The sequence below is a fragment of the Salvia hispanica genome, chromosome 5 (genome assembly GCF_023119035.1).
Source record: "Salvia hispanica cultivar TCC Black 2014 chromosome 5, UniMelb_Shisp_WGS_1.0, whole genome shotgun sequence".
Taxonomy (NCBI): domain Eukaryota; kingdom Viridiplantae; phylum Streptophyta; class Magnoliopsida; order Lamiales; family Lamiaceae; genus Salvia; species Salvia hispanica.
In genome coordinates this window covers 36,918,063-37,045,839 of record NC_062969.1, presented here as the reverse complement: position 1 = coordinate 37,045,839, position 127,777 = coordinate 36,918,063, and the positions used below count along the sequence as shown (strand labels likewise).

The following is a 127,777-nucleotide window of genomic DNA, read 5'->3' as shown; positions in this document are numbered from 1 at the left end:
AAGTCTCATTTCTAAATGGTGCGGATTTTAAGAAATGTTAAGAAATAGTAAGTGGAAGAAAGTTAGTGCAATAGGGGTCCCACTTGTATATATTAGTTTTAAATGATATGTGAGTGGAATGAGTTGGTGGAATGTGGGGTCTTTTTACCATTTATGGTAATTATGAATCGGGATTCTTATTCGTGGACGGACCAAAATGGAAAAATGAGACTCTTATTCGTGGACGGAGGGAGTATTTATCGTGAGGGTTGATATGTCGGGGTCCATACTGTGAACGTCTTATAAGTGACAACTGACGTGGAATTACATATTTCATTTTTGTTATTTTACTTAATATTTTTCCCACTTTGTTTTCATCGTCATCTTCTCTTCTCCATCCCTATCCCTCTTTTCAATTTCCATCCATTCTTTATTTCTTCTACCAATTTTCCTCTTTAATAATTGAAGTTTTATTGGATAATTTATAACAATCTCTATTACATTTGATGACATAATTTGCCACTATCTAGATGTTATTGCAAACTAAATAGAAAGAAAGGATTTCAAAACTGGTTATGTTCACCATGAATTTTTCTCTGCAAAAATCTATTTTGAAAAAAAAAATTTTAATCCCTCTTTGTATGACTTTCACAAATTTTTGAAAGCATATGTAGAAACTCATTTGGTGAAAAAAAATAGTTGCAGAAACCCATTGATAATGTGCGAAATTACTAATTCTGCAAGAATAGTTTGGTAGTATAACTATTCATTAAATTGTGGGAAGTGGTGATCTTATTGTGATAAAATTCATTGATTAGGTTAATAAATTTAGTGAGAAGAAGAAATTTTACAGGTGAGAGAAATTAAAGGTTTGGTGCAAATATTCATCTGCAGGAATTTGATAATGAAAGAAATAAAAATAGAATCGACGATAGGGTGGATTGAGAAGTAGGTTGAAGAAACTAAAAATGGAGAGAAAAAAATTACAAAGAGAAAAAGGAAAAAAATTAATTGTGAGATTTGCCAAATCAACATTGTCGCTCATAAATCCCTCATATAATATTCGCAGCATATCATCTCTCTATTTATCATATAGTAGACGGCATTAAATATTTTAATAAAAAGTAGTTTAAAATACTAATGAGACATTTTGCATAATTCATGTCAACTTTAAATTTTTTTTACCAATTTGAAATATCGGTGAAACATTTTGCATGTATAATATAATGTTAGAGTTTGTAACTAGAATTTACCTTTCGAGTGATTGAATACTGTTAAAACTCTTATTTTATTTTTCAAAGAAATAAACAGATTATTTTTGTCATAATGTTGTTATGTTTTACATTTAATGGATGTTTATTACATGTTTAAATGTATAAGTAACTTAACAAAGTCTAAATCTTTGTTTTAGTAGACCGGTTGTAGGTGTCATTCACTTTAAGGTAACACGGTCAGTTCTGAACAAAGAAAAAGGAGAATTTCACAACCTAGATAGGTTTAGACTACTTATCGTGAAAGGTTGCAATGTCAGTCCGATTATTTCTAAGCCTTACTTGAAATAAGATGACGTTGGTGTGGTATAGCACTGAATTGGATCTAACAGTGAGACATGTCTTTATGCTATCTACTGAAAGACGAGGTCTCACAAATTATTGTTTCTTAATCAATGTACGTCAGCATTGAGCATACGGTATTGATTATGCACTACTTTGACTTATCAAATGGTGCAGGGTTTCGCAACCCAATAAGCCTGGTGATTATGTTGAATCGTGCGCGAGGTGAGTATCGTTTGATAACATCCTCAAGAGGAGCTTGAAATAAGGTTTTATTATTCGGAACCTAACTAGTTGGAGTTTGATTACTCTATGAATAATAAATAAGATTTTCTTGCTGAGTCCATTCTTGGAATAAATAAGATATTAATTAATTAAGTCCATAGCAGACAATAATTAATTAATGGATGTTTCTATCTTAAGCGCGGGAAATAAATATCAAGCAATGGAAACCCGAGAGTACTTATAATTTCGGATTTGGATGGGGAGTGCAATATTACTTCTGTAGTGGCTGCTCGTGATATTTCAATTATAAGCTTATATTAAATCGGGTTTAATTTAATTAGTAAAAAGCTAATTGGAGGAGCTCATATCCAAAACCTTCCATAGATCCATGTCTGGGCCCAATATGTGACAGAATAGGAGAATAAAGGAGACAGAAATCACTTTTACTTGAGCATAAAATTTTCATCCCTCTCTCTTTCTAGTAGAGGACGATTTTTTCCTGTTCTTCGAGGGATAGGTTTTCCGTCTTCTTTATTTAAGTCCTAGTATACTGGTGAGATCAGCCCACCCTGATATCAGTTTACAGTCCGGGAACCAGACAGAAGATCCGTGGTTTAGTACTGAAGATCTTCACGTGGAGAAGGCGCTAACTATCTTCGATTCTTTGGAGAATCATCAAGGTAAAATAGTTAAACCGTAGAAAAGCATGTTTTAGGTTTTAATTAATTTAAAGCATGATTTATTTGAGTTATGAACATGATACATGTGATAATTGCGCGAATAGAATTTGTCTAAATAATCTTCTAAATAGATCAAGATTATTATGTAATCGATTTATATGAGCGCTTCCGCTGCCAACCCCTTCATGTAATTACCTCTAGATTTGGTGATCACTTGTTGCAAGACCCGTTGACCGATCTTTACTCCTGGAACAATTTTAGTCGAGACACTGAGAATGAGAATGATGATGTTTTTCAAAGCATTGGTTATATATTTAGAAATACAAGCTAGTGTTTTTTAATTGCACTAAAAATATCCTTAGTCATCTTTTTTTTTAGAGCATCCACAATAGAAATAGGCCAGCCATAGGTCAGCCACTCTCTGTCCCTGCCACGTCAGCAGCACTAAAAATCCACCTGTCACATCAGATTCAGCCAGCCATAGGCCAGCCGCAATAAAAATAATTCAAAAACAACTACATTTACGGAATTAAACACAAAATACGGAATTAAATTTACGACACATATACGGGAAAAATTCGTTAATTTTATTTAAATAAAAAAAGTACATTAACTAAAAATCAAAAAAATTACATAATAAAAAAAAATCCGGGCTTCCACACACGAGCCACCGCCCCACTCTAGTACTCTACTCCTCACTAATTTATTAAAAAAATACATTAAAAAATGTTAGTATGCCTTGAATCCGTTATAGTTTGCCGCTAGCCGAACGGGGGTCGACGCTATGACATGTTTCTGTTTTAGGTCTTAATTTTGTATTGGGCCTAGTTGTTGTTGTTCATCGCTAGATGTTGCTCTTGTACAGAAATTTAGTGAGAGAGAAAATCGCGTTTATATAGTTTTTCAAAAATAAAAAATAAAAAATAGTGCTAGCCGATCGCTGGCCGATCGGCACGCCACAATGGCAGCCAGCGCCATCAAATCGGCTAGCCCACACCGATTTTTTCGCCGATTTTCGGCTGGCCGATCGCAATGGTTCAGCTAGTCGACTGGCTAGCGACGCGAATCGACTAGCCGGTGGGCTAGCCGCCATTGTGGATGCTCTTAGCACGTGGTCTCTCATGCGTGATTTGGACATAGGTTGAATACATTATCATTTAGATTAATATTGTAGCACTATTCAATTATTCAATTCTATATTTAAACAAATTGCCCTAATTTAGAAGAACTCCTATGTCCTTTTAGTTCGTAGTTGTTTCCAACTTAGTAACGACATTTAGGATAACCAAAAAAATTAGATCATGGTGGTTATTGGCAGTTGAACTCGCTGAAGGAGGATGCACTGTTGATAGGAAAAAAAAAAAAAAAAACAAAAAACTTTACTATGGGCTTTAGCCCCTTGCAGTGTCCATTTGGTTCCGCCAATGCACATGTCTCTCCTTTAATACAACGTAAATCATAAAAAATTCTAACATATGTTCTCCATTGTTAGACACCAAAATCAGGGATAACGTGTGATGCTCAAAGTTAGGAGAGGGGAAATGAGGTTGTTTCCGAGCACCAGTGGCTCGGAAAGACTGGTTAATCAACCAAACAAATGCAATGGAAAGGGAAAAATCAAATTAAAGAGAAAGGAATAGTTTTAACTTCTAAATTCAACTAAATTTCAAGAGCCGCGAGTTTTACGAGGGAAATAAGTAATTCTCTCTTTCCTCTTATTCCCTCGTACTGCTATTGGAGTCCATCTTTGCTAGTGTTCTAATGAAAGAAGTCTAAAATATTTTTCAGATAAGAATACTTGTCGAAATCAGTTGTCGCTATCAATGAACACTAGTGCCTCCTGAATTGTAATAGTAATTATTCATTTTTAAGTTATTATTTTATTCGGTCATAGAAACTCAAAAGGAAATAACAATGAAAGCTAAGAAATTAAAAATAAATTCGAAAAAATAATAACTATTATGTGTTGTATTTGCATTATAGTTAAATAATTTTACCTTCCCTGCAGATCGACACTTCAAGTGTTCCATTCGAATTCTTGCAGTATCGTTGTAATATTAGAGTTATTTTAAACTTGTGTGATCTTGCACTTGATTTTATAACTCGAAAATTACACATCACAAATTAGATCGGACCAAGCACCGGCTAAGCCGATTGCCGATTTCCGGGTTGTTCACCCCAATTCAAAATAGTCCAACTTTTCGAATGGTTTTAGAGTATGAACCGTATCGAACCAAGCTGGTTTGCTGCCGAACCAATCGGTCTGAGTTTTAAAACAATGGATGAATTGAAGTGTATCTGGATAGACAATTTTTCACCATCTAAGAGCACTCCCAATGGTCTCCCTTATTTCTCCCTTATTTCTCCCTAACTCCTGCCACATCAGCGCCACATCAGCACCAAAATTTATCCCCAGTTTTTAGCCAACTTTTAGCCAACCTGCTCCAATGGTTTCTCCCTTATTTCTCCCTTATTTCTCCCTAACTCAACATTTCATTTTTACATCATCATTTTTAATATTATTTAATTTTCCCTACAAATGTGTTTAATAAATAGATTTATAAATGAACAATTCGTCGTTGTATTAATCATTGGAAAATATAATACAACGAGAAAAAACTACAAATAAAAAACCATAAAAAACAAGGATTTAAAAAACTAAGAGGGAGGAGCGTCCGGCGAGAGGCCCATCTTGATCTTCATATTTTGGATGGTCGACCAGAGGGACTGCTTCTCTTCTGGGGTTCCGCCGTCGGTGAAGTACAACATGTAAAACTGCGCCAGAGTGGCGGCATTGGAAGAGAACGTGGCTTGTTGTAAGAACGGGAATTCCGTTCTGGCCACTCGTCATGTTCGTCATCAAGTTAGAGTATATACCGTTGAAGTGGCCGCAGTCCCTCATGAGGCGCTCCAATGCCGCGGATCGCCTCGCTGCCATGGTCCTTCATCGAGGCAGTCTTGTTGGTCTTGTACTTCTCCGCAACCCGCTCCCAGAAAATGAGCTTCCGTGTCTGGTAGTTGCTTTGCGCTCCGAGTCTTGCGTTGTGTCCGCCCGGCTTGGTTATTATAAGCTCCCGGACTCTCGCGAGAGTGTAAGTAGTCCTTGCTCCGCTTCGGCTTCTCATCGGAAGCCGTATCGGCCGCAGCCGCCGACTCCGGCGACGGCGCCTTCCCCTTCGCTCCCCGGGAAGGCGGGTCGGCGGGCGTTTCTTCCACCTCGTAGTCGTCCGTGCTGAGTGTCGGATCCGTTGTGTACGTCGCGGCTTGAGATCCTTCGTCGTCTGGAGTGGCTCCAGGGGTGTCGAACAACGATGTGACTATCTGGGGGCGATACACATCGTCGGTTGGAGAGGGCATGCTGAAGGCAGCTGGAAGTACGGAGAAAGTCTGCGCACCGGAGGAGTCTGCAATGGGGACGGACCCGCATATGGATATTGGCCGGGAGGAGAACCCATCGACAACAACGAGGCCATCCACTGCTGATTTGCTTCATCAGTGGGGTTGGGATTTTGGGAACTCGACTCTTTGCCTTTACCTTTTTGAGAATTTTTCCTATTTGAACTCATAATTTTGAAGATTGAATATAGAAGATTGAGAAAATGAGATTGAAAATTAAGAAAATGAAGATTGTGTGTGATGAATGGAGGAGGAGGAGGAGGAATTATATATAGGGGAAAAAATAGCCGTTGGGTATTAAAAAAAAAAAAAAAAAAAAAAAAAAAAAAAAAAAACGCCGGAAAACGCCGAACGCGCCTACAGTGGCCAGCGTTCACTCGGCGTTAATTCGGCATTTTTTCGGGGGCCGGCGTTAATTCTACCAAACGCCGAATTCACCCCATTGGCGGCGATTTCTCGGTGAAATCCGGCGATAAAACGCCGGATTTAACGCCGCCGGCCATTGGGAGTGCTCTAATAGGTTAGGCACAATTCGCATGATTCAATCGCTGGAGTTAGCTGTGAATTCGATTCTGGGTTGAATAGCCGCTGGACTGGGCATGCCCTAAAAGGCTAAACCTTATCCAGGCATAACATGGGCTACTATTAGCACTACATCATTCTCCTCTAGCCCTGACCTACTTACCAGTTAGGGCTTCACTAATCAATAACACTTCATCTCATGTCGAACCAGCTCTACGGCTACACTTCCAGTACTTACGGCGCCGGCGCCGGTGCCGGCTCCAGCTCCGGCAGCAGTATCTTCAACTCTCGATCCGCTGTCGACGCCTACGTCCCATCCGACACCTCATTGCTCGGCACTGCTTCTAGGTACTTGAGCGCTGACCTACTCTCCTCTTCTTCACTGCTCTACAATCCGGAGAGCTACTCTAGGATCCCCGGCCTCTCCTCCACCACGTCCTCGCACTCGTATGGCCCACCTGGTGTCGATTTGGGGGCTACAGGTGTCCTCACCGACCCGCTCTATGCTGGTTTGAAGCGTACTTCAGCTGAATGTAAGGAATCTTCACCGTTCCTTATGCTATTTCTGACCTAATTCTTTCCTTTTTTTGGTCGCGATGGACTAGTTTTCGCTAATTGTTGTGCTTGAGATTGAACTTGATTTATGCTATGCTAAATTTTGACAATATCATGCGCTATTACTTGTATTGGTCGATTAGATTTCTGATTGAGTGGTTCTTTGAAACAACTAAGAGAAACTATACTGCCATTTTTAGAGTATTTTACGATCACCTAAATTTTCTTCTGCATTGGAGGTGGCTGATGGATTGTGTCTGCAATTGCTGCTGTAGACTGTGGAGATTTCTCTAAGTGCCGGCTATTCTATTTTAATCAGTATATACTTATTCAGTATGTATTGAAAACATTTATGCTTATGTGAAGTCAAAACGAAAATTTTACATTCCTTAAGTGATTTTAGATGTAACACTGTAATAAACATTGAAATCTTTGAACTAAAATGGAACTTTTTTAAAAAGTGTTTGGCTTTGGTATTGTCTAATCGTAATTCAAGTGATTGGTCACGTGTCCCTCCCTTTGAAAGATGTTGTCTTACACTAACCGCTCTAAGTAGGTCCATTGTTGAGAGGAGGGTGTGATTCAGAACTTCGTTTGGAAAACTTTCCTTAGAAAGGCGACCAGCCTTCCATAACTTGAATACTCGATGGGTGTTTGTGTGAGGAAATAATTTAAGAAGCATTAATCCTTCCTCATAGAACATAGTATGGATGGGATATCTTATAACCATGTCATTCTCCGATATATTTGCTGTATTTCATAGAGTTATATTCTCTTTATCTATTTCATTATTCATTATATGTGCCATCATCAGCGATATGGTGACATTATTGGCTAGTAATTTTATACAGAATAAATAGTACGAGTACTACTTATATATGTATAATCTGACTGCTATTCCAAACTTATCTGATTTCTAGTCTTTACTGGTCTAATACAATTAACCAGTTAATACAATTTTCTGTTATTTCTTTCAAGATATATAAGAAAATATCCTATTTATGTAATACCTTGTACGGGTTTTCTTATAATACATGTCTACTATCCATCTAGCACTCTATCACCAGACTCTTTTGGGTGCCCATAACAAGATTGGGCAAGCTGATGCTTGGTATTCATCAAACCCTTTAGTCAAGCGAACTAGATATGACAGTACGAGCCATTTGCCCATATACCCCCAGAGGCCCGGAGAGAAGGACTGTGCCTATTATATGCAAACAAGAACCTGTAAATTTGGAGAGAGCTGCAAGTTTGATCATCCGGTTTGGGTCCCAGAAGGGGGAATCCCTGATTGGAAAGAGGTGATCCTTTTTTGCTATTCTATTATTTAGTAATACTTCATTACTTCAGTTACTTAAATTATTTTCTACTTATATCATACCACTAATTTCAAGTTTGGTTTATGTGGTTGTCATAAGATTATATTATTTTATTATAAGAAGTAATCAGTTAGTATTATTTAATCCTGCATATATATAATACATCACTTGATCTAGCACTGTGTCCATGGCAATACTATCTTTATATATTGAGAAACATTGCTGTCTGATAAGACTCATATTTTCATCATGATAGTGTACTGATATCACTGTTTTTCATTTGAAATGGTTGTTACCACTTACCAGTTACTTATGTACTTTCAGAATGAAAAGAAATTAATATTATGTTCTATTTCTTAAATAGTTCAATAAATTTTCGTACTCTGACTCTCAGAGCATCTATATTATTTTTATGTGGTCACATATAATGTACTGATTTAGTGGGAAATGTTATATTTAACCATTCTACATCTTAGATGATGTAGTTTTCAGTGGTTATGTTATTTATACATTAGAATGTCTATCTTATTAACAATGGAATCCATGTATATTGCTCCCTTTCCTAATACAATTTTCAGAATCTCTTTGGCAACACGGTTTCAGTCATGTTGTCTATCTTTTATCCTTCATACCTTGTGTGAGCTTTATTATGCCTACTTAGTAGTAGTATTTACTTTTTAGTTTGGTCATTTGAAAGATGCAAAACATTACCACATTAGGTGGTGCGTATCCTGTATCTATCTTGTCCCTTTTTAAAAAAAAAAATTCAAGGTTAGAGGCCGGTCCTGATAATGCTATGTTTTACATTAGTTCTTGCAGGGGTAAAAATTTGCATGTAATTCTTACATGAACATGGTTGATGGAAAACAAGTGTATTCTTTAAGGTGATAGCTTCCCAGAAAAATGGAACTTTAGCTGCTGTGTACTGTATACTTATGTCTTTCTCTAAGTTCACCTGGCGGTAATATGTGTGGCTGATTACTGAAATGTAAATCTAACTTTCATTCCTCAAATGCTTCTAAGATGGGAGGTGAAAGCATTCTTCATGTAGTCATGTTCCTTATGCATTATCATTGATGTGTACTGAGATTGCATCCCGTTGGTAAACTAAATGAGGGTGTTGCTGAAAGATTAGACTTTCTCTGGAGAAAGCATATCAATATTGGTACTCATGTACTTTTTCATGCCACACTATATTAAATTCTTAAGACAATGCATGTGCTTATCTGAAATGTTTTGAGTTACTCTCAGATGACACCCCCATCACTCTGGTTTCATTTTTAATGAGCCAAGCTCCAGAATTTACACGATTATTGCAAGTGAAAGAAATTTGTTTATGCCGTATGCAATTAGCAGGAGTTTGGATCAAATTGTATGCTTACCATTACCTTTTATGTGTAGAAGTACTTCTTTTGTTTCTCCACTTAAATTGTTGCACTACTTTTCTATGGTGGGTGTACTGGAAATGTTTCTTCCCATGCTTTTGTCATGACGAAATATTTCACATGATTTTCATTTGCAATACAGGTCCCGTTGGTGCCTAGTGAAGCCCTTCCCGAGAGACCTGGCGAGCCAGATTGTCCTGTAAGATGGATATAGAATAATTTTGTTCGTTTATAGCCACGATTTTCTTGACTTATATTTACAATTCTTTGTCAAAAAATTGTTTCAGTACTTCTTGAAGACTCAAAGATGTAAGTTTGGTGTTAGATGCAAATTCAACCACCCTAAAGAGAGCATCCAACCTGCAGTAAGTCCTCCTGGAATACTCTTATTTTGTTTGATGGGAATATTTATACTGTCGAATTATCCAACTGTTTTCTCATTGATTTAATTTCAGGGTGCTCCTGAGGATGGTGATGTCTCTGCCTTACCTGAGAGACCGTCAGAGCCTCCATGTGCTGTAAGATATTTTACGATGAGGTCATTATTTTTTTCTTGAATTCGTAATTCAGCAACCTAATTCTATGTAATATAAGTAGTTCTATGTGAAGACTGGAAAGTGTAAATTCGGTTCAACCTGCAAATTTCACCACCCCAAAGGAGTCCAGATTCAGTCGATTGGGGAAGACAATATTAATGGGCTGCAGAATAGCATGCTTGGAGACAACAAGGCAGTGCAAACATCGTTTGCCCCTGCTCTGTTGCACAACTCTAAGGGCCTTCCCATCAGACCGGTATGGTTATTTCAACATATTATATTTTAATTTGATAATTGCCAATTGACTTGTGCTGAAATGTTCTATATTTCTCATTTAATTTGTCATTGGAAAAAATATTTTGCTTATCACATGCAGGAAAAAATTCCTTTGTTTTCGAGTTGCTCGGTTTAATAAATGAAATGCTAGATGAAGTTGTTATGGTTTCTGATCTGTCCTCCTTATTTATCCATGACATAAACTTCCCATTCATCATCTAATATCTCATGTAGCCTCCTGTTTCCCGGTACACAATGAAATGAAGAAAGTGAACACAGAGGCATCCTTCTATTAATGCCGTAGAAAACATTCTCAACTCTCTCTTTGTTTTGTGATACGTCCTCGACTAGTTATGTTTCTTTTTAACTTTTGAATTTAGGCTGAGTTAGGGGGTGGGTAATGTGATTTGAGGAGTGTGGCTCAAGATGTTGCTATTCTTTTTGTGATAAGAAGAATGTCATCTAGAAATTTGGATTTCCAATCCCATTTCCAGAACTATTAACAATTGAAAGCTTGAGGCTGATAAACTTTTTTGTTGCTTGGTGACTCTCTAAGCCTCTATTACATCCTTTTATGTTTCATTTGACAGGGTGAAGAAGATTGCCCATTTTATTTGAAAACTGGCAGGTAAATGCTTAATCAATAATGTATGTCATTAATGGGCTTGTCATGTAGCTTTAGTGTACATAGCAAGAATGGATGCATACTAATATATTTCATTTCATTTCCGTTCAATCAGCTGTAAGTATGGAGTGACATGCCGCTACAACCATCCAGACAGATATGGTACAAAGAAAAGATATATCTATATGATGTAACATTTTTCCTTTTTCCGCTTAATTACATTTTACTTATCAGCTTGATGTTACACAGTGATAAATCCACAAGCTGCTATTGCTTCTTCTCTTCTCACCTCACCGTCAGCCCATTACAATCTTGGTCTTGTTGCTCCGACAGTATCTCTGTTGCCAAATTTTGATCCAAGGCTCGCTCAGACAACGGTAAAGTTGAAGTTTCGTGCATCATACTGACTTTTAGAAGCATAACATATTTGGGTTTTTAGGCTATGTAGTGCACCTAGGGGTGTAAGCAAGCTGGGCCTACTGTGAGCTCTGCAAATTTGTTGAAAACCATAGGCTCGTGAGCAAATATCAATATTTGTAGTACTTGGCTCACAAGCTCATTTGCCAATTGTTATAAGCTCACAAAACTTGATATTTACATGTTCTTTTTTAGTTAAAAATTTACTTTAAAAGGTCAATTTTCTTTATTAAATTAAAAGATGACTATTCTTGATGTTACTTAAATATTGCAGATTGAGTAATTACTAATAGATACTACTCCTTTTTTTATATAACTACTATTTAGGTCATTTAGGAGCTAGAGCCCTCCTTAATGAACTTGAGCTTGGGTTACTAGCAGTTCAATCTTGAGCGCTCGGCTGAACTCATAAACTTTGCATTTGAATTTTGTAACTCATAAATATTGTCACTATTTCTCTTAAATGTTGTCTTAGATGCCTCTCTATTATCTCTGTCTATCTTAGTGTATTGGTCAAGGAAATGATAGGAGTGTTTATTGAAGGCTATATTACTGATGTCCATTGCTCTGCCAGGGAGTTTATAACTACTTTTAACTTTAATTGTGTAACTGATTTCATATATGATTTCTTATAGTAGTATTCCTTAATTTTGCTGGTTACAGGTTGGCTTGACCGCAACTATTTACCCTCAACTACCTGGACAGCCGGAATGCGATGTAAGTTTTCCGTTACTTCCATTAGTTATATACTTGACTTCAATAGACCATACCCTGGTTCTGTATTTATGTTTACTTGGAATATCTACTTTGCACAATCAGACGTTAAAATTAGTCACTTGCAAGCTGTGTGGCATCTGTAGGAAGTTGTTGATAGAAAACTGTTACCTTTTGGTCTTACGTTACTTACATCTATCATGATTGAAATTTGAATGCTTATAGTTTTCACTTGGCATCAGGAATTTGTTCCTGTGAAGATGTATTGCACTCTTTTTTGCAACGTTTAATTAATTTTTCTCTCTTTTCAAGTATTACATGAAAACTGGCATATGCAAGTTTGGGAATAACTGCAAGTTTCACCACCCGATCGATCGGTCAGCACCCACTGCATCAGCTACTGAGTCTCCTCAGCAAAATGTGAAACTAACTCTCGCCGGCTTGCCAAGAAGAGAGGTACATTTTGACTAAAAGACCTTGATTCCACTTGATCATCATATTATTATGGAAATACTGGTCAGTTTACCTTCCTTTTTAGGAATGAGTAATTAATTAAGACACTTTAGTTGTTAATAATAAGTTTATGCAGGGTGCTATCAATTGCCCATATTACATGAAGACTGGAACATGCAAGTATGGGGCAACATGCAAGTTTGACCACCCACCTCCAGGAGAGGTGATGGCCGCCATGGCAACAGCGTCTTCTGCAGTTGCTCAAGTCAAACAAAATGGAGATGTGTAAATTAGCTCACTTAACTGCCCCCTTTTTTCCTAAACAATTATTCTTGCTGTATGTTCTTCAAACATTTATTTGAGCACAACACAACCTTGTTTATTAACTTATTTTGTCCCCTAAATTCTTTTATTGATTATGACCTTTTATACTCCCTCCGCCCAACAAAAATTGTCACTCTTTTCCGTCCCTCAATAATCGTCACACTTCATTTTTATCATAAATGATAAGTAGATTGCACATTTTACTAACTCACTTCACTCACATTTTATTATAAAATAAATATAAAAAAGTGGATCCCGTGTTCTACTAACTTTTTCAACCAACTTTTCTTTATAAAACTTGTACCCACGATAATTAATAATTAAACCTACTTATCATATATTTTCAAATAAGGTGATTGATTCTATACAGCCATTATTATTTGTTTTAAAATTAAATTACCCACTCAAATTGGGTGACGTGGCATATCGTGAGCTGCGAATATTGAGATAATTTTGGTTCCGCCAATTTTCTCAACGGAGATTGACTAATACTACCAGAATTTTATAAACCACCAATTACAAAACATAGATGCGCCGGAAATAGCCTCAACATCGGGAAAATGATCGCACTTGACTTCCCGACCTACCTTCCACTTCAAAATTTCCACCGGAAAAGCAGCTTCCTTCTCAGCTACGGCGGCCATGCCTACCAATTGAAGCGAAGGAAGCTGTATCACTTCGCATTATTGCCTAACACTTCAATGCTCGTCGCTTCCGCAAGGAGAAAGCGCCACCGCACGTCATTTTCAGTTTCCGTCGCGAGTTCGGCCTCCGTTCCGCCGGAGCAACCGCCCGACCCCCAATCTAATGAGGTTGCTGGTAGATACCTTGACTTTTTTTTCGTACGCTTGGCTGAATCATGCGTATTTTTGTTATCCTATTTAGAAGGGGGAGGAGGATCCACAAAGGAAGGCTCCAGATGTGCAGACTTTAGCTAAGAGGTTTTGGAAAGTGGCTGCGCCGTATTGGTTCTCAGATGATAAAGCCACGGCCAGGTGGCGGCTTGCCACTGTTTTTGCTCTCACTTTAGGAACCACCGGGATAAGCGTCGGCTTCAATTTCCTTGGTCGAGATTTCTTTAATGCGCTTGCCAGTATGATTTTTCCTCTATTTTCGTTTTATTTTATGTTATAATTTGTTATTTGGTAATGAGAGTGACACTTTCCGATTTGGGGAAGACAAGGACCAAGAACAGTTCACCAAGCAGTTAGCGTATTACCTGGCGGCATTTGCTGGTGGAATTCCGGTGAGCACACTGCTCCTCTTTTTTTAGGTATTGATCATTCTTATGTCTTTTCTATATTAGCAGATTCTGTTATATATAACATACCCAACGTGCTTGTTTGGAAGTGTCAACATACATACTAGTATTTCATATTGAGTACAATATTCTGACTTCTTGTCAAGGCATGTAGGTTAATTATCCATGCATATATTCTTTTGTTTGCATTTGGTTATATGATTGTAGTGTGGGAGGCAATAGAGTGACAGCCGGGTGAACCTAACCTGCTAAAATGATGATATGCATTTTCTCCCCATTAAGTAGAATGGTTGAACCATTTCTGTACTTTGAATTTGAACACATACAGTTTACCATTTATCTGCAAGCAAGGCAGTCTGTTTCTCTAGTGATTGCTTCTAGCTGCTTCACAGATAATGAACACTAACGAGTCTGAAATTTTTGAGTCAGGACTCAGGAGTGCTTCTTTTGTTCTGTTTCCTTTCTCTCTATGTATAATGTTTATAGTTCTAGGATTCTGTTTAGTTTCTAACATCCTGATTGAATTGCTACCTTTCCAGGTTTTTGTTTTGAGAGATTATGCAAAAGATACTCTTTCTTTGAGATGGAGATCTTGGATGACAAGTTTTTATATGGATCGCTATCTGAAGAATCAGACGTTTTATAAAATACAATCTCAGTCAATAATTGATAATCCTGATCAGCGGATTGTTGATGATTTAAGTGCTTTCACTGGGACAGCTCTTGCATTTTCTTTGACGCTCTTCAATGCTGCCGTGGACTTGATATCTTTCAGTAATATTTTGTACGGCATTTATCCACCGCTTTTTGTTGTACTCCTTGCATACTCACTCGGTGGAACAGCTATCAGTATCTTCCTTGGGAGGGTAACTTTCTCATTTTTCTTCTGCTATTGCAAGTAGCTATCAGTATTGTCCTTCTAATTCCTATTCCCTATTAGTTTGCATGTAAATTTTCTTTATAACAATAAGAACGGTCCTTCCTTAGGACTTGGTGACTCTCAACTTCCTGCAAGAGAAGAAAGAAGCAGATTTTCGATATGGACTTGTCCGGGTTAGAGAAAATGCTGAATCCATTGCCTTTTATGGTGGTGAGGAAAACGAGATCCAACTACTGCTGCAGCGGTTTAGCAGTGCATTTGAAAATCTAAGTGTACGGAAAGTTTTTTATTAATTCTTCTAAACATAAGCTTTGAATTTCTGTGTCATTTTGGGCTATTACATGCGTAGATTCTTCTTTCTTATCACTTGTTGGAATGTGTATTCGTTGTTTGTGGTAGTATTAATTTTATACTTGAGGATTCGGCATAGACTGCTCCATCAAAATCCAGCGACTTAGATTCTAGCATAGGCTTCAATAGATAACAAAGTGAACAGATAATACTGAATATGAAACTGCAGTGTTACACTATTGCACCTTAGATCATTCCTGTGTTGACCTCTGGAGTCTGGATTCAACTGGTTTAGCATATCATTATCAAGTGCATGAGAAATCTTTCAAAAGAACATTTTAATTCCTAAAGCTCCTCTTAATTCACACAATTAGTTTCTTATTTAACTTGATAAGATAAGACAAATTACTGTTTCAAGTGGCTAATGTTTGTCTGGCTCACCCGAGAGTATAAAAGAAGCACATGGGTGTTGCTGCAGAAAGCAGAAAGTACACCAGAATGAGCAATATGCATCAGTATTGCTTCTGCACTGTCAAGCTGACCATTATGACAATGTTGATTTCATTTCATTACCATCTTTGATCCATGTCATACATGATTACCATTTTAGTTTTTTGATCTTTTCCTCTTTTTTAAATTTACAGAAATTATTGATATCATCAAGAAATCTGGACTTCTTTACTAGTGGTTACCGGTACCTGATCCAGATCCTTCCAGCAGCAGTTGTCGCACCTATGTATTTTTCTGGAAAAATTGAATTTGGAGTCATAAATCAGTCTGTGTCTGCTTTCAATCACATACTTGGAGATGTTTCTCTTATTATCTACCAATTTCAGGCTATTAGTGCATTTTCTGCTGTTATAGATCGACTGGGTACTGATTCATTTTCCCATATATTCATTAATGCCATACATTATTTTGAAACAGGATAAATTCTTAGCACTTATAATGTCAAGTTCTATTGATATAACCTACCATCATACAAGTATCATGATTAATTGAACTCCAACAATCAAACGGATACAAGTTTAGAATTTGTTTGTGCTAATTATGATCTCTTCAGCATATTAGTAAACCATTATTTGTGCTGTTCTTGTCAACTGCTGCTGGCATTTATGCCTGTGAATTTATGCTAAATTCTCTATATACTCACATTCCAGGTGAATTTGATGATCTTTTAAGTAAGAGCGAAACTAGAAGTGAGGCTGACCCTAGTGAAGGAATTGTTCGTGAGTTTTGCAACATAAATGATTCTAGTGCGTCTAATGGATCTATCGCCTTGGGAAGAGGCCAGGAGTTATTAATGCTTGAGAATTTGACTCTTATGGCTCCAAGCAAAGCTACTCTTATTAGGGACTTGTCTCTGGAGATCTTTGAGAAGGAACATCTTCTGGTTAGTACTTTGTTATCTTGTTGTTAGATGCAGTTTTAAGGGGAGAAATTAGACAATGGTCTGATAGCTGATGCATAGCTGCACTAACAGATTACAGGTCCTAGTGGAAGTGGTAAAACTTCGTTACTAAGAGCTATTGCTGGTCTGTGGAGCTTTGGCAAAGGAACAATAAAATTCTACGATAAATATGCAAAGGATTCTTCACCATGCCTTCCTAATGATGTGGCTTCTTCTGAAATAACTAAAGTGGATAAGATGATACCTGAGTGCGATATTCTTGGAAAGAGAAATGCAAGAGGTGTATTATTCCTTCCTCAGAAGCCATATATGGTCCTGGGAACACTTCGTCAACAATTGCTTTATCCTACGTGGAGTGATGCCACAACGCCCAATGCAGAGAGTGCTAGTTCAAATGGTAAGAAATTTCTCTTACGCCTCTCCATGATAATTGCTTGTATGAAATGTCTGAGGTGAATACATTAAGGGCTTGTAGGCTAAGCATGATAAAAAAATTATCTTATTAATATCTAGTTTCTTGTTTCAAAGTAGGCATATGGCCTTGGTATCTCGAACTTCCTATATTATGGATCTGCCCATGAAATGGGGTTAGTTATACCTGATAACAGGCCAATCATATTAGTTCTTTTATTCTAACAGACAAAATTGCCTGTTGCATTTGGTAAAAACTTCAAAATCTTATCTAAGTTACATATGTTCATGATCTTGTTAACTTCTTAATAAGATTCTCATCAATATGCCAAGATAACACCTGTATTTTCCTTGTATGATTGCAACTAATTTGTTTGCTTTCTAGTTAACCATTGTAGTATTAGTGATACAAGTACACGATGCATTTAGGAGGTAGAATTGTTTTTCCCACTTTCAATTTCGGAAGATAAAGTCACCCACTTTCAACAGAACCCCACGGGTTGGCCCGAATAGCCAGACAATTTGATAGGGTAGGACTGACAATTTATAGCCCAAAAAAACATAACCTGAATGATCTTAAACCGAATATCCCACAATCTGATAGGGTTGGCCCGAAATAAATTAATTCTCACAATCAGCTAAATTAATTGGCCAATTAGATGAGTGTAAGTTCATTTTCCAATAAAATTATAAATGTGCAAGATTAAGGGGCCTTTACTCATATGAATAATGAGTTAATAGTATAAGAACACATTATTTCTCTTGTATCCCAAGCATTATGTAAAAAAAAGCTGTCAGAAAGTTTGCTTCTGATGAAAAACAGGGTTCACTTTTGTTACTTGAGACTATCTCTTGGGGGGTTCAAAGTGCTCCAATTATAATAACTCTTGGGGGTTGAAGAGGTTAATATTGTGTGGACAGAAGCAGAAATTGGCCAATATTGTATGCATATATGAAGTGAGCTTTCAATCATTTACAAGTGAAGGATTGCGTGAGTCAGGAGATGATGCTAAAGGCAGAATAGTATTACAACCACATGTTTGCATTTGCTCTAATTCAAAATTGCTAATACATTGTTTCAGGTTCGCCGCCTTTCCTGATGCTCCCCCAAAACATGGATGCAAGGGCAGAGATGCCTTCAACTGATGATCTAATCCAAGTTCTTGAAGATGTTCGACTTGGATATATATTATCCCGGTTTAGTCTGGACAGTACATATGAATGGTCTAGTGTTCTGTCCATTGGTGAACAGCAACGCCTGGCATATGCTCGCTTGTTGCTTTCAAAGCCAAATTTGGTTCTATTGGATGAATCAACTAGTGCTCTGGATGAAGCCAATGAGGTACATAACAGGTTCCTTCTTTGGTTTCCTTCAGATAGATGTACTCCCTCTGATGCTAAAACCATTTGAAATATTGCAAGGGCTATGGTTATTTTGGTGCACTCCTTTCAAACATTACGGATTTTGCTATAGAATATTCTCCATTAAATTCATAACCATGGCGATGCTCAAAATCTATCAACTAACTAAAAGCGATATTTAGTCGATGATTAAATTAATAATTTTACTAATTTATGAGATGGATGGACAATATATATTTGAAATTAGATAAAATTCATTAAGTCATTAAACTTCAACAATCTAATTCACATAATATGAACTAATTCCTTTAGATTGATGTCTTATGAAACAGAAGAATAACCATGTCATATGATTCCATTGTAATTAATCTATGCATCACAATAAAATAGTAAGGATCACGGATAACTCTTTCTCTAATCAAAGATCTATATGTCGCAGGAGAAGTCTCATCTCTGCAAGCAATACTTATACAATAAACAACGCTGATTAAATCCCGAGCACAATCATTTATTGCCGCATGTATATGCATATACTATTGTTTAGAGTCTTGCTGACTAATTTAAATGCATTGATTTTTAATTACTTTTCATGCATGTTCCCCTTCTGTAAGAGGGTTGTTATTTTGTGCTCGTGGGACTACTGTTCATTAGCTGGAACCAGTACCATCGTTATGCAATTTGATACTATGATTTTCTTTATTCTAGTTAGTCTAGATTTAGGATTGATCTTGACATCTGCCGTGTCTATAGCTGTTATTTTATATACGCAACTTGTGGTTTGCAGGCACATTTGTATCAGCTAATTGAAGCTGCAGGGATAACTTTCGTAAGCATTGGCCACAGAAGGACACTCTACGAACACCATAAGAATGTTTTACATATATCCCCATTGGATACAACAGATAGCGGACCCAACTGGCGTTTTGAGCCGCTGAATAAGGATTCAGTCTACAGTCTGTCCAAAACGTAAAATGAAGCTCGTTCAAGTTTGATCCCTTACGGAGGGTCTAATCAGGAATAACAATCGAAGGACCCAAGTAAACAATTCGGACCCCTCTATCTTTCAATATAGGTAGGTTGCATTGTAGTTATGCCCTGTGTGAAGTAGTGCTGGTGAAGTATTTGATGATAAAAAGCAGGCTGCAAATTTGAGGAGTATCCATGCATGTTCATGCCCTCATAAAAAATGAAGTAGATATAGCATTAAAAGCTGTAGGGGGAAATGATCTATGCATGTGTATTATATGTGTACCTTGGTATTTGAATATTGTTTTGTTGAAGAATAGAAGTTTCTGATTACCTGGAGTTTCACTCATCCCGTGAAATTTAATTATGGGATCTCCCCCGAAAATACAATCGCTGCACTGATTCTCATGCAATACATTCATTGTTCATTATCATATAAGTGTTCGTGAAGGCGACGGCATCGATCAGCATGTACCACTACCACTGTTTATTTTCTTGGTTTGCTAAATCCATTTGAATTTCAAAGGATGGCTACTCTAGTTATATACTCCTATCAATATACATGCATATATGCATAAATGGATTAGGCGTGTCATTAAATTGATTTTGAAACAAAATAGGATTATTGTGGTTGAAAGAATGTGAATATGTTATTTAGGGAGTTGGTAGTGTATAAGATAATAGTAATTGAATTGGATATTGAGGATTAATTAGTGATTTAGTGTCCGTGTTTGACCAGGTACTGTCATATGGTGGCGTAATTTAAGTGAAATGTGAAAAAGGAGAAGAGGGGAAACGTAGGAATTGATTTGGCCCAGAAATAATAGCAACTTGTTTATATGGTATGTAACTATGTATATATGTCCACGGATTTTGAGGAATTTGCTTTCCTATTTTCATGCTCCTCTCACGTGCGTGCCGTAGGGAGCTGTCATTAACTGGATCCTCCTAGCATTTGGATTATTTCCACTCCAATTCCTTTCTGTATAATGTTTCTTTCTAATTCTACATATATGAGCAAGCGCTATTCATAATAATAGTAGTACTTCAAATTCATTTTAAATGCAAAGTCATATTTTATTTAGCATGTTACCATACGGAAAATGTTGCGGCCACAAATATGTAAATGTAAGCTAAGCATTTATGTGTGCGTAAAATAAAAGCACATATATGCGAGAAATCATGAAAATTGGAATGGTGTTGCACATACTCAACTACTTATGGTAGCGATATTTTCTTCACATGGATTTGTTGATATCACAGCGGTAGCCCCCTGGGTCCGCCACTGCTCTCGACATTTTGTTGAGCACTCTGTGTAGCGTGCATGTGTAGATCAATAAAGCACGTTATTGCTACAACTTTACATGGAATGTTTCACTCTATGCGGAGTGTAATAGCACTATATAGAGTGCTAAAGCATCATAGATCAGAGCACACCAAACTCGCATTTGTAAAATATTGTCTTCATTGGGCTAAGTTCTCACAGTTTTGTTCTTGAAGCATTTCGCAAAAGACATTATACAACGGAATTGGGATAACCATTATATAGCTAGTGCCTGCAACTTTACTAATTTGCTGATACGGGAGATGTAATTTACACACCAACAACTTCTTTCTGCTCATTATTGAGGATTCCTTAGATGGTAAACGGTGTTTTAGATAAAGTAGTACCAAGATATAATCTAGGATTGAGTCGTGATATTATTTTAGTTGGAGGGGGTTAACTATGACTAATTATTCCATGATTTTTCATCTAGGATTGAGCTGTGGGATTGAATATCATAAACCAAACACACTACATATTTAATCTCAAAATCAAACCAAATGCCCTCTTAGATGACTAATCTTGAATCTCTGATTTCTCAATTGGAGGGAAAATCTTACCAATCAAACATTAATAAATTAGTACTTGTTGTATATTATCAAGTACTAGTTTCTTCCTTTCCGACTTCTATAAATTAGTACTAGTACTCAGCCTGATTTTTGTTTCAATTGTCCATATTTCTCGTTAATTTTGTGCAGTGTGATGTTATAAATATATAAACTCAAATTTCCGACCCCATTTCCATGGCTATCGAATTTCATTTACATAAAAAAAAAAGAGAATTATCTCAGGAATTAAAATGTAACTTTTGATTCCAGAAACAAAAATATAATTTAACTGGTTCATGTTTTAGTTGTATCAACCCACATCATATTTAATTAATGATATCAAACTCTCTGATCACTTGTTATATTAGTATTAAAGTTTCGATGATAATTTGTTATTCTATTATATTACTATGTTATTAAATATCATAACAACTTAGTCGGCGATTAACGTGAAGACTTTTCTGCCCTTTTAACATATGTCACCAAACAGAATTTCAATTCTCTTGACCGAAAAGGAACAACACATACCCATTTTTTCAGAAATATTTAGTTGCACTAAATTGTACACGCGCATGTACAAAATTTTGGAGGCTAATAGAAAATAGAGGAATTTCGTCCATTCTTAATTTGACTCGGATGGTTCCACACATAAGGTGACATATATCGAATTCATACAAAACAATTAACAATTAGTAATATTAATAAAACAAAAAATGACGGAAGATGATAGTTTTGACTGAGAAAAAGAAATACTAATTGACAGTAACGCAGATTTTAATCAATTAAATGCGGGATAAGGTTTCCTGTTCAACGACATTTTCCTAACTCTTTTATTTCACTATTTTCTGCAGTAATCACACGTTCATAATTCCTTGCATGCACGAATATAATTTAATTATACCTAGCTCCCACAAAATATTTACGCAGTCTAACTATTTACTAGTACCTTTTTTAAAAATATATGTACTAAATTTAGTTTTATTAAGATCAATCCTATTCCAGTATTCCAGGTGCTGGCAATATAGGGTAGGCAGAACTTCCAATTTCTCCTATATTTATTTCTTCATTTTCTTTTTCAATCTAATCTTGGCCTTCACATTTGAGTCCCTCTTTTTAACGACACTCGATTTGTGTGCTCTCAACCGCAGAAATTGTGCTAAACTTTCCACCTGCTTCCTCTCTTTCTACTTGTCTTCTTTTTTCTTACCAAACACTCAATACAATTTCCTAACCCTAACAAGGTCTGCTTCCTCTTCTCCTCATCTTTATCTTCTTGTTATTGCGCGCATACCATCTGCTTTCGTTTCATCTTTGTTTATGTATTGTTTCCCTAGCCTCCTCCAAATTATGCTCCCAGCTAGCATAACTGCAGGGAGATGGGAAGGATGTAAATTTTCACTTTGCTCATGAAAAAGCATATGTTAGTTTATATCCTTGCTCATTTCTCTTGGCCATATCTTTTGTGAAGTTTCATATAACTTTCATATTTGAATCTTTTAAGCAATTGAATTTATAGGGTTTCCTGGTTTGTGAACACATATACATATATGATCATAAAACTAGGCTTCTTCTCTCTTTTTTCATCTGGTTTTTGAAAGGTGAGGAGATCTACTTTTCACTCCCACAAACAGATACTCCATGAAAGTTGCAAAAGGGGTGTAGATCTTGAATTTAAAACAAAGAAAATCTTCATCTTCCTCGAGTTCATACATGAAGAAGTAGATAATAACTTTTTACACTGTCAGTTAATTTTTCTCTGTGTATTTGATGCAGATAATATATCAGAATATGATGGGAGGTGGAAATGGAGCGCTGTCAGTTCCACCGGGATTCCGATTCCATCCAACAGATGAGGAATTACTCTATTATTACCTCAAGAAGAAGGTTTCATACGAACCTATCGACTTTGATGTCATTAGAGAAGTCGATCTCAACAAACTCGAGCCATGGGACCTCAAAGGTTAGCATTTCTTTTACTTTTATTCATTTACTTAATCCTTATTCTTTTCTATATCTGTAAGTCAAATTATTTTATGAATGCTATGCAGTGTATAACATTGAATATTTCCTATGCATTCTCTGGTAGATTTGATCCCTGCAGTATGTGCAGATAAAATGTTTTATATTGTATGTAAACTACTGTGAAATGGAGTACTAAAACTTGAATATTGACTTATTTCAAATGTTTATTGATTTAATTAATCACGTTGGGGGAATAAGAACATTAACAGGAATAATTAAGTGATAGGTGGAGAAATTAGTTTGCCAGATTAAATAATTATACGATCTTTGATATTGACTCCTAGAATTTATAAAGTATAAAGTGGGAGCAAAATCCATTTATGACTTTCATGGCAAAATAAAGTGGAAGTCATGTAATATGTCACTGGATCCCATAAACTCACAATTATTTTATTTCCCCCATGGAGTTCGTGATACTAATCATATTTTAGAACTACTAAAGATTAATGTGATTAGGATTTTGAATTCATCGAGAAAATGTTGACTGCAAATTTCTCAGAAAAGCATCCTATGATAACTTGTGAATCTGTGATGCATTATACTTCTGAGTTTTAAAAACTACAAGAGCAATAGAATATTCCAATATAACTTGTTAATATTTGAGATAATATATTAATATAGTAATAATTACTATATGTATACTAGATAAATATTATCAAACTATAGTAATTCGTGCATGCATGAGTACATACATTTTTGCGTGAAAAATTTTGAGTAACCATTTGTTAATATCCTTATTAATGTGTAGATATATAGAGATGCATGTTGCAAAGAAATCAGCACTATTTGAGAAGAAATTCCAGTGTCAGTACTATCATTTTCTTTAATTTTGAACAAGGCTAAATTATAAATGTAACATGCAGAGAAATGTAGAATTGGGTCGGGTCCCCAAAACGAATGGTACTTCTTCAGCCACAAGGACAAAAAGTACCCTACGGGAACCCGAACAAACCGGGCAACGGCCGCTGGTTTCTGGAAGGCGACCGGAAGAGACAAGGCAATCCACATGAGCAACTCAAGGAGGATCGGGATGAGGAAAACCCTAGTTTTCTACACGGGCCGAGCCCCCCACGGCCACAAGACCGATTGGATCATGCACGAATACCGCCTAGACGACGACAACGCTCCTCACCATGACCACATCCAAGTATGTTCAAATTTTATTACATCTAAAATGCAGATAAAATATTGTTAACAAATTGTTCATTAATTGTCATTATCATCTAGTGTCTCATCAAATTACAAAGACACTATAGGTAAAATAAGATATTTTAATATCATTTTTATACTAAGTTTTATCGCCGGTTTTTTAAAATTTCTGGTTTCGTCACTGCACACAGGAGGACGGATGGGTGATATGTAGGGTTTTCAAGAAGAAAAACCTGAGCCGCGGGTTTCAGGCGGAGATGGAGCAAGAGGAGCCGATGGTACCTTTCCATAACCACGCAGTGGGTGGTTGTACCTTGGAGCCCGCATTCAACCAGAATCTCCCGCAATTACTGAGCCCCGAGCAAGCGGGCGTTTCGTCCTCATTCATGTCGTCGCTTCCACTGATGGATCTAAATATCCTCCGTCCAACGCCGGGCGCAGGGCCTTCCTTCATCCAACATGAGAAGCTCACCGGAGACTGGTCGTTTCTGGATAAGCTTCTCACAACTCAGCAGAGCGTGGATCACATCAACAAGTTTGCTGATCTGCGCTTTCCCTTTCCATATCATGGTCTCGAACACGATTTCTCCAAATTTTCCAAGTAGAATTGTTTTGTTACTTCTCAAAATGCACTATTTTATCTTTGGACCTCATCATGGAAATTATATATACTGCTCTATGCTCATGCCAATTTTTTTCTTTTATTTATTTATTTACACACCATTCACCAAGGCCCCTAATCTTTCCTCAATAAGTACAATGCTAATGATGTAGATGCTTTTTACCTTCACACAGAAAGTGTATTGATCCATTCCTAGTTGATTTTTGAATCCTTAATTACGAGTTGACTATCTGCGATATTAATGAGTCATAGATTCACTTGGTTAGAGTTTACACCATTAATTAATTAGGTTGTTTTATTGTTGTTCAGTATTGCACATACAATACATCTCTTTGGGAGTTACTCCCGTCTAGATATACAATTACATCTCTTTGGGAGTTAATCCTCTCTAGCAATACAATACGTCTCTCTCACGTCTTTTTATCGTATTGGTCACGAACTTAAAATATTGTCTAACAAAAACAAACATTTCACGATTGTCAGTATAGAAACAAGTTTTTTGACGAAAATATCTTATTTCATTGAGATTACTCCGTCCCATAAAAATATATGCACTTTCCATTTTCGTCCATTCCACAAAAATTTATGCATTCCATTTTTGAAAAGTTACCATAATTTGTTACTCATATATATCAACTTATTTACAACTTATATCACCATCAAAACACTAATGATAGTGTGAGTCCCACTATCCACTACTAACACTACTTTAACCATCATTCTCCTCCTCTCTCTTTTTATTTACCAATTTTGTCTTAATTTTTTTACCAAATTATTCTTCCGTATTTTTATGGGATGAAAGGAGTATCAAAGAGAGTATAAAATTAATAATATATTAAACCATATTTAAAATTTACTAAAAATACTAAAATCTGGCTAAAGTTCATAATTTTAAAAAAATAATATCCTGTGTAAACAAGATCTAAAACTATTTTGTTAGTAAAAGTTTATGTTTGAAATACCATCATAGATAACTATTTGAAAATGTTTGTACCACTGTCTCCAAATGAAGTTATTTTATACTTCTGATAAGGCTAATTTCATGTATTGGTTATGGGGATAAATTCTGTAATTTCCTAGGTTTAATAAGGTTTTGTAAGCCAAGTGTGTAGAAAAAATGCCAAATTCAGGAAGAGAGGAGTCTGGCAGAGGAAGTGAGCAAAAAGAAGGAAATTTACCAGACGAAGGAGCATCCTAGAAAAAAGGGGCAGAATGAGCAATACAAGGAAGAATCTAGAAGCTCCACCCCTTATAAATAAGAGTACGCGGCACACATCAAGAAATCATCATCATCCTTTTAGCTCTTAGCTCAGTTTTCTCACACTCTACACACACACTTGGGGGATTGGTTTGGGGGTTTTTACGGTTCAAGGTTTGAGAATCAGCTTGTGTAACACCGTCTCCACGCGAGTCGAAGATACAATCTAGTTTCTGTTTTAAGTTTCCGATCTGAATTTCCCGACACTTCGCTGTTCGAAGCTCGGTCCTATTTTGTTAAATTTCTGTTGAATCTGCACTTGTTTAGCTATGGAAGTTGTTGCTATGGTTTCGTTTCATGTTATTACTGTTTTTCTGTTTACTTTGGATGCTTTTAGCAATTGATCTGAGTTTTATAGTTGAATTGTGTGGAGATAGTAGTTGATCGTTTGAATCTGGTTGAATTTGTGTGATCGGAGATGGGAATTGCTGTGGTATGTTGGGGATGGCTTGGATCCGGAGAGGATGAAGCGTCCAGTGTTTGGATCTGTTCATTTCTGCATGGTTTTGATGTTTAGTTTCTGTTTTTCTCATTTACCTCGTCTAGCAATAGTAGATCTGCGTAATTTCAGTAGTTGATCGTAGTTTAATGGTTTAATTCAGCTTGCTCTGCTTTGTGTTATAAGTTTACTCTGTTTTCTCTGCATTTTGGGATCAAGGATCGTTAGAGAAGATGAAGCTAGTAGTTAGTCGAGCCTTTAGTTAGTTATTTTGCAGCTTTTCATCCGTACTTTGCTAATTCGGGAAATGGTCCCCACGATCTGTCTTTCCTCTGTCTAGGCATTTTTAGGAAAAGTTGTTCATTAGGTCTAGTAATATGTTATCGCTGGAGTGTTGTCTCGTTTACATCTTGTTTTTCGTCATGCATATCTCCGTTATATTTGCCTAAGTCTAGCTGTTAGAATAAAATATTTACATTCCTCAGTCTAGTAGTTAAGTCTCAACCCCACAAAATGCGTGGCAGCAGCCAAAACAAGTGTCCAATTCTCTTGCATGTTTACTTATGCCTCCATCTCTGTGGGATTCGATCCCTACTTCCTTATACTAGTTCTTTTTAGTACAGTGGGTTGAGGGTTTTGAAAAGCAGGGAAGGATTGTGTACCCAACGACCGAAGGTTTTGAGGATTCTCTGAGTTCCAAGACCCCGTGATCTAGCGGATTTTCTGAATCTGAGAAGTCTGACTATATTATTTACAAACACACGAGAACACATTTCCCTTCAGGCTCTTCAAATGGCGCCGTTGCCGGGGATGGATGGCGTAGTTTGTTTGCATGTTTAGAGATTTGGCGTATATAGTTTTAATTTCCTTTTATTTGTTTTTCTTTTCAGTTTATGAGCAGAGGCTCACGATTTAGAAACTGGAGTAACTCGTCTGGGTCAAGGAACGCTCAATTCAGGTGGCAGGTCAAGGAGTCAACATCCACAGTCATCACCAGATCAGGGTTAACAACCAGAGATCCATTTCCGTTTGGCTCAGAAAGTGACGAACAGTGGAATTCGTCAGGCAGAGAGGACCCGAAGTCATCATCAGAAACAGAATACTCAGAAACAGAGGAGGAAGCAGTCGTTGATATGGAAAACCCAGTGGACGCTGATCCTGAGATTGGTTCTTTCGCCGCACATCTAGATGGCGAACCAGCCCATGCTATTGTCTCGAATCAGCGTCAAAAGTCCATCGACATCAAGACGAACGTGCTAGGCGTTCTACCTACTTTTTCAGGACGGAGGAATGAGTGTCCATATGAGTTCCTAAATGAGTTCAGCAAGTTGTGCAGTATCCAGAAGAGGCCGAATGATGCTACGGAGGAGGATTATCGCCTGCGCGCAGTCCCGTTTGCTTTGAAAGGAGAGGCCAACACATGGTTGTTGAGGCCGCCATCGGACTCAATTCACACCTGAAAGGATTTTAAGTTGGAATTTCTGGACTACTTCTTCCCGTCAAACAAAACCAATGCCCTCAAAAAGGAGATTCAGGAATGTAAGCAGGACTACGATAAGTCCCTGAGCCAATATTGGTCTCGGTTTAAGGGATTACTCGATGCTTGTCCTAATCATAGAATGATGGAAGTGAGACGTTTTACCTATTTTATGAGAGAGCTAATCCTGAGTCCAAGGATTTGATGAATTCCTCGAGCGGGGGAATTTCACTAAGAACAAGGCGAGTGGAGCACAGAAGATTCTGGGAAGGTTGATCGATGTAAAGAAGGCATACGACAATCCACGTGCCATCATGAGGAGAAGTTCAGCTAATGCAGTGAAGGAGCAAGAAGGAGAAGGGGTTGGGGACAGGATAGATTGATTGGAGAAGGCGCTTCTAAGCGCAATTGAAAAGAAGAATTCCCCTACCTCGCAGGAGAAGGAGAAATCGCTAGGTCAGGAGGACAATCAACTCCAACTCTATTAGGGTCCACCACCCGATGGAGAATTCCAAGCCCAGGCGAACGCGGTGGGGAATTGGAATCAGAATAATCAGAATACAACACTGGAACCAGTGAAAGATTAAAAAGGCCCCATGGAGTGACAACCCCTGTTTCAGATGGGCTGATGGGAACCAATAGCTTCAACTGCAGTACCCAGGTCCAACCGAAACCAGCAGACTTGGCCTAACCGGACTCAAGAAGGGCTGCAGCATAATTCTAACTGTCAGGGAAGAACCAAGAAGGGTCAGACCGAAGGTTTCGAGGATTCTCTGAGTTCCTAGACCCCATGATCTGGCGGATTCTCTGGATCTGAGAAGTCTGACTATATTATTTACAAACACACGAGAACACATTTCCTTTCAGGCTCTTCAACTTCATTTCATTAGAAATGAAACATTTATTTGTTGGCACATAATTGTATATAGTACTTTTCTGTTTTATACCCCTCTTATTTTAGGAGTCTCATTTGAATTCAACACGAGTTCTAAGAAATATAAATGAAAGCATAATTTTATATAGTACTTTTTCTGTTTTATACCCCCTACTTTAGGAGTCTTATTTAAGTTCGACGTGAATTTTAAAAAATATAAAGTAAAGTAATTTTATATAATATTTTTTTTGTTTATATCCCCTCTCATTTTAGGAGTTCTATTTGAGTTTGACACGAATTTTAAAAAATATAAAGGAAAATCGGTGAAAAAAGATGATGAAATGTGAGTCCTATTTATATATATTATTTTTATAATAAAATATAAGTAAAAAAAGGTTAGTAGAACGTGAAACTAATCATCATTTATAAAATATTTTAATCAAAATTTTTAAAATGAAACATCCAAAAATGGTAAACAGGACTCCTAAAATGGGAGAGAAGGAGTAACAGTAAAAACATCATGAAAATTAAAATATATATATATATAATATTAAAAAATAATAATAAATAGAAGAGAGAAAAATAGAAAGAATAAATTAAGAGAAAAATAAAATTAAATAAAATAAAATATATTTTCTTTTACTAAAACGAAAAATGATTTCATTATTATGAAAAAAATAAAAGAGCAAAAAATAAAAATAATATTATTTTCATTTTTAATACGACAACTTTCAAAGAAAGTTTTCTTTTTTAATGAATAGAGAGTACGCCGCAAACGAAAAGAACTAAATAGGTTGCCAGACAAAAACATTGAGTAGAAGAAGTAGCTAATTTTAAAAGGAGGATGTATCGAGTGAGATATATCATGATTGTTTTTAGGTACTGTATGAGTGTATCAGAGTTGCAGACACATATCTGTATATATAGTAGATGTGTAAATTATTATTAAGTGCGATCTAGATAAAGATTACATACAGAGGTAGCAGCTCATTAATTCCAAAATATACTAGAATACTATGCTTATATGCTATGCTATTATCATAAAAGAAAACAAAACATAGAGGCAAGATACTAGTAGTAGATGGGATAGAGCTAGGCGGTGCCGGTAACGCCCAAATCATCCTTATTGTCGTCGTCGTCCTTGCCAGCTCCAAACACAGGTCCGCCCAAGCCGGCCGCGTCCTCCACTTTATCCTGAATTTTCTCGATTTGAATCCCACCGGCGTCCTCCTTGGACCGCGGATCAAACCGAGTCTTGTTCTGACCACCTTCCACCGACTCGTACGTCGTCGCCGTGAATGATTCCGGCGGCTGTGCTCCTTGTGCTCCCGACATCGTCTTTTCTTTCTGTTTCTACGCTTGCATGCCCTTATTAATTTACACTATGTACACATATATATTTCCTCATTTCAATCCATCGGCGGATATTTATCTGCTCCCAACACTCAAATCTCCTGCACGTGTCGTCTGATCTATCTACACGTGGCTGCTAGATGTTTGTCTATATCCACACACTAGGGTGTCTCCGGCGGCCCCTCCCACTCGCCCTTCCCATGCCACGTCAGCACTAGCCCCTCCCATTCCACTGCCACATCACTAGCCCTTCCCACTGCACTAGCCCTTCCCACTCGCCCCTCCCACTAGCCCTTCGCACAATTAAATTAAAATTCACGGAATTAAAATTCAACACAAATACGAACGGAAAATACGAATATTTCAATAAAAAAAAAAACATACATCATTCGGAAAAAAAAATTACATAGTAGATAAGGCATCCCCAAAACGCGGCTTTGGAGCAAAGTAGTCCTCATACAACCGCTGATGTGCAGCAATGTGGTCCCGGGGTACATGCCGTCGGCAATGGATCGGCCGAGGCACGGCCGCCGCCTCTCGCTGCCTCTGCCGGATCCGTCGGTCAATCGCCGCTTGCACAGCGAGATCCAATTCATCATCGCTAAAGCCATCACTATCACTAGCGCCTCCGCCACTACCACCCGCACGACTACTCGCCATTATAGATAATTGAAAAAAGAGGTTAGAGAGAGAAACTTGTCAACACAAGTGGTGTGAATGAAATGACATTGGAGGAGCCCTATTTATAGAGTTTTTTTTTAAAAAAAATAAAATAAAAAAAAATTAAAATGTCGGACGTCCGAGTGGGACGGGCGACCTTCGCCACAGTAGCGTCCGTCCCACTCGCCCGTCGACGGGAGGGGCGAGGCCATCGCAGGGGCACTCGGGACGGGCGTGGGCGCCCTTCCCGCCCACTATGGCGCCCGTCGGGTCACCCATCCCCGACAGACGAACGGAAAGGGCGCCGTAGGAGACACCCTAAATCAAAATTGAAACTGATATAAACATAATGGTATTTCGTCTTGGCCACTTGAATTATGGGACAAATTGGAGGAAATATTTTGCAATAGATACCTTTAGCCACGGACAAATAATTAATCAATATTATTCGGAACCGGAACAAAGGCTATACTAATTTCTAATAAATTATTGAGTATTACGAAATTAAGCATAAGCTGGAATAGCTCAGTTGGTTAGAGCGTGTGGCTGTTAACCACAAGGTCGGAGGTTCAACCCCTCCTTCTAGCGATTCTTTTATTATTTTCGATTTTAATCCTTGTTCTGTTTTTCCGATTTCTGGTTATGAGATTATTTTAAATTTGCAATTTTCAATTCATCCAGCTTGTTGATCGAATTTATTGTCCGACATTTGGTTGATGGATTATTTTTCAGTTTGAAATTTTATTCATATTTTAGTTCTTAGGTTGCTATTTTAATTAAGTTTTTGTTTATTGATTTTATTTTTCAATTTTTAGTTGATGGATTTTTTTAAAAATTCTGCAAATTTAATTCAATTGCTGGTAATTATTTATTTTTAATATTTGGTTATGAATTGTTTAAATCTGCAATCTCTTTATTTTTGCCTTCGTGATTGAATCAACCACTTGTAATATTTGTTAGTCCTATATGATGTCATTTTAGTGTCAATAACGTGACCTCATTTTGGTTGACATTCAAGAGTACAATATAATTAAGTTAATCTACTCCTATAAGCTATGTCAGTGTTAGATTCTTAATAGATTGTAAAATCAGAATAATTAATTACTACTATAAATCAATAATTTAGTAATTTATATATAAATTTAAAAATAATACGGAGTATGTAATATTGGAATTTGATAAATGTTTTAAATATTTTGCATCCATATGATAAGTTTCAGATGTCTAGAGTCATTACAGTGTATTCGTTCGTGAAATATGTGTATTGATAATTGATCCATATAATTGGGCTACAACAATTGGGCTAAACACAAGATTGCTTTATCTTTTTAGATTTTATAAGCATCCATTAGTCTAATTAAAATTGGGCCTGCGTCAATTCTGATCTGGGTTAGTTTCACTATTTATGGCAAGAACTGTATTAAAATAAGTATTTATTTCTTTTAGATAGAGAGAACATATTCGATTAATAAATACTGCTCTCTCCGTTCCAGATAATTTGACTCAGTATTTCATTTCAGACCATCCCACATAATTTGTCTCATTTCATTTTTACCATTCTTGGCAGTGAACCTCATATTCCACTAACTCATTCCTACTGACATTTTATTATAGGGATATTGGCATGTAATATCACGAAACTTTCAAAAAATTGGGTTTTTCCCACGAACTTTAAATTTAGCAAATAATATCACGAACTTTACCCCAGGTTTGTTTTTTCCCACGAATGAAAAAATTCATGTTATTTTAATAGATTGAAGAACAATTTTGTAGGGTGTGCTTCAAGAAAAACTATTTTCAAAGATTGAAAAACTTGAAGCTCTCAAAATTGTTGTCGAGAAATTACGAAAACAAATTCATATCATAATATTATTTGTGGGAATTTTTTCATTGGTGGGAAAAAACAAACCAGAGGTAAAGTTCGTGATATTATTTGCCAATTTTAAAGTTCGTGGGAAAAGCCCAACTTTTTGAAAGTTTCGTGATATTACAAGCCAATACCCCTTTATTATAAAACTAATACTTTAAAAGTAGGACCCACATCCCACCTACTTTTTCAACTCACTTTCCATTAGATTTCTTAAAACCCGTGCCGGGTCAAAGTGTCCCGAATTATCTGGGACGGAGGGAGTATATGTCTATATTGATTGAACAATGCAATACTATAAAGCGGTAAATACTTGATGTGTAATAATAAATCACATTTGAAAAACAAGATGTGAAAGACTTAGGCTTAAGAGACATTGGTGATATACTGATATACTTAGAATAGGTAATTGTGAGAGTGCTACAGCCTACAAGTATTGTGACACAGCTAGTATAGTTAGGTGTTGGTATATGTAGTAAAAGTCCATTCGTCTAAAACCAGAAAGGGTGAAAAAAAACAAAGCCAAAATAGAGTAAGACAGCAATGGCAAAAGTAGAATTGGAAATGATAATTAAGATATAGTATATGCATAGCATAATTGAATATAGTAGTTGTACTATCAATGTCCTTAAAATTATTTGGACCTATATGTAGAGGAGATGATGAATGCATGAAGAGTTAGCTTGTGCAATGAGGCAGTGCAAACCAAAGTTATAGAAAAGCCAAAATTATGGCATTCTTGAAATGGAGGAATCTCAGTTGTAACATGGCGCAGAATAAGGGGTCAAACTGCTCAGCCCCAACAATTACTCACCACCTACTTCACCACCGCATCCACATACATTTGATTTCCATTATCACTTTTCTCTGTTATAATGTCATTATAAAGGATATTATAAGTATTGCAGTAAAAAACTCGAGTTCAATATAATCTTCTTTTTTTTAGTTAAGAGAAAGTGATGGTGGAAATAAAAAAGAGTCCCATTGTTCAAGGGACAATCACATGATACTAACTTGTACTAGTACTATATATAATCTATTGTAAATTATCAATTATATTAAACAAAATAAGAGGACCCTACAGTATCTATGTTTATCAAAGACACACACTGCAAAAAATATGAAAACTTACACATGGATGGATGGACGCAAGTATATAAATTTGGGAACTAAAATCGATATTTCCATCGGCATAGATATGAATATGTTTAAACAAATGCATGGACCTGATTTTGATGCAATCACTTGCAAAAGTCCAATACGAAAGTAGAGCTTAATTGAAAAAAAGGAACATTATTTAGGACATATAAAAGCACATGATCGTAATCTTGTAATACTTCCTCCATACATGATTAGGATTCCAGTTTACTATCTTGGTTAGTCCTTAATTAAAAGTTATAGTTTATTTTGACCATAAATAGTACTCCCTATGTTTCATCCAAGATGACTATCTTTCCTTTTTTGTTCGTCCCAAATGAAAATGGTCATTTTCCAATTTTAAAAATAACATCCTTTCTCCTCTCTCCTCATTAAAATATTCAACTAATTTTTTTCTCTCTACTTTATTCCACCAAACAACACTTCTTAAAATTTCGTGCCACTCAAAAATGCGGCCATCTTGAGTGGGACGAAGGGAGTAATTATGATCCACATTATACTAATTTATTTTAGTCACATTTTTATTACAAAATTAATACATAATGAGACTCGGTATCTTTTTTCACCCATTTTCATTTATATTTTTCTTAAAATCCATGCAAAACTCAATCAAGAATCATAATCGCGGACAAACTATATACGTAGTAAGTACATTTTTATGAATATCATCCCTGAACAACCCATAATAAAACAAGTAGAAGCCAAAAGCACATTACTTAAAAGAGCGGAACTAATACTGCTGTTTATTACTATTTGATAAATGATGAATTGCCACGTTTGATTGTGCTTTATTACGGTGGAATATAATTCGAATTTATGGTGTATATAAAGTGAGACATAAGAAAATCGAGTTTTAGTATTTACAAAAATCACACGTTCAATTTAACGAGTATGTACACACCTAATCCGCATATCTAACGGGGAAATATGAGTAAATGGAATATTGGTTGGTTTGGTCAATAAATACATGTAATTAATTAGGTGAAAAATGTGAAATACAAAAGACAGCTAGGCGATGAGTGAGATTTGCACATGTTATATCCGACCTCTGCACCTTGCCAGCTTCATTTTTAACCAAATGTCTTTGACCTTTTAATTACTTTATATATACCATATATATTCTCCTTATTAATATAATCCCACTTGTATCATTCATCACTAAATCACCATTTCATTATCTTATTATCGAATAAGATCTATTTCATTACGTGTGATATTAGGTCATTGTAAGAAATAAAAATCCTAATATCAACTAAAAACCAATAAATTCAACTTCCACCGACCGCCACGCGTAGTAATTTTCAATATTTTTATTAGCTTATTCGCTATTCTTTGGAGCTTCTTAGAGTTTAATTAATTGAGAATGGGACATAAATTTCATAATTTATTCGATTAAGAGTATAAATTATAGATTTCGTGTTGAGCTGTGAAGGAAGCTGATTATATTTTAGCTAAATCAGTCGGCCAGCTGGTAAGTCCATGTTAATTAAAAGTATCTAATTCAGTTTCCCACAAGTTTTCAACCGTTTGCACTGTTATTAAACACGGTTAATTCTACCATGATTGTTTGTTTTTTTTACTTAGTCAAAAGACTCAAAATCAAGTAGCCTACAGTTATAGAATTAAAACTATATTGCTGCATTTAATGATGAGTCACTGTTTAGGATATAGTTTAGCATTTAAGGAAACTGAATTAATTACGAGATGATGATATACTAATTATGCTTTATACCTTGCTGCATAAAAGGCCACTGCTTTAAAGATTGTTTTTTTTTTTTTTTTTTGAAGCGATAAAAGTTGATTGTTATAACTTATAGAGATCGTCCAATACTGTTGAACGTCGTTTTCCCCTTATATATAAAGCGAGTGATAAAAGTTCTTGATTATTTTATATTTAAATAAATAATCAAGATTTATATATCCTACTTTAAAGTAGTACTAGTACATGATATTGTCCTGCATGAAGTACTTTTTTGCGGGCATATTTTATTATACTACAAAAATTAACACCTTAAATATCTCTATCATCATTATATACAGATACTAGATTAAATGATATTGAATGTAACATACAGTACTACTACTAATTTATTATTTCAACATCAATCAACTATATTATAGAACGCCATTTGTGTTAGATCAACACACGTGTGTAGTATATGAGCTCAGAAATACATTTAAGAGAAACGCGATAATTATTCTATTGTTAGATGAGGTTTTACGAAAATATGAAGGGAGATAATATTTTAGATGGCAAATGATCTCTTGATCACGAGCTTTGGACAAAATTAAATATTTTTCATGAATTTAAAACTTCATTGCAAGAATTACGAGCTTTGATCATGTAGTAAATTTCTCATGATTTAGGAATATTTGAATATATGCAATCGAAATTGAGTTGATAACTCTAAAATGCTTATAGTGAAACTGAAGCATGCAATTGCTTCGATGAAATAGTAGAAGCGATGAGAAAGTAAATAATTTCTTTAGTTTTAATATTTAAAATGACGTACTTCATTTTAATTTTGTCACGCTAGATTTCTTAATTGTGATCTCATAATTCAACTTGTTACGCTAGTTTCGATTTGGGATAAATCCAAGATGCTGTTTTGATAAATTGACTTATCAATTCAACTTTATTTTTGACATCTCCTATACGGACTAGCATGTTGGATCATTTTCATCAGAAATTTAAATCGCGGAAATAGGGTCGATAGTCAAAGTTCATAAGTTTTGCGAAAAATCGCATAAATATCACAAATTTTTAAAAAACCATTTGGCCTAATTTACATGATAGGCAGATAGGCAGAGCCAAGACAAGGACAAGGACGCAGTGTGTGATAAAATCAACCATGCTCGAAGACAGCCCACAATAAATAATGGCCTTAAATAAAAGTGATAAATATGCATGTATGCCAGAGCGATAGAAAAAACACCATCAAATATAAATCCAGTTAAGAATATTAAAATAAAATAGCAGCGTAAATTGGAGTGACACCCATCTCTAAGAGCGCTATGATTGCTCGCCCCCACCTCGCTTCATTTCTATGCGTATATATCTCTGTCGTTTCGATACCCTCCCCGCCCCCCAAACAAATATCATCACATTTTCTACTTGCACACTTAATATAGTCATGTCTATCCTACACTCTCTGCTTTTCATCTTCTTCTTCCTCATTGCTGATTCTCTCAATGCCCACCAAGGGGTGAAATACGAGCTCATTCACCGCCACGATCTGCATCCCGGCCCCCTGGAGCGCCTGCGGGAGATAGCGCACAGCGACGCGATTCGCGTGCGCGCGATATCGAGGAAGGTGAGGCTAAAACAGGGCGCGGGGAGGCGGCAGGCCCGGGAGAATCGGTACGAGCCGGCTTGCAACAATGGGAGCCGAGCGGAGCATTCTTCCGGCGAGCTTCCGATTAATTCCGGCGCCGACTACGGCGCGGGGCAGTACCTGGTGAAGATGAGAGTGGGATCGCCGGCGCAGAAGGTGGTGCTGATCGCCGACACGGGGAGCGACCTGACTTGGAGCAGCTGCAGATACAAGTGCCGCGGCGCCAGATCATGTGGGCCCACCCACCGCCGCCGCGTCTTCCGCGCGGATCGCTCCTCCTCCTTCAGGACCGTCCCCTGCTCTTCCACAATCTGCAAGACTGATCTTGCCAATCTCTTCTCTCTCTCTCGCTGCCCTTCTCCCCTCGACCCATGCTCATATGATTACAGGTAGTTGTTTGTTTTTTTTAATTTATTTGATTTTCTTCCCATACTGAGTAATGTATGTGCAAACTCTGATTCATCACGGATGCACACATGTGACTGCGAAAGTAGAAGGACCATTGTTTTTACTATCTGATTAATTATTAACTTATGATTAGCTAATTAAGTGTTGGGATTGAGTTAATTAATTAGGTGACATGGATATTATGATAATGATGCTTTTATTTTTCTTTTTTAATTGAATTGACAGCAAGTAGCACCCTATCTTAGATTTTCTCTCAGATTCAGCAATGTCTGTCCATCCATCTAATGTTTGTTAGGTCACTTCTCTTTCTGACACCACCACACCACGTGGTTAACCAAATATAAATACTGATTTATTTTTTCATCACACATGGAATCAGAACATTCATTTATTCTTGCTCGCTAAATTACAAAGCAAATGTGGCTAGCTGAATAATCTCCCCATATTAAGAGGTATGCGGCACAGAAAAATGTGGACCTTCATAATTAAATATTCATCGCTATAAATGCTGACTAGTAGTAGTACAATTTTGTGTGAGCAACCCTGCAAATTCTTGCCGGTGTAGTCATTACAGCTCTTACCTAAATCCAACATCGCAATAATGGCGGTTTACCACATGCCTCTACTGTTTAATTGCACTTGAACTAGTCTGATTTTTTTTATTTCACATGATTAGGTACTCGGATGGGTCAGCCACGCTGGGCGTATTCGCCAACGAGACCGTCACGTTCAGCCTGGCCAACGGGAGGAAGGCCAGGCTGCACGACGTCCTCGTTGGCTGCAGCGAGTCCGCCCGCGGCCAGAGCTTTGTGGCCGCGGACGGCGTGATGGGATTGGGATACAGCAACTACTCGCTGGCCGTGAAGGCCGCGGCGAAATTCGGGGGTAAGTTCTCGTACTGCCTGGTGGATCACTTGAGCCCCAAGAATGTGTCGAGCTATCTCATATTCGGGTCCCACAAGGATGTGAACATCTCCGTGGTGAGAATGCGGTACACGGAGCTCGTGCTGGGCGTGATCAATCCGTTCTACGCGGTCAACGTGAAAGGCATCTCTGTCGGGGATATCATGCTCGATATCCCGGACGAGGTGTGGGACTTGAGCGGTGTTGGTGGGGCGATCGTGGACTCGGGCACGAGCCTCACGGTGCTGACGCAGCCGGCTTATCAGCCCGTGATGGCTGCTCTGCGGGAGTCACTGCAGGGCTTCAAGCGGCTCGATTTGGATATCGGGCCGCTTGAGTACTGCTTCAACTCGACCGGGTTTGATGCGGCGATGGTGCCAAGGCTGGTGCTGCATTTCGTGGATGGGGCGAGGTTCGAGCCGCCGGTGAAGAGCTACGTGATCGATGCTGCTCCCGGGGTGAAGTGCCTTGGATTTGCGGCCGCGGCGTGGCCGGGGGCCTCCGTTGTTGGGAATATTTTGCAGCAGAATCATTTCTGGGAGTTTGATATTGGCAAGAGTAGATTGGGTTTTGGTACCTCCTCATGTGTTTAGTAGAGACTTAATTTGGCCTCATTCGTGTTCGTGTTGATAAAGCAGTCATTCTGCATTGTAAAAGTCGCAATCCATTCCCTTTCTCATTCAAATTTGTATACATAGATTGAAGGAAACCATAATTGTTTCAGGACTTCCTCTAATGTTTATTTATTAGCTTTTTTTGGCTCAAATAAGTGACCAGAATTAGGATTAGGTTTCTTCATAAGAGAGTCCCACAGCTGCAGGAGAGGCGCCATGATGGATCGAGAGTTAGGTCCTAACGCCCGTCACGATTAGTATTGTTCTGCCTGTGATTGATTGGACACACCGCACACGTAACAATATGTCTAGACCACTGAATTTTTGTTAACTAACTAGTTGAAATTAAGATTAATGCCGACACAAGAAAATGGGTATTGGTAATATTTAGGACAAGAAAGAATGTTGCATCTATTATTGGAAACAAAGCAAAGTTTGATATGTCGTTATGAAGCATTGCCATAACACGAGCATGTTATTATTCTCATTTCTCAGCCACAATATACATAAAGAAATCTTTTGAAATATCAGTTGTGTGCCATATAATGTAACTGGAAAATTCTCAGCATGTACAAGAGTGGGGTATAGTGCTTCCTCCCCTTTCACTAATAATTTATGGATCTCTCTCTTACAAAAATAGGTGATGGAGTGATGGGCCTCAAATTCAAACTGTTATTAATAATGATGATGTGATGAATTAATCAATTAGGATATGATGATTGGATAAATGATCAAGTTCCAGTGTTCTAAAATTGCGCCACATTTTGCGCTACCAGATTGCTACCTAATACGTCGATTTTAATATCGGTGCAAATTTTGACGTTTACTTTGTGCCAAATGATCAAATAAATATGTTAATATTTATATTTATAAGGGTATAAATCTTTGTTTTCTTGTCATCGCAAATAATTGTTTATATATCTGTTAAGCACTTATTGTGATTTCATTCTCTCTAATCTTCATGTCGGTTATGCTAGAAACGGATCGACAATGGACTAATAACGGAGTATTATATACTCCATGTGACTTAATGAAAGAGCCAGAGAAGGACTTAGAATACAACTTAGTGGGGAATAATAGACATCGACTATTGATCGCATCCACACCGATGAATTCAAATTAATAATAATACTAGTATTATTTAATTTAATTCTTAAATCACATTCATGTATTATAACTCCAGTTCTTGATCTAGTAATTTAGAGTGGAAATATTTTAACAATTAGCTTATGCATAAGGATTGAATTTGATTATTTTTATTTGATGAGAGTCCAACGACTATTTATGTTCATTTTACATTTATGACTAATAATGTACTCCCTCCATTCACATTTAAAGAGTCATTTGGACTTCATATGAATTTTAAGAAAAAACTTAACTTTGTAAGAAAAATAAATGGAAAAGTGAGTGGAATATAAATATTATTTTTAGTATTCATTTTATAATAGTTGTGAGTGGTAAAGTTAGCGAAACAAAGAGTCTACATACTAAAAACAGGAAAAAAAAATGAATTTTAAAATCATAGATGACCCAATAATAATAAAATGAATCTTTAAATCATAACATGTGGAATATTAATTAAATTAAAATTTTTATAATCATCTTATCCTTCAATTATTCATCTTAAAATTATAAAGTAAATTCAACCTGAAAGTAAACATCTCTTAAGTAAAGGTGGCAAAACGGATAGCGAGTAATAGGTAATTCTCATCCCGGCTCGATACCTATCGCGTATTGGTAGTACCCACTACCTGACCGACCACGGTGGGAAACGGGGTGGGGTCGGATATTTTAAGCATAGGTGCTGCGTGTATACCCTATAAACCCGTTAATAACCGATTTTTTAGGGTTAGCGCATTTCAAATTTTTAGTACTCCTAATTAATACCCATTAATTGGTACGCATACACACGTAATTATATACAACGCGCACACATATTTTATGTGTACACACACTGAGAAAGCGCGCCATTGGCGATGGGGCAAAGCATAGAAGAAATAAACGAGCAAGAGAAGCAGGGGTGGGGCAATGATATATAGGTTGTTCGATGAAGAAAGGTTGCGGAGAGGACGGCTTGAGCATACCGATAAGGATGCATTAGGACGAAGATGAAGGTACAAAGAACAAGATAGACAAAAAAGAGAGGGTAGGGAAAAAAGAATCACGAGAGAAGATAGAAAAATGAGCGGAAATGAGGTGAACAACTAGGAAATTGGAGTTTTGATTATGTATATATGTGATTCACATATAGCCAATATCCGAATAGTGAATGTTCTTAATATCCTTATTCAATGCCCATTGTTCAAAGTTATAGACTTCAAAGCCAACTGCCCATACACAATATGACAAATTGACAACACTATTTGGAGGTTGGTGAGTATATGACCTTTTGAAGTTACAATTATGCTTAGAATTCGATTTATTAATTGGGCTTCCATTAATTCTTTTACGAGCCAACATAAATAAATGAAGCACGGGCTTAGCCCATCAGAATTTTCTACTGGGATAGCATATTCTAGTATTGAGCCGAAACATCTCCAACATTCTGAGTGTTTCGAAAAGAATCATGCGCCTTCGAGAACGTGCTCCATTTCCAAAACGACCTACTCCTATAAAGTGTTAGTGAAACAGGTGGCAGAATTAATTCCTGCGACAAACAGAAACAAAATACGCTTAGAAGTAAAACAAAAAACATGTCCGGGTTCCTGCTGCGATCACATGATCTCGGTCCGCCTATGGACTGGAAGGAGACCCCTGAAGCTCACATCTTCAAGTTCGATCTTCCCGGCCTCACCAAGGAGGATGTAAAGCTCCAAGTTCACGACGACAGAGTGCTGCATATCAGCGCTGCAGCTGCTGTTGGTGGAGATGATCTAGACAAACAGTGTAAATGGCACTGTAGAGAGCGTCTCGACTACAGGAGCTTTTGCCAGGAATTTAGGATGCCTGAAAATGCTAATGTGGATGAGATAAAAGCTTCGATGAGCGACGGTGTGTTGGTGGTGAGGGTGTCTAAAGATCTCACCAAGAAGAAGAAGCGTGCAACTAAGTATGCTGTTGAAATTGGAGAGAATTCCGTTGCTCCCAAAGGACTCTCCCGCTTTGTCTGCTGCAAAGCTTGATTGCTCTTTTGGAAAATCGATTGTCTGATGTATATTTCATTGTATCTAATGTAAATCAATCGACTGATTTATGTTTCAATATGGTGTAAAATTGTTTGGCCTCTTTTTTCCTTTTTTTTTTTGAGTGAAGTTTTATACTACAATTGTATGTGATTGAGAATTAGTGTGACACTGAAATTGCACTAAAAAAACGTATATTTGCAAGCACAATAGCGAGCAAAATGTAAAATAGTTGGTCAAAATTCATTTGCGAGAATTATTGAGAACAAATTAATTTTGCGAGCAAGCGGCGCTCGCAAAATAGCGATGTCAATTAAACACAAAACTCGTGGATTGGCCCGAATAGTCCAATAAAATTAGTGGGTTAGGGTTGTAATTTTGTAACCCTAATACAAAACGGGCTAAACGGGTTGGCCCGAATGGATTGGTGGGTTAAACGGGTTGGCCCGAACGGACTGCGGGTTGGCCCGACGGGTTGGCACTTAATTAAAAGATAATACTCCCCTGGTCCCAGCTAAGATGACACATTGCTTAGCCGACACGGGGTTTTAGGAGTTATTGGTTAAAGTGTTTAATTGGATAGAGAGAAAGTGAGTGTAAGTATTAAAGTAGAGAGATAAAAAAAGATGTATATTTTAATAGGAGTGAGAAAAGAGGGTTGAGTGTATTAATTGGAGAGAGAGAGTTACCAAAAAAGGAAATGTGCCATCTTAATTGGGACAAACTAAAAAAGAAAACGTGTCATCTTAAGCGAGACGGAGGGAGTAGGTTTTAGGGATTTTTTGTATTTTTTACTTTCATATGGCACAATCATTAGACTTCTTCAACCTTCATTTTACGCTTTTTCACTCGATCTCATACTATCAACTTTCAAGTTCCACCCGGACTCATTATTTCATCGTCCCATCTGTTAGAGTTTGTATACTAGAAATCACGTTTCGAGTGATTGAATACTGTAAAACTCTTATTTTATTTTCCAAGGAATAAAACAGATTATTTTTGTCATAATGTTGTTATGTTTTACATTTAATGGATGTTAATTGCATGTTTAAATGTATAAGTTAACTTAACAAAGTCTAAGTCTTTGTTTTAGTAGACCGGTTGTGGGCGGCGTCCACTTTAATGTAACACGGTCAGTCCTAAACAAAGAAAAAGAAGAATTTCATGACTTAGATGGAATTAGACTATCCATCGTGAAAGGTTGCAATGTCAGTCCGCATATTTCTAAGCCTTACTGAAATAAGATGATATTGGTGTGGTAAAGCATTGAACGGATCTAACAGCAAGACTTATCTTTGTGCTATCTACTGAAAGACGAGGTCTTGATAAATATTTGTTTCTTAATCAATGTAGGTTAGCATTGAGCATACGATATTGATTATGCATTACTTTGACTTATCAAATGGTGCGGGTTTTTCGTAACCCAATAATCCTGATATATTGGGTAGTGGTTATTAATATCTAGCGGTGCTAGGATTGTTATTATATTGAATCATGCGCGAGGTGAGTCTCGTTTGATAATGTCCTCAAGAGGAGCGCGAAACAAGGTTTATTATTCGGAACCTAGCTAGTTGGAGTTTGATCACTCTATGAATAATAAATAAGCGTTTCATGCTAAGTCCACTCTTGAAATTAATAAGAAATTAATTAATTAAGTCCATAGCAAACATTAATTAATTAATGGACATTTTTATCTTAAGCACGGGAAATGAAAATTAAAACGGAAACTCGGATTACTTATAATTTTGGATTTGGATGGGGAGAGTTTAATATTACTTCTGTAGTGGATGCTCGTAATATTCCAATTAAAGCTTATATTAAAATGTAGGTTCAATTTAATTAGTAAAAAGTAAATTGGATGAGCCCATATCCAAAACCTTCCATAGATCCATGTCTGTCTGGGCCCAAAAGGAACTTAATATAAATAGGAGAATAAAGGAGACAGAAATCATAATTAATACAGCCAAAATTTTCGTCCCCCTCTAGGAAGAGGAGTTCGAAATTTTCCTCTAATTGGAAAAGGATTTCTTCTGTCTTCTTTATTTAAGTCCTAGTATTCCGGTGAGATCAGCCCACACTGATATTGGAGTATAGTTCGGGAACCAGAGAGAAGATCTGTGGTCTAGTATTCAAAGCGTTACGTGGAGAAGTAACTAGCCATCATCAATTCTTTGGAGAATTAATAAGGTTCTCCCTCCGTCCACGAATAAGAGTCCCGTTCACTTTTTTGCACTTGTTATGTGAAAATGATTATAAATAGTTAAATTGGAGAAATGATAAAGTAAGATAAAGTATAATGTAAATAAAAGTCTTGTCTACATTATTCCCTATCTTACTTTATCATTATTTATGCTCCGTAGAAAATCATGTTTTAGGATTATGGTTGAAAATTTATGACCCGAAAAATTCATAACTTGAAAAGCCCGCACCCATATAGCCCGGCAACCCGAATGGATTGGCCCGAACCCGAACAGATTAGCCCGATTGACATTCCTACTAGCAAATATATGATTATTTGCGAGAACATTTGATTATTTGCACTCACTTTGCTACTCGCAACATACCTTTTTTTTTTAATAAATTGGCTTTTCAAATTTATTTTGGTCTCACTTTTTAATTTTTCACATATTTTTTCAGTTTTATTTTGGACTGTATTCTTTAGTTGATTTTGTATTATCAATCAAGATTTATAATTATATATTTTAATTTATTATCACTTTAATTTAATAAAAACCTATTATTAGAATTTCAAAAGTAAGGTAATAATTTTTTTAAAAAATACTATACGTTCTCTCTACATGTTAAAAGTTCTACTTTGATTTAGTGGAATCAAAGTAATACTAGTAATTTATTAGTGTATGGTCTATGTACATATAATGAAAAACAATGTAAATGACATTTTAAACAGCGGATATTTTAGAATAGTAAAATGAGACATTTTTATGGAAATGTAGAATTGTCAAATTTAAAATTTATCTTTATTAATAAATACTATTAAAATGATCAATTTAGAGGTGAGATGTAATAAATTATTTAGTCAGTCCCATTAAAAATGAAACATTTTCCTTTTTGCATTGTCCCATTAAAAATGAAACGTTTTCTAAAATGGAACAACATCATCACTATTTTTTCATATCTCTTACTTTATTGTGAACTCACAAAACAACGCTACATAAAATCTCGTGACGAAAAGTAAATGTTTCTAATCTAATGGGATAGAGTGAATATATAGCAATTGTGGGGCATTAAATATCATCCTTATGACATTATGGATGAATATGTGTAGTAGAGCGAATTTTTATTTATCAATTTGAAGAAACCATCGCATGTCTCCTTATATTTTAGAGTATGAAAAACCGTTTACCAAAAGCAGTTAATATCTACTTAGCGCTAATTCCACAAGCACACCGGATAATAAGCTAATTGAATATAGCATAAGCCATACACGCGTCACATATGTCAACGAAACCACAATCGGAAAACGACCTTACAAGTAAACAGCAATGTCAACGTCAAAATTAGCATAAATCATCGCTTTAATCAACTTGATTACGAATTAAACTTCTGACAATGAAAAGTTCTTTTGTGGTTTTTTTTCTGGAGAATTGGGAGTAAATTTATGTTTAGTTTGTAGATTTTTCATTACTAATTTAAACCGGCTATTTTCATGATTTGCCTTAAGCCCCAAAACAGTTGAGAAATGGAGTATATTTATATAGTATAGTAATTTGTTTATTTTTTAGATATGTTGAATAGTAGTGATTAATTTATTGAGGGGAGGTAGTATTAGTTATTGTTCTTGGAGGCTTTACTGATTTAATTCAATAATATGCTGGCATTCTAAGTCATCGTGACTCAATTCATATACTAATAGTATTGATTATAACAGGCTTATCGCATCATTAAACAAAATTTGGAACATGGGAGCGTCTCAGCTAGTGCTGCTCACGTTTTCCGCAATCCAAATCTCTGCCAATTCACAATCATATACTTCATATATATAAATAATAATCCACCAAAACACCAATCAAGAAACTGATCACTCCTCCAGAATAATGAGGTGCCTATTTGTAACTATACTTATTCTTCTCAGCATCAACAGTCATGTCTCTCCTACAGCGGCGAACTTGGCCGTGAAAAGGCCGCCGCTGCAGGTTCCGCTTCCCCGGGCTGCTTATCTGTCATCAGCTTTCTACCACCAATCATGTCCGAATCTCGAATCCATAATACATCAAAAAATGAGCGCTTGGCTTAAAACAGATCACACCATGGCTGCTAGCATCATCCGCCTCCACTTCCACGACTGCGCCGTCAGGGTATTCCCACTTTACCTCTTTCCTATTTTATACGTACAAATAGATCATTACAAGAGAACATCTAAGATCATTTTTAATCCCTTTATACTTTAGTATAGGAAATTCAGATTTTTAAAGGAAACCTAATTAAATGTTCTTTTATAAGTAATGGTTAATTTTTTATTTTGCATTTTGCATTTAAAGAGTGTTTTTCCTTTAACGCGATTCTACGTTCATGTCCAAGCAGGGGTGTGACGCATCGGTCCTCCTAAACCACCCCGGCAGCGAGAGAGCGGCCGAGGCCAGCAAGACCCTCCGAGGGTTCGACCTCATCGACCAGATCAAGGCCGAGGTGGAGAGGCAGTGCCCCAAAACCGTGTCGTGCGCGGACATCCTGACAGCCGCGGCCCGGGACGCCACCATCATGGCGGGCGGGCCCTTCTGGGAGGTCCCGTTCGGGCGGAGAGACGGACGCATCTCCCTGGCAAGAGAGGCCGAGTCCGTCCCACAAGGCCACGAGAACATCACCCAACTACTCAGAACGTTCGAAGAGCTCGGGCTGACGTTCGTGGACATGGTGGTGCTGTCTGGGTCCCACACCATAGGAAGATGCAGCTGCCACGCCATCAAGCAGCGCCTCTACAACTTCACCGGCACCGGCAGGGCCGACCCCTCCATGAATCCAATCTACGTGAATCTGTTGAAGAAGCGGTGCAGGTCCGACGCCAGCTACGTCAATCTGGACTTCTGGACTCCCCGGAAATTCGACACGGCGTTCTACAGGAATCTGGAGAAGAAGATGGGGCTGCTGTCGACGGACCAGCTGCTGCACTCGGACATGAGGACTTCAGGGGTGGCGAGCTTGATGGGGTCGCAGCCGCAGCTGTTCGACACGCAGTTCGCGGCGTCGATGGTGAAGTTGGGGAATGCTAATGTGCTGATAGGGAAGGAGGGTGAGATCAGAACAAAATGCACCGCCGTCAATTCCTACTGACCATTCATTCATCTTCCTCGATCAACAAAAATAATGTTGCTTTTTTTATTTTTAATTTGGTTATAAGTTATATATGGTGAACTTTTTTTTTTCTTTTTCATTCTTTCGCTGTGTCTGTTAATTACTAGCGTTTTCTATAATTTGTAATATCCATATCGTAGTGTTGCAATCAAACTTTCCTTTTTTCTGTATTGGAGGAATGGAGAGAAATGCAATTATGAATGAAAATCTTATATACGTACATATAAATATGGCCACTTTTTAACTCATTTGTATAAACTTCGAGCAACATAGATTATATTTCGATCTATGAACGTTCTTGAAAATGGGGTTAAGAAAACACAAGTTATGACATGATATAGGGATTCCAAAAAAATGTTGATCAAATTCTGGTTAATTCCTCAACTTTTAAAAGTAGCTAATATCATATCATAAATTTGACATTTTGCTCAACTGTCTCGTTATATATGAAAGGGTAATTATGGATGATTTGTAAGCAAAAATACTTTAGTTTAATCTTGTTATACCTATATTTTGTACAAAAGCTAATAACTTTTGTGAATGATATACAAAATTTCAAAATAAATATTCATGAATTTCGGCTTCCACATGATACAGGATTACATTAAAATACATATAAATTGAACAATTGAGAAAAATGTAAAAGTTATAATATGATTCACTGACTATTTTTAAAGTTGCAGCGACTAGAACTTCACCAAATTTTGTGGGTTTTGTTTTTCAATTTACCCTAAATAAATACTCCCTCCGTCCCTACCTAATTGAGACATTTCTATTTTGGCACATAAATTTAGATAGCAGTGTTTAGTTAATTAAATAAAGTAAGAAAGAAAAAAAAAAAGAGAATCTATACATATATAAAATGCGAGTTTTGGCATTCTTTTAAAATATTTATAAGTTTTGTCCTTATTCTGGAATATTTATAAGTGTTGGGATCAATTTAAATATTTATGGAATAACTAATTCCTTCCAATGGTCATTACATGCGGAATCATATACTCCCTCCGTCTCATAAGAGCATCTCCAATAGCGGCTAGCCCATCGGCTAGCCGATTCGCGTCGCTAGCCGGTCGGCTAGCCGAACCATTGGAACCGGCCAGCGGCATTTCGGCTAGCCGATCGGCGAGCTCTAGCCGATTTGCGGGCGCTAGCCGACCGCTGGCCGATCCCGCTAGCCGCCATTGTAGGCTCAATTTCGGCTAGCCGATTGCATTTTTTTTAATGTATTTTTTAATGCAATTTTTTTTATTTATTGTATTTTTAATGTATTTTTTAATGCATTTTTTATTGCATTTTTAATGTATTTTTTTTATGAATTTTTTTTAATTATGTAATTTTTTTAGGATGGACCTTTTTTTAATTTATATAAAATTATTGCATTTTTATTGCATTTTTTAATGTATTTTTTTAATAAATTAGTGAGGAGTAGAGTGGGGCGGTGGCTCGTGTGTGGAAGCCTGGAATTTTTTTTATTATGTAATTTTTTTGATTTTTAGTTAACATACTTTTTTTATTTAAATAAAATTAACGAATTTTTCCCGTATATGTGTCGTAAATTTAATTCCGTATTTTGTGTTTAATTCCGTAAATGTAGTTGTTTTTGAATTATTTTTATTGCGGCTAGCCTTAGGCTAGCCTATTTGATTAAAATGATGATGTGGCAGGTGGATTTTTAGTGTTGATGACGTGGCAGAGAGAGAGAGTGGCTAGCATGTGGCTAGCCTAAAGCCATTGGAGATGCTCTAATAGGAGTCACTCTTATTGTGGGCATGGATTTTAAGAAGTGTAAAGAATAGTGAGTTGAAAAAATTAATGGAATATTGTGGGCATGGATTTTAATGAAAAAATTAATGGATTTTATATTGGTTTTATAATATAATTTGAGTAAAGTGAGTTAGTGGAATGTGAGACTACTTACCATTTATGGTAAAATGAAGTGTGACTCTTATTGTGGGACGGACCAATATGGCAAAGTATGACTCTTATTGTGGGACGGAGGGAGTAGTTATCACGATATTATATTTATGTATATTACATTACATTTTCAGTTACTTTGACAAATTAATAGTCTCACTCAACTTTAGGAGTTACTTTATTGACTCACAATATTCAAATTAGTGATTGGCCTAAATATAGTTGTTCCTTATTATTTTATAACCGCCACATGAATGAATTTTTCAATACTTTATTTCTATAAATATGTATCATTTGCAAGATTCTATTTCACTTCTTAATTATCTCCCCTCACTCCATCACAAATTTTCGGCAAAAGTAAAAATTTTGTTCACATCATGGAATTCACATTCCTTAACGATCTACAACCTAACAACACTTTGTCAGTGATTCGACCGTGGTGCATGTATGTTTATGTTCATTAAACATGGACAAACCAATGTAATCTTTTTGGAATGTGTGTTCCACGATCGAATGGTATGTGTGCCGATGCTTAGCTTATTACTATTTTTAGTTATTTATCTAAAAGTAAAATCATTCATTGTTTATTTTTCCATGCATGGAACAAGGATTCAAGGCACGGTTCCAAGGAATTTACATAATATTTTCAACTTTTTGTCTATAAATCTGTATCATTTGCTAGCTTATAATTCATTCCTCATTGTCTTGTCCCATTGCATCACGAATTCTTTGCAAAAAGAAGATTTTTTCTCGGTATGGTTATTACTCTTTACCTATAGTAGTACATTTATATGAGATTAATTTGTTTCAACGATGTTAGTTCATATTTAAGTTTTTTCTTAATGTTAGTTTGTTTAGGGTTAGTTTGTTTTATTTTTATTAGTTTTGTTTTAATTTTTCCGTCTAGGCTATAATAGTTCTTTTTTTACAAATATAGAAATCACATAAGCTTCTAACTATCTATAATATTTTGAAACTTTGTCACTCCATAGTTTTCATGCAAAGGAAACACCTAAAGCAACGAAATGACGAAAGGAAGTAAAGAAGACGAAGATCATAAATTGTCACATTTGTTTTTCGCGCATATACATAAATCATTAATTTGGATATTAAGGAGGAAAATAAGGTTGAGGAAGAGTAATTGGGATTGGAGTTTGTGTTTTATTATTACTAGTATCCACCCACTTGCGATGCACAACGCAAACATTTTTCATAAACGAATAATGAGAAGAAAGAATCAAAACACCAAAATATGACAGCATATATTCAACAACAATTTTGCTTATACAAAATAATGAAAAAATAAGTAAATTCACAAATATTACGACACACTAACATTGTTTCTGATAATAAACATGAAATTAAATTAAAGAATATATATATATATATATATATTTTGAAAAGGTTGAATTATAATAAAAATAAAATATTAGTATAAAACACATTATTTATTGTGATACATAATCCTCTTTCCGTCCCACAATAAGAGTCACATTCTGTAAGTCCGTCCTACAGTAAGAGTCATATTTGATATAAAATCATACCGACGTCATTCTAACTATTACAATCAGAGAAAATAAAACTATAATAAGTGGAACAAAAATCACAATGAAAATAATAAAATAAACCGAACTATGATTAGTTGAGTCGGGAAATCTCTCTTTCCGCAAGACAAATTATGTCGCGGTTAGTGCGCTCTAATTGACATATTGTTTCAAAGATTAAACTCTCTTAGCATATAGAAGCACCTCAAACTCGCTAGGCATCGATGAAATTGATTGAGCTTCGAAAATCTAGCGACACAATGCTTCTTAAATACACACTAAAATGTAGAGATTGAGAGATAAGAGAGAATACTTTTGTTGGTGTGTAATCCATCCACAACTCCATTTCTTTTATAAGGTCATGAAATTAACACAATACAAAACCACAAAATTAAGACAATGAAGGTTACTTGATGTGAAAAGCCAAAGGACTTCCATTATCACCTTCCACTACCTCACGCAATTATTCCCACGGCTTCATTTAAATTTATTCACATAAATGAAACCTTTTCATTTCTCTAATTACTACATAAATAAATAGAAACTTTTTCATTTTTCAAAATTTATTACTCCACAAAATTTATAATGATAATCTTGTTATTTTCCTCAAAACTCTCCTTTTATATATTATTACTAGTATCACTCCTGTGCTATGCACAGATTAATACTCCCTCCGTCCCGCTTTAGCAGTCCCATTGACTTTTCTGCCATCTTTTTGTAAAAATAATAAAAAATAGTTAAAGTGGAGAAATGGTAAAGTAAGAGAGACAATAATGTAGATAAGACTCTTCTCTATATTATTCTCTCTTTTAATTTACCATTTCTCATCTTTAACTATTTTTTATCATTTTTATAAAAAGAGGACAGAAAAGTCAATGGGACTGCAAAAGCGGGATGGAGAGGGTATATTTTTAAAATATTAATTTTTAATTTTAAATTAATTAAATAAAATTAGAATCAATATTAACAATGAACAATATGAGTAACAAATTTTAATTATATGAGAATAAAAAATCTATACAAATCAACATTGAAGCATAATAAATCGCATAATATAATGTTTATTCATTAAATCATGGAGTAGGAAGATAAAAAATCTATCACAATAAAGAATTAGACACAATGGATAATTACTCATCATTTTTAAAACTTCTTTATACATTACATTACCTTTAAAATTAAATCAATCTCACCATTACTACAACCTTCAATTATTCACAATTCATCACTCAATAGAACTCATAGATAAAATAACTCAATTTGTCATTTTTAAAGTCGTCGGCCTCACCTAAAACTACAATAAAATAAGAAACAAAATCAATTTACAATGCACAAAATCAATAATCACTATGTATTAAAATGATCATCCGTAGAACAAAGCATAAGATGATACCTATGAAAGTTCAATCGAATAATTCACACAACAAGGACTCGATGAAACGACAATAAATATTTTTACCTTCCACAAAGAGGGATGAGAACTGAAACTCGGTCAATTGTCAAGAAATGAGAAGTCATCTGATTACCTACCTTGCAGTGGCGGATCCAGGTGGGGTCGAGTGGGGTCGGCCGACCCCACCACCCTGCCCCGGAGTACCGCCGGAAAGCTCCTTTCTTCGACCTCCGACCCTACGGCGTTCGCGTCTCCGCCCCCACCTCACGCAGTGTGATATGAGACCGAGCATAGAGAAAGAAAGGAATTGAGGCAAGACCAAGTCCGGAATCTGGTAGTGGCGAGATGGCAGAGGCGGCGGATGTTGAGAATGAAGAAATGTAGAGAAAGAAAAAGAGGTTTTCGATTTTTTTGCAGAAGAGAGAGAAAAGAAAATGGGTTTCTTAATGTGGGTGAGGAGAGAGAAGGGAGTTGTCATTATTGTGACAAAAAAAAGTACACTCATTTCATTCCACCATAAGCGACTCGTATTCTTTTTTAGACGTCACAACTATTGTAAATCGTTGTTTTCTTTAGTAAAATATAACATAATTATTCTTTTACTTTATATATCTAGTTGCTTTTGTACTTTAACTCTTTTTCTACTTTATTTATTTTTTCACTTAATTCTCTAAACATCATTTTCTTAAAATTTTGTACCCAAAGGGTTGCGATTAAGGGAGTATATTGTTTTAAAAATATCCATTCTCGTATGAACTATTGATATTAAAATATATTTTTATAAAAATAATTAATATAATTAAAATATTTATTTATAATATAGTTCGACCCCACGAAATTTAATTTCTGGATCCGCCATTGGGAGTGCGGATGCAGACACCGAACAAGAAGGTACTGGAGAGCTGAATGGTGAGGGCAATGGAGGGGCAAAGAAACGTCGAAAGTACTCCCCTGTCGTGGAACAACGGAATTCGAAGGATAAAAACCCACTATGTGAGCAAGAAACAGTGGATGAGCTACAAGATCTACAAGATCTTGAAGATTTGGAGGGGTTCAAGAAGAAGGGTTTAAAGTACACTCCATTCAAGCTGACCAATGAGCTTCCATGTTGGAAACCTGGTGATATTTTTAAGGATCGCGATTTCTTCTATGAGGTCATGCGCTAGTACGCCATAATGACCAGACGACGTGTGGATGTCATAAAAATGATGGGAAGAGACTCCGTGCCATTTGTAAAGGCAGGCATGTGAGTGGTATGTGTATGCAAGGAAGATTGAAACACACAACAATACCAATTATGTGGTAATGAATATGCATAGAGATCATGCTCACACGTGCTCGCAAGTGTTGGAGCAGAGATGACTCACGTCCAAGTGGCTAGCTGCGCGTTACATGGAGAAAATCAAAGCGAATCCCCACATTCCATTGGCAGCTATACGGCAGTGTGTGGATGAGGAGTTCGGGCTGAAAGTTGGTAGGATGAAGGCGTATCGCGCAAGAGACATGGCATTAGAGGGTATATTTGGCAAGGCCGGACTCCAATACCGGCGATTGTTCTACTACAAGTCAGAATTGGAACGGACACACCCCGATTCAAGTGTGCATTTACACTACGAGAACTTCAGGGAGCCTGAATTGGTAGGCCCCAGATTCTTGAGGTTTTATTGTTGCCTCGAGCCTTTGAAATCTGGTTGGATGCGTTTCTTGTTGGAACATATATACTAAAAAGCATTTTTCGAGTTTTTGAATTTGATAAATTGTTTGTATATTGTAAACACTCTTCATTTAATGAGAATAATAAATGTTTTCTTCACATTGTGTATTTTACTTTAATGGGTATTGACCGTATTTAATTATATATTAAATTATATAATTAAAACGCCGGAAAGTAAAATCAGTCTAAGTCTTCTACATTGAAGGTTGGGTCGTGGAACAGGTCATCACAGTAGGTGGCCCAACCGGTACCTTGTAGAAGTAAAACTTTTTCACAACCTAGATAGGCTTTGGCTACCTATCGTGAAAGGTTGCAGTGTCCATCCGAAAGTCGTCTTTACCTTGAGAATGACTAGTGACACTGATGTGGTATAGGATTGAATGGATCTAAAGTATAGACACGCCTTTGTTGCTATATCTACTGTAAGACGATGTCTTGGAGATTTAATATTTCCTAATCTTTGTAATAATATAGGACACACGTTATTTAATCATACGCTGCTTTGACTTATCAATAGCATATATACTAAAAAGCATTTTTCGAGTTTTTGAATTTGATAAATTGTTTGTATATTGTAAACACTCTTCATTTAATGAGAATAATAAATGTTTTCTTCACATTGTGTATTTTACTTTAATGGGTATTGACCGTATTTAATTATATATTAAATTATATAATTAAAACGCCGGAAAGTAAAATCAGTCTAAGTCTTCTACATTGAAGGTTGGGTCGTGGAACAGGTCATCACAGTAGGTGGCCCAACCGGTACCTTGTAGAAGTAAAACTTTTTCACAACCTAGATAGGCTTTGGCTACCTATCGTGAAAGGTTGCAGTGTCCATCCGAAAGTCGTCTTTACCTTGAGAATGACTAGTGACAATGATGTGGTATAGGATTGAATGGATCTAAAGTATAGACACGCCTTTGTTGCTATCTACTGTAAGACGATGTCTTGGAGATTTAATATTTCCTAATCTTTGTAATAATATAGGACACACGTTATTTAATCATACGCTGCTTTGACTTATCAATAGGTGCGGGTTTTTCGTAACCCAATATTCCTGATATCTTGGGTAGTAGTAATTAATAACTAGAATGGTGTCAGTTTTATTATTACATTGAATCGTGTGCCTGCGCGGTTTGACTATATCCCCAAGAGGTGTTCGAGAGAAGTTCTATTATTCGGAAACCCGGCCGGTTTGGATTTAATCCAAGAATAAATAGAAAAGGAAAAGTATATTTTTAATATACATCTCGTACTAGACAAACTCTTGGAAATAAAGATATTAATTAATTTAAAGTCTATAGCAGACTACAAATTAATTAATGGATATAGAAAGTCTTAGACACGGGAAATAATATATTAAAGAGGTTAACCCGGATTGCTTGTAATCACGGATTGGATGGGCGGTCAATATTTCTTCTATAGTGGCACAAGAAATATTCCATTGGCCTTATATTAAATTATGAGTTATAATTTAATTAGTAAAGAAGGTCTAATTGGGGAGGCCCAATCCAAGCCCCATAGATCCCTAACCTAGCCCATCATAAACTCTATAAATAAGAATGTAAGGAGGAGACACATATATTATCACAAACCCTAGCCTCCACACTTGGCTTTCTTGTCTTCTCCTTCAAGATTCTTATAATTTCTAAGAGATTCCTCCCACAAGAAATTTAGATCTATAGAGTTAAGGGTCATAGGTTAGAAGATCTTTGGTCTTGCATTCACAATCAAGCTTCAAGATCTACACGTGGAGAAGTAGCAAGCCACTTCAATTCTTTGGAGAATCATTGTTGTAAGTTTTCAACAACATAATTTAAATTAAATTATGTGATTAATTGCGCAATTATATGTCTCTACATGTTCAAGCATGAAATTGAATCGACCCACATAATCACCTAAATAGATTCTTATGTGGATTTATTTGCCTCGGGCCTTTGCAATTTTCCGAAATCTGCGATTATCCCCAACATTTCTGCCGTCCAATTATCTTCTTAGATGCTTGTTTCTTGAGAGGTATGTACAGGGGACAACTTATGACGGCCATGGGGATTGATCCAAACAACGGTTGGTGGCCTATTGCGTGGGCGGTGACTGTGACGCCCCGAGAATTACGCATCCTTTCCTTCAGGATAAATCGGATTTATTAGCTTAATTAATTTTCGTTTAGAAGATGTGTAATCGTACTTTTCCTCGTTGTAATTCGACTTTGGAGTAATTTAAGTATTCTCGTTGGAGGAAATAAAGTGCAAGAAAATTTAGTTTCAAGAATAAAAGTGGAGAAAATACTTTTATTAGAGAAATGTGGATACACCGTGCTTATAATTTCTAAGAGATTCCTCCCACAAGAAATTTAGATCTATAGAGTTAAGGGTCATAGGTTAGAAGATCTTTGGTCTTGCATTCACAATCAAGCTTCAAGATCTACACGTGGAGAAGTAGCAAGCCACTTCAATTCTTTGGAGAATCATTGTTGTAAGTTTTCAACAACATAATTTAAATTAAATTATGTGATTAATTGCGCAATTATATGTCTCTACATGTTCAAGCATGAAATTGAATCGACCCACATAATCACCTAAATAGATTCTTATGTGGATTTATTTATTTTGCATTTTCCGCTGCGATTATCCCCAACATTTCTGCCGTCCAATTATCTTCTTATATGCTTGTTTCTTGAGAGGTATGTACAGGGGACAACTTATGACGGCCATGGGGATTGATCCAAACAACGGTTGGTGGCCTATTGCGTGGGCTGTGACTGTGACGCCCCGGAATTTCGATCCTTTCCTTCAGGATAAATCGGATTTATTAGCTTAATTAATTTTCGTTTAGAAGATGTGTAATCGTACTTTTCCTCGTTGTAATTCGACTTTGGAGTAATTTAAGTATTCTCGTTGGAGGAAATAAAGTGCAAGAAAATTTAGTTTCAAGAATAAAAGTGGAGAAAATACTTTTATTAGAGAAATGTGGATACACCGTGAAGAAATAGAAATACAAGGATTATGGAAAGTACAAGTCTTACACATGCATACAATGCTACAAGTTATGGGACCCATTTCCCTTACATGAATTTAGGGAGTACAGTAAGCCTAAAAGAGAGGGGCTCAAGGTCTAATGCTTGACCATTAGCTAACTCTAGCAATAAACCAAAGTAAGAAGTTTAGTAGATTCTCTCCATCCCTCTCGGTCCTTGCACCACAAGAATCCAACTTTTGACAACTATATACCTGTCATGATAACACAAAAGAAGGGTTAGAAGATATGCCAACCAAAATTTCAAGGTTTAGACTTAGCAAGGAAAGGGTAAGAATCTACAAGCTCCTGCAGGAGCCTTTGCAAAGTGTCAAGAGTCAAGATATTCAAAATCTCCAAGGAAAGGAGTAAAGACAATAGGTGGCTAAGAATGAGCTCATGATAGAGCCAAAAGAGAACACATAGTACAAAGCAAACATCACCAATATCAGTCAAAATAAGACTCCCCAAGGTTATCATGAATTAGGCAATGGATGCTAAACATACTAGCAAGAAAGAAGGAGAGCTGGCAGCCCAAAATAGGAGCCTTTACCTCCAAGTCTCAAGCACAAACAGCCAAAGATGGAAGCCTATATAAACAACCCCAATCTCCTTCTCATCCCCTCTTTCTCAACACTATAATTTCACCAAATATTCAAGAGAATAGCAAGGAAGGGAGGAGGAGCAAGGAGGAGAGTTTGAGGCAGGACATCAGTCCCTTCCAAGAGGAATCATCAAAGTGAGGTAACAACCTCAAACACCCAATAACCTTGCATCATATAGAGCTAGCACAGTAGGTGACCAAGAACTTAGAATCATAGCAGCTCTAAATGAAACTTAGAAACAGAACTCATAACAATAAGAGTTATTCCAGTAGCTACATTCTTTCTCAAATCCCTCTCAAATGCAAATAGACTCCCCATATCAAGTGATGAATCAACAATAACAGTCTGCCCAAGATCAAAGCTTTAGTAATTCTAAACTAAAAAGGGGCTAAGGGATTGGGGACTTAGCTTTGGAGTGAGGAGTACTCGGCGGAGCTGCCCGGCGATGGCCGAGCGGCGACGGAAACTCCGGAGAACTGAGAGGAGCGGCGGCTCTGCTCGTTGAGCAGCCGGGACGAGGTCGGCGTCGCTGGACGCCGAAAGGGAAGAGAGCGGCGTGCGTGGCGGACTTCGGCAGCCGCGATGACGTGCCTGACGTCGCGAGTGGGAGGCGACGGAGGCGTGAGCGACGGACGGCGTTTGTCTGAGGGATGAGACGACGGTGAAGCCGACCTGGCAGGGGCGAGAAATCGCCGATGCTGGTGGCGAGTCGATGAACTCCGAGGCGACGCCTCAGCTCAATAGCGAATCCGCTCCGCTGTGACTCCACCGCCAAGGACAAGAGATCAGTGCGGTGACCGAGAGTCGAGATGAAGGAGACGAATCCAGCAACCGCCGGCGAGCCAATTTAACGGCGGATAGTCGTGAGGAAGAAGAAGAAGCCGCTGCATCTCTGCTCTTCAATTTAGGGATTTAATTTTGAGAAATGTAGGAGAGAGAGAGAGAGAGAATTTGACCGATAGGAGTATATAATTGGACTGATTCCAATTTAAATTGTTGGGCCACTACTAATTACTAGATTGGGGCCAAAGGAATTAATTCTACACATAAGTTGAAATTAAAGAATTGGGCCAAGTATCATTCTTTATCTGAAAGATTTGGAGAGTAAAGAAATTGTAATTCAGTTGAGGAAGTGGGCCGAGAATTATTTAAGCTTGGATGGATATGAATAATTGTAGATGAACCACAATTTAATCTAGCTTGGGCCTAAATGAGTATATTTTGTGTTGGGATATTACTAATTAATTAGTAGGCCAAGAGATTTATTGTTGGACTTGAGAAGCTATTTGTTGGATGGGATTAATTTAAGGAAATGAGTTGGAGCCCAATTAATTAATCCCGAATAAAGTACTAAGTTTCCAAAGATGGAAAATATAGAGTTGGAGCTCGAAAGCTGATAAATTAATTTCCAAATAATTTATTTAGATTCCGGGAAATAAAGTAGTACAGTGGGAGACGCGAAAGCCGACCGGCGTCGCCCCGCGACGCCATGGGCGGCCTTAAGAAAAATCCGAAGAAAAGAATTTTAGAAGAAACTTTCCAAGAATTCCTATTCTTGTAAATAAGGGCCGAGTATTTGTTTAGAGAGAATATAATTTCTCCAAGTTAATAAAGAGAATAAATAAACTCTGCAGAGTAGTGAAGCCGAGGTAGGATTAAGAAAAATCCTATAAGCCGAGACCGAGATATAGGTGCTATCCAATAGGATGCATGCATTCTTTCTAAAGAGAAATAGTTCAAGTATTAATTAGCGTGCTACACTATTTATTTTCAAGGGATAAATTGCTCGAGGGCGAGTGAGGCCAAAGCGAGTAATTGAGTTGAAACATAAGCATATCAGGTGGGCTTTCTTTTAATATCCAGCACTATAGTGTGGATATAAAGCAAATACTTGTGAAATTATGAAAAATCATCTTTTCTCAAAATGAAGCAGTGATTATTTTAAAGTTGTTGTCATGCCATAAAATATTTGTTTTGAGGCCTATCTGTTGGGGTTGTAGCCCGCGGGTTTTGGCGATGCCAGCCCGAGTTTAACGAATTCGGTTCCCAATAGGACCGCAAATCCTGTTCGGAATAACGTGCACGCGAGCCGTGAGCCATCAGCGGTTGGCCGGCGATGTGTCCGCTGAAGGTGGCCACCTTCACGGTACACGATTCTCAGATAAGGCGAGGATCCAAAAGAACTTAGACTGCAGTCGGACTTTTAAGATCACAAGAGAATTTAGTATGCTCGGGCCTTTTAAGAAAAACCCCCGTGCGATACTGTGGATGGATGACAACTATATATTGTATGTTTTGTTTTCGGCATGTGTCCACTGAGTACTCCTGTACTCAGCCCTGCATGTATTTATAAATGTGCACGTTGAACGTCAAGAGGATGGAGAAATGATCGGAGTCGATGCTACTAAATAATCCAGTGGATCTTTTCACGATTCGTGTCTTCATACACGAAGTCGTCTAGTATGAACTTATTCCGCTGCTCTTTTGTGAAGTGAGACATCTTAGAATCTCACCTTCGAACTCCAATTTATTGATGTAATGTTTATTCTAGTTCTAAGACCATATAATGGTACAGTTGACTTCTATTCTATGATATGACTTGGCCTTCGGGTATATTCACAAGTTCTTTCCCCGTTTCTTTAATCCCTCTCATTAGTCGCAATTTACCCGCTTTCGCTATCCTTAGCAAAGTGCGGTCGTGACAGTGACTGAGGCCGAGAGCTACGCACAGTGGAAATGGTTTCTCGACTACCTATCAGAGGACCTTCACATACACGATAATGCCCCAAGATACGTCTTCATGTCTGATCAACAAAAGGTACGAATAATGTGATTTCAGTAGAAATTATATACTCTAATTGTGATTTTTAAATAATAAATACGTCAACTGTGATTTGGCATATAGATGAAATAGTTCGTTTGTGATTATAGATTTTGTCGTTTGTTTTATAGTATACATGTGCTACTGGGTGTTGTGTGTTGGGATTATTCATGTATGTGCTAATGGGTGGGTGATGTGTTCCATGAATTTGGTAGGTCTTGCAAAAGTCATCGCTGAGGATTTCCCACAGAGCGAGCATCGATTCTGTGTCCAGCATATATACAACAACTTCAAGAAGAGATTCGTTGGGGAGAACTTTAAGGAACTATTGTGGGAGCTTGCATCAAGCCCACGAACAGTATGTGGAGCGGATGGAGGCGTTGAGGATTATATATCCCCAAGCACATCAATATCTGCTCGGTGTTGCTCCAAAAGAAAAACGGATGAAGGCGTATTTCTCCTCAAATGTTTGCTGTGATGTTATCTTGAACAATATCTGCGAGACCTTTAATTCAAAGATAGCAATTGCTCGAGAGTTGGCCATTATAACCATGTTGGAGGAGATTCGGACGAGTCAAATGGAGAGGATTCAGATTAGAGGCCAGTGGGTCAAGACATACGATCATGCTCTGCCGCCTGTTGTCAAAGAGATTGTGGATAAGTTGTACGACAGAGCTTCTTCTTGGAGAGCAACATGGAATGGAGAGGATTCGTACCAGGTGACTGGACCGTCTGCCCAGTATGTAGTGAACATGCGTGATTTTACTTGCTCGTGCAGATCATGGCAGTTGACTGGGATCCCATGCACTCACGCTATCGCGACAATCAACAAAAATGGGAAGGATGTAGCAGACTATGTCTCCCGGTATTATTTACGGTCCACAATGTCGATTCTGTACGAGAATGTCTTATACCCAATTAATGGGATGGATAATTGGCCCAAGACTTCTAGTGTTGGATTTGAACTGACGCCTCCAAGGACGAGGCGACAGCGCGGACGGCCAAAGAAAGTGAGGCGTGAAGAGCCTCAAGTTCGTCATCACGAGGATGGATCTGAGTCACTACGACGAACCTTTATACTCAGATGTCGTCGGTGCGGACAAGATGGTCATAACAGGAGAACATGCACCAATGATCCCCGTGTAGATGCTCGAACCGAAGTAGGACAGAGTTCACAGCCCAGTCAGCCACCCACGACGGATGGCGGTGACAGAGTTCAAAACCAAGAGGTACTATTCAGTACGATTATATGAATTCCCTACCCGCTGGTCAGTATTTTAACGGTTTTAACGGTTTTGTTTGTTACTTACAGACCAATCGGCCTTGTCGGGGACGACCTAGCACAAGTCGGGTAAGGCAGCCAAATGAAGAGGTAGTATTCGGTATCAATGTATCACTTTTCATTTCCTAACCTAACTATTGGCATTCAATTTGACATGTTTGTTGTTTGTTGTTTGTTGTAGACCAACCCATCTGATCCAAGGGCTGGCACACGTCGGACCAGGACCAGGACTCATCCGCAACGCTGTGGCCGTCGCAGGGATCAGGATTGAATAATCGGGGTGATCAAGTGTTGGGAACATGAAAACTGTAAACAATGGTGTTGGTTTTTGTTAGTGTTGAAGGTTTTAAGCTGGATATTGTTTTTTGACTATGGTAGGGTGGCATGGGAAGGCATGGGGTTTAGGTTAGTATTGAATTCTATCATGTTTTTTGTCTGATCAGTACAACCCATCATGCTTGCTTGTTTTTTGTGAAGGCTAGCTCTTATGCCTTTTTCTGTCTGTATTCTAAGACTATACTTTTGTATATGCTTATGGGACGTCAATTTGCCATGTTTATTGATTAAGTGTGTACGTGGGGTGTTATTCAACCAAACGTTTTGTACTTCATTCGAGATTAGTTTAGTGACTGCGGGTGTTCAACAAAAGGTTTTGTACGTCGGGAGTTATTCACTAAAAAGTGTTCTTCATATTTACAACACGAGTAGTTCAAGAAGAAAATTGTTACCATTACATTAGGAAAATAATTACAACGCATAACAACAAAATTACAATCTTCATATTTCGGGACATTTTGGTGGTTTTAACAATTTCTAACTTAAGACCTACACACTCTTTAGTCTTCATGCTCAATTTTAACCTCAGCTCGTCACATTCCTCACTTTTCATGCGCAGTTTATCCTCAAGAACACCTTCCACAATATTCTTGCATCGGAGTTGTTCTTCAAACTTGTCTCGTTCGACCTTGATTCTTAGGAAGTAAGTGTCTTGGCGATAGACCCGCATCAAACCAACGAAAGAATCTGCAATCATCTTCCTTCCATATTGGACAACGATAGTACCATCGACCAGGATTAGCAGCCGTCCTAGATGTCACTAGCTCAGCCTCAAGATCATGATTACAGTTCACAATCTCTGGACGAGGCCAATTCCAATTGAAACTTGACCCATAAGATTGAGAACTAGAAGAAGACATTGCAACAAGATCTGAATTGAAAAATAAAACCCAAAATTCAGCAATTTGCCTAAAAATTAGAACGACACAGCCTAACACACATAAACCCCTAAATTGAAATTCAGCTGCAGGAACACAGAAAAAACATACTACATTTTACCGATACACACAAACCCTAATTTGAACTGAATACAACCAAAATCAGCTGCAGGAACACACAAAAACCATCCGACATTTTACCGGTCACGTTGGAACTTACCTAATTTGTGATGTACGCTTACCGTGCTATGGATGAATGGATGAATAAGCGAGTAATCGCCGGTAGGTTTACAACAATTTCAAAAATCGTCGAGAGAGAGAGGCATACCCAAGCTGTATACCGTCGGTAGGGCTGGTATGCAGAGGGAATTATGTTTGTAGTGTCAAAAACGAAATGATTTAAGAGTGAAAATTATGAAGCATTGCAGAGTGTAGGTCTGCTGTCAAAAACGAAATGTATATCGTCGGAAATTTGGGAAAAAATTTCAAATATGATGACATTGCAGAGTGTAGGTCTGCTGCAAGGCAGTGGAGTAGGTGTGCAGCTTTTTCTTATTTGACTAAAATGCCCCTGAAGGCATTTGGGTCTATATAGACCGAAAAATGGCTACAAATATCCGATTTGTGATTATGTAAAAGGGTAGGGTTATGTGGAGGTATTTTTTTCCCTAGGGGTCTGCAATATAACTTTTGAAAACGTTATAGACTTTTTATGTAGTTCACTCTATAAATTTAATGCTGAGAAGTTATTTTCATAGGGTATATGTAAAGGTTTGTTCGATAATTGACATTAAAAAGAAATTAAAGAGGAGTGGAATATTAACGGCCATTACACTAACTTAGAAAATTTGTAAACATTTGTCAAAATATTAAAATAGTGATGGCAACTATGTAATACGACTCGTATGCATATTTATATTATAATAATCCCAATAATTCTTAGGAAATATAATAGATTGTTACTTTTAACTGCCACGTAATGTTTATGTCTATAAATATATCTATACAAAGCATTTGTAACATTACAATTCACTCCTTCATTCTTTCCTCATTGCATCACAATTTTTTTTTTTAATATGGAATTCTAGAAATCAAGTATTCACAATCTACAACCCAGTACTATTTTGTCAGTCATTTTAAGTCCCATGCATACGTGTTTATAAATTAATTAAACATGGAGACAAATTTCACGATCCCATCATGATGGTCGACACCTAGCAATACCAAATCAGTCATCATAGTTCGGTATGCGCATATTTTTTAAATGACTAGATATGGTGACAAATCAAATATATGGTATGATGTCATTTCCTTGGAACTTATTTTCCATAATGGTATAGTATGATGTTGTTTCTTATCTTATTACGTTTTTTAGTTAGTTTGTCTAAAAACATTATTATTTGGTATCAAATGCAGATTGAAAATGTTGATGGAGATGAACTTTTTTGGTAAACTTTTAATATTATTATTATTATTGTTATTATTATTATTTATTTATTCACATTGTATTCTGTGTCTATTTTTTTAGATAAAATTGGTGTTGTAGTTGACCTCGGCAAGATTATCACACAATCTAATTCTCGGTTCATCGAGTTCGAGATTGAGATTGTTAATTCATAGTGAGTACTGAATCATCATTTTGTTTTTATTTTCTATTTAAATATTTTTAAAAACTATTTTGCTTGCAGGCATAACATAATCTGATGTACCCAATGTGAAAATGTTAATGTGTAAATATATCAATTAAGAAAATATTTAATACGTTAATTTATTAATAAATAAAGTGATAATAATATTTTATTTATATAAATTATTGATAAATTATTGTGGGGTTATTGTATGATTTATGATAGAAAAAGTATAAAAAAATTAAGTGAATATATAATATTCTTTTGACTTTGACAATAGTTAAGGTTAGAATTAGAGTTTGAGTTTGAGTTCGGGGTTGGTCAATTGAAATAAAATGACTATTTCTTACTATATTTATTGTAAATTGTGTTCCGATTTGGTGTAAATGGTGAGTTGTCATGACTACATGAAAATAAAATGAGTCGTGCATCGCACAGGTGTCGTACTAGACATTAATAACAAAAATAAGGAAACATATTATACTATAGTTTAGTCGGTGTTATGATGTTTAAGGAAGGGAGTTATTCATTATACTCCCTCCGTCAGCAAAATATTGTCAAAGTTTGACTTGACACGGGTTTCCGTAAAATATTATCCAAGTTTGACTCGACACTGAGTTTTAAGAAATGTGTAGAAAAGTGAGTTGAAAAAGTTAGTGGAATAAGAGTCTCATATTTATATATTAGGAGTAGTTTTATAATAGAATGTGAGTGTAAAGAGTTAGTAGAAATTGAGGACCATTTACCAAAATTAGAGAAAAAACAAAATGGACAATTTTTCACAAATGGTAAAACTATACAACATTTCACGCACGAAGGGAGTAGTTACGACACATGTCATTGCTGGCTCTTTTGATATCAATATTGCTTTCAACAAAAATGAAAAATCACTGTGTCTCCAGTTTATGTCGTTCATCCGCTAATCTTTGCTATTGTAACTACTTTCAATTTCAAACGATGCCAGTACCAAAAATACTACAATATCCAAGGCTTAGACACTTTGTACGATAGTAATCAAAACACAATCAATATTAAAGCATAACGTGTTAAATGATAATAAAGTAAGAGAGATGAAAAGAGGATAGAGGAATTACTTTTTGACAAAAATATAAATGATATAATTAACTTAAAACTTCCTAAAATAGAAAAAATAACTTTATTAATATGGAATGAAGGGAGTACTGCTAATCGACCCACGTTTTGATTTACAATGCCAAATTTTCATCCTGAAATATTATGTAAAATATTTTCGAAATTCATATGTTAAGCACATAAATACAACTTTTTAAATATATACTATATTTCAAGTTTTGGGATATTCAATAGAGTAAAAGAAAATGGTGATATGAAAGTTCAAGGAGGGAGTAGTCCGTCAAATTTGGAACGTGGAACGTCACGCCCAAATTCAACCAACATAGAGAGTGCCAAATCAAACGAAACTCCCCATACCTTTTTATTCATTTTGCCGCTCTCTCCAACAAACCAAACCCTTATATCGTAACTATGATGTCAGTACCAAAAAATACTATTGCATTTCAGTCATTTGTAGGATAATAATCTACCCAAAGTTTTGATCTACAATGCCAATTCTTTCATCCTGAAAAATTAGATGTACTCCTATAGTTTGGAAAATTTTGCACATAAATACAAATTTTCAAATTTAAGCATATAGTTTTGGGATATATATATAAGGAGTAAAAGAAAAAAGGTGATGTGCTTCATAAGAAAATAAAATTTATATCTATACATATATAAAAGATGAGTTTTGCCCTTAATTGCAAATATTTATAAGTTTTGGATTGTTTAATAAAATTTAGATATTTTGGTTAACCAATCAAAAAATTAATTCAATTTATAAATATAGCTGTTACAAATTTAATCACCATTTGTGAAAATTATTTGAGTCAATTCATCTATTTATATTTTGGCCGTTACAAATATTTGGCTTGGAAGTTTTCTTCATAAAGATACATAAATTTTTGGCCGTTATAAATCTTTAATAATTATAATTTAATCTCAATATTTCAATAATAAGCATTACATATAGATCAATCATGGAATTGGGGTTACATGAATTAGAAGATTTGTAACTTTGTAACCGTCCCATTATTAGGAATTATATTAATAATAATTTAATGTAAATTTTTAACACACTATAACTCCTCTATATTTTTTTTGTAACCGTCCCATTATTAGAAATTATATTAATAATAATTTAATGTAAATTTTTAACGCACTATAACTCCTTTATATTTTTTTTCTATATATATGTGCCATTCACTAGCTTATTACTCACTTTCTCATTACCTTTACCTATAATCTATTACATCACTGAATTTTCTACGAATTTGTTTTCAGTATGATTCTTGCTTTTTATTAATAGTATCTTTTCATATTTCTACATTTTACACATTCTTTAAGTGTAATTATTATGTTACTGATATTTGTTGTTATGTTCTTATCAGAGAGGATAGTTAAAACTATGGAAATGAGATTTCTCTATTAGCAGTCTACCATAACTTTATCAATCAAAGGTTGATATCATGGACGCATTCACATTGCCAAATTTAGTTTTGAGTTGATAAGTATTTTATAAAATTTATAGTACAAATGATAAGTTGTGTTCGCATTATTCACTAATGAAAATATTTCTCAAAGTGCAATATGGGGGTCTGTAGTTGACTATGTTTGAAGTTCTTATCTACATATGGGAGCAAACTGGCTTGGCTGAGAAGATGGTGTCGACGCAGATGAAAGTGTTGGAAACGGTGAGCTATTGGAGATAGATGAGGGTCGATGGGCGATGGGGCAGAGCTGCATGAGCATAAATGATTTTAGATTTTTTTTTTATTGAAATTTTTATTTCTTGGTTGCATTTTGATCTATTAATGGACTTGACTAATTTGCTATTGTTAATTGATTTTTTAATAGTGAAATTATTGAATGTTATATGATTAGTAATTAAATGGATTGATGAACAATGTAATTAATTCCAATATAAGTATTAAATTAAAATTTCAACATTATTATAAAAAAATCTACAAGACAATATGGAAAGTTATTTTGATTTTTCAACATTACCAAAAGTTATTAGTAACATAATCAAAATTGCTTTGTAATTAAATGTCATTGATTTATATTGTATTAGTGATTAAAAACTCTGTATAATTTTATTTTTTATCATAATTTATTTTATTTAAATTTTCAGTTTTATATGAGAAAATTTAATAAACCGTGTAAACGGGGTTGATACTAGTACTAGTAAAATTAAAGTGCAAGTAATGGCAGAGTGGAAGAGGAATCGTCCGTCAAATTTGGAATGTGGAACGTCACGCCCAAAATCAACCACCATAGAGAGCGCCAAATCAAACGAAACCCCCCCATACCTTTTTATTCATTTTGCCGCTCTCTCTCTCTCTCTTCAACAGACCAAACCCTTATATTGATTTTTCAAAATTGAATGCAATTTCATTTTAATTAACACTACACTCATCACTCAATCCTCTCTCCATGGGGCAGCCCTCCTCGCCGCCTCCACCACCGCCGCTCCCCGCCGATGGTTGCCAGGTGCGATGCGCCGGTTGCAGGATGGTTCTTACGGTTGTTACTGGCCTGACCGAGTTCGTCTGCCCTACGTGCCAGCTGCCGCAGATGCTGCCGCCTCAATTGATGCAGCAGCCTACTGCCCCATCCCCCGGCATTGATCCAACTAAGATCCAGCTGCCATGCGCCAACTGCAAGGCCATACTCAATGTTCCACATGGCTTACCGCGCTTCAATTGCCCTCAGTGTCAAATTAGTCTCGCCGTCGATCTCTCTAAGATCTCGCAAGTGTTGCCTCATCCACTCCGCCCTACTCTACCCCTGCCACCACCCGAGGAAGTCAATGAGGTTTTTCTTTTTTTTGAATAGCTCATTTCAATTGGCGCCTGCTGTTTCAATTTGAGTTAGCTTAGTGCGAGGCTGATTATCGGTGCTATTCATCCCTTTAAATGGTACTGAATCCTTAACCTGCCATGCATTCACGCTTGGAATGTTATTTTTGGGTCTAATCGAACTTAGCATTGTTGAATAAGTTGTTTCGTGACAGAGACATTAAGAGTGAATTTTCATGTCGTGCTGGACGATCTGACTAAGTTCATTTTTTTCTTTCAATGTTGAGTTATTTCTGAATAATTTGCTATCATAAATGATACTATGATCCTATCCTAGCAATGAAGGGCTTTGTTATAGCTTCAGATAAATGTTCGTATGGATCCAACAGAAGTACGAAATTCCGATTGTTTATGAGTATCCACGTTATACCTGAAGATCAATGTCAGTATTTATTTATATAGTATTTGTTTATTTTTAAAATGTTTCAGTCGTAAATACGCGGATGTCTAATATATTTGATCTTTATAAAATTGGGAATACTGTTCCTGAGAAAATGAGCTTATAAGCTTTTCGGTTTGGCTGCTTTTTAGTTTTAATCTGTACTCATTCTTCATTCCTGGTATCAAGTTACAACTGGTGTATACAGTTAGCAACTAGTGTTACTTTTCAGTATTGAAATTATCCCTTAGGATATCTTCCTCATTCATTTAAATTATAAAAACAAGCCTCATCTGAAATGGTCATGCACATATTTGCACATACTTAAGATACACAACTAGTTGATAGTTTGTAATAAACGGACATGTACATACGTGGGCATTATTTTACTTATAGTATGTACAGCCCTCCTTCCAAAATACCATGTTTGGTAGTAATATTTTAGAAGACGAAAGACTGTAACTATTGGTTTCTTGAGGTTTCTATGGAAAACTATGTATTTCTAGTGTTATCTGTAATTATTCTAAACACATTTCATTTTTGCCACCAAAGTTCCCATAACTAATATTTTCTCCTTTTCAGTCAGCCTGAGCTAGTACCTTCCAGATCTGTCTATTATTTTATTCTCATGCGTACTCAAAGAACATAGCATCATATCTTGGACTAATAGTATTTAGCTTTCTGGATGGTGTTTTTGCATCTTAGACTGTACCCAGTTGGTGCTGGCTAAGATTGTGTTTATGGTAGATTTGTTGATTGTGTAGTTAGATTACAACATGGAATCGATAATATGTTCTTACATTTTCTTGTACTGATCTCATGTTAGATTACGAATTAGGGAAATCAGAGCTATCAGATTGCATATTCTATGCTATTAATGCAAAAGGTCTAAAATGCCACACGTCACACAGCAAAACCAGGCTTCCTTATGTTCAGGGTCACTTATCAGATATGGAAACTTTTGTCATAATATTAATATCTCCTTTCTCCTTATGGACCCTACTTGCACATTTGCACTTCCTACTGTCGGAACTGACATATAGAGACAATAATATAAATGGTTAATTATAGTTAATTGTTTGAACTTTCAGCTTATTTAAGTTTATAACCTCAACTTTGATTTAGTTTTCTTTATAGCTTGAAAATTGACAAATTTTGTTCGTTTTATAACATAACCCATTCAATTGATGTATGAGTTTGACGGCCATGCCAAGACAAAGATTCAGACAGATTATTCGACAATTTTGGTTGAGTATCAAGTAAAATTTTTGCCAGAGCTGTGACTATAGTTGTTTTTCGTTCATGTCTCGTTAAACTTTTCCTCATTACTCAACCAAAATCGCCGAGTATCACATAAAAATCTCCGTTAAACACATGCTATACCCTGGTATTAACTCTTGCATAAACAAAATAAGTAATATCAGTGTGAAGGGAAACTACTATTTGTTGAATTATGTGAAGGTAGCTTGCTGTCTGGTGATGCAATTTGGTGCTTAGGATAGAATTGGGGATCTGGGGCCTATATATGCTTAAAAGTATATAATATAAGTGTTGTTAAAGGGCATTTCTGTCAGCATATACTGTTTCTTTTCTTGTAAAATTGTTTAACTTATCAAGCTACTATTTGGCCCATATTTTTGGGTTGGGATTTCCATGGCGGGTTTGTCATTCTTCTTCTTCAGTCACGTTTAGCAGACCAGGTCTTGACACCACCTATAGTGTAAATTTCAAAAAATCAATTGCTTGACTAGGTTTAATATTTTTTGCCTATATCAAGCAATCCGAACTAGTTCTGCAAGAGGACCACCTATTACTGAATAAATAATTAAATATAGGGTTTTAAGTAAGAATAATTAAAAAAAAAATCCCAGTTCTGCAGGAGAGAAATGCAAAATATTATATGTGCTATAAATGAGCTAATTAATTCCTACGCCGATGTATCATCTTGTTACCTTGAACTGTACTAGTTGTATTGAGTTTCCTGTTTTGGGTGCATGAATACGCGTGTTCATCTTGAAATTGTCTTCTTTGGAATTCTTTTACCAAAGTGCTAAGTGTTTAGAATCTTTTGTTGATTATTGATGCTTTTTTCCTCACTCATACCAGGTGGCCATTGAAGTGGAGCAGGAAGAAGATGAAGGAGGATTGGCTGGTGAAACATTTACTGATTATGTATTTTCTCCCACCGTTCTTTGTCAATATGAATTTGCAGGCTTCCGAAAGATCTGGACTAGTTCTGATAAAACTATCCTCTGTTTTGTTCAGCGACCTCCAAAACTTTCTATTGGTCCTCTTCATCCAGATCCTGTTGTGGAGACATCATCTTTATCAGCTGTACAACCTCCTGAACCTACTTATGATCTCAGGATTAAGGATGAGCTAGAACGTTCAAAAACATTGTCATGCTTACAGATTGAAACACTGGTCTATGCTTGTCAGGTTACTTCAAAGAGCTGATATGATTTATCTTCTGTGCATCTCCAACATAAATTATTGTAAAATTTCCTTGCATGTGGCAGAGACATCTCCAGCATCTTCCCAGCGGTGAAAGAGCTGGCTTTTTTTTTGGCGATGGTGCTGGTGTGGGTAAAGGAAGGACAATTGCTGGGTTAATATGGGAGAACTGGAACCATGGGAGAAGAAAAACATTGTAAGTACTAAGTATTCAACAATGTTGTCAAATATTGGCCATGGCGAATGGTGCTAAGTTTTTCGGCAAAATGTTACTGCCATGCTGTGGCATGGCAGTCTATGACATGCCATTTGGTCCATGCGCCCAAGTAGGACTTGCCTGATCCATTTTCCCAATAACCCAACACAACCCATTTGGCCATTTTTAAGTTAGGACTTGTGTTAGCAATCATGATTCTCGCTGAGCAAATTGCTATCCACACCTTCATTCTCTCTATTCCACTCCACCTCGCCCGCCCCAGCAACCCAATACTCTGTAGAATTTTATGTTTTCAATAATTTTGTTTTCTCCATTCTTTGATGTTATAGAATATATAAAGCTATAGAGAGTAATTGCAAATAATGTAGGATTTCAATTTAGACATAATATGTATTGAGGAGGACGAGGATTCGAATTTAAACATAATAGTATACAGTATTAGCTTATGAATTTACGTTTAAATTCTTGTGCTTAGGCTTGCACACCTCCATTCTCTCCATTCAACTCCACCTTCGTTGACCCACCTGCCCCCGTAACCCACTACTCCCAGATAAATTTTAAGTTTTCATTATTTTTTTTCTCCATTCTTTGATTTTATAGAATATAAAGCTATAGAGAGTAATTACAATAATGTAGGATTTGAATTTAGAGATAATATGTATTGATGAGGATGAGGATTTGAATTTAGGCATAATATGTGGAGTATTGGTTTATGACTTTTGTTTTAATTATTGTGCTAACGCTGGAATGACTCGAAATATCATGTAATGGCCTATGATTATGTTTTGATCATTGTGCTAAGATTTGACATATTATGTTTCTATCATTTTCTAAAATTTTGTATTTTATACTACTTTTTAGTCCGTATGAAGTTTCTAATTTTGGATACTCCTTTCTCTCTAATGAGGTGGGACCCATTCTCCACTAACAGTACTTTAGAACTTTTTCTCTCTACCTCTCTCTTAATTTACCAATTTTACATTAAATCGTGCCAAACCCAAAGTGCATATTCTTTGGGGACGTAGGGAGTATATATTAATTATTTATCAACTGCCATATTTTACCAAGCCGCCCGCATAACCCTTGTGGCGGTTGTTTGGTTGACCTCCATAAACTTCCAAATGCCACTGACAACATTGGTATTCAACAAGACCAATGTTCAATATTGGGCATTAAAATTGGTTAGAGACCACTTATGTTAACTAGCGGCCCGCATAACCCTTGTGGCGGTTGTTTGGTTGACCTCCATAAACTTCCAAATGCCACTGACAACATTGGTATTCAACAAGACCAATGTTCAATATTGGGCATTAAAATTGGTTAGAGACCACTTATGTTAACTAGCGATAGATTGTATAAGTTATGAGATATTAATGAGCTGATTGCTATGTTCCATTATGATTCTTTTGGATTGCAGATGGGTCTCTGTAGGTTCAGACTTGAAATTTGATGCTAGAAGAGATTTGGATGATGTTGGTGCGACATGTATAGAAGGTTAGTTCGGACTAGAATCATGAGTTTATCCATATTCTGCTGGGAAGTGGATTTCTTGGTAATTTTTGTTTTGCGAATTTTTACTAGTTTTATGTTGAAGTGAATAAGAGAGCATGAACATGACTGAATATGTTTAGATATCAAGTTTTTGTTCTTTTCATGATTTATCAATAGAAATGGATCAATTCAACTGCAATACAGATAAGAGCCATATTGTTTAGATCACATCTTTCCTAGTTATGCAGTTATGCTATTTAACATTTTGGGCTGGCATACAGTCTGCACATATAACAGTTTGCAGTTTAAATGGTTAGGGGTAGTGTTACATAAGTGATATATTAGGGGATACAGGTAGAAGTAACTCTTCGATCTATATATTCTTCTGTCTTTAATTTTTGTCTTATTAGCTTTGCTATGCTGTTCAATACTTTGTTTGACTAGAAAATAAACCACCATACTTTTTGATTTCACTGATCTAATTTTCTAATATTTCAATTGCATTTTTCATAATTTCCCCTTGTAGTTCATGCTCTGAACAAGCTTTCTTACTCTAAACTCGATTCCAAAGCTGTTGGCATCACGGAGGGAGTTGTTTTCTCAACTTATAGCAGCCTCATTGCATCATCTGAGAGAGGACGTTCGCGTTTGCAACAGCTTGTACAATGGTTTGGTAAAATGGATGCACTTATTGTATTTGATGAGGTAGGCATCTTTTTTACTTCTACTGGCTAGTAAATATGATCAATGATGTAATCAACTATTCTGTTATTTCTAAATATATTCTTGTAGTGTCATAAAGCAAAAAATCTGGTCCCTGAAGCTGGGGGGCAGCCAACAAAGACAGGTGAAGCCGTTCTTGATATCCAGGTGGCACTCCCCTACGTTTACTCTATAGTGTTAATGTTATTAATGTTATTCTTAAGCTGTTTCTGTGCGATACTTGTGATTTTTTATCTTCCGAAAAAGAGGGCACGTGGTACTACTGTTTTTTGTCTTATTTTCTTCCTTTGCATCTACTGATTCATATACTATGGGTTATATGACACATATGGATAAATAATCCATAATTTCAAAATTCATTTTTAGCATTGCATAGAAGTTTTTGGGATCAATTTTATCTTCTAGCACAATACATCACTGCGAGAAGAAAGTGACCAGATAATGTTTTACATACGAAGTCATCAAAGCATTTATGCACTTAACAGGTACCCAGACATTTATGCTGGACTGGAATATGTATACCTGTCCTGTACCGCATCCTGAATTTTATTTTTAGTTCTTGTTCCTCAAAATTATTATACTTTTACCTTCTCTTGTGCTGTATCCATTGTGCTGCTCCCGGTTCTGGTTGTTTACTAGTTACGTATCTTTGGTCTGATATTGAGTTGCATGTGTGCTGCAGCATTTACTGCTATGTGAATCTGTGTGCTTCAACACTCTCACTTTCTCCACCTTCCATCTCGATATTTGCACTTTGTATAGCTTATGCATTGCAGGATTTAAAAGGTATTTTCTTTTGCTCCCTGAATTTTGTAATGTAGGCCAGACTCCCTGAAGCTCGCGTCATCTATTGCTCAGCAACTGGTGCTTCTGAACCACGCAATCTGGGTTATATGGTTCGCCTCGGTCTTTGGGGACCAAGAACATCTTTTCTCGACTTTCGTGATTTCCTAGGTGCAATTTTCCTTTGACATGTACTAATCTACTTTAGTTGCTATTAATACTTCTGTGAAATTTAATGCATTCTTTCAACTTATTCATGTGCCTATCTTTGTATGTGGTCATTGCCCCAATTTGGTATTGCCACAAAGTTCTTTTCCCAGTCTAATAAATGTAAGGAGTTGTTAAACAATGGATAGGACTAATGTATCAAGGACCATAGTTATGTTAGGTATGTTCATATCAGTGATGGATTTTGAATTTTTGGTCTATCTTTCCAGTTGAGTTCCACTCATGCTCCTTTATCTCCCCTTACATACATTTTTGGCTCCACAAAATAAGATGCAGAATTGAGTGGGTGGTTAGAAATGTTTCAAGCGTGTATATACTTTTGAGTTTGATGAATATTATTTCAATTACAGTTATCTTAATTTTTCCCATCTACTTCTCGTCATGTAAAGTAATTCTTTAAATGATTATTAATAGTTTATTTGTTGGTTGTTGCAGGTGCAATGGTTAAAGGGGGTGTTGGAGCTCTGGAACTTGTTGCCATGGATATGAAAGCAAGGTTTAGAACATTTTTCTGGAATATCTTGCAGACTTCTAGATTTAAATTGAAAATGGCTTCAATTTTTAGGGGGATGTATGTTTGTCGCACCCTGAGCTACAAAGGTGTGGAATTTGAAGTTGTTGAAGTGCCACTGGAGGCCAAAATGATGGTATGATCACTATCACTATGTTTTGCTTCCAGGAAATGAGGTCTTATTACTAACTACTCCCTCCGTCCCATAGTAGATGTCACACTTTCCTTTTTGGTTTGTCCCATAAAAGATGTCACATTTCCTTTTTTAGAAAAAACTCCCTCTCACATTAATATAAATATACTGTTTTCTCTCTCTATCTAACACACATAATAACACCTCCTAAAATCCCGTGCCAATTCCCAAGTGTGACATCTACTATGGGACGGAGGGAGTACTAAATAAACTTAAATGCTATATGATTACCTTTTGTAAGATATATATTGTACTGAGGGTGTTTGGCTAAGCTTCTTAAAGCTTATAAGTGGTTTAGTAGCTTATGAGCTTTTCAAAAGTGTTTGGCCACATAAGCTTCTACATAGCTTAGAAGCTGTAAAATAAGCTCCAACAACTTATTTTGTCTTACATTTTCTCTCTTCAAATACGATTTTCTATATGTTAACTCATGATTCTCTCTTACTAGCATATAAGCTCAGATTGTCCAAACACTAATAACTTATATAAGCTCTTAAGATATCACATCTTATATAATTTATATAAGATCTTAAGATGTTACATCTTATTAGCTTTTGTGGATTCAGGAAATGTATGAAAACGCGGCAAAGTTCTGGGCTCATTTAAGAGTGGAGTTGATATCAGCCATCACCATTCTTGACAATGAGAAGCCTAGTTCTAGTCAAGTATGGAGATTGTACTGGGCAAGTCATCAGGTACTGTAGTAAATATTCTTTTCTTGGAAGATCTAACCTTTTTCCAGTTTTCCCATAGGTTACTTCTCATTATGGTAATGTATGTGTGTATTTTTGTTCTTTTTTTTGCGCTCTATATAGCGCTTCTTTAGGCATGTTTGTATGTCTGCGAAAGTGCCTGCAGTAGTTAAACTTTCTCAACAAGCATTGCTGGAGAATAAGTGTGTGGTTATAGGCCTACAGAGTACTGGGGAAGCAAGGACTGAGGAAGCCATTACTAAATATGTAAGATTGTTCTCGACTGTGTTTTTGTGCAATTCAAGTTATAGCTTAAACTTTCCATATGTCCTTGTGGTTTTGTGAAGAGAGTGTTCAGCATGTGATTCCAAAGTTAATTTTCATCTTTATCATATACTCCCTCCATTCACGAAAGTAGTCTCATTTGTGGACGACACGAGTTTTAAAGCGCAAATGATAAAGTAAGAGAGAGAGAGATAAAAAGTGGTGAGAAAGTTTCCATACACAGAAAGAGACAAATTTTTGTGGATGGGCTAAAATGGAAAAATGAGACTATTTTTCGTGGACGGATGGAGTATATTTCTGATGGATATTATTGAGCTATCTTTCTCTAATTGACTTCTTGAAACTTTTCATTGTATTGATAGGGTTTGGAGCTTGACGATTTTGTATCTGGGCCTCGTGAGTTATTGTTGAAATTTGTTGAGGAACATTATCCCCTTCCAGATAAACCTGATGAACCACTTGCTGGTATTTATTTGTTATATGGTAGGTAACTTCTCCTTATGTGGCATGTTATAGTAACTTCAATTTGCTATTTGTGCAGAAGAAAGTGTAAAAGAGCTTCAAAGAAAGAGGCATTCAGCTACACCTGGTGTTTCATTTGCAGGGAGGGTAAGGAAAGTTGCTAAACAGGAGGTTGAAAGTGAAGAAGAAAGCGAGTGGGAATCTGAAAGTAATTACAGTAACTTATATGATAATTTCTCTTAAATATGATAATTTCTCTTAAAAAAATCAACCATCAATTATGACACCTTGAATCCTGCTTTATACAATTTTCAATTTGACATTCTGTCATTGCAGAAAACAATTTCTCTAAACGCGCATTGTTCTTCCATAACTATTTCTTAGATATCCCTTTTCGAGTAGTTAATCCTTTAATTGTTTCTTTAGGAATCTTATCGAGACAGTAAGTCCTTGTGCTTAAATAGTCTTCAGTTTCATGATTTATTTCAAGTGTCACTGCTGGAATATGAGTTTTTTTTTGGGTTTTGCTTTTGGTTAGGTTGTCCTATACAGCTGATATTTCAATTACAGCTATAAATTTGAACCATACAATCTTAATATTGCTACTTGCTTTTGAATTATTATGATTTTATTTCGTTACGGAACGGTCTTTCTGTAAAATGCAGCTGACACAGAACCAGAAACTGAATCTGATGATGAGTTCGAGATCTGCAACGTTTGCAATTTTGAAGGGGTATATATCTTGTCCCTCGTCTTAACCATGACCATGACAAGGATGATTTGGATTTATTATTATTATTATTATTATTATCATCATCATCATCATCATCATCACTCCTCATTGTCTACTTATTCATGAATCTAGGAAAGGAAGAAATTGCTTCAATGTTCATGTTGCAGCCAGCTTGTTCACCCTGCTTGTCTGGTTCCACCTATTGTTGAAGTAATATCTGGGGATTGGTCTTGTTACTCTTGCAAGGAGAAAACAGAGGAGTTTCTCAGAGCTAGACAAGCCTACTATGAAGAACTACTGAAAAGGTACCCTTGATGAAAACAACTTATGGTTCCCTTCAAAGTATTTTGAATATCTATTATTCGTCTTTATGTGATATTCTCACCTGATTAGATATGAAAGAGCCCTTAAGCGTAAATTGGAATTTCTAGAAATAATACGCTCGTTGGATCTTCCTAACAATCCGTTGGATGATATTGTTGATCAGGTAACTTCAATATTCATTCAGTACAAAACAGAATTCCTTTCTAGACACCTTATTCTATGCCTGTGTGACATTGGAGCAGCTTGGAGGTCCTGATAAAGTAGCAGAAATTACAGGGCGACGTGGCATGCTAGTCAGGGCTTCTGACGGAAAAGGTGTTACTTATCAGGCACGGAACACGTGAGTTGGGACATGTCCCTATATCATCATTTTGAGTTGCGTTTGTAGTTGCTAACTCACATGCTGTGTGTTTTAGGAAAGATGTGACCATGGAAATGGTCAATATGCATGAAAAACAGCTCTTCATGAGTGGTAAAAAACTTGTAGCTATCATATCTGAGGCTGGATCTGCTGGTGTTTCTTTGCAGGCAGATAGAAGAGCAGTCAATCAGGTATCGTAATTGAAATGTGTTTTTTTTTTCTAGTGGTTTTTGTGGTTATGCCTTAGGATCATGCTTTGTTGTCATTTTTAGTCCATCTATGTTGAATCATTTTGTTCTGGTAACAGAGAAGAAGAGTTCATCTGACCCTTGAATTACCTTGGAGTGCTGATAGAGCAATTCAACAATTTGGAAGGACTCACAGATCAAACCAAACTTCTGCACCGGAATACAGGTGGTTATGAATTTCTGGCTTGACAAAAAGACCTTCTGACAATTGTTGCAGCAATATGTGAAAACTAAGTCTCGCACTTGCATAAAAAGTGTCAATAATAAATTCTACCCACTTGAAAGTGTGAAGAAAGAAAAATCCACTTGTTTGAGAGCATATAAAACCTACTGTATGGGTGAAGGGACAAAAATGCCTTGATATCATAGTTCCATTAAAATAAATCTGAAAATTGAAAGATAAAAATCCTAATTCTACAAAAATATACATATTACTGATATGTGCAACGTGACTTCTTCGCATCTTTTTCAATACATTGTTGTGCAAAATTTTATTGCAAACTACTACATAACAGTAATGTCATTGCAACCTTTTTATGTTTGTCTATGAGGGTTTTATGAAGTTTTCCATATACAGTAGTAATGTTAAAAGAAGCTTTAGAATTTTTTTTTTTTTTTTTGGCTTGTTTCATGTTTGCACATCCAAATGTGAATTGCCTGCATGGAGCCATTTCTTCGTGCAGTGATGAATTCTTCTCTAATGCATGATATATATGAATTTGTTTCGCAAAAACAAGAATTTTATTTACTACACAACCAGTGATGACTGAATGTGGAAGATTTTATATATTTTGAAAGTTGATACAAGTGTTTTTTACTTCGACAAGCTGAAGGCTGGGTATTCTCCCTTTTCACTCTAAAAAGAAGTGCCATTTCTCCATCTTCCTTTTGAATTAAAATGCAACAAGCTATTGTGCTAAAGTGATTGGATTTTATGGAACATTCTCGTTGAACCGAGCTCATGATTAATGTAGTAATGTACAATGGAAGGCAAGGACCCAAATACCCGATATAATCTTACCAGTTCCATAACCATTACATATTAGTAGTACTCATCAACTTAAAATGATAAATAAAAAGATAGTATGCAGTGTTTCAATGAGTATTAGAATTATGTTTGTGCTGTCAGTCATGAAAAAGTTTCATTGCTTGGAGTTTCTAAGATATATCCTGATACGTCAGTGTTGAAAATACTTTAAATGAATCATTTATTTTATATTAAGAGTAGTTGTCAATATCAATTAGGAAGAAGATGTGAAATTCTGTATCAAAAATTTATGAATAAAATTATAAAGCTCTGAGGTAAGCCTGATGTAATGATAAAATTATTGAGCTTGGAGCCAAGTCTTGTGTATTGATAAATAGTATGGCACACTATAAATTGCTTAATATCTTACGGTCCACAAATTTTCAAATTGACAGATCTGAATGTGAGAACTTAAGTAAATTAATTTTCTATTTTAATAGGCTGCTTTTCACAAATCTTGGTGGCGAACGACGTTTTGCTTCCATTGTTGCAAAGAGACTTGAGTCTCTTGGAGCATTGACACAGGGAGACCGAAGGTAATACCAATGTTGTAGCCAATAAGGTACATTTCAGTTTCTTCTTACCTGCCCTCACCAGTTGTTCTTACATCATCTTATATTGCAGAGCTGGACCATCTCTCAGTGCTTACAATTATGATAGTGCATTTGCAAAGAAGGCCTTAATGAATTTGTACAAGGGACTCATGGAACTGGTACTAATCTGGATGATTTTTATACTGTAATGAAACTGTCAAACGAAAATTTTACTTTGATGAAGTGCTTATACTCATTGTTTTGAATCTTCAGGAACCTTTGGCCATTGTTCCACCAGGATGTTCATCTGAAATTCCTGAAACAATAGAAGAATTCGTTACGGAAGGAAGAGCTGCTCTTCATTCTGTTGGGATTATTAGAGATCTAGTTCCTGGTAATAGCTTAGCATATAAATATAGTCATGAGCCTTTTTTTTACTATTGTTTGACTTTCTATTTTGTCCCTCTATTTCATTTATTCATCCTCGTATAGATGCTGACTTCTAGAAGGTAGTTTAATTAAATGTAGCTCTCATCTAAGAGGAGTGCTTACATCCTGTTTTTAGCCCAAATTAACATTATCCACTAATGCTTGTAGGTAATGAGAAGGAAGGTGGAAAGGTTTCTGGCCGTATAGTTGATTCAGACATGAATGATGTTGGGCGTTTCCTGAACCGACTTTTGGGGCTCCCTCCAGGGATTCAAAATAGGTTTTGGCTGTGTGTTTGACCAGTGCTACCATTTCAGGTTGTTTGAGTGTCGCCAATAATAGTAGACGCGAATGGTATTGCAGGCTGTTCGAGTTATTTGTTGGCATCTTTGATCTTCTTATTCAGAGGGCACGTATTGAAGGGCATCTGGATTCTGGTATTGTAGATGTGAAGGCTAACACGATAGAGTTGCTGGGAGCACCAAAGGTTACAATACTCAGTGAATTTGTGGGTTTAACATTATAACCAGTTCTTAACACTCATTTTTCAGACTGTTCATGTTGACAATATGTCCGGAGCATCCACTGTGTTGTTTACTTTCACACTGGATCGAGGAATGACATGGGAGGTATTTTGAATTACATAAAAAACAAAATCCAAACAGATAAACTTTATTTTTTTGTAAAAGCTTGTGTGTGTTTAATTTGTTTTCTGTAGGCTGCTTCCTCCATTGTTTGAGGAAAAGCAAAAGGATGATGCCGGATCAAGTAACAGTGGATTTTATGAATCAAGGAGAGAATGGATGGGAAAACGCCATTATCTTTTAGCAGTGGAAAAGTATGTTCATCTTGACATACATGTACATAGCGAATATGACTGTGTTATACAGCTAAAGAATTTCTGTGACTAAATGTGCTTGCTTAAAGTCAGGCACACTCCCCAATTATATAATGCCTTCACCTGTCAACATTGTTTATTGGTTGATGCATCTTGTTGGTGCTAGCAAATGAACTGTAGAGTTGCATTGGTCACTGGGACAAGTTTTAGAACAGTGGTTATTTTAAATAATTATAAATTTAACTATATTAAAAAGTAATTTATTTAAACAAATTCAATCTGTCTAGAATTGTTAGAGTTTATTAACTATTGATTTTAACTAATATATGGAGTATCTATTTTTCAAAACGATCTCCTATGACGTCCTACTTTCTTTTGTGGTGCCCTGTTTAACAACATGCAAGTACCAGAAATGGGCTCATATCCTGCTAGTTAACGGGATTAGATGCACCTTTGTAAATATAAGTATATGCACAACGTGGATAATGAATGTCCACTTTTAGTATACAGCAAGTACCAGAAGTAGGCTCATATCCAGCTAATACTTATTTGTGTCTAATTTTTGTTGTCTACGTTTCAGTTCTGATTCTGGAGTGTACAAAATTTTCCGGCCAAACCTTGGGGAGTCTATAAGGTGCATAGACATTCCAACCTAGAACTTCACTTGATTTTCCTGATTAGTATCTCTTCTAGGCTTCTGAAATCACTTCCAATATCCAGGGAAATGACTCTAACAGAACTAAAAGAAAAATATAGAAAACTTTCAGCTCTTGAGAAAGCTCGTAAAGGCTGGGAAGGTGAATATGGAGTTTCATCCAAGCAGGTAACTATGATCACATAAGTTATTGAACCATGTGTCTTTTCAGTGTTTTATAAGAATCCACAATGACTTTGATTTTGTTTTAGAATATGAGCCTCCCACATCAGTTTGTGATATAGTCTAGCTTCGTCTCTTATACTACAATATATATGTGACCTATGTTGAGTAATGAAATACACCTACTACTCTTCTCTCCTATGTCTATATACTTCTCCACATATATCTATAGTTTATTGTTTGAACTTAATACAATGTGTAAAGCTTTGATAATTTTTTGCCTTTTATGGTGTTGAGGCATGTGCCTCATCTATGATAACATGGTTATGTCATTTAGAAACATGAGCGCATGTACTTACTAGAATTAAATTAAACTACATTTGATGCGACCTAAATGGGATCTATTGCTGGGAGAAAATCACAGTAGGTGAGATAATAGGAACTTCCAGGGCTCCAGCCTGCTGTCAATATATAGTTTTCTTAATGTGACAATAGGAAGTTCGCCATATATGAAAGCAGCATTTAGGAGTTCAGTCTTGTGTTAATAGTTTGATCCTTCGTACAGCGTGTGAATGACAACTGTTATACTTGGAACTTTTCATTGCACTGAAATTTAAGTAACATAATGTAACTAGAAGATATGGAGGCATTCAGTCAAAACAGTTGTGTAGCAAAGAATGGGGGTTTAGAATGGACTATGGAGGATGTTCTGGCCTAGTTATACATAGATCAGAAAAATAAAATATAGGTGTCTTAACATAGTACATTTATATTGATATTGTTGTTCTCTATGGACATCTGATATGCCTGAAAATAACATGGACGATAACTGCTGTAATCTGTGTTAGTAATTACTGCTAAACCACTCCACCTCTCAAATTATTAAAACCCCTCCGGCCCTGCCATGCACCAACACAATATTAATAAAAATCTGATAGTATTTGGAAATAAAAGTTGTGCAAAAGTGCATAACACATCATAAAGGCTTCATTTATAATTTTACTTGTGGCTTTATGATATACTATCTGTTTTGCTGTTGCATTTTGAGAATTGAGTTGCTAACAACTTATTGAGTTTTCACATGCAGTGCATGCACGGTCCCAACTGTAAATTGGGTAGCTTCTGCAGTACAGGCAGAAGGTTACAGGAAGTGAATATTTTGGGTGGCCTCATTCTTCCTGTTTGGGGCACTGTTGAGAAGGCACTCTCCAAGCAGGTAACTCCATTATTTTTTTCTATATTTAATGTATGATTTCATGGTATACATGTATAGATTAATGTTGTAATCCAGCTAAATGAAATGATTCAAATGATTGTAAGTAAAGACATGTTTCCTTGTGGTGATTCTCTTATGCCTTCCAGACACAACTCTACTTTATATAGGTCCTCAACATTTCTGATGCCTATTGGAAATGTTGGTTAAGTAAAGACTTGTTTCTTTAATTGACACATTGATTCCTCTTCACAGGTTCGTCAAAGTCATAAAAGAATCCGGGTTGTGCGTATAGAGACAACTTCTGACAGTCAGCGAATTGTTGGATTCCTCATCCCAAATGCAGCTGTTCCAACAGTTTTGCAAGGTCTCTCTCTTTCTCTGGTTATGGCCTTGTAGATTTAATCGTATCATGAACTATGAGTCATTGAGATTAGAATAATATTTACAAAGTTGATATTTTGGCAGATCTGGCCTGGGTTCACGAAATTGATGACGAGTGAGATTTGCAAGGGCTCAACCCTGTTTTGCTACTTTTATGGAGGAGCGGTTTTGGTTTGTGCTACCAAGATGGGCAGATTTAGGATATGATGACCCCGAACGATGTTTTGGCAAAGCCATATTCGATTGGCAGTGAAAGTTACGCCCACATTTTTGAGCTATTTTGGTGCAGTCTCACATTGTTCATATCCCAATTTTTGAGGCCCCATTGGATCTGTTTTTGTTGTATATTATTATGAATAGCATTCATGTAATATAGGCAAACACAAGAAGATTGCAAGTGTGTCAGAAACTCATCTTAAATACAAATCCCATTGCTCCTTGTGGCAGTTCAATCACAACGCTGACTGCTAATATTGAAGACTTATTGCACATTCAAGCTCACACAAAGCATCACAAGCAGACCAACTGAAAATATCACAACAGTCGATTATCTTCAAAGCAGGCATTAACAACAAATGCAATTGGCCTTAGTGAAACTGCATAACAATCTTATAATCATCAGCAGATAAAAGGAGCATCAACATGTTGATCGCTGCAGTATAATCCGGGGCGCTGAGTGTAGCCCTGTTTCTGCAGAAGGCGCCTAGCCTTGGTGACGAGTTCTTGGTTGCTCACGCTGCCATCGGATTCAGCAAGAATCGTCTGAATGGCATTACTGAGAGCGCCATAAGCTTTGCTTGCGTCGCCAGCAGGTGTGGCATCCGCTGATGTTTGGTCAGTCTGGCAGCCGCTGATCAGAATGCCCGTATCCGGCAGTCCTTTCTGGGTTGTTCCAGCATACGCCTCCTTCTTGCTTCCAACATGCGTTGCCAACGCAGGTTCAGCATAGCTCTCGTCGTTGTCTTGAAGCTTCTGCTGCAGAAACTGCTGCGCTAGCCCTCCAACCATTCCTAAAAATCCCCCTGCTTCCCCTCCTTCAGCATTGCCCCCTTTTATTTTTCCAAATATGAAATTCATGAACTTCTTGACCTTGGGGCTGGCATCTTCCCCGAAGACGTCGAACAGCGTGGGCCGCAGCTTGCCAACATCTATATCCTCCTTGCCGGTTTTCTGCTTCAGCAACTCGATCAGTGTTGAGAGCGGCAGAGATTTGTTCTTTACTCCTTCAATTTCTTCAACTTCTTCTTCTTCTCCTCCTCCTTCCTCTTTGCGTCGGCCGAATCGCGATTCAATTGCATCTCCGACGCTCCTGCGCAGGAAGTCCCTGAAGCCTCCAGATTCCTTCTCCTTCTCCTCCTCCTCCTCTTCGCCACTATTCCTATGGCTCTCTCCGATCTGCTCCTTAGCCTCATCAATCAGCCCTCCGCTGTGACACGAATCCGACACGATCGTGATCTGGCACCCGCCGGGCACTTTGTCAACCAAATCTCTGAAATCATCATCTGCTCACACAATCAAAATCAGATCACAAACTCAACTACACCAACACATCATGTTTCGCACCAGATTCATATGGATCTACGAAGTCAATCAACAACACAAAGTAGAGAGTGGTGAACTGACCGGTTATAAGGTTCATATCAGTGGGGACAATGCACTCGTCGTAGCCGGTGTCGTCTTCCTCGCCAGTCTCGGCGGGAAGGCGGGTGCCGTGGCCGCTGTAGTGGACGAAGAGGAAGTCGCCGGGGCTAGCGGAATCGACGAGATCAGAGAGGGCGGCGCGTATGTTGTGGCCGGTGGGCTGCTGGTACGAATCGTCGGTATCGATGAGGACGGTGATGTCATCTTCGGAGAAGCCGTAACGGTCGACGAGGCAAGAGTACATCCGCCGCACATCGTTGATGCATCCTTTGAGCTCGGCCTTGGTTCCGGGGTAGTTGCAGCCGATCAGAACAGCCTTCTTCGCCATGGGTATGAATTGATGAGATGAGAGTTGAAAAATGGTTGATTGGAAGATGAATATCGTATATACTCCTCTTTTAAGTAAGGTCAAGAAGGGAAAGTCTTTTCCAATTGTAGTTGATTGGAGAGAGATATTACTTGGGATGTCGGCATGACTAGGCCGTTTCATTTCATTATCATTTTCATTTATTGTTTTTGGTCGAATTTTCTACGCGGCGTTACAAACTTACAATATGGGAAACTGCATTTAAATTAGTATTGGTACGATTTTTAATTCACTTTCACCACATTTTAGAAATTTTAAAATAAAAAAAATATCTGAAAATTATGATTTAACTAATTATTTTATAAAATTAAAATTGAAGTTGTTTTTAAATTTAAAGGTCAAAGCAATTTGACACGGTGAAGAGTGTCAAAACCTTAGGCAATTTAAGGATATGGAGTATAGTAAAAATTTCATAATCCTTTCATACCAAGTTGACATAGTGACATTAGCGTATACCTCACCAATAATTTGTTGACAAATAAAAATAGAAAAGGTCCTCATTCCAAATCAATTAAACACCAATTCAATAAAATTAACGGCACAAAATGGACGTCCACTAATCATCTAACTGCACAAAATGGACATCAACTAATCATGGAAAGTAGCATTATATTACTATTATAAAATATAGATTACATTCATATAATAAGCGTTCAATATGCTACTCCTACAATATATATGTATATTGACTTCTTAACCCAATAATATTTCACATTAAAAAGTAATTATATTATAATACTTTTCATGTCAAAACAAAATAATATTACACCTATTTGACAATAATACTATTTTAAGATTTTATTAGTGAGATTTTTTTATTCAATTCATATTTTTATATATACAAAAATTTTATATAAATAAAAATTATCACTATTATAACTTATATGTAGTATTTTGTTAGCATATTAAGTAATCAATTATGATTTTCAATATTTTCTTATTACCATGTAAAAAATCAAAAAATATATTGAAGGTTATTAAAAATATATAAGAAAATATTAAAAATTATACTCCCTGTCCACGAAAAATATGGCACTTTGTGAATGACACTAGTTTTAATATAGAATTGGTAAAGTAAGAGAGAAGGGATTAAAATAAGAGAGAAATAGTGTTAGTGGAATGTGGGGTCCATATTATTAGTAACTAAGAAGTCGTTTGGTTGTAACGTTTAAGACATATTATAATTTTTATCTGCAATATACCTATTGTTTGGTTAATTAAGCTTGCTTGTTCATGGCCCGTTTTTAACCGCCGAGGCCTGCACTATTCATGTAACAATCGAAGGGTTAGGAACTCAATTTTTTTGGCTGTTTATTAGCCGACATCGAACGACGTGCCTTATTAACACCCTTTTTTTCCCCAATTTCCCATCCCCATTATTTCAATTCGAATTTGGGCAAGCAGCTCAAATTGAAAACCCCTTTTTTCTGAAAACGGGAAGACAGTGCTAGTCCTCATTACCCGGCGACGGAAGTTTTTGCACATAGGTTCGATTTAGTCTGCGCAAAGTAATTTCGTTCTCTATCGACTATGTTGTGTAGATTTGTTGACGTTTTTGTTGGATCTTTCCCCAATTGCTCATCCCCATTATTTTAGGGATGCAGCCCAAAGCTAAAGCCTCATCTCAAAACTCACTCGTAGAAGAAGAAATTGGCGATCCTCAGTAGTAGTCGGCGGAATTTTGTACGCGAAAGGGAATCGATTTAGCTCGTCGAATTAATTTCATCTTTTTACAACCATATTGTGCAAATTTGCTGACGTTTCAGTTGGATTTTTTGGAGTAATCGTTCAGATTTGGATGTTAAACATTATTGCGTGATTTTGTGTGTCTCCATTTTCTGTGAATCCTTTTTTACAGTGCGACAATTATTTGTGATTTCTGTACATGAGCCTTTTCCTTAGTTTATGTGCGATTATCTGCAGAGTTTGTTGTAGTGTCTTGTTGATTAAATTGGTGATTTCTTGTTCATAAACATTAAACATGTATGATTATTGCTGTTCAGATCTTCTGTATGTAGGGATTGATGATAATTTCTTTGGTCGTTCAGATGTCCTATTTTGAATCTTTTGATGGTGCAGTAGCCTGATTTTTCTACTAGTATTACCAATTGTGGGTATGGCTCGAACATTTCGTTTATCCAAAGTCGTTTACCTCATGGTAGAAGATGTATTGCATCTCTTACATATGCACATGCTTATCCTGTTGCACTTATATCTGAAAAGAAGTACATGATGTGGTCGGCGTACTAGGAAGAATCTAATTAGGAATTCACACAAGGATAGGATGCCCCAACAGGTGAGACACATGAATAGACTCACGAAAATTAGTGACATAGACTATTTTGTGAACCTACGTATGGATAGGAATGCATTTGGTCGTTTATGTATCCTATTGAGAGATGTTGGTGGGCTGTGAAATGGTATATATGTCTTACTAGAGGAACGAGTAGCTATTTTTCTAAGCATCCTAGCCAGTGTTTTAAAACCGGACCGGATCGGCAGGTCCGACCGGTCCGGCCACGAACCGGCAGGTTTTCCGAGTGAACATCACAAGATTGAGTGGCAAAATAAGAGAATTGAAAAAGATAGGAATATCTCACACCAAGAAGGAAGTGAAAGGTTTCAAAATGGAGATGGAGGGGGTGGGGGCGAATTTCTGAGAGGCGGCGACAGGTGTGGGGATTGAAAATAGGGTTAGGGTATTTATCAAAGTGGTTGCGTGACGTATGGGTGTGTGGGAAAGCATTTAAAATGTTAATTTATACTCCCTCTGTCCCAGAGAAGTTGACACACTTTCCTTTTTAGTTTGTCCCACAAAAGATGTCACATTTTCCTTTTTGGAAAAAGTTCTCTCTCACATGAATATAAAAATTATATTTTCTCTCTCCATTTAACACACAAAACAAAACCTCCTAAAATCTCGTGCCATTTTCAAAGTATGCCAACTTCTCTGGGACGGAGGGAGTATTATATTTTATTAAAATTATACTAGAGACATGCTTTTATATTCAATTAGTAGTGTTACATAGGTATTACGCTAGGACAAGTATTTTGAATTCATTATTTTGAGTTCAATTTTATATAAAAATACATTATATATATTTTTATGTAATAAATATATTATTGCTACAATATTTCGGTTCAACCAGTGGTTCGACCGATTGGACCAGTTGAACCGTGAACCGATAGCCACAACGGTTCGCTTGCCGGTCCGATTTTTAAAACATTGATCCTAGCACACCACAAGAAAATTCGTCCATCTGGTTTTGATTTTAAGCGTTCCGGGGAAACAATATCGCATTATGTTCATCTTGTGCTGAAAGCAGTTCTTAGAGTTCATACCATTCTCTTGCCACAACTTGATCCAGTAATGAACACTTGTGTTGATCATCGGTGGAAACATTTTAAGGTAATGAACTTTGTGACCAAATACAAGTAACATTTTAAAGTAATGAGGTTTGTGTGGAATTTTAATAATTATATGTTATTCGTCCTAGGGCTGTATTGGCGCCTTGGATGGGACATACATAAATGTCCTTGTAAGTAACGTGGATAAGCCACGCTATCGATCTCGGAAGGGGCAAATCTCCACTAACACTCTTGCGGCCTGCGACCGCAACATGAGATTCATGTATTTTCTACCCGGGTGGGAGGGCTCTGCCGGCGTTTCTCGAGTGCTAAGGGATGCTGTTAGTATAGACAGGGGATTGATGGTGCCCAAAGGTTTAATTCACCAGTGTCTTGGACACTTTAATGATTGTTTCATAATTGATTCTTCTTTCTTTTTAAATATATAACAACCCTGACCGAATGTGGTATTTTTAGGAAACTACTTTTTAGGCGATAATGGATACGCCAATTGTGAAGGATTCTCGACGCTGTTCAAAAATGTTCGTTACCATTTGAAGGGATGGGGCGTCGGTACCCAAAGACCCCAAAATGCTCGTGAGTTGTTTAATTTAAGGCACAACAAAGCTCGTAATATTATCGAGCAAGCTTTTGCAGTTCTTAAAATGAGATGGAGAATTTTGCGAAGTGCTAGCTTCTACATCCAAATACGGGTGATAATGTCTTGCTTTTTACTCCACAATTTTATTCGTGGTGAGATGAGCAACGACCCAATAGAACAACAAATTGCGGGTGACACACAACTTGGTGTTGTAGATGATGCTGATGGTGAAGTTGAATATGTTGATCAAGTTGAGACATCTACTGCTTGGACTCAAATGAGAGAAGATTTGGCTAACTCTATGTGGAACAATGTGTGTATTTTCGTGTAGTTCATTTATAATCTGAGTTATATAATTTGTTTTCTTTTTTGATCTGTTTTGTGGAGATTGAAATAAGTATAACACACTCTGATCATATAATTTTTGTTGGTGTTTTACAGCCTCCTAATGTCGACGACAACATCCAACAGTGTTTGTGGTGGTGACATGATACCCGAGTGTGTTTGTGGTGTTGACAAGATGAAGTTGTTGTGAGCCAAACACTGCGGTAGATGGTTTTACAAGTCTTCGACTGATGCAAACCACTCGGGGTCTTTCTTGTGGTGTGACGACTATCATAGTAGGATGGATACGTCAAGTAACCAGACTATGTCTTGAACCTAATGTGGCGCCCTGCAAAAACAGTACGCAACAAGGATGAAGATAAGAATAAAAGGAGAGCTAGCAGCGGACATGTTTGTGGAGCTTGTGGCCGATGCCAAGCTGAAATTAGAATGAACTTTGTGTTGGTTGTCATAGGTTTGGTGTTGTTATTACTGGGGATTGTTTTAGGGAAACTATTCTAGTTTGTATTTGAGCTTATTTTCAAGTTTGAAATTTAACCAACCTTCTCTACATGAACTTATTGGCCATAATTTATGTATCTGACTTATCTAAATATTTTGTAAGGCATATGAATGTTGTGGTGTTGTTTATCCATTTCCTGCCAGGGATTTATATTTGCATTTGATTGTAGATCATTTTAAGTGACATTTTACATCATATAATTTAGTTTATTCATCATTCCATTGATTGAAGAGAATGGTAGTGGGTGGATCATTGAAGATGAACTCCTTTTGGGTCATTTTTTTAGCTAGCATTGGAGAGGTTTGGGGTCATTATGTTTAATTGGAAATTGGAGAAAGTGGGTTGGACGTGAACCAACCAAGCACATTTGGCTAAGCCCCTTCCCTATGGAGTTTCTACTCAAAAAATTAAATTAGTGTTGTCAATATTTATCAAGAACAACAATGCAATTCAATGCAGTCATGGAACTATTCTCTGCATTCGGCGCATGGCAATTGAAGTGGGTAGTTACATGTCAAAATATTTAAATTCTAGTACTTGTGTATCTTCAACGTTCATGACTTATAAATAAGGCCAGCATGGACATTGCAAATCTGTCATCAACCAAAAATTGCTTGCAAATCCCCTCTTCCTTAAAAAAATGTAGACAACGTACCCAACCAAAGCTCATTTCTCTACGCGTCAATCTGGACTCACGATATGGACTCGGTCCTGCTCGGTATGTTGATAAGGTTGAAATTTGCTGCAGGTGGTGAGGTGGCCGTTTTCCCCGGCCATTTCATCTCCGAGGCCAAGCTCGCAATCAAAAACCAGATTGACCTTGTGTTTGAGTGGTATGACCTTGTTGATCGTCTGCATTTTCTCGGAGCTTATTGCCGACATGGCGATCCTGCATACAACCAACTTAACGAGCTGTTCAGTCTAAATGATGTGAAAGAGGAGCAAGAAAACTCGGTGATCGTGCTGAGCGGCTCCCAATCTCAAGGGCCGGTTCGCGTTGGGAAAGAAATGAAGGCACCCCTTGATGTCGACTATGGCGAGGTGAGTAGCAACCCATCCCTCTCAGTTGCCAGGCGCAAATTCATGTTCGGCAAAGGCAGTCCTCTGGACTGGGAATCGACCAACAAGAAGCCTGTCCGTGACTACGTCCCTGATGCTAAAGGAAAGCTGGAAATGAAGGTCGATGAAAAAGTTCTCGTGTATTGCCTCGTCCATTGCCACCAAACAACTCCACGTTGGCCTACTCTTATGCATCAAACAGTCCGAGACCGAGTATGGTGTGGAGGGTGCTAGGGAAGCCCAACATATAAATGGGGTGACAAGTGATTGACTTCGTTTGGAAAGACACCGTTATGTTTTGCCATGTGTCTCCATGATCGGATATTAATCTAGATTATCCACTAATATATTGCCAATAGTTTTAGATAATCTCGAAGGACAATGTTTAAAGTTGGAATACAAATTGATACTCCCTCCATCCAAGCCTGAGACGTTTTCTCTTTTGATAATAGTCAACTCAATTTTCTCTCCTACGTTAACTTCTTATCTCTTTTATTTTCCTTTTTCACATTAAAACAATAGTTTGTAAGCCATATGAAAAAAATTATATGTGAACAATCTCAATTGTACGATAATAAGAATAGCAAAATAAAGAAAATATATATATACATACATAAAAGACGAGTTTTAGCCTTATTTTGAATATTCATGAATTCTGAGTATAGATTTTAATATTTATAAATTTTAAACATGATTAAAATATAATATGCCGTTACCATCATTACAACTCTATTAATGTAATGAATGTAATTTATGAGTAAATAGCTAATTATATCTAACATATGTTTTACAACTTAATGCTAACATATTTAACATAATGAGTTTACCGTTACATCTCTATGCAGAAAAAATGGGTCACTGCTAGGGATGTCAATTGGGCTAACCCGCTCGGGTTCGGGCCAACCCACTCGGGTTGTCGGGCTATTTGGGTGCGAGTTATTCGGACTGTGGATTTTTCGGGTTATAAATTTTTGACTCTAACCCTAACTCTTCGGGTTTCGAGCTAACCCACGGGCTATTCGGGTCAGAAGTGATCTTATTTGTTACTTTCTATCAAATTCAATATTCTAACTTATAAAGAAAACAGATTGTCGTAAAGTGAAGTATTATCAAAGTAATCAAGAGAAGGAAAATAATAGCTATTGAAAATTGAAACAAAATACATAAACATATCGCTTCATTAGTAGCACGTGTGAATCTGAATACAATTAAATGGCAATTAAATGGAAATCATGCATTTCAAAGGAGTTAAATAACGTTCTTAATTCCCGGAAAATAATTCTAAGAAGTTAAAAAAAATATAGTATAGATAATAGTATGTCAAAAAATAAATTCTATGGAGTTTAATGTGATTATATTAGTACATATTATGATATTAATAGACTCTATATTTCATAATTACCATATATAGGTTCATTTTCCATATATATTTCATATACTATATAAGTATATAAACCCAAAATTTGATAATAATTTTTTAAATGCTCAACTCATGGGCTAACCCGCAATCCACCCGGGCCAGCCTGCATAACCCGCCGACCCAAACGGGTCAGGCCGTGTAGCCCGGTTATGTATTTGGGTTACAATTTTACGGCCCTAACCCTATGATTTTACCGGGTTATTTGGGTCGACCCGCGGATTTTGGGCTAGATTGACATCCCTAGTCACTGCCGTTACAAACTTAAATTGATATGTGAATATTTATTATAATAATAATAATAATTCTTAAATTTGGCACGTAATATTATATGCTATGATTTCAAAGACATCAGAGTTTGAATTATAAATTAGAAGCTTTTGTCGACATTGTGTCATATATAATGAACGGTGCTCAATTAAATAATACTAATAAATGAGATTACTACTAAATGAGATTGGAATATGCATTCCAAAGTCACTATCGTTAAAAATGAGTTACTACCGTTACAAACTTAAATTAATATTAATTAAATTTATAATAAAGGATATTGAGCTATCATCAAATTTTTCAATAAATACTAATTCCATTAATCAACAATATCATTTCAGTGAAGAAGATCAGTGTATTATGTTCTCTCTCAGCATTTTAATCTTATTTGTTTTCTTACCCTCTTATTTTATCTTTTATTATGTTTGGTCTTATTTTAGTTTGCTAGCTTTCTTTGTTATTAATGTAGTTTATCCTACTCATTATGTTGTTGCAAACAATAAAAAATAAATGAATAATTATTTTATAGAATCTTTACTTAGTTTTGCAGGTATATTTTTGCTTTGAGAACGCTTCAAAAGTAGTACTCACAATCAATACCAAGACATGCATCCGTAAATTGTTCGTTTGAAAAAGTGAGAGCCATGGTGGTGGTTGGCGGTTGGGGGAGAACTGAGAAGCTACGTTTCAGAAAGTGAGCTGAATGTTATATGAACGGTGTTGACAATGGCGGATCCAGGAATTAAAAATGGTGGGGTCGGACGAGAAAATTAATATGATAATATTTAAATATATAAAACAGTAATAAAAATATCTCTATTTCATATTAAGCGTGATAATTGACCTCTACGAGTATTAAGGGCTGACTAAATATACCGAAATACCGCACTTATCGTACCCAAAAAAATATCGGAAATACCAAAATTGCGGTACGGAATGATACCTTATCGATAGATTTTGGTACGGTAAAGGTATAGATTTTCCTATACCGCGGTATACCGCATTTACTATATTTGCCAAAAATTCGATATATATATATATATATATATATATATATATATATATATATATATATGTTGTATTTAAAATTTATATAAAAATTAATTAATATGTTAAAATCCCTAACCCTACTTTCATATTTTAGTTCAGCCGCCCCAACCTCAAACACACTCACACAGAGATGCAAATCAAGTCGACTGTATAGATTTGATTGTGATGTAGTTTTAATCTTTTGGACATTATTTAAATAGGTGAAATTTTATTTTAAATATTTAGCTATAATAGATTTTTTTTGGTATGAAACACATGTATAACGGTATGCAATACCTTACTTTGATATAGCGTACTCGGTATGTCATACTGTACCTTATTTCGGTATAACGTAAAAGTACGGTAAACCGTAATATGGTATGGTACACCGCATAGACAGTATGGTAACGGTATCGAAAAATAATCATACCGAATTTTCGTCAAATAAAGGTAACACATCACTTTAGTTGAGATGGCTCAAACAAATACGAAAATTAAGTTAAGAATATAAATTTTACTTGCACAATTTATATTTATCTTTTAATTGCACTTTTAATTAAACAAGATGTTTAGTACTTCTAAAAAATTATACTACTCCACTACTCTACTCGGCTCTATTTACAACAAGTGTTAGTAAAAGTTTTATTTGAAAACTAAGAGTGGCTCACTTTTTAAAGCAAAACAATGCGGCGCTATTTAATAAGGATTTTCATAATATAAGTAATATTTATATTAATCACATTTTGTCAAGTACTCTTCTTCCCCTTCTTCCCAGACACACAGCTCCATTGTAATTCACTTTGCTCTGATTTTTTCAGATTAAGTTCAGCCCTTTAATCACTCAATTTTCAATAATTTAGTCTTCAATAGCGTTTATATAGTAAGGGCTTAAGACACTTTTAAAAAATTTAGAAGTAGAAAAGATAAGAAAACTCATTTTGGGTGAGGGCTTAAGCCTCCTTCACTGTGTCCGCCCCTAATCATGGGGCGGAGTTCCGGTTGCCGTGGGGTCGGGGGCTGTTGGGAGGAGTCTTCGGGCGGTTCTCCGGAGACGGCGGTGGGGTCGGCCGACCCCGCGCGACCCCACCTCCATCCGCCGCTGCGCACTCCGCTGCTGTTCCGGTTGTTGCTGACATAGGCTTTGGTAATAAGATGTAAACAACTGCTCATCTCGACACATGCTTGCCAAGGAGATAAAATGCCCGACCCCATCCTCATAATCCTCATCATCAGTCTCACATCCCTCGTTATGCAGATGACATCCGTCGGGAACATACTCGAACGAAGGACAATAATCATCATCTTGGACAATTTGATCGGGTACTTCTCCTGCAGTTGGCTGGGCTTCTTCTGAAACTACACCAGTGTGAACTAGCTTTGTGCTAGTAGCAGCAACCTTGAGGAATTCGATGAGGTGTTCATTGTCAACAATGGGCATCCATGGACCTCCTATTACTTTGCCCTCACAGCCAGGACTATACTTTGGATGAACGTAATAAAACTCGCATATTGTCTTCATATCATACTTCAACTTAAGTACCATACTAGACAAGTCTATCAGGGTGAATTGGTTAATATCACAGTCGTCAAAGAAAGTCAAATAACCACCAACATACTTCTTCTTCTCATCTTTGGCCCCGAAGAACGAACCACCATTATGGAAAGCAACCGAAAACTTCCCAGGAGCCTCCCCAGTTAATCAAAATCTGAAAAAATTAAACTTGTGGCAAAATCAGACAACATTACACTTGTGAAAAAATCAGACAACTTTAAACTTGTGACAAACTTAGACAACATTAAATAACCTAACCTAACTAACATAATTCAGATATGGATCTAAATTACCAACAAATTTCGGAACTCTAAATCACAAACTGAGACTATGTATCAGTGAAATTTTGTGATTTTGAAAAATTTTGAAAAATTCAGAACTCAATCTTACTGTATTCTTCTTCGGGATGGAAAAATCCAGTTCAGGATCTCTGACATCCCAAGTCTCTTTATCCACATCAATAACCTCTGGTCCATGTCTACGCGGCGGCGCGGCGATGATGAACGTGATGACGAGGCCGATGTCGGTGGTGTTGGCGATGGCGTCGGCGATGGCGAAGGTGCGGGACGTTTTTTACGCCGACCCCCAGTTCTCGAGGAGGAAGCACCGGCGGACCCACCTCGCTTCCGTTTTGGGGCCATTCATGCAATAGACTTCAAGGACGAAGGAAGGGTTTACAACAGATACTGAGTTTGAGTTGGTAGGTGGGAGTGAAGTGGTATGGAGGGAAAGATTGTAAATTGTAGAGACCGCAAAATGTGAATATTTTAGAATGAATTCAAATTCTCATTATAAGTTTATATGTGGAGTGAAGAAGACGGAAGACGAAATGGCGCTGCACAAAACGTCCAATCGCTCGCGTCATGAAAGTAGATGGCGCAGCGCATGCAGGCCGCCAATGCCAGACATTACACTTGAAAGGACTGGAATGCCCTTTTAGGGCTCAAGGGCAATATAGACCGAAAAAACACGATTTGTGATTATGTAAAAGGGTAGGGTTATGTGGAGGTATTTTTTTTCTCTAGGGGCCTGCAATGTAACTTTTAAAACGTTGAGGACTTTTTATATAGTTCACTCAAATTTATAAATGTCAGTTTGATACCCTATGAATTCTGTGTTTGTAATGATTGTAATTCTTTAAATATATAGTGAACTACATAAATGGTATTTGATCTTTCACTTTCGCACGTAGATGATACCTGATCTTTGTTTTATATCGTTTTTGGTACCTATAAATCACATTTTTGGTACCTGATGCAATTTTCTTCCCAAAATGCCCTTTGAACAAATATATTTTCTCATTTATGTCATAGAGGATATTTTGAGCATACATAAAATTAGTACCAAAAGTGATATTATATTATCTTCTCTCATTCTCCTCATTCTTTATACTATTATTATTAATCAATATTAATATTATTATTTTATTATTATAAATTAATAATTAATTCATTTTTAATATCATTCAAATATACTTACATAGGGAGGTGATCAATTGCTAACTAATTAGCAATCCAAAATTGAGACCAATTTTTAACCATTAGATTAGAAGATCTTGTGGTTGATATAATGTCAAGTGTAATATATTTTAAATTTAAATAATTATTAATTAAATTAAAAGGGTATTAATGTCAAATCCTATATATAGTAATTATAACTAATTACTTTCTCTCTCCTCAAAATCATCTCAAATCTTTAAATTTACATAACTCTCTCAATTTAAATTATTTTTTCGCAAAAAATATATCAAATTAAAGATAATTTAATAAGGATTCCAACGAGATCTCAATTGCATATGTTCCGACGATGTTCGGGTGATGAAATTTGATAAATTATATTTCAATTTTCGTACATGTTGATAAGCAGCTTTTATCAACAAATGCAACAAAAAATCTCAATATATTGTAGGCAAAATCTCAATATTATGCATGTCCAATCTCAATAAAAATGTGTTGATATTTTCTTGTCCTTGTATTGATATTCTAATGTCATATTGTTGATATTTGTAATACACAATGTTGATATAAAAAAACACCCACGAAAATTATCATATGATAACATAATGACGATATTACCCTTTTGTTGATATTTTGTCTACTATTTATTGAGATTTGTGAGCTTTAATCTCATCCACTCATTTTAAAATCCAAGGGTGGAGATTTAGTCTTGATTTTGGATTAGGGTTCTATAAGCATTAGAATAGGACCCTACTTACATATAATTATAACTATAATATATTTAATTATTATAATATTATTATTATTATTATAATACTAAATTAACAAATAATTGTAGTATAATTATATAAATTATGAATAATAATAATAATAATAATAATAATAATAATAATTATAATAATTTTACATTAAATTAGTAACTAATCAATATAGTCTTAATAAAAATTTAACATTATTTAACATTGTGAATTGTATATTCATAATGATATAAAAAGTTGAATATTTTTAGTTAGATGTTTCAACCTTAAAATGAGTATAAAATAATTTAATAAAAATTATTCAATTGATTTAATTACTTTAAATAATTAATTTAATTAGGTATTTTATTTTTTATTTATATTATGAATGCAATTAGACGTATGTATAAAATAATAAAAAGAAAGAAGAAAAAGAAGAAAAAAGAAAGAAGAAGAAACTAAAGAAGAAAAAGAAAAATAAGGAAGAAAAAATAATCACATTTTTGATAAAGAAATTCCAAAAATATCCTCCATGAAAAAAAATCACACATTTGGTACCTAGGGTTATTTCTGTCACTGGGTACCAAAAACGATATAAAATAAAGATCAGGTACCATTTATGTGCGAAAGTGAAAGATCAGGTATCATTTACGTAGTTCACTCGTTGTACAGTGAACTACATAATATTCTACACCATGTATTTTAATGATATATACGTTACTCCTAATTTACTCGTTGTACAGTGAACTACATAATATTCTACACCATGTATTTTAATGATATATACGTTACTCCTACTATGAATTATAACCTTGTATTTTAAATATATACGTTACTCCTACTATGAATTATAACCTTGTATTTTAATGATAGAATCTACTATGAATTATAACCTTGTATTTTAAATATATACGTTACTCCTACTATGAATTATAACCTTGTATTTTAATGATAGAATCTACACCATATTAATATTCTTGTAACTGCAGTGATAATCATGAATGAAAAATATAAAACGCATGAATTAAAGACGGTTATCAAATTTGGTGACCAAAAATATACAGACTTATTGAAAATCTTGCCCAAAAATTATAATTATTAGTGTTAACCCTATAATTATTAGTGTTAACCCACGCGCTATGCATAGCGACTTAGAATACTTTTATAGGAGTACTATTTTTTGGATATTATGAATAAATAAAATAATATAAGTGACAATATCATTACATAAGATTAAAAAAAATATAAAAATATATAAATCTAATAAAATATTTAATATACAAATAAAATATTAAGGGACAATAATTTCGTCATAAAACCATAAAATGATGAACTACATAACAAATAAAAAGTACACATATAAAGAGTAATAAGTAAAACTTAACATTAGTAAATAAATTTGCAAGTTAATGAAATAAATTACTTCCATTTGTAAACAACCTTAAAATACATTAATAAGAATAGCAAAATAAAGAAAATAAAATATTAAAACAAAAATCTAACAAAACACTCATCATCAGCGCGTTGTAACTTCTCTCACGTGCTTATTTTTATACCCGAAAGGCCGAAACTTACGGAACTATCGTTGATTTACCTCGACCTTATTTCCCTCCTTAATCTCCAAACTGATGATTTATGTAAGTGCGCAAAAAAAATGTGATATTTTATGTTCTTCATCTTCTTTGCTCCCTTTCGCCATTTCGTAGACTTTGGGGGGGGGGGGTTTGCATGAAACCTATGGAAGTAATAAAGTTGATGACAAACGTACAATTTTAGCTTCCAAATGTTATAGATAGTCAGATTATGCAGTTTCTTTATTTGAGATAAAATAACTATCATAGCTAAGATGGAAAATATTCAAACAAAATTAACAAAAAAAAATAAAATAAAATAACATTAAGAAACAACTTAATTATAAACTAAAACACTCAAACAGAGAATGATCCTCAAAATAAGATTTAAAAGTGCTATTTTCTTTTCACCTTCTCTAATTACACGACCACCCCTCCACAGCCTCCGAGTCGCGTTTTCGACTCTTCACCTTTTACAGGACTATATCTCAACCGTCTGTCTCCATTAACCGTTGCAAAAAGAGCTACCATCATCGACCGTTGAAGTTGAATCCTTTGAGAAAACAATTTTGAAATTTATTATGTTTACACTGAAAAGATAATTCTACAATAAAAGAACATGTATTTATGGGGTGAGATTTCCTGCTGTGTTTACAAACACAACACCAAATGCTGTGCTCAAAACGCACATGTGTAGGAATAAAACGACATCTTCTCTCCTCTTCTCTATCTATTCTTTTTCAATATTTTATTCTTATTTGTGTGTTTTTAGGCATTCACTGTAGAAGGCATGAAGTGATTTATTTTTATTTTTTAAATAATGAATACAGTAATTAATTTAAAAAACAACATTTTGAGCACAACATTTGGTGCGGTGTTTGCAAAAACAACAGGAGATCTCACCCCTATATTTATGGATAAAAATTAAAGGCTACCAATAATTCCTATATTCCACTGTACATTATAGGGGGAAAAATGCATTCTAGGTTATCAATGATAATTAAAATGAATATTAATTTATAATATAATTGATTGGATACATTTAGTCATAGATTTGAAAGTCAAAAAACGCATAAATTGGAAACTCGTCATAAATCATTAAATCGAATGATTTAGCTATACCATAATCACACTATAATTAGGAGTTAATATGGAGTTACATTTTATTATTGTATTAACATTAATTTGACCGTAGATTTAAAAAGTCCTCAATTTTAATATTTTCCTCACACCATCTGCAGTTACATATACCTACATTATTTTATAAATGGCATTTACTTGGGAGTCATTATGTAAATTTATTAAAACTTTAAGTAATATTTTACAATCATCACCCAAAATTTCTAAATTTTTTAAGATGTTGCCCAAAACTTATAAATATTCAAAATGATGGCTAAACTTTACCTTTTATATATGTATAGATTTTCAAAATGTTGTCCAAAACTTATAAATAATCAAAATGACGGCTAAAACTTGCCGTTATATATGTATAGATTTAAATTCATACCCAAACTTTATAAATATTCAAAACTTGTAAATAGATTCAAATTTACAATATTCATCTTTAACATATTAACACAAAATAAACTATTCTTCCTCAATCCCAAAAAAATAGGCATTTTTGATACGGTACATATCTTAATATGTAGCTAAAAAATAAGTGGAGAATAAATCTCAGTATATATTTTTGTTGGAAGTATATATTTTTCTTTTTATCCACTTATTCATAAGTACTAGTATATTAATAATTTTAAATCTACAATATTCTTTTATTGACTCTTCTAGATATCTTTTATCACAGAGCACTTCACGATGATATTAAATTCAGATGATAATAGATTTTTAAAAATTATAGTGAAAACTAAGTAAAAGTGCATCGTTGTGGACACCCAATGAACTACTATATGGGTCTAATATATTTCGTTATTCTTCCGATTATTTTCTTGGCATCTTTAGTTAGAGGACTTAACGATGAAATTAAATTTAAACAATAAATTAATTTTTAAATTTAAAATTGATATATGGTGTTTACACCTTCTAGACTATGCAATAATCACATTTCAGGAATTTAGAAAGAAAAAATTATAAATGTCGTTGATGACTATTTTGCCCTTGAGGATGGTGTACGAGTCTTTTTATTAACCCTAAATAAAAGAAAATACTACTCCACTATAGTAGTATAATTTTAAAGTAGATGATTTTTCATACTTAATAAAATCTAAAAATCGAAAAAATATCTTCTCCTTTCCACTTCATATCCCATGTTATATATTCACCATCCTCCCATATAAACTACTATATCCAATTTTAATCTAAATCTAAATTTTATGAGAACACTGCTTTAGAAATCCAGTAACTTCCTCTCTCTCTCTCTTCTCATGCCGAGTCTCTCGGTGGTAAGGCAGTTCCAAATTTTTGGGATATATTGAAGCGTGAATCTAGCAGAAACATCCTTTTTGATTTAATATCTCTCTTGAATATTTTGGGTCATATCACAACTTTTGCAAGTATATACGTACATAAAAAATTGTTTGTGGTGACATACTCCTCCGGTGCCTTCCGCCATGTCCACAACACATTCTTCCAACAAGCCCAGTTTCCCAGCATTTCCACAATTTCCACAGTCTCCCTTCACGCCACCATTTGATGAGCTATTCTCATTATATCACGCCATTCCCCTCCAAAACAACCCTCATATTCGTCTTCCTCCTTGTTCCATCCCTCGCAATCAACTTCGTCTTCCCATCTTCTTCCCCATCGACCCTCCTCTATTTGGTTCCTTCCCAGGTCCCCAAATCTCTAAATTCGATGGCCGCGACCCCCCCGGCTGCATCTACAACATCGACGATTATTTTGACTTCTACGCCACTCCTCACCACCACCGAATCCGCTTACTGCGTCTATGTGAGGAAGGCCTTTGTTCAAGGTGGCTCCGCTGGATGCAGACCAACGTTCTCCTGCAGCCGATCAAAATTCCGGTGGCTGCTTTATCCTCGGCCCCTCCGCCACCATGGATCGAACTTCCCGGGGATGTGACTGCCAATATTTTGCATAGGCTGGGGGCGGAGGGGATGTTGACAAGTGCGCAAGTGTGTGCTACATGGAGGAAGGTTTCCAAGGATCCTGACTTGTGGCGAGTCATCGATTTCTCCAACCCTAGTCAAGGGGTTTTTAATGGCGAGTACAATGTCATATGCCGCCGCGCAGTGGATCGTAGCCAGGGATTATTGGTCGACCTCACTGTTCAGTACTTCGGGGACGATGCACTCTTGGACTACATTGTCCATAGGTAAATTTTTGTTGAAATAGGCTGTGATCATCTTCTTTTTTCAGTCACCTGATTTTGAATTCGATTTTTGCTTTGATTTAAATTTTGAAATTTGGTATGCAAAGAAGCCTTTATATTGCATTTGAGCTGTGAGACGCAGAAAAGAATTTTGTACTCCCTCCGTCCCATTGAAGATGATCCACTTTCCTTTTTAGTTTGTCCCAACCAAGATGACTCATTACTTAAAATGGAAATATTTTATCTCTACTTTATTCACTCTCTCTTACTTTACTCTCTCCTCTCTACACACAAAATAAAGTTGCATAAAATCCCGTGGCGCCCAAGGAAGGGGTCATCTTCCTTGGGACGGAGGGAGTAGTATATTTTTGCTTCGTCTCCTTTTCCTCCTTGTTTACTAGTATTTCCTTAAGTTTATCACCTCTTTTTTTTCCTATTTGGTCCGATTGTTAATAGAATGCAGTAAATGTTGAGACCTTTTCTCTCGATTTTATGTCATACACATAAAAGCTAATGTAGTAGTCATTGGTATAAGAAGCTTCCTATAAATTCACTAATCTGTATTAATATTTGTTTGACAGATCACCAAATCTCAAACGCCTTAAGCTTGGAACTTGCTTTTTCATATCAGGATATTGTGCACGTAGAATGGTTGCAAAACTTCCACAGTTGGAAGAATTGCACCTTACTCTTAGACCTGGAATTGGTGCTTGCGACATCGAGGTTATTGGCAAATCTTGTCCAATGTTGAAATCATTCTCATTAAACGGATTTAAGTGCATACTTCCTGATCCAACATATGGTGGTGGTCTTATTCATGGATACTTTCAGAATCTGTATGCTCGCGCAATCAGCAGAAGCATGCATAATTTGCAGCATCTACAAGTATTTGCACATTGGATTGGAAATGAAGGACTCGAAGCCATCCTTAATGGTTGTCCACGCCTTGAATCACTTGATATCCGTAGATGTTTTGATCTCGATCTTCAAGGGGATTTGGGGAAAAGATGCCGTCAACAAATCAAACATCTTAAACTCCCTAGTGACTCTATCAGTGATATACCATGGCCTAATTGCGATGGTGGCGATCCATTTACTTCTTCTGCCTTCTGGTTTGAATATTACATATACAAACTTTATACAGACAATTTTCCGCGTCCTGACTATAACTTCAATAGACGGTACAGGTGTCTTTATTTTCTCAATCAAGGGTAAATGTATCTTTCTTCTATCTATTTTTGACTTAAGATATATCAATATGATACTCACCCATTTTCCTCTTTGTTGGATTTTCTTTTTGCTGGATTGGTTGGAGGGTATGCTATTATTTTGGAACCTTTATTCTATCATATTATCAGTAGTTTCATGCCTCCTGTTACTTCTCTTTATTATCAATAGTTTTTTGGTTACCAGATTTAATAAAATTATGTCTTTAATATTAATAGTCTTTTAAATCTTCATTTACTAGACTGTCCTAGGTTAGCATGATATTGTAGCTACTAGACTTGGTATGATTTGCACCTAAAAAGACTTATTGCGTAACAACACATCTATTGGCATGTAATCATGTCATGACCTCTCCTAGGGCTGCTTAACCGGCCAGTTCCGGTTCTATTCGGTCTGGTTTGACCGGGTACCCGGTAACAAATTTTCATTAATTCCACAACCGGATTCGGCCAGTTCCGGTTTGGAACCGACCGGATAAGAACTGGCCGATTCCGGTTACGAACCGGGTCCGATTTATAGTTTTTATTTTAATTTTTAAAATAATTCAATATTTAAAAATATAGCAATTAATACCTAAAAATTCAAATAAACACACAAAAATACAAATCAACAAGATAACAATATTTATTATCCAATATCAAAAAAAGAAAATCACTAAATACCTAAAACATATAGTATACAACCAATAGGGTTATATTCTAATGCTTATATCACCCTAATCCAAAATGAAGACTAAATCTCGACCCTTAGATTTTAAAATGAGTGGATGAGATTAAAGCTCACAAATCTCAATAAATACTAGACAAAATATCAACAAAAGAGTAATATCGTCATTATGTTATCATATGATAATTTTCGTGAGTGTTTTTTTATATCAACATTGTGTATTACAAATATCAACAATATGACATTAGAATATCAACACAAGGACAAGAAAATATCAACATATTTTTATTAAGGTTGGACATGCATAATATTGAGATTTTGCCTACAATATATTGAGATTTTTTGTTGCATTTGTTGATAAAAGCTGCTTATCAACATGTACGAAAATTGAAATATAATTTATCAAATTTCATCACCCGAACATCGTCGGAACATATGCAATTGAGATTCTCATTGGAATCCTTATTAAATTATCTTTAATTTGATGGAGTATATTTTTTGCGAAAAAATAATTTAAATTGAGAGAGTTACGTAAATTTAAAGATTTGAGATAATTTTGAGGAGAGAGAAAGTAGTTAGTTATAATTACTACATATAGGATTTGACATTAATACCCTTTTAATTAAATAATTATTAATTAAATTAAAAGAGTATTAATGTTAAATCCTATATGTAGTAATTATAACTAACTACTTTCTCTCTCCTCAAAAAATTGTCTCAAATCTTTAAATTTACATAACTCTCTCAATTTAAATTATTTTTTCGCAAAAAATATATCAAATTAAAGATAATTTAATAAGGATTCCAACGAGATCTCAATTGCATACGTTCCGACGATGTTCGGGTGATGAAATTTGATAAATTATATTTCAATTTTCGCACATGTTGATAAGCAGCTTTTATCAACAAATGCAACAAAAAAACTCAATATATTGTAAAGGCAAAATCTCAATATTATGCATGCCCAATCTCAATAAAAATATGTTGATATTTTCTTGTCCTTGTGTTGATATTCTAATGTCATATTGTTGATATTTGTAATACACAATGTTGATATAAAAAAACACTCACGAAAATTATCATATGATAACATAATGACGATATTACCCTTTTGTTGATATTTTGTCTACTATTTATTGAGATTTGTGAGCTTTAATCTCATCCACTCATTTTAAAATCTAAGGGTGGAGGTTTAGTCTTGATTTTGGATTAGGATGCTATAAGCATTAGAATAGGACCCATAGTCTGATAATATAGGGGTGTATTAAACTCATTATAATTTATTAATCGGATAGCTTAGATTAATGGTTAGTCGGTACATTATGTTAGTGTTTATCTACATTAAAGGGAAAAATTAGTCATCAAATAATGAGGTGGTTCATTTTCAAAATGCATGTATAAGATTTTCGGGATTTAATTTCAGCGACAATACAACTCCCTCCCACTCTCTCTTTCACCAGTCCTTCCACCTTCTTTCTCCCCCATTAATCATTATTCCCCAGGAGCCCTAACCGCCGCTTCACTCTACCTTCTATCCTACTCTCGACGCATTTCTCAAGTCGTAGTTGACGGCGAATCGGTCCCCATCAGACGTGTTTCTCACGGTGTAGACGAAAGAATCAGTTCAGACGACGGAGAATTTGTCAATTCTCTAGAGCTTCGATGATGGCGTGAAAGGTAAAGCCCAAAAACGAAATTTTTTCCTCAATTTCAGTTTATTCTAAACTTTTGGAATCGATATTTGATTGTTTATGTATATTATTTGATATCAATTTTGATTTATAGTGTAGTTTATGTTTAAGATGGTTTGTCACTGATTGAGAGGCTATTTGTGCACTAAATTTAAGCTTTTGTAATTTTCTGTTGCTTTGCAATTCTCGTTCTGCTTTGTACAATTTCTTAGTTTTGTGGATTTCAATGTTGTTCGTTTGCCTTTGATGGTACATTGGGGAATCTAATTTCAATATTCCTTTATACTATCCTTTGTTTTTTCCTGTTGCTTTCATGTAATGCATTTATAAAGGGACTTATTCTACATCGTTCTTTTTTGTACATACAGATGCTGAAGTATTTTTTTTGGTTTGTGCTCATACATTCTTTACACAGTTCTGTACTGCTACATTATACAACATTATACATGCCAACTTGTACATGATTTAAGAACATTCGTTCCTGTTACATTATTTAGATAGATTAGTACATGGATAGTTGTTGATTCTAGGCATCGTCTCATGCTACATCATGTTGGTAGTTCTCTACATCTTATGTTAGTACATTATTCATTCAAATATATACATTATTGTAAACCAAATATGTACATTATTTCTGTTCAGTATTTTCATGAAAAATACTCCCTTCGTCCACGAAAAATAAGACACTTTCATTTTCTGCACTCGTTTTGAAAAAATGATAATAAATAGTTAAAGTGGAGAGAAAGAAAAGTAAGAGAGAGAATAATATAGACAAGAGACTTCTCTACATTATTCTTTGGGTAGAGCACTATACATCGAGGCAGCCATGCCGGGAGAGGAAACCAGACCAGTTGTGAGTCATGCTCTATACCCAACACATTCGCAAGCATCCAGGGACAAGAGGAAGTAGGAAGGACAGCGAGCCCAACCCGAGCCTAAACAGAAACAGGCAGGGACTAAACAGGCCACTAGGTGGCGGATACCAAGCTACCCTAGACCATTCAAGGGAAATCCACCAAGGTCCAACCCATGCCCCAAATGCAACAGATTGCATGGCGGGGATAGACGCCTAATTCCAGTACGGAGAGAATGAGCACTTTACTAAGCACTGCGCAAACAAGACTCCAGGGACGGGAACAAGACCTCACCCGTCAGCATAGCGCCCCCGACTGCACGCACTTCATGACCAGCCTGGAGTAGATCCACGGCAGTAACCTAAGAACCATTAGCCGAGGCCTAAACTTCCAACATAGGCTTAAGCTTATGCAATGAGGCAAAAGCAACCGGAGGTGAACCAAGGAAATTTGGCAGGCATGGGTAAGCTCTTCAACATACCCGTTATGCTTCCATTTGATACTGGTGCTTTGCATTCGTTTATTTCTGCGAATTGCGTGACTACTTTGAAACTCATTACGAAAGAATCAGAACATAGAATGGAAGTATCTTCCCCTGTAGGAGGCCGTATAGAAATTTCTCGTACTTGCTCGAACTTAGAATTCACTCTGGGCTAACTTAAGATTTTAGCGAACAACTTGAGTGTTATGATCATGTAGGATGTGGCCATAATACTAGGAATGGACTAGTTGGCGGAAAACCATGCCACGATCCTGTGCAAATTGAGAAAAATTTCTTTTAGAACCCCCGAAGGTGAAGCTACACGCTTTCACGGAATTTCTTTTGGAACGTGAAAATCTGTAATCTCGATGTTGCAAGTAATGTGAATCTTGTTGATTCAAGACACATATGTTGCCCAGATTTGTTCTTGCAAAGATACACAACAACCCAAACAAGAAATATAACAATGAAAAATATGAAGAAAAAGAAGAAGATATAAGTGTTATGATTTAGGTTAAAGCTCAAGAAAGAAAACCCAATGGCTACTTTCACAAACAAAAACCTAATGGCTCTACCAACTAGCAACACAAGAACTAGCAAGCATACCTTAACATTCAACATAAGCCCGACAATAAATTGGAATGCAACCACAAGGGATTTTGATAAATCTTCAAAATGAAGATGGGTGCTCACAAATGGAGTCTTTGTTCTTCAACAATGTTCAAAGTCTTCCATGAAATGACCCTAGCAAGAATATTAATACTATGGGTTTAAAATAGCAAAAGAAAAACACAAAATAGTAGTCTAAAACTTGTTCCGTCAAAATTGCCCGGTTGGGCGAACCTTCTGGACTCCGAACATCAAAACAGTCATAACGCCCTATCGGGCGTTTTTCTCCTTGGAATTCGCCTGGCAGCGCGTTTCTTTCTGGATTGCGCGGCTTTCGTAAAATAACCATAACTTTCTCATCTGGGCTCCGATTGAGGCGTGTAAGGTACTCCCGCGAAGCTCTTTCAACGATGAAGACAACGGTGGGCATGATATTGTGAGAGAGTTTTAGTGAGTTAGATCCACTTAGTAGACACTACAGTTAGCTTCCTTTAAAACGGAACTGTTAATTGAGAGTGGGGACTTTTCAAGGGTCTTAGGAACTTTATGGAGTTACGTGTTAGGATTGAAAACCCTAATCTTGTAATCAATGTTTGCATCGCATGAGCATAAGCTAGGTGACTCGTCCTATCAAGTTAATAACTGTGCTAGGGTATTGTAGTTTGGAATTTGTATAACCGTAACTGTGAACGCACATCCCTGGAACTCCCTTATCTCTATCGTTTATCTCTGTGTTTTAAGTGCATCTAGTTGTTAATTGCCTTCTATTGCTTCCAGTTTTAAAAAGTTTTCAAAATCTCTTGTTTCTCCAGATAGTAATTGAGTTTTAGCAGAAGATAGACAGTCTGTGTTTGCCTTCCCCGTGTTCGATATCCGGTACTGACCTTTGGCTATACTATTTCTATTATGTATACTTGCAGGTATTAATAGTGCTAAAAAATAGTGATATCTTCAAACGAACAATTTTGCTACTCTTGGATTTTAATCGCTTTTTTATTTTTATTTTTATTTTTATTTTCTTTTTGTTTTAATGGATTTTCCTACATGCATGGAGAATCTATATGGTTACTATGATGATCAGCAAGGGGGATATTATGAGGAGTGCTATAGCCCCGACCATGGGGGATCATATTACGACCCAAACTGCTCTGATTACTCCTACGATGCACAAGATTACTGTTCTGATAACTATTCTGAAATATGTGCAGGTATAGAGGATCAACCCCGCTCCAATTGGGAGGATCTGTTAGAAATCTGCATTTTGAAGTTCTTGAACATAGAAAAGTGACAAATCAGAGGCTAGAAAATTTGGAAAGGAATACAAGCATCTTGGAAAGAGGGTTGGCGAACCTCGTCACTCAAGTCGGGATGCTGGAATTCAACATTGGGATCCTAGCCACAACCATAGGGAGCAAGCACACTTCGGGTACGCTTCCTAGTTTGCCAGAGATAAACTTGAAAGGAAAGTGTCATGTTGTGCAGTTGCGTAGCGGGACCACATATCAACCTCCGGAGGCAGGAGACCTAGGCAGGGGAAGAAGGGAGGCAGAAAAGTCACCTAGCAACAAGTCTGTCGAAGGCGTGCGGCGGCCCGCCGCACCATAACACGGCGACCCGCCGGCTACTCCCCAGCAGATCGAGACAGATTATGGAACTGACATTAACGAAGTCCCGGCGGCCGCCACACCCCATCGCAGTGGTCTGCCGGCTGAGAGGCAGCAGTCAGACGCACCACCACACAGCTGTTAGGGCCAGTTCCAACAACAGCAGTGTCACTGAGTAATGAGTAAGGTCCACATCAACATCCCACTTGTGGAGGCCCTGCAACAAATGCCCAATTATGCCAAGTGTTTGAAAGATGTGGTAGCCAAGAAGAGGAAGTGGGGAAAGTACGAGACAGTGAGCTTAACAAAGAATTGTAGTGCTATCATCCAAAAGGGACTACGCACTAAATACAAGGATCCAAAGAGTTTTACTTTATCTTGTGTTTTAGGGAATGATGTGAAACGTAGAGCATTGTGTGATCTCGGATCCAGTATTAATTTGATGCCTTTATCATTTTACAGGAAACTCGATGTTGATAACATCCGCCCCACCTCAATCACGTGCTGGGGTTTGGTGCCCCTTGCACAGCGGAAGACATGTACAAAACAAATCAATCAGACGCGGATCTATTTGACCGATTATGCGATTAATCAATTCACATGTTAAACAGATAATTGCATGCTAGAACGTAAATAATTCATGCTCAAAGAAAGTAAATTCTAAAACATGAATTCAACGGTTTTTACGAGCAACTACGAAGTAATATTGCACTCCCCATCCAAATCCGAAATTACAAGTAATCCGGGTTTCCGTTATTTATATTATTTATTTCCCGCGCTTAAGATATAAATGTCCATTAATTAATTAATGTCTGCTATGGACTTAATTAATTAACATCTTATTAATTCCAAGAGTGGACTCAACAAGAAACACTTATTTATTATTCATAGAGTAGTAAAACTCCAACTGACCAGTTTTCCGAATAATAAAACCTTGTTCAAGCTCTTCTTGAGGACATTATCAAACGAGACTCACCTCGCGCACGATTCAACATAATAGCAATCCTAGCACCGCTAGATATTAATCACCACTACCCAATATATCGGGATTATTGGGTTACGAAAAACCCGCACCATTTGATAAGTCAAAGTAGTGCATAATCAATACCGTATGCTCAATGCTAACGTATGTAGATTAAGAAATACTCCCTCCGTCCCACATTTATAGTCACATTTAGTTAGGGCACGAGTTTTAAGGAATTGGTGGAGTGTGTAATTAATGAAGTGAGATGGTGGAGTGTGTAATAAATGAAGTGAGATGGAAGAGTGAGATGGTGGAGTGTGTAATAAATGAAGTGAGATGAAAGAGTGTGTAATAAATTAAGTGAGTTGGTTGAAGGTGGGTCCCTTGTTGACTTTTTGGTTTTTTATTTTTGTTTTGGTTTATTTTTATGTTGATAATGGCATTTGGGTGTAATTTTAGTGAATAATGGGGTAAAATTTTATGTCCAAATATGAAAAATTCTAAATGTGACTATAAATGTGGGACGGACTTTTATGGCAAAATGTGACTATAAAACTGGGACGGAGGGAGTAGTTATTTATCAAGACCTAGTAATTTCAGTAGATAGCATAAAGACTTCCTTGAGGATATTCCGGGTTGGTGTAAGCCAGTGCCTCCAGTGTTGATTCACTGTGATAGCCAAGCCGCTATCGGGAGGGCAAATAATGGCTTCTATAACGGTAAGTCTCGACATATTCATCGACGACATAATACCGTAAGACATTTGATCACAACAGGCGTGATTACAATTGACTATGTGAAGTCAATAGATAATCTAGCGGATCCGCTAACCAAAGGGTTAAACCGTGATCAAATGAATAAGTTGATAGAGGGAATGGGTTTGAAATCCACAAACTAAAGAATTGTCATAGTGGTAACCCAACCATGATGACTGGAGATCCCAAGAACTTGGTTCAATGGGAAAACTAAGCTATGAGAGTTCGTGAGAAACACTCATCTACATCTATTCCCTAGAGAGCAATAGAGTGTTTGAAAACTTGCCTTGTGGTGAGGATAAGTCTATGACTTTTAATGATTCCTAAGGATCTCAAGGAGATTAAGTTCTCAAAGAGACCGAGTAGGGCAAGATACTCGAGCAGGAATCACCTATGTAAGTGTGAAGTGTGGCCGCTTCAAATTACACACTTATGAATCCAAAGTGGTGTCCAAGGCCGCAAAGGACACAAAACGTGAGAACGGATGAGGTTGAGGTGTTTAAGTGTTAACACCATTGTCTCGGTGCACGCCGTGGGGGACTAGTTCAAAGCATCGCGCTACTAGGCCGCCTGTGTATCCGATGGCGTTGACTATGGAAGGTTCAAAGCTAAAAGCTACCTATCCTTATGCTTATATACCTCTCGAGGGTTGAGCTTGTGTCTGCATGCATTTGCATTTGGCTATTTCCACTCATGTGGGGGATTGTTGGAATCTATGCCGGTCAATGGACTTTGACCAATTATAATTTCAACGAGACATTTAATTTTGTGAAATTAAATAATATAGCGTCGATCTACGTTCGGAGTAGATGACCGTGGTATATTCATTTTCTCAAATCCGATTCCCGGTGAGTGAGAAATAAGGGATTAAAGTTGTGCAAAATTGCAAACTTAATGAGCTATGAGAGAAGCTTAGGGAATAATTAAGAGAGTTAATTATCCCACATTGGAAGTTACAACCTTATTAAACTAGTATTTAATAAGAAGGATTATTACATGGAATAATTATAGTGGACTAAGATGGGTTGTAGAGCCCACACGCGCGCGCCGCCGCCGCCGCCCAAATCACGCCGCGAGCCGCGTGCCTCGTGCCCGATGCCCTTGTCCTTGGATCTTGGCAATTGGTGCTTTGGGTGGTCTTTGGGCCTGGTCGTGGGCTTGGTGCTTTGGGTCTAGTTGCGGGCTTGGCACAAGACTAGTGGGTCTAGTTCTTTTAGACCACCACCGTTTCCGCCGTCAGCCGAGCCAAGCGGGATGACTACCTCGACAGCATGACGCGGTAAGCCAACGTGGTTGATATGTGATAGTCCACGTCATGATCGAATCTAGAAGCTTCTAGATTCAGCCTCTCAGCTCTGTAACTACCGGGGTGTATCTCGTCTTGCGGAAAGAGGCATCCTCGACTCGGCTAAATTCCTTTTACGGTTTATTTGTTTTGAAATTTCCGTTGTAATTTCGATTCAGTTAGTTCATTTATATTCCTTCTTTTGGATTGTATTACGTCCGGCTTATATCTTATAAATCAAGAAACCAACACTCTACTCGTCAACCGCAAGCTGGTATCTCAAGCTTAAGGAAAATGGAGTGGGAAACAGAGTTGCACGATAGTGAGGAGAAGTTGATCGTACTTAATAACGCGTGGAATCAAAAAAGAGATTGTGAACGAGAATGACTCTACTCCCAAAATGAAGAAGAAGTCAACAACACTTTTCAGTGTGTTGATTGAGAAGCCAAGCAAAAGAAAGAGCATGAAGATTGAAGATTCAGAGCCCACGATCTAGTTTAGAGATAAACGCGGATGCTCATCAATGGCTATTATTTGCTAATTAATAAATTATTATCGAATTATTTTATGAAAAAATACATGCCAACATTTTTATCAGTGGACAATTCTCTATTCTACTATATCGCTAAGGATAGTCCATAACAAAATCAAAACTTTAAATCCACAACTACTAGGAGTATTTTGTTAAGATAATTATATTAAAATATAGCCTTGGTATTTCTAAGAAAGAGATGATGGGGGGGGGGGGGGGGAGGCTTTAATTTTTTTTCTTAGGACATTGATTGCGAGATAAAAGAGCAAAAAAGTCTATCAAATAATTGATTTTAATTAAGTTGTGGGATAATAAAGAGATCTCAAAGAATATTGGTCCATGAAATCAACTTTAACCAAAATTTGATATTTTTCACAAACTTTTTAATTAATCTAAAATATCATAATCTTTAGTTTGTTATTTTCCGTAGTAGGTCAATCACTATATCCGACTTATTTATGCGCATTTTTTTATATTACTTGGCACTACTGAATCAATGTGGTTTTCTACGTGACTTTTTATCCCACTAACAACGAACTTAAAAGTGGTCTCAAATATCATAAACATACCTCATTTGCCCACGGAGAATAAGTTATTGCCAAAGATATCTTATTTGGACTGGGTTGGAAAATAACAAACAAAATGTAAAATTTGTGATATTTTAGACCAATTTTAAAATTGAAAAATACTACTACCAAATATAGATTTTGCATATAAATTTGAAAATTTGCCTCCAAATACATATTTTCAATTGTTATAAGTTTAAAATTATTGTGAACTGCCCCAAATTAATACCAGATGTAAAATGTGTATGCTTGAAATATCTACATGACTTTTTTTTTAATCTAAATATATCATTCTTTTTGAAACATCTACATGACTTAAACGACCCATCACCCATGTATACTAAACGGCGTAGTGAATGGTGATGCCACTTCAGCTCGCTATGATGGCGATAATTTATCGCTTCCATGGAATCTTTAATTCACACATATTCATGGGTCGACGATGAAGGATTGGCAACTCTCAGCTGATTTTGCACTATACAAGTCACAAAAAACACATTTGGCAAAATGAAATAGCATATCAATGTTTTTCTGTCCTTTTCCATATTAAGGAAGTAATAAAACAAAAATAAAGGGAAAAAAAAGAATAAAAGAGAAAAAGCTTGGCTTGAAAGGGCAGCTACCAATTGCCGTCAATCCATTCAAATTTCCCACTTGGAGCCACCCGTCATACAATTGATGCAGACTCTCCACCTCTTCTTTTTCCCATTTTTTCTCTTTCCTTTTTTACACATACCACCCTAAATATTAGCAACTTCATTGGAGATCAATTCAATATTTAATTAAACATAAGTACATTAATCAACTTTGATATTAGTAATAATACTAATAATAAGAGTTTAGGTTAATAGTTAAATGGTAGGAGTAGCTAGGCTAGGACCATGCATGTGATGCTATAAAATGGTTTCAAATATATGATGAAAAGGTTAGGTGAAAGATATGTCCTACTTAGTACCAGATTTGATTGGCTAACTTAATAATATTTGTCTTGTTTGCCCAACCAAAACTACTTTGGCCAACCACCACTCGCTTCTGGATGTGAGAGGCAAGCATAAATACAAGTAATTGACTAATGATTTTATATTTTATTACAAGGTCATGACATCCAAACTACTGTGAAGGGACTAGTAGATATTTTAGGTGTTCAGTTCTCTCCTGTAACTTTGAGTATTAAACAATTAGATGATGGTAATGGTAAGTATTTATAAGCGGCCAGTTAGGAGTAAAGTAAAAAGAAATTGAATGTGTTTGAGAATTCAACAAATGGAGTCGATGGGTGAATCTAATTAAAATGGGACCATATCTATATGTGGAAAGGGACATCATTCAACATAAGCCTCTCATTTCCAAATATCATATATCATCATCTATCTGTATACTGTTTACACTTTACAATACACAATCTAATATTCAAATATGTATATACTAACAATCGCGAGCGGCTCAAGAGAATAAAATTGTATTGAATGGAACGACAATTTTTAGCCCAAAAGAAAAAGAGAGAATAAAGCGACAAACTCCCGATCCCCAAAAAATTACACTCACACTCACAAACAATCACATTTACTCTCTCTCTCTCTCTGCCCATGGCAGATGCTATGTCCCTTTTCTCCTACCTTCTTATTCACTAACCCACCATTTATTTCTTCCCCTCCAAAACACACAAACCATCTCTCTCTCTAATTACTTACACATGGCGTCGCGGAGTCGGAGAAAACAGCGGTGGTGTCCGCAGCCGCTGACGCCGCTAATGGAAGGCCCGGATTTGGGAATGGAAGATCACGAAGGAAACAAAAAGGAGAGCTCGTGGGAAATTATCCGAGAGTGGTTTAGAATACAGAGAAATGTAGACAGCTTATCATCTTCACCAATGTCTTTATACGGCCCCCATATTCCACCCGCGCAGCGCCAGGATTTGCGCCTTTTGCTGGGGGTTCTGGGCTGCCCCCTCGCCCCCATTCCCATCTCCAACAATCCTGTTTCCACCCTCCACATCAGAGACATACCTCTCGTCAGTCAAAACCCATTCATTTTTCATTGGGCATTTCATCAAACACATTGCTCACATGATTTTTTCCATTGCAGGAAACCTCCACCGCGTACTACATAATCCAGCAATACCTGGCGGCGGCGGGCTGCCTCAAGCAGCAGCGCTGCGCCAAGAACATGTACGCCTCCGGGATGGTGAAGCTCATCCGCTGCGAGACGGAGATTTCGACGGGGAAGAATGTGAAGACGATGGGGTCCCGGACCGGGGAGAATGGGTGCTTCGTGCTGTGGCGGATGTCGCCGGAGATGTGGTCGCTGGAGCTCGCCGTCGCCGGGAACAAGGTCGTTGCCGGCAGCGACGGCAAGATCGTGTGGCGGCACACGCCGTGGCTCGGGACGCATGCAGCCAAAGGCCCTCAGCGACCGCTTCGTCGCATTATTCAGGTAATTTTTAAAAAAAATTTAAATATTTTTATCAAACTGTGTGTTTTTGAGAATATTTCAATTGCCCAAATTCGATAAAGTTAAAGTGGAAGATTGCATCGGTTTCGACACTTGTGAAAATCAAGTAATGACAGCTTAATAATGGGAGACTAGTAGAATGTTTTTTGAGGTAAACGTAAAACAGATTGAAACTTTGATCATCTTACTTTTGTCTTTTCTAATTCTCAAAAGCAATCATATTTGGAAAGTATTATAAAATTTACATGAAACTATATGTGCCTATATATCTATGGCATAGGCTCGTACATTTACATTACTAGAGATTATATACTAGGATTCAGCATATGTAGTATTAGTTGGAATACATAGGGATACGTGAAATATAATTACAAAGTGCTTTAGCAATAAGGTCATGGTCTAAAGCGTAATGTCAAGCTGAAAAGCATTGATTACCACATTATCACAACCACTTTATTGGAATTAAAAAAATTCTCATTAAGAACCAAATAATTGAGATATTCTAGCATTTAACGCATGATGTTTTTAGGAGTATTTATTTATTGTTCCAGTGGACAAGTACAAATAGGACGTGGAGGGTGCATATGTTTAGAAATTTGAAAAAGAAAAAGGATTAATTTTGAAAATTTGAAAAGAAAGAAAATGGGGGAAGAAGGTAGGCAGAGAAGCACGTGATTTGGCGTCTACTGGTAATTGCTTACTCTTGGGATTGCCAATTCCTAATTGCCAAGCGCCAACACCAACACCAACTATCTCTTGCTTTCTTCCTCCATCTCTTTCTACTTTTTACTTTCATAAACACTATCACCAGAAATTGGTACTCCTAAAACAAAAAGAGAGAGATATGGTAGAAGCTGCCCATCGTTTATACTATTTCGAATTTAAGCTTGATTGTAGCTTACCAACCTCCACAATCCATCCTGAAAAAGTGTCTCTAAATTAAAATAGGCGCATAATTTTACCGTTAATCATTGTTACAACGTGTATATGGTTTAACTATGTTTATTTCATTTAATTTCTAATCACCACACTTCCTCAAAAATTGCTACTTAGATAACGTTTCCGCGACTTAAGCTGTTTATTTATTCAATTTGGGGTGTTTGGTTTGCAAGATTGTATCCTGATTAAATAAGTAGTTGTGTTTGGTTCATGAGGTAATTCAATCCTAGATGAAAAATCATGAGATAATTAATCATAACTTAATCCTAGATTATATCTTGATATTATTTTATCTAAGAATTTGAACACCAACACCAACTCAGAGTTTGGAGAGGATGGGTATTTATTTTTATTTGGAAGTGGAGTGTAAAAAGGAAAGGCCTGGTGCAGAATTTTATACTAATTCCATTCAGCTAATTGTATAGTAAGAGAAATGGGCCTCAATTATTAATATATGGGCCAGTATATGTTGTTATAAGTGTAGGTGTAGCCACGCATTATTACTTTTGTTAATAATGTATACTATCTGAGCTCTATATATTATAATAAGAAAGGGATGTAACTAATCGCTAATTAATTACCAATTCAAAATTGAGATCAATTTTCGATCATTAAATTAGAATATCTTTTGGTTGATATAATGTCAAGTGTAATATATTTTAAATTTAAATAATTATTAATTAAATTAAAATGGTATTAATGTCAAATTCTATGTGTAGTAATTATAACTAACTACTTTCTGTCTCCTCAAAATCATCTCAAATCTTTAACTTTACGTAACTCTCTCAATTTAAATTATTTTTACGCAAAAAATATATCAAATTAAAGATAATTTAATAAGGATTCCAACGAGATCTCAATTGCATATGTTCCGACGATGTTCGGGTGATGAAATTTGATAAATTATATTTCAATTTTCATACATGTTGATCAGCAGCTTTTATCAACAAATGCAACAAAAAATCTCAATATATTGTAGGTAAAATCTCAATATTATGCATGTTCAATCTCAATAAAAATGTGTTGATATTTTCTTGTCCTTGCATTGATATTCTAATGTCATATTGTTGATATTTGTAATACACAATGTTGATATAAAAAAACACTCACGATAATTATCATATGATAACATAATGACGATATTACCCTTTTGTTGATATTTTGTCTACTATTTATTGAGATTTGTGAGCTTTAATCTCATCTACTCATTTTAAAATCCAAGGATGAAGATTTAGTCTTGATTTTGGATTAGGGTACTATAAGCATTAGAATAGGATCCCTAAGACGAAATATCAAAACCCACAAAATGACAGAATAATGATTTGTATATTGGAGATGTGTAGTGTCATTCCTTAGGTTCAGGGGAAAAGAGTATAAATGCATCGTTAATAGTTTTCCTAAAAAAGGACGCCTCTGAAGTTAGTAATTCTAATTAGCCATTAATTTTGTAATTATTGTTGACATGCATATGCACCTCCCTACACCCTACTATTATCATGCCAAATTGGTGATGCAAATTTTATTTTAGTTTACAATCAAACCATTTACAATAAGAACTAGACATAATTTTTAGCAATTGTATTTGTATTTATACTTTCTCCAGTTAATCTATTTTCACACAAAAAAATTCAATTGCATTAATGATCATGATCACCATGACCATCATTATTACTGAGTATAACAGTAAATATTTGACTAACTCAAATTATTAACACTACTAATTCCTTTTTATATTACATGGATCAAATTAAACAATAATGTTTTCCAAATCTCCATGTATCTTGATCTTGTAGTTTCAAATATGTCGGTTTGTAGTTTCAAATATGTCGGCAAAAATTCAAGTTTAGAATATTAAGGATTAAATTTATCCAACTCAAAATAAATAGATAAATAAATACATAAAAAGAGTAAGTAATTTATCATGACGTTGCTTTTAATTACTAGTACTATTTTCAAGGATATATAGGCAAAATATAAGGAGGAATTAATTATAAGAACAATTTAACGAATAAATATAAATATGGAGTAATAGCTAGTTCTCTTTATTTGGATTTTGATTTATACTATAGCTAGACAGCCTAGACTAGAATGACTTTAACATTGAACACTGAGCTTGGTACGTAGATTGTTTTTATATTAGAATCACTCTCATATGATATGCCTAAGGAGGTGAAGGTTGTGGGAACATTTAAGTGGTGGACTTGCCATGTATATACATAGTAAAGATTACGACTCAATCCTCTCTATTTTCATCCTTTTAAATAAATTAAGAGAATAAACCAGATCAGAAAATAGAATTAAAAATTAAAGAAAAAATAAAGCAATAAATAATTACTTTTTTACAAAAACTAGAAATTGACCGTTTTGAAATAGAATAACCAAAAAAGGAATATCAGTCACTTAGTGTTGGACAAAGAAGGAATACTAATTTATGTATCGTTTAAGTAGATCCAGATATTATTAATCCTGTCATTCTCGGATGCAGGTGTTCAAGTAGGTTTTGGTACTTTTGTTGCGGCTATTGGGATTCATCTCCTTGTTTTTCTAAACACCTGGTCTCGTGCTTCCTCAGCTGGATGAGCATTCCTTTCATCAAATTTGATAAAAAATAAAAAATAAAAAAAAAAAGCTTTGGTGCTCCCTCTTCTATGTGACAGTGTGGTCCATTTGGTGGCTTAGGAACAAAATTGTATTAGAGAAGATTGTCCCAAATTAGAAAACTAAGAAGAGACTATTGTGGAAGCTAGGTTCATGAGTTACACAACTTATTTTAACATAAGTAATACCTGCAAGTGTACGGAGCTAGTGCAACAATTACTGTGCAAGAGTATTATATCCCTGCAAATTTGTACCAACTTAAGTATCACGAACAAATATTGACTACTATCTAGAGAATCAAAAAGGATTTGGTTTGTTCTAACAACTAATAAAATCATATAATAAGCAAGTAAACAAATAAGGACATGTGAACGAGATGTGAAAAGATAATATGGAGAAAATGTAGAATTCAAGGATCCGATGCACAATTCCAATCTCTTATCCAATCTATTTTCCTTACCTTTTAGTGTTCCTAGAGTTATAAGTCGATTACAATTATAGATTAAATACCCTCCCGAAGTGAGAAACCTGTGGCTTAGGTGCTAGGATTGAAGTCCCCTTCTAACTCTTTTAACCCGTAACTCCCAAAAGCGCGATGAGATCAAAGACCTCACTCAAAACCTCAACTCTCTTGAGTTCTATTGAATTAAGGTGTGAATTATTATTTTCAAATTAATTATTTCATCCCCCAATTAATCTAATTAATCCCACACAATCAAGTGGTGATCAAGCAATTGAAGGAATAAACTCAAGAATAATCAAACAACTACAAGATTAAGGTAAAAATAAAATCAATTGAATAAAAGCTACTCCGTGAATTGGGTGCATCATCACCAAGAATTCTACAAAAAGGGTTTAGCTACTCATATTCATGGAGAATCCAAATTTAACACAAAGAATTCCAACAAATACATGAATATAAGATACTCCATCCGTCTCATAATAGATGTTACACTTTCCTTTTTAGTTTGTCCCATAAAAGATGTCACATTTCCTTTTTTGAAAAAAGTTCTCTCTCACACTAATATAAATATATTATTTTCTATCTCCACTTAACACACAAAACAACTTCTCCTAATATCTCATGTCAATTCCTAAGTATACCATCTATTATGGGACGGAGGGAGTACTAAGTACTCCTATGAGATAGATCTATGGAGTGAAGCTTCAATCTTCCGATGTAGAATCTCCAATCTTCAATTCTCTCTCTCAAAGGTGTTCTTGGAAGTGTGAGTGTATAGGAGGCGGCTGGGACTAAGTGGAATACTAGGCATTTTCCCTTTAACCCCCATCAAAATAGAAATAGCTATAAGTTTGGATTCGTATATACTTACTCTATCCCAGCTAAGATGACACATTTTTTCTCTTTTTAGTTTGTAACAATATAAGATGGACATATTTCTATTTATGAAAATTTTTTTTCTTCAATTAATACATCCTACTATCTTATTCCAATTAAAATATTCATCTCTTTCTCTTTCTATTTCTCTTTCCTATTTAATATTTACACCACATTTTCTCTCTCTAATTAAACATGTTAATCAATAACTCTAAAATTCCGTGCCAGCCAAGAAAATATGTTATTTTAGTCGAGACGGATGGAGTCATATGCATATCAGAGGGTTGAGTAGGTATAATGTTAATATGTAACGTTTGATGAATGTCTGATTTATTCTCCATATAAACTTTCACCGTTATATGTTAGTAGAGCATTTGTTTTCGGCATGAATCTTAGAATCTTAAAAATAGTGTATTAAATGAATGGTAAATAAAATAAAAGAGAAAGTTATTTTTTGTCAAAAATAAAAATAATTCAATTATCATAAAAAATTTTAAAATAAAAAATAACTCAATTAACATGAAACGGAGATAATATAATGGTATATAGGCTGAAAAATGGGAGCGTGATTGTGGAAGGAGTGAAGTGAGCAATGTGCATGAGATAAAAAGACAAGGGGACAAAAGAAGCTTCTAGAGTACTAAGTTAGAGAGAAGAGAGAGAGAGGGATAAAAGGAATGAGACACAGAATCCAATGCATACATGAATGAAGGTTTGTAGTTGCGTGGGTGTGCGTGCCACAGATTAGGACATCATCATCGTCATAATCAACATTTTAGAATCACCATCATCGTCATATATATATGTATGTAAAGATATAGTTGCAGTGGTTGTAATGATGAATCTGTAGATGGGAAGTGGTGATGCAACTTTGGGCTCGTAAAGTTGGAAGCTTCATCGATATTTGCATGCATCAGAGTGCGCGCTGCTTCCCATTTTATTCCCTCACTTTACCTTTTCTACACTCATCATCATCCGGCGCCTATATATGGCATTTATTGTCCTCATCCTTCCAATAAAGCCAACGTGCTCTCCCTCTTCATATTCCTTTCTATGTGCCCCACAAACAAGCCCTTCATTCTTCACTACTTATTTTGTTTTTCCTCAATTATAACCGATCTATTAGATCATCTTCAATAGTACACTAAAATCTAAAATAGGATAGAAAACTAGTCCCAGTACTCCAAAACCAATCCTATTGTTGGTTTTTGAGTAAAAAATTATTTTTAGATTTACACTAATACAAAACAAAAAAAAAATCAGATTTTGTGAGTAAATAAGGCATAGTTAATATAGAGAATATATTCGTAAATTTAAATTTAGTGTAAAATAGTTGAAGTAAAATCATATTTGATGTGACATTTACACTAAAATGAGTTGAATTTAGTGTGAATACCGAAGGTTTACTACCAACATGTATTTATACCTAGTGACTCAGCGACTAAGAGTAAAGTACACAAGTAGCATCTATTTGTTACAACATACCTCTTTGATATCAATCGAATAATTTCGAATGGTAAAGAAGAAAAAGCCTACGAAGATTATTGGATACTCTTTGTCGGCGCAATTTCCTCTTCGACCCCTAATCTTTTTTCCCAAGTATTTTGGGCATAAACGTACTACTATTATATTACAAGAATCATTATATTATCTAAATTATGTAGCACGCCATGTCCTCTACTGATCTAGAACCCATAAACTATTTCGTTTAGTATTTCCTTTTGCATTTTTTTGGGTTTCAAATAAATCTAATTGAAAGCAAGAAATAATTATAAATTATGACCAAATAACTGAATTTTCATATTTAGAGGACCACTTTATAGTTAGTCTTCCAATGGAATAACAAAGTCTGTATCGATGAAGAGTTTAACTAGCTGAAAAGCACAGAAAACGACCTGCAATCAACCATAACTAATCACCACCTTAATTATTTAAATAGAAAGACCACAAACTACGCCTTTAATTAAACAAAAAACCATCATTTTTCTTTGGGGTAACTGCTTTTAAAGTCACCAACTTTCCATGAATTCAGGTTTTTCCCACGAACTTTAAAAAGTTCGTGTAATGTCACGAACTTTATTGTCGGTTGCCATTTTCCCATGTCAGGTCTCCCGATCTGATTCAAACTATTCGTTTCCTATTAAGACAATGTCCAAATTCTTTTATCTTACTATTGTTATCTTCGCCTTTGAAATAGCTTCGCGTGGGTACCTTGTACGCCTCAATTGGCACTTGGATGAAGAAGTTATGGCCATTATGATAGTACAAGGTCGCACAAAGTTCGCAGCCTTCATCAAATGGCCATAACTTCTTCATCCGAGTTCCGATTGAGGCGTACAAGGCATCCACGCGAAGCTATTTCAAAGACGAAGATAACGATAGTAAGATAAAAGAATTTGGACATTGTCTTAATAGGAAACGAATAGTTTGAATCAGATCGGGAGACCTGACATGGGAAAATGGCAACCGACAATAAAGTTCGTGACATTACACGAACTTTTTAAAGTTCGTGGGAAAAACCGGAATTCATGGAAAGTTGGTGACTTTAAAAGCAGTTACCCCTTTTTCTTTCCACATAGTATCTAATTTAATTTCCATCTCAAATCTCAAACACTGCTTAAATTTGAAATCTCATGGTTTTCCTTTTCAATGTTTACACCATTCTGTCATCAAAAACATTAATTAATTACACACATCAATGCTGCTATATACAATATATTAATTAATTGCATGCATGCAGTGTGTAAGACAAAATAAAACAAACTAAAAATGAAGCTCAAACAGCACCCTAGGTAGTATAGTCTTATTCAACATCCCTCATTTTCAACTTCTAAATGGTTAAAATTAAAAACTCCAAACCCCCTAATTAAGTTAAAACACTAAAAATTACCATCACCAAAATAAAATTAAAATATGTGTACGTGTGTTTGGTCACCCGAAAGGCGAGCTCCGCATCCCTCCGGCGCTGATCGCCACCGTCCGCGGAGGCGTCGGCGAAGGCCGATCCATCTTCACATCGTATTTCTTATGATCATGACCTCCCGACGACAGCATCGGCTTGGTCTCATAGATATCAGAAACCGAGTCGATATCGCTGCCACGGTCGACCGAGAGAGGGCCGATCTGATCGTCGAGGCACGACGCGGTGCCGAGCTCCTGCAGGCGGAGATCGTCGGCCCAGATCAAGGGGCTTTTGCCGGTGTAAGGAGTGGACCTTTTTAAGGACTCCATCTCCATGCCTTGGTGGTGGAGATGGTCGCTGCTGCCGTACATATTGAGGTCTTGGAGGGTAGGGAAGTTGAGAGTGGGACCCGCCGCTGCCGCCTTGTTGTCGCCGGCGAGGACTGTTTGGCATGCTTTTTCGAGAATTGTTTGCATATATTTGCCGTGAGCCTCAATTCGGAGCTGCAGGTGTCTCTGGACCTGTTTTTTTAGTATGTTTAATTTCAATCTTTGCTTAATTTATTGGAAAAGGTATACTATGAATCGATTGATTACTTACCTCTAATTGCTCGTGGAGTCTTCGGTTTACCTCCATTTGCATCCTAATTGCATCAGTGTTAGTATATGAGATCACACAATTCCACAGAAAAATCAGGCTTTTTTTTAGGAAAATGATTTTCAAAGGTCGAAGTATGTTTTTCTCTTTTTTTTGGTTATTGCCGTGCACATGCGATCACATGTGCCGCCTACAAATTAAAGGTTTTGATTTTTCACAAACCTAGAACATACTAGTACCGTTTTTAGACATAAACCATGGAAATAATAGAATAACATACTCATTCATGCTTCGCCCCATCATTCCGGAGGAAGATGCATTGTTTCTTTGCAGCTCAAGAGATGAAGCTGCATACATATAATTTGATTAGATTAGATACACAAGGGTTTTTAAAGAAACACGGTATTAGTAGTAGTATTAAACTTGTGAATAGAGTCTACCATCTTTGATGGAGTGATCATTGAAATCCTTGTGAGGCTGCTTTCCCAGCCTAAATTTCTGAATCAAAAAGAGACCCAGATATCAAAATCAAATCTTTCAAACAACCCTACAACAGAAACTCCAAAGCAATCGAGCCAATTAACTGAAAAGATGATAAAAAAAAAACGGAATCTTGATGAACCTGAAGATGGCTCTTGAGATGGTAAAGCGTGAGACCCTTCACCCCCATAACTCTCATGATGGTCTTCGGCGTCGCCTCTAAAATCAATTACAGATAATTCAGATTAATTCAATTTATTAAAAAAAAAATGAAGAGAAGAAGAAATAGGAGGAAGAGAAGACAGACTGTCAGGGCCGCCGAGCTGGGTAACGGCGTCGACGAAGCGCTCATGAAGCTCGACAGTCCAGCGAAGACGAGGCTTGGGATCAGTGGTGAGGACGAGACCAGAGTCGCACATGGGAGAATTCATACTTGATGCCTTCTTTGGGTGGAACATTATTCTCTCTCTCTCTCACTGGATTCAAGAAGAACAAATGCTTCCAGAATAAGGTGCGGATATGAAGCAACTCTCAAAGCTCTTTGCCCTCTCAATTACTACTACTATGCCTGTTTTTAAATCTTAATTAAAGCCAATTTCTAAAAGTTGGGGGAAAACAAAAAAGAAAAGGAAAATCCGTTTTTGTTATCCACAAGCTTACCTATCTTTTTGAGAACCCTAGTTATTTCTTTTTAACCTATAATAAAGTGGGATATTTCTAGTAAATAATTAAGCACACTTAACTATTTTATTATGGTTAATACCATTTGGTAGTATTATGGAAAATATTGACATTTTGTAAATTTGTAGAAATATTGGTGTTGGTGGTTTAGTTTGGTTGCAAATTTTAAGTTTCCTCTACGTACCTTTAATAGATCCGTAACGCCCTTGAATTAATAGAGAATTTAGAAAACTAGAGTTTTTACTTATAATCATCCACTTGCATGGTGGAATTTCATTTCATTTCTAGTAAACAAGATCATTAGGATAGGTTGGATCAACTTCTATAAAATTGGAGTAATATTTTAAATTTCACAATCTCTTTCGATTTAAATTATTTTTTCATAAAATATATATTAAATTAAAGTTAATTTTAAGAGAATTATAACTACATCCTAATTGCATATGTTCAAATGAAGAAATTAGATAATAGTTTTTTTTCATGTTTATATGTGTGCGTTTTGAGTGTTATACTATATATGTCGATATTGTTTGACTAATATACTGATATTGATGAACGTTGTGCTGATATTAGTAGGCTTCAATTCTCTTTGCATAAAATATACTCTATCAATCTGTATATGTCAGTATATTGCTATGATAAGATCAGTTGTATGACCTATACCAGTTTATCACTTAGTCTATATTTATATGGTGAATAAAAAAAGGATAATTATAAGATACTTTTGACCCAAAATTACTGAGACGCTAATATATTAAATGTATCATCATCACAAGAAAAGTATATGCACGCGTAAATGAAACATATCAGTATTATGTATATGTGTAACAAGAAAGATATATACACATCGATAATGGAAACAGAGAGTAATTTTAAGATATGTCATAAGTCATAACTACCTTAATTTTAATTGAACCATTATTTCCGCTTCTATTAAAATTAATTTGAAAATATTATCATATGACACGATTTGATATAACATTATCAATAAATCCAT

The 127,777-nt window shown here is 36.1% G+C and overlaps 13 protein-coding genes, 1 long non-coding RNA gene and 1 other non-coding gene across 21 annotated transcripts; 11 read left to right on the top strand and 4 right to left on the bottom strand.

Annotated features, from left to right (window-relative positions):
* The first annotated feature begins 6,364 nt into the window (after positions 1–6,364).
* On the top strand, positions 6,365–13,066 carry LOC125190180 (zinc finger CCCH domain-containing protein 37-like). Its single transcript, XM_048087396.1, has 12 exons — positions 6,365–6,888; positions 7,964–8,211; positions 9,757–9,813; positions 9,902–9,979; positions 10,070–10,132; positions 10,212–10,406; positions 11,017–11,054; positions 11,167–11,213; positions 11,301–11,428; positions 12,132–12,185; positions 12,495–12,638; positions 12,772–13,066. Exons 1-12 carry the CDS (start codon positions 6,555–6,557, stop codon positions 12,922–12,924), a joined length of 1,539 nt encoding a protein of 512 aa, XP_047943353.1. The 5' UTR covers positions 6,365–6,554; the 3' UTR covers positions 12,925–13,066.
* A 392-nt stretch (positions 13,067–13,458) lies between these two features.
* Positions 13,459–20,625, top strand: LOC125190522 (ABC transporter D family member 2, chloroplastic-like). 5 transcript variants are annotated; one of them, XR_007170936.1, is made up of 11 exons: positions 13,459–13,771; positions 13,845–14,052; positions 14,138–14,205; positions 14,760–15,086; positions 15,208–15,372; positions 16,036–16,264; positions 16,552–16,784; positions 16,875–17,199; positions 18,296–18,555; positions 19,360–19,612; positions 20,281–20,625. XR_007170936.1 is itself a non-coding variant. In XM_048087843.1 (10 exons), the coding sequence occupies exons 1-10, from the start codon at positions 13,520–13,522 to the stop codon at positions 19,543–19,545; spliced, it is 2,253 nt and encodes a 750-aa protein (XP_047943800.1). In that variant the 5' UTR covers positions 13,460–13,519; the 3' UTR covers positions 19,546–19,880. The 5 variants fall into 5 exon arrangements, 1 of the variants encoding a protein (XP_047943800.1); XR_007170937.1 differs by having other exon boundaries at positions 20,264–20,625; XR_007170934.1 differs by having other exon boundaries at positions 13,460–13,771; positions 19,360–19,647.
* Positions 20,626–22,526: 1,901 nt separating this feature from the next.
* Positions 22,527–25,275, top strand: LOC125190768 (protein SOMBRERO-like). Of its 3 annotated transcripts, none has more exons than XM_048088165.1 (4): positions 22,527–22,654; positions 23,187–23,373; positions 24,299–24,582; positions 24,776–25,275. In XM_048088165.1, exons 2-4 carry the CDS (start codon positions 23,202–23,204, stop codon positions 25,187–25,189), a joined length of 870 nt encoding a protein of 289 aa, XP_047944122.1. In that variant the 5' UTR covers positions 22,527–22,654; positions 23,187–23,201; the 3' UTR covers positions 25,190–25,275. The 3 variants fall into 3 exon arrangements, with proteins under 3 accessions (XP_047944122.1, XP_047944124.1, XP_047944121.1); XM_048088167.1 differs by lacking the exon at positions 22,527–22,654 and adding an exon at positions 22,707–22,833; XM_048088164.1 differs by lacking the exon at positions 22,527–22,654 and adding an exon at positions 22,707–23,011.
* Positions 25,276–30,174: 4,899 nt separating this feature from the next.
* Positions 30,175–30,652, bottom strand: LOC125187305. Its single transcript, XM_048083869.1, has one exon. The coding sequence runs from the start codon at positions 30,587–30,589 to the stop codon at positions 30,347–30,349; it is 243 nt and encodes an 80-aa protein (XP_047939826.1). The 5' UTR covers positions 30,590–30,652; the 3' UTR covers positions 30,175–30,346.
* Positions 30,653–31,781: 1,129 nt separating this feature from the next.
* TRNAN-GUU lies at positions 31,782–31,855 on the top strand. The gene has a single exon. It is a non-coding gene; the product is annotated as a tRNA-Asn (tRNA).
* A 5,425-nt stretch (positions 31,856–37,280) lies between these two features.
* LOC125190930 (aspartic proteinase NANA, chloroplast-like) lies at positions 37,281–39,666 on the top strand. The gene is made up of 2 exons (XM_048088353.1): positions 37,281–38,016; positions 38,712–39,666. The coding sequence occupies exons 1-2, from the start codon at positions 37,340–37,342 to the stop codon at positions 39,529–39,531; spliced, it is 1,497 nt and encodes a 498-aa protein (XP_047944310.1). The 5' UTR covers positions 37,281–37,339; the 3' UTR covers positions 39,532–39,666.
* A 2,544-nt stretch (positions 39,667–42,210) lies between these two features.
* On the top strand, positions 42,211–42,753 carry LOC125191212 (18.1 kDa class I heat shock protein-like). The gene has a single exon (XM_048088721.1). The coding sequence runs from the start codon at positions 42,246–42,248 to the stop codon at positions 42,672–42,674; it is 429 nt and encodes a 142-aa protein (XP_047944678.1). The 5' UTR covers positions 42,211–42,245; the 3' UTR covers positions 42,675–42,753.
* A 3,976-nt stretch (positions 42,754–46,729) lies between these two features.
* LOC125189958 (peroxidase 7-like) lies at positions 46,730–48,204 on the top strand. Its single transcript, XM_048087171.1, has 2 exons — positions 46,730–46,990; positions 47,217–48,204. Exons 1-2 carry the CDS (start codon positions 46,730–46,732, stop codon positions 47,961–47,963), a joined length of 1,008 nt encoding a protein of 335 aa, XP_047943128.1. The 3' UTR covers positions 47,964–48,204.
* A 9,290-nt stretch (positions 48,205–57,494) lies between these two features.
* On the bottom strand, positions 57,495–59,098 carry LOC125187877. The gene is made up of 2 exons (XR_007170677.1): positions 58,121–59,098; positions 57,495–57,782 (listed from the first exon to the last, which is right to left on the bottom strand). It is a non-coding gene; the product is annotated as an uncharacterized LOC125187877 (long non-coding RNA).
* Positions 59,099–60,288: 1,190 nt separating this feature from the next.
* On the top strand, positions 60,289–62,546 carry LOC125189957. Its single transcript, XM_048087170.1, has 5 exons — positions 60,289–60,318; positions 60,859–60,990; positions 61,209–62,222; positions 62,306–62,365; positions 62,457–62,546. Exons 1-5 carry the CDS (start codon positions 60,289–60,291, stop codon positions 62,544–62,546), a joined length of 1,326 nt encoding a protein of 441 aa, XP_047943127.1.
* Positions 62,547–68,526: 5,980 nt separating this feature from the next.
* LOC125187508 (protein FORGETTER 1-like) lies at positions 68,527–84,816 on the top strand. Its single transcript, XM_048084108.1, is given in 33 exon segments — positions 68,527–69,008; positions 71,538–71,603; positions 71,697–71,870; positions 71,951–72,081; positions 73,520–73,596; positions 74,120–74,298; positions 74,386–74,463; positions 75,138–75,270; positions 75,763–75,823; positions 75,893–75,974; positions 76,598–76,726; positions 76,847–76,990; positions 77,371–77,473; positions 77,550–77,678; positions 78,136–78,203; positions 78,336–78,508; positions 78,597–78,690; positions 78,770–78,867; positions 78,944–79,079; positions 79,196–79,302; positions 80,604–80,699; positions 80,788–80,875; positions 80,970–81,090; positions 81,294–81,405; positions 81,489–81,612; positions 81,677–81,754; positions 81,844–81,855; positions 81,857–81,963; positions 82,544–82,597; positions 82,684–82,786; positions 83,868–83,996; positions 84,249–84,360; positions 84,462–84,816. Coding segments are annotated over 33 exon segments (3,714 nt in total). The 5' UTR covers positions 68,527–68,627; the 3' UTR covers positions 84,497–84,816.
* Positions 84,778–86,454, bottom strand: LOC125187509 (metacaspase-4). Its single transcript, XM_048084109.1, has 2 exons — positions 86,001–86,454; positions 84,778–85,879 (listed from the first exon to the last, which is right to left on the bottom strand). Exons 1-2 carry the CDS (start codon positions 86,344–86,346, stop codon positions 84,996–84,998), a joined length of 1,230 nt encoding a protein of 409 aa, XP_047940066.1. The 5' UTR covers positions 86,347–86,454; the 3' UTR covers positions 84,778–84,995.
* A 3,581-nt stretch (positions 86,455–90,035) lies between these two features.
* LOC125191414 lies at positions 90,036–91,162 on the top strand. Its single transcript, XM_048088976.1, has 3 exons — positions 90,036–90,108; positions 90,211–90,647; positions 90,776–91,162. Exons 1-3 carry the CDS (start codon positions 90,096–90,098, stop codon positions 90,818–90,820), a joined length of 495 nt encoding a protein of 164 aa, XP_047944933.1. The 5' UTR covers positions 90,036–90,095; the 3' UTR covers positions 90,821–91,162.
* Positions 91,163–116,257: 25,095 nt separating this feature from the next.
* Positions 116,258–118,205, top strand: LOC125187259. Its single transcript, XM_048083813.1, has 2 exons — positions 116,258–116,804; positions 116,879–118,205. Exons 1-2 carry the CDS (start codon positions 116,487–116,489, stop codon positions 117,302–117,304), a joined length of 744 nt encoding a protein of 247 aa, XP_047939770.1. The 5' UTR covers positions 116,258–116,486; the 3' UTR covers positions 117,305–118,205.
* A 6,685-nt stretch (positions 118,206–124,890) lies between these two features.
* On the bottom strand, positions 124,891–126,644 carry LOC125187113 (myb family transcription factor IPN2-like). Its single transcript, XM_048083634.1, has 6 exons — positions 126,407–126,644; positions 126,242–126,318; positions 126,060–126,117; positions 125,900–125,966; positions 125,623–125,665; positions 124,891–125,543 (listed from the first exon to the last, which is right to left on the bottom strand). The coding sequence occupies exons 1-6, from the start codon at positions 126,555–126,557 to the stop codon at positions 125,052–125,054; spliced, it is 888 nt and encodes a 295-aa protein (XP_047939591.1). The 5' UTR covers positions 126,558–126,644; the 3' UTR covers positions 124,891–125,051.
* Between the last annotated feature and the right edge of the window lie 1,133 nt (positions 126,645–127,777).

Bases quoted from the DNA above. Each gene is read 5' to 3' on its own strand.
- LOC125187509 (XM_048084109.1), bottom strand. From the start codon at position 86,346: ATGGCGAAGAAGGCTGTTCTGATCGGCTGCAACTACCCCGGAACCAAG. The intron at 85,880-86,000 runs GTCAGTTCACCA...TTGTGTGAGCAG, and splicing joins TGATATGAACCTTATAACCG to ATGATGATTTCAGAGATTTG.
- LOC125187305 (XM_048083869.1), bottom strand. From the start codon at position 30,589: ATGTCGGGAGCACAAGGAGCACAGCCGCCGGAATCATTCACGGCGACG.
- LOC125190522 (XM_048087843.1), top strand. From the start codon at position 13,520: ATGATCGCACTTGACTTCCCGACCTACCTTCCACTTCAAAATTTCCAC. The intron at 14,053-14,137 runs GTATGATTTTTC...GATTTGGGGAAG, and splicing joins TTTCTTTAATGCGCTTGCCA to ACAAGGACCAAGAACAGTTC. The intron at 15,373-16,035 runs GTACGGAAAGTT...TTAAATTTACAG, and splicing joins GTGCATTTGAAAATCTAAGT to AAATTATTGATATCATCAAG.
- LOC125189957 (XM_048087170.1), top strand. From the start codon at position 60,289: ATGTGTCCGCTGAAGGTGGCCACCTTCACG. The intron at 60,991-61,208 runs GTACGAATAATG...TGAATTTGGTAG, and splicing joins TCATGTCTGATCAACAAAAG to GTCTTGCAAAAGTCATCGCT. The intron at 62,366-62,456 runs GTAGTATTCGGT...TGTTTGTTGTAG, and splicing joins TAAGGCAGCCAAATGAAGAG to ACCAACCCATCTGATCCAAG.
- LOC125187113 (XM_048083634.1), bottom strand. From the start codon at position 126,557: ATGTTCCACCCAAAGAAGGCATCAAGTATGAATTCTCCCATGTGCGAC. The intron at 126,319-126,406 runs GTCTGTCTTCTC...AATTGATTTTAG, and splicing joins CCAGCTCGGCGGCCCTGACA to AGGCGACGCCGAAGACCATC. The intron at 125,544-125,622 runs GTAAGTAATCAA...CTAAAAAAACAG, and splicing joins GACTCCACGAGCAATTAGAG to GTCCAGAGACACCTGCAGCT.
- LOC125190768 (XM_048088165.1), top strand. From the start codon at position 23,202: ATGATGGGAGGTGGAAATGGAGCGCTGTCAGTTCCACCGGGATTCCGA. The intron at 23,374-24,298 runs GTTAGCATTTCT...TGTAACATGCAG, and splicing joins CGAGCCATGGGACCTCAAAG to AGAAATGTAGAATTGGGTCG. The intron at 24,583-24,775 runs GTATGTTCAAAT...CACTGCACACAG, and splicing joins CTCACCATGACCACATCCAA to GAGGACGGATGGGTGATATG.
- LOC125190180 (XM_048087396.1), top strand. From the start codon at position 6,555: ATGTCGAACCAGCTCTACGGCTACACTTCCAGTACTTACGGCGCCGGC. The intron at 8,212-9,756 runs GTGATCCTTTTT...TTTGCAATACAG, and splicing joins GAATCCCTGATTGGAAAGAG to GTCCCGTTGGTGCCTAGTGA. The intron at 11,214-11,300 runs GTACAAAGAAAA...GATGTTACACAG, and splicing joins CAACCATCCAGACAGATATG to TGATAAATCCACAAGCTGCT.
- LOC125190930 (XM_048088353.1), top strand. From the start codon at position 37,340: ATGCGTATATATCTCTGTCGTTTCGATACCCTCCCCGCCCCCCAAACA. The intron at 38,017-38,711 runs GTAGTTGTTTGT...TCACATGATTAG, and splicing joins CCATGCTCATATGATTACAG to GTACTCGGATGGGTCAGCCA.
- LOC125191212 (XM_048088721.1), top strand. From the start codon at position 42,246: ATGTCCGGGTTCCTGCTGCGATCACATGATCTCGGTCCGCCTATGGAC.
- LOC125187259 (XM_048083813.1), top strand. From the start codon at position 116,487: ATGGCGTCGCGGAGTCGGAGAAAACAGCGGTGGTGTCCGCAGCCGCTG. The intron at 116,805-116,878 runs GTCAGTCAAAAC...TTTCCATTGCAG, and splicing joins ACATCAGAGACATACCTCTC to GAAACCTCCACCGCGTACTA.
- LOC125189958 (XM_048087171.1), top strand. From the start codon at position 46,730: ATGAGGTGCCTATTTGTAACTATACTTATTCTTCTCAGCATCAACAGT. The intron at 46,991-47,216 runs GTATTCCCACTT...ATGTCCAAGCAG, and splicing joins TCCACGACTGCGCCGTCAGG to GGGTGTGACGCATCGGTCCT.
- LOC125191414 (XM_048088976.1), top strand. The intron at 90,648-90,775 runs GTGTGTATTTTC...GGTGTTTTACAG, and splicing joins CTAACTCTATGTGGAACAAT to CCTCCTAATGTCGACGACAA.